The 143,623-nt window shown below is 38.9% G+C and overlaps 1 protein-coding gene and 1 long non-coding RNA gene across 13 annotated transcripts; one reads left to right on the top strand and one right to left on the bottom strand.

The window, feature by feature from the left end:
* Positions 1-43,321: 43,321 nt before the first annotated feature.
* LOC118168610 lies at positions 43,322-57,385 on the bottom strand. Of its 3 annotated transcripts, none has more exons than XR_004751682.1 (4): positions 57,329-57,385; positions 49,813-49,893; positions 47,665-47,828; positions 43,322-45,935 (listed from the first exon to the last, which is right to left on the bottom strand). It is a non-coding gene; the product is annotated as an uncharacterized LOC118168610 (long non-coding RNA). The 3 variants fall into 3 exon arrangements; XR_004751678.1 differs by lacking the exon at positions 57,329-57,385 and adding an exon at positions 50,798-51,119; XR_004751677.1 differs by lacking the exon at positions 57,329-57,385 and adding an exon at positions 50,346-50,409.
* Positions 57,386-68,003: 10,618 nt separating this feature from the next.
* FOLH1B (folate hydrolase 1B) lies at positions 68,004-134,332 on the top strand. Of its 10 annotated transcripts, none has more exons than XM_035329052.1 (20): positions 68,004-68,193; positions 69,120-69,228; positions 71,947-72,133; positions 72,923-73,024; positions 76,016-76,141; positions 77,466-77,487; positions 108,264-108,377; positions 110,425-110,518; positions 110,788-110,886; positions 112,973-113,058; positions 114,592-114,711; positions 115,141-115,223; positions 117,779-117,842; positions 120,479-120,546; positions 124,862-124,953; positions 126,301-126,391; positions 127,047-127,311; positions 130,607-130,688; positions 131,875-131,967; positions 133,314-134,332. In XM_035329052.1, the coding sequence occupies exons 1-20, from the start codon at positions 68,076-68,078 to the stop codon at positions 133,501-133,503; spliced, it is 2,205 nt and encodes a 734-aa protein (XP_035184943.1). In that variant the 5' UTR covers positions 68,004-68,075; the 3' UTR covers positions 133,504-134,332. The 10 variants fall into 10 exon arrangements, 8 of the variants coding, with proteins under 8 accessions (XP_035184943.1, XP_035184925.1, XP_035184975.1 ...); XM_035329043.1 differs by lacking the exons at positions 68,004-68,193; positions 69,120-69,228; positions 71,947-72,133; ... (1 more) ...; positions 76,016-76,141; positions 77,466-77,487 and adding exons at positions 98,431-100,267; positions 100,754-101,089; positions 102,591-102,702; ... (1 more) ...; positions 106,472-106,573; positions 107,406-107,531 and having other exon boundaries at positions 108,191-108,377; XM_035329034.1 differs by lacking the exons at positions 77,466-77,487; positions 108,264-108,377; positions 110,425-110,518; ... (10 more) ...; positions 131,875-131,967; positions 133,314-134,332 and adding exons at positions 77,488-77,674; positions 78,536-78,629; positions 79,907-80,005; ... (9 more) ...; positions 91,776-91,868; positions 92,869-98,326 and having other exon boundaries at positions 68,015-68,193.
* Positions 134,333-143,623: the final 9,291 nt, after the last annotated feature.

The following is a 143,623-nucleotide window of genomic DNA, read 5'->3' as shown; positions in this document are numbered from 1 at the left end:
AAAAAAAAAAAAAAAAAAAAAAAAAAAAAAAAAAAACATAAACAATGTTTGGGATGTGCCAAGCCAGAACAGATTTAAAGCAGGTTGCCACACTTACATCTGCATTTGCCGAGGAGTTGAGTAATGCAAACATGGTGAAAGGGTAAGATCTGTTTAGCCTGGAGAAAAAAGGTGGTATGGGATTCAGCCAGGCGAAGCAGCAGTGCATTGCTACAGCTGGCAGTGAAAGAGTAAACACTAATGAGGGAAAGCACTCTACCACTCTTTAAATAAAGGGAAATACCAATACATGAGTAAATATTTATCCCCTGATGATTAAATTTAGCCTGGAAACCAAAAGAGGTGCAGCTAAGTGCTGGAACAGATTTCCAACAAGAGTAGAGGGGGAAAAAGAACTTGTTAAATATTAGCGTTCTTTTGTTTTATGAAAAGGACTGAATAATGTCTTCCAGAATAAGTGGAAGGTTGTTAAATGATCCACTTTCAGAAAATACCTTCCAGTCCAAACACAGAAATTTCACAGTCATGACAGCAGCCAGGGACCTGCCACCCAGCACTCAAAGTGTCAGATATTGTCCCACTTGACCACTTGTTCCATTTTCAGTTATCAGTTCCCTGGGTCAGAACTGCTGTTGCTTTATTTTCAGTAAAATATCTTCAGTTTTATTTTCAATGTAATGTTGAACACAACATTTCTCTCTCTTAATTAAAATCCTTTTGAACTTTCTTGAGAATAATCCTATTACTATCACAGTTTTGGAACCATATTCCAGAATTCAACTATTTTTGCAAAAGTACTTAATATTCTTACTTGCCAATTAACAGCACTGTAAATTAAACGTTGGTTCACAAAAGAGAGTAACTCATGCCCTGCTTCATACAACATAAAGAGCCAGTCTCACCAAGTTAGAGCATCTCCAGGCTCTGTTCAGTTTGATGAAGCCCAACACCACTTAGAGCCTTCTGCGGATCACGCTGCATTTAGTGCTAAGACAAGATAAACAGCATCAGGCCGCATAGTTTAGAGAAAAAAGACTCCGAATGAGATTATAAGGGATAGAACAGAATCCCATCTTTTATTAAATTAGGCTCTCATTCAGTAAAGATTTTAAATGCACATTTAACTAAAAAAAAAAAAAAAAAAAAAAAAAAAGCAGATCCACTGAGGTCCAGTGTAACTTTGCTTACAGTAAGTAAAGGGATTTTGTTGCTCAGTGAGGGCTTTCAGCACATATGTAAGTGCTTTGTTGAATCAAAGTCTTGCACGGGAGTAAATGAGAAGCAACATTACTGAAGTTCATGGAATTCTGCCAGTTTAAGTGGAAACAAAACATGGCCAGCATTTCTCCTTGTTCTCCCCTCTGTACTCTGAACAGGCAGAGCCAAATTTCTGAGAGATGGTCAATACATGACAGACCCTAACACAAAATGCTGCTGGCTTGGGAGTTTTCATTTTTAAAGTGTTTAAATATTAATAAGACATTTAAGTGTTATTGAAAAGCTAGAGGTTTATGACTTACATATATAAACATGAATGTAACTGATGCTATAACTTTTTTTTTTTTTTTTTTTTTTCAGACTATTTCATTATTTTGCAATGTATCTAGATCAAAAGTTAGGACAAGTCTTTGTTATTTTAAACTATTTTGGGCTTTCCTACTAGGCCCTCCTCTGGGAGAAGATGAAGGTCTCATTGTATAATAAGGACTTACATTGCAGTTAATTCCTCTTAAGCCACAAGTATTATACAAACCCTTGCAAATTAATGAAATACTGCTTCTGCTGAGGGTACTTATACCAAATAACTCAGCAGCTTCATGAAAGGTGGGGGCTGATTTTATGAGACCAATTCCATAGCTGAGAAATGCTTCTGCATGGCAGTCACACCTACTCAGAATGTGAACTATTTCCACAACCGTTTAGTACTGCCCAACCTTGTTTTATGGCTGCAGTGTTCTCATTTTCCTTATTTACATGCTGCCTCTGAAAAACTTGCTGCAGTCACCTTTCTGTATTATAAATCCAAAATATGTTTGCCAAAGGCTTCCCTCTGAGAACAGTGCCACTCTGGATTATGTTAAGCCTCACTGAATCTAGGGACTGCAACTGAACTCACTTCCCTCATTTTCTTCACTTATGAGAAGCATAAGAAGCCACCAAAGTCCATCAAAAAAGGTTGTAGAAGAGAAATCCCCAGCAAAGGGGCACATAAATGTGCCAAAAATCAAGTGAGCCAAAGCTGAATTTATTATAGGGCAGATTTTGCTAGATACTGATTTAACAGAATTGCTGAATGGTTGAGGTGGGAAGAGACCTCTCCATCTCATCCAATCCCTGCTCAAGCAGGGACACCCAGAGCAGGCTGCCCAGCACCAGGAGGCTTTTGGAGATCTCCAAGGAGGAGACTACACAGCCTCTCTGGGCAGCCTATGCCTGTGCTCTGTCACCTGCACAGCACAGAAGTAATGCCTGATATCCAGACAGAACCTCCTGTGTGCCAGTTTGTGCCCATTGCCTCTTGTCCTGGCAGTGGGCACAGAGCCTGGCTCCGTCCTCTTTGCACCCTCCCTTTAAGTTGTTTATAGACATGGATGAGACCCCTTTGAGACTCCTCCAGGATGAACAGCCCCAGCTCTCTCAGCCTCTCCTCACAGGAGAGGTGCTCCAGTCCCTTCATCATCTTGATGGCCCTCTGTTGGGCTCTCTGCAGACCGGATGTCTGTTGTACCAGGTAGCCCAGCACTGGACCCAACACTCCAGGTGCAGCCTCACCAGTGCTGAGTAGAATGGCAGGATCACCTCTCTTGACCTGCTAGTGATAAAGATGAGCTAAGCTTACGTTTGCATGTAAGAGTATTGCAAGCTGAAAACAAAAGAAGCTTCATGAACAAACAGTTTTTACAATGATTTTTTTTATCAGTAAGTGCTTGGTTTCTTCATGTATATTTTCTTTAAACATATTTTTCTTTCTGCAAATCTAGCTCCGGTGATTAAAAAAATTAAGGAATAGTGTGGATAATAATGTCATTGTTTCCTCAGTCATGTACATTGAAAATTCTTCAGTAATTCAAATTTTTATCTCAGGGAAAATATATAAAATATAACTAGCTTGAAAAAAAAATGCTTTTGTTCCCCCAAGTAAGAATTCTTCTATCATTATTCATCCTTTTATTTTGTGTGTGTGTGTGTAAAGTATTATGAACACTTTATAAACTGGAATAGATGAATAACATCTATTTTCAATTATACCAGGATTTTGGACTTAGAGTCACAGTTCCTCCTTGCACAGTAATTCATTGCCTAAAAGCAGTTTCACTCTATAACTGTTATTAAAAAACAAAAGGTTTTCTCTCACATACACAATTTGAAGCACATCAAATCATTTAAATGATGAATGATAGGCTGAGTATTCTTGAGCATATTTTGGATGGTCTTTTTATTGCCTTGTACCCTCAGTTATCATCCACTTTTGAAGCCAAAAATGTGAACTGCGGTATCAAGTAAATAGTTAATATTAATTAATTGTCAAGAATTTGGAATGGAAAAAAATATAAAGATGTTTAAAATACAAAGGTCAGTAAACAGAAACATTTTTCAAAAATTTAATAGAAAGCAAAGTTTGCTGTTGATTAAGAGAGACTAGGGGAAGGTGAAATATGTTTGCCAGGAATGAAACGCATTCACATTTTCCTGCCAGTTAAAGGTAACTGACTGACATCAGAGGCAAAAGGAAATAAACAAACAAGACAGAGTCAATCCCTTGTGGAAACAAAACAAAACAAAGCAAAGCAAAACATTTTTTCTCTAATTAAATTGCTCCCCAAAGGAAATACATTCTTCAGTGCAGTGCCAGAGTTTTTCATCTGATAACATTATCCATTGCGTACAAGAGTGCAGGAACACTACAGTAAGGGCATGTTTAAATATGTAAATTTATAAGATGTTATTTGACCAGAATTGATACTTAGAATAGGAAAGAGCTTGTTCAGCAGAAAATTATTTGTATTAGCTGGTTGGTGCTGACTTTAATTTTCTACCCAATGTTTCTCTCCTTTCCTTGCTTACTACACATTGGTAAAGGACCTCACAGACATGGTCTCTTAAGTTCTTCTGCAAGTAAATCTACCTGTCATCCAGACTGTCCTGGATGCATCTTCTGTGAAGACACAGTGTTCAAGGGAACCTGGGGACTTTAGCTACTCACCTAAAACTTTCAGAGACAGAGCAACTGGACCTATTGATAGCAGTTGATTTCTGCAAAGAGTTCAGCTCTTTGTTGGAAGCAGGTCTTTCATGAGGAACTTTTTGCAAGCATGATCAATTTACTCCACGAAAATAAAATGTGGTGGCAGGAGCTTCTGGGAGCGATTAGGAGAACAAATAAATGTATGCAAGATGACTGAGGGTCTGTTGCTTATCCTGGGTGGCATATGATGTTGGACCTAGATACTTTGTCCTCAGTCCAAGGAGATTTGAAGCTGTATTTCCCTACCACCAGGTTTTGTAGTTGGCTGGAGTGAGGATATGCCATTGAATCTCTCATCCAATGCAATAAATGGTTCAAAACTCAGGCCGTGAGAAGGAAGAAGAGCACAAGTCATATCTTGACTCTGCCACAAGTGGAAGAGCATAAATATAAATTTCCAGTTGCAGTCCCATCTCCTTGCACTGCTGCTGAGTCGCACGTTAACAAGTTAACACAACTTGTTGAAAACAGCTGCTCCTTAAATTAGTTCACCATGTGCTTACCTTCTTCTTTTGTGTGATATGTCACACTACTACAACAGAAGCAGATGGACCCATAAAATAAGATATTTTTATTACTATTCAGTGACTATTCAGTGATGTGATTTTTTTGGACTTCAGCAAGGCTTTTGACACGGTCTCCCATAGGATCCTACTGGACAAAATGTCCACCATACAGCTAAATAAAAACATCATACAATGGGTGAGCAATTGGCTAACGGGCAGGGCCCAAAGGGTTATGGTAAATGGGGCTGCGTCAGGCTGGCGGGCGGTCACTAGTGGGGTCCCTCAAGGCTCCATTTTAGGGCCGGTACTTTTCAATATTTTTATAAACGATCTGGATGTAGGAATAGAAGGTATTTTGAGCAAGTTTGCTGATGACACCAAACTTGGAGGAGTCGTGGACTCGAATGAGGGTGGAAAGGCCTTGCAGAGGGATCTGGATAGGTTGGAGAGCTGGGCGATCACCAACCGCATGAAGTTCAATAAGAGCAAGTGCCGGGTCCTGCACCTGGGACGGGGAAACCCTGGCTGCACGTACAGACTGGGCGATGAGACGCTGGAGAGCAGCCTAGAAGAGAGGGATCTGGGGGTCGTGGTAGACAGCAAGTTGAATATGAGCCAGCAGTGTGCCCTGGCAGCCAGGAGGGCCAACCGTGTCCTGGGGTGCATCAAGCACGTCATCGCTAGTAGGTCAAGGGAGGTGAATGTCCCGCTCTACTCTGCGCTGGTGCGGCCTCACCTCGAGTACTGTGTGCAGTTCTGGGCACCACAGTATAAAAAGGACATGAAACTGTTGGAGAGTGTCCAGAGGAGGGCTACGAAGATGGTGATAGGCCTGGAGGGGAAGACGTACGAAGAACGGCTGAGGTCACTGGGCCTGTTCAGCCTGGAGAAGAGGAGGCTGAGAGGAGACGTCATCACAGTCTACAACTTCCTCGTAAGGGGGTGTCGAGAGACAGGAGACCTTTTCTCCATTAACACCAGTGACAGGACCCGCGGGACTGGGGTTAAGCTGAGGCAGGGGAAATTTAGGCTTGACATCAGGAGGGGGTTCTTCACAGAGAGGGTGGTTGCACACTGGAACAGGCTCCCCAGGGAAGTTGTCATTGCACCGAGCCTGTCTGAATTTAAGAAGAGATTGGACTGTGCACTTAGTCACATGGTCTGAACTTTTGGGTAGACCTGTGCGGTGTCAAGAGTTGGACTTGATGATCCTTAAGGGTCCCTTCCAACTCAGGATATTCTATGATTCTATGATTCTATGACTATTGTAATGTGAAATAGAGAATTTCACACTGTTTCTTCTGACAGGCTGTGATATGTTTCAAGAAGATGTGGTAAATTTTAACAAGACATTACAAAATATAACAATTAAAAACAACTTTATCTTTTTCCAAAACAAGATTTTTGTAATTTCAACTTTGGAGCAAATTTGGAAGGCAGTTTTCATTCTGATTCAAAATGGGGTCAGAATAGCAATAGCGTCTGTCAAATAGATACCTTTTTAAATAAATAAATAAATAAATAAAGCCTGAAAGAAGCCAGTGATGGGCAATAAACTAATGCTCTAGATATGATCTAAGTCTACTGCAGAATCCATGACTTCCAGCCTTGGTTCTACGTCATCCCTTGATAGATCTCTCTTCTCCCACTCCTCTCTGGTATCTGCATAGGCTTCCTTCTGCTGCAGCTGGAAGGAGACAGCTAGAAGCAAAGCACACATCTACTCCCCCTTCCCAGTGGCTCATTCTCTTCCTTGAGCAGTGCCTCTGAGCATTTGAGATTAGCAGTCTCGGGAATTGAGGAAGGTAGGGGCTTGCAGAGCATGGACAGTCCTGCACATCAGGCTGGATGGGGCTTTGAGCAACCTGGTCTGGTGGAAGGTGTCCCTGCCCATGGCAGGAGGGGTGGGATTAGATAATCTTTAAGGTGGCTTCCAATCCAAACCATTCCATGATTCTATGATTCTGTGATTCTAACATTCTATGATTTTATGATTCTATGATTTAGAAAGTGGATGAGAAACAGGGAGACCCCAGCAACCCTCTGCAGCCCTTGCCATGAGATGAAGTTCCCTAGGGAAGCCTTAGTGTCTCAGAAAGTTTGGGCAGAGAAGGAAGAATGGAAGGAGAAGGCAATCTGTGGTCACAGACAGAGGCACCTAAAACCCTATTCAACTCCTTCTAAGAGGGTTAGTATGATTAGTAAATACGTAAATATATGTATATCTCAGAGGAGTTTGAACAGTATCGCCTGCTGCACTGATGGAAATATTCACCTCTAACTGAAAGCAGCCATCCATTAGCATGCAGCAATCATCTGCTATGCACTGGTCAGCTAGGTGTTCCTCAGGATATACTGTAAGGCAGCAGCCATGCCTGGGTGGGCATGCTGAGCACCTGTGTGGTCACCATATCCTTCGGGACACAAAAATAGGCATCATTCACTGAGCAGTGCTAATACAGGAGTGCTACAAGGGTTCAGCCCATCTTCCAGGCAAATCTACATATCAGATGAGAACTGTTTGTATAGCCACAGTCCTAGACCTATAGTCCTGTTTCACAGAAATTCACAGTACATGTATTTATGCATGTATAAATATATATGCATTTACTGAAAGTAACATCTCATTGTTATAGCCACAGTGAACCAAACCATTGTGATAAGTTGGAAGACAGCTACCTTAAAATGTATCTTAAAAATCCTGATTGCATTTTATATTTTTATCCATTTATTTTATGTCCCACAGTATTTGTAAGCACCATTATTTTCAATTTTAAGTACCTAATAGGAACACTTTTTACATCCATTTCCTTTCTTTATGATTGTCGTAACTATAAAAATATATGCAATTTATCTTCTTAAATAAAGGACTCCCAGTGCTGGGAAATAAAATTGTTCTCATCAAACAAAAAAATCTGCACCTACCACAGAGAAACACTCATTCTTTCTGGGGAGTGTTTTGATAGTTTACCTGTTGTTCCATATAACTTCTAAGTGATAGAATTCACAATTGTCTATTGAATGCCAAGACAACATTTGACTTTAGGTTTCCCATTGAGCTTTATTCTTTGTCTTTCCTTCAGAAATGAAAAACTGGTATTTAGAAGCCTTATTGTTCACAGAAAGTAAATAGCCACGTATCCTGAGGAACAGCACCTGCTCATGCACCCTCCCTTCTGCAGGAACAATGACAGCACAAATGACTTGCATGTGCAGAGTTACTGAAATTTAAAAAAAAAAAAAAATAAATAGTAATAATAATATAAAAGCAGTTGGAGATTTGCAACCGTGCTCTGCATTAATTTACACAACTCATACAGCATATCCACTTTCTAAAAGCATGAATAATTGACAAAGTACTGGTGTTATATTAACATTTATAAGCACAGTCGTTGTTGCCCTTTCGTTACTTGGATTACTTCAAGCTAGCTGAGACAATGATATTTCAGGTCTGTCAGACGTGCATTGAAGTGTGATCAATATCATTCTAATTTAGCTGGATATTTCTCTTGCTTTGATTATCAAACAATATAAATGAAAGAAACTATAAGGGAGCCATAAACTTATGTATAGTAAGTTTACCACACCATATAAAAAGAAAGGAAACCACTACAATATAACTTTCAGAAGGTATTTGTTATTTAACGTTTGTTACATTAAAATTTGTCTTTCTGTTATTTCAATGAACTAGAATGAAGTAACCCTGAACACTACAAGAAACTTCCCAGAAATGTTAATTCCTCGGGGTAACCTAGCCTAGGGACTGGAAAGTTTACTTTCGCATTGGTTTTGTTCCAGAGATAACAAAGCTCACATAATTTGGAAAAGGTCTAGCAATATTATATCTAAATAGGCATCACTGGTTTACACTGAGATTCATATGTTTATGTTTTAAAAACACACTCACAAGAAACATTATCAATGAGTGAATGCACCAGGAGAATGACAGAAGTGTGTTATGCATCTAGGAAAGCACTCCTGTTCAGAACATAACCCAGCTAGCATAACCCTGTGACTTTCCGTCTTCTCCAAAGACAGGAAAGAAACCCCAAAAAAAGGACTGAAATGCAGGAAGCAAATATTAAGGGTATTAAGTGCACTAGGTGGTACAAGCCCACCAGCACTGCTTTGGGGAGCTTTGCAGCAAGCTCCTTTTAGCAAGAAAGGCAAAATGTGAAGATGCCCAGTTGCTGCGTTCTGATGAATCTGCACATGGACTGAGAAGGCTGGCGATTCACATTGTGATTGAAAATGAGAGGTAATAACCACCAAGGTAATTCACAGCCTGAGTATTTTATGTTTGATGTGTCAGTGAAAAGGAGCAATTGACCCCAGTGATTTATAAAGAGGAATTTTCTATTTGAAGAAGGACACTTCATAAATCAGTGTCAAAACCCTACTGGTGCCAGGGACAAGTCTCAATATCTTCCCATCCAGTCAGGGAAAGTAGATCAGTGATATATCCCTAATCTTTCAACCTTCATGTAATGCAGGGAAATATTATTGCTTTTCCTAATCCTAAGGTAGTCAGAGTCATAGAAACCTAGATAAGCAGGCAAAAGACAGCTGTGGGGTTTATTTTTTTATTTTTTATTTTTTTCATTTTGTTTCCCTGTGGGACCAATGCCCATGGCTCTTTATGTCAGCAATTTAGCAGACAAAGACAGTTTAAAAATAAAATAGAAAAACCTAACTTGACTATGAGACAATTGAAAAACAACAACAAACCACAAACACCTCTATATCTGTTTTTAGAGTGAGATGTCTTAGACATCAAAGACTTTGGAACAGAGACTGGAAAACTTACTGTTGGGTTTGTCCCCCTTGGCTTGGAGATTTGTCTCATACTCTTCAGTATCCTAAAATGAATATATATGTACATAACTGCATGGGATGAAAGGCACTGCCCCCTGCACAGATTGCCCGACAGCCTGATGGCCAGCATACCCTCCTGCATAGTACATGTGAGAGCTTAATTCCCTGAGGCTGAGGGGTACCTCCATCGATAACCCCCCACATCTTGCCTGTGTGCTCTTATGATCAAGATACTGAATGAGAACAGATATCATTCTGCATTTGAAAGCACAAATATCCCATAGCATTTAACAAAGTTCACAGTTTGATAAGAGTTCTGAGAAGACTGACCAGGTGTAGCCCAACTGCAGTTAAAATTTTCAGATAATGGGACATGGGTGAGAACTTGTAATGAGCAGCTTGATACCTGCTGGAAACAAAGGCCTGAGTAAGCACATAACTTTTAAGACACTTGAGAATTGCCAGTGTTAAAATTATGCATCTAAAAGAGCCTGGATTAGTGAGTAAGCATGGGGAAAATGGAGATACCATCTTACTGTTCAGGGAAGAAGAGTCAGGAACTGTGGTAATTAGGGCCACCTAAATGCCATAAAATGTTGAAAACCATAATCATGAAAATGGAGCAGCAACAAAGTGAGCAGTTTGGGTACAGCTACAGGGAACAGACATTTGTGTAACAAGGCCCAGAAACATTTCAGAAACCTCACAAGGTTGTAAAGACCAGAGGACAGATACTCAGAAGAAAAAAAAAGAAAAAGAAAAAGAAAAAGAAAAAGAAAAAGAAAAATAAAAAGAAAAAGAAAAAGAAAAAGAAAAAGAAAAGGTAGAAGGCCAGCTAGTTAAGAAAGGGAAAAAAAATAATTCCTCATCTCTCAGAAAAAAAAAAAAAAATAGTAAAAAAAAGTAAATATGTATGTGTATATATATATATATGCCATTATGCCATCTCTTTCACATTAACCCAGACCCACTATAGGAAAAGTGTTAATCAGGATTTCTTTTGTATTTAAAAGAGTGTATCTCTACTCTTAATATTTTTTTTTTAATAGCTCCTTTGACGGAGAATGCTCTGCAACGCTCAGCAAATGAAGCATCTTGCTGTTCAGAATTTTCATACTTCATTCAGTATGTGGCCTCATATTTCTCTGTACTGCATTGCATACAGAATATTGCATTTCCTAAGGAGCTTTTTTATCGTACACATTACTGCAGATAATAAGCAACTTTAACTTTCACAAATTTGTATTCAGCCTTTGCAAGATGTCCTCATTATATGCATGAGAAACTAAAGCAGATATTTGTCCCTAAAATGCTTTCTGATGCAGAGTGGGCAAAGTTCTTCAGTTCCTCCATCCTTCATTTTTTTTTTTCCTTTTCTGATCTCCATTTATGTTGGCTTTTCACTTGTTATATTTCAAGCTTTGCAAAGACCAGTGGTCCTCCTCATTTTTGTGCCTTGTCAGTGCTAGATAAACAAAGAAAGATGATAGAAGAGAATATTTTCTCCCACACAGATTGAGAAGGAATTTGCGGTTCCAGCCATCTTGCCAGGCACATGTCAAGTATTAGCTAGGTAAACAATAGTTTGTGGAAGAGTGAAAGCTTGGACTCTCACTACCCTTTCCTTCTTCCTCTTTTTCAAAATAGCTCTGTAATCCAGGCTATGCAACACACAGGGAATGGGCTAGATTCAGTCCACAAGGCAATTCATTAAGGACTATGTGCTCTCCAGCCCACAAGTACATATGCTTCAGTAGACTAAACAGACTAGATATGTCTCCCAAACACTGCAAACAAAGACAGTCAAGTTTTTAGAGTTGACTGTCCCGGAGGCTCCAGTTTCTGTGCAAAGTTAAGTGACCTGAAATGCAGAAAGGAAAAATACAATTTGTATTATTATTTATTGTATTCCAAACATCCAAGTTATTCAGGATTGCAAAAGCCTGAAAAAATGCTTTAACATGCAATATCCATGTGAGGTCAGGCAAATGTCCTCATACACTGCCTTGTCTCTGAGGGCAGCTGCAGTCAGACGCCTAAGGAAAAACACTGAACACAGTGAGAGTCTTATGGATACCTCTGCAGAACAATTTTCTAGCTTCTCGCTATCAGTGGTCCAGGGAGTTGGTAGAGTCATAGAATCATAGTATTACAGAATTATAGAATAATAGTTCCTGAGAGACAGTCTTTTATTTAATCTTTGAGGTGTTTTTCCTAAATTTGATTGTCCATTACTGTGAAAACCATGTAGATTTTCAGCATCCACTGCCTCCATTAGTAAGAAATTCTACATCTGAACTATGGACAAAGAAATATTTTCTATGCCTTCTTCAGACCACTCACCTACCAGTTTCATCTGCTATCACCTGTTTATTGTTTTAGAAGTACAGTTATTATGTACCAACTTTTAACAAGCACTCAAGATTGTGAAGACCTATATATCATCTTCTGCCCAAAGGTGTATTTTTTGTTGTTTTGCTTTGTTTTTTTTTTTTTTTTTTTTTTTTTTTTTTTTTTTTTCATGGACAACCTCCCCAGGTCGTGTTATTAGTAATTTCTCAAAGCTGAATCACATTGCTTACTTTCTCTTTTGCTCTCACAGCTGTACTATGACCTATTGGAAAGGTATGGACACAATTTGTGTAGCACTTGGTTTGATGGAGCTCCAACATTGTTTCTGGACTCTGTAATTCAAACATGTTTAATGAGCAAAGATTTATATAGAACAAACTGATAATTTTAGAAATAAGTGCAACAAATTAGCACAACCTAAGAGAATTGCCTTGTTTGGTCAGAATAGACATGTTCATTAGCATGCTCATGGATGAGCAGAAGAAAACAGAATAAAGAAGAAACAACAAAAAATATAGAAGTGTGTAAATTTTGTACTGAATATGCAGAGAAAAAAAATACTGCAAAATGTGGAAGAATACTGTCACAAGCTCAATTTATGAAATGTTAAAATGAGCAATTGGAAGTAAAAAAGAAAGGTTTTGTATTTATTTATTTTTAATGCCAAATAAACTAGAAAAGACGTGCACCAACATTTTGGTAGCATCAAGGAGCTGAAGGAGATTTAATGAGCTGATTTGGCATCACTAAAAGTTGCAGTGACCTAAATTACAAATATTTTGGATGCTTTTGAGTCATTTCGCTAACTACTAGATCCAATGACAAGTCCTACTTTACTAAGGGATGGTACAGTCTGGCTTCGCAGGAGGAGAAACTAAAAAAAGATAAAGAAAATGAAGCCTCAGAAATAATGAGCAGTGTCAAAAAGTATCTGAAAATAGAAACAAACTCTGAAAACATTATCGAGAAGGATGGTACATTGGAGATCTGAAAGAGGCTGAAGAAATACTTTGTGAGAAGATAGTGGGGAGAGATGTGTTACTGCCAGTTTGGAAGAAGCTAAATTATGAGAGCTTCCAGTCACGTACTTGCACAGAAGATAGCTAAATGCAAACTAGGAAAGGAAAATGAATATATGATTTAATTGTCTCAACAGATCTGGTTTTAGCCACTTCTGAAGACAAAAGAAGAAAGGTCATATGAAAGAATGTGAAGCTGCTAAGAAAGAAAGGGAAATGGTAAACAACGTTAAAAAAAATGAGAAATAGAAATAAGAAGAGGAAGAACTCCCAGTCGTCTCCTTATTAAAAGTGAATTTGTTGAGTTTAATTCTGTAAAACGTTCAAAAATAACAAACAATCCACAGAAAGCTAAAAACAAAGACAAGACTGCTGCTGCAGTTCGTAGAGTGAGTCATTAGGTCTGGCCCCTCAAATTGACCAAAAGTTGCATTCAGGAGGAGAAAACTTTAAAAGTTTCAGCCAGGCTACACTAAATACTGACTTGGACTTCTGTATCAGTAAAATCAAATCAGGGTTTGTCTTGCAAAGCCAAAGACAATGTCAAGCATTGTAAGACTGACAAAGTCTATAGAGATAAAAATTTATATGACTAGTTGTTTTGAAGCCATACAAACTTTCACAGGGCACATCACAATGCCATAGGAAAAAAATCAGGTCAGAGTGTAATGTGATTTGCTTCATAACAGGAAGGTCATCCTTAGGCAGAAAGCAGCACAACCAAACCTCATTGTATTTTAAAATGCAGCTCAGATTCAGGTAAAAACTTGGAGTGTCCTCACCAACTAGCCTCAAAAAAAAAAAAAAAAAAAGTTTATAAAAGTCATAGTTTGATAAATCTCCATTAGTATGGAGGAAGAACTGAGAGTTCCTAGGAACTTATCTAAATTATCATTTGCATTCAATGCCATCTTATAACCCTCATGTGCAGGTGCAGAAGAAGTGAGAGCAGCTTCCAAAGGCTCCTGTAAATCTGCAAATCTGAGTCTGCACCTCAGAGAAGATTAAAAAGTGCCCCAAGTGCCAGCTAGGACAAAACATCAGCAATATGTGTTTCTGCAACTAATGCTGTCTTATATCAGGATTTCTTTTCTAATGTGTTTCTAATTTTGCAGCCAAGAACTGAATCTCTTGCTCTGCTACAAATCGAACTCACTGTTTGCATTTTGAGCTTCATTTAAATGAATTCAGACGAATTTGACCAGTAAAGAGCTTCTTCTTTCTTGTGGAACAATCAATTACAATAAAATAATGCTATAAATGTGTTCCCCTTCTGCTTCATACAATCCTCGCTGTTCTTCTACTGCAGTGACAGCAAGTGGTCACTGCACAGGTGACAGGAACAGAGCCAGGATATGGCAGAAAGCAAATGGCAACGTTAAAACAAAACCAAACAAAACAAGCAAAAAAAAAAATGCAGGAAGGAAGACACAGCAGCAAGAGGAAAGCAAGTGGTCCTCTTCTTCATGACTTCATAAAAGAGTCATAATTTGCAGTGTCCATAATGCTCTCCTTAAGACATTCTAGATCATTTTACTCTCAAACTAACTTGATGGACAATGATACTGGACAATGTCAGGACCTTCAACATCAACAAAGATTCCTAGAAATTGTTAAGCATTTTTTCCGCACTCTATTACTACATCTAGCTCCATTCTTTCCATTCTTTCAGGACATGTTGTGAAGTACTTGGAATTATTCCCTATTGATTGGGTCACAGTCTCAGAAGAAAGATGACATTGGTCAGCCAATCTTGATTTCGAGAGATCCAAATGAGAAATTATGTCAAACTTGATATATGATAGACTGGGGGTTTCAAAAGCACCTACTTCACCAAAACGGTCAGTATTTTAAAGGTTATATACTATTAAGGTCATCCTGTTCATTTTCTTAGTATGGCAGTATTAGGGACTTTACTGGGCAATTCTTACATTGAACATATAGAAGAAACATTTCATGCCAAAGCCATTTTTGGTAAAGCTATCCACTCTTATTTAAACATTCAAGTCTTCTATGGCCACTGGTAATAGTTCTTCGCAGTTTACTAACATCCCTGTTCAAATGTTTTGCTCTTCTCTTAATTAGAATTCATCTCAGGCGTACCTTGCTCTCCTAAATCAAAGAGCATGTATTGTCAGATTTCTTCTTTTCTGTTGGTATATCTAAAAGATACCTTCACTATTTTTGTAGTATTTTGTATCCCAGTTCCTACCTCAGAATCACTTTTTTCCAGGAGACAGTTCCTCACCATGTATGTTCCCCATTTTCCTTGGCATTCCACATGGTTTTATTAAACAGCAAATCATTCATAGGTACACACCTTATCAAGCTATAGAAACCTATTTGTATGACTGACCTGTCCTCCAACTTGCATTTACTTGAAAACTGTACATGTGTTCATTTCAAGTTTTCTCTTTAACCATTAATAGCAAGTTCAGAAGCACTAGGACAAGACCATTAAAAGGAAGAATTAGATTTTTGATACTACTTTTTTTTTTTTTTTCAAAAATAACAGTAATATTTTTATCACTTAATATCTGCTATGCTTAGGCATATATGAGCTTAGTTTCTTAATTAGTCCTCAAGCAATGAAAATTTATCAATACATGGTACATAATTGCTATCATTGCTTTCCTGGAGACAGTCCTGGCAGAAGTAAGTAAACTGCACACTGAGCAGTTTTGAAGACTAAGCTAAGTATCTTAAGTATCCACACTTCGAGATTTAGGATGTTTAGATAATACTAGTACTTGAAGTTTAAATATTGTTACCAAGTTTTTAAACTCAAGTTGAAGAAGAGGAAACAGCCAAAGAGTAGAAGAAAAACAGCCATCAGTCATTCCAGCTGAGATAAACAGAGGCTGAATAACTAAGTCTTAATATCTTTTTTCCTGGCAAGATTCTCTGTTTTGAATTTGCTAGGCCAACTTGTTGATTTAAAAGAATAAAATAAAACTATTTGCCTGTCTGGGGAGAGATGCACATAAGCCTCAGGGAAAAGAAGATGTGCTCAGAACAGTAGCACGGCATAAAATGTTCAGACGCTGGAAAGAGATGACTTCATCCTACTTCTGCCTGAGTTGGCTGGTTGTAAGAAGTGAGCCAGCCATGCATCTGCTCTAGTAATTCGTTGGAGAACTCAAGTTTGCCACTAACAGGGGCAGTGCTGGTCAACAGCTGGCTGAATGTGAGCCAGCAGTGTGTCCAGGTGGCCAAGAAGTTCAATGTCAATCTGGCCTGCATCAGAAATAGCATGGCCAGCAGGACAAAGGAGGTAATTCTACTCCTGTTCTCAGCACTGGTGAGACTGCACCTAGAGTCCTGTGTTCGGCTTTGGGCCTCTCACCACAAGAAGGTTGGTGAGTATAGTCAAAAAGTGGACAAGGAAGAGCAGCAAAGCTGGTGAAGGGAATGGAAAACAAGAGTTATGCGGAGTGGCTGAGGGAACTGGAACTGTTTAGTCTGGAGAAGAGGAGGCTCAGGGGAGACCTTATTGCTCTCTACACCTACCTGAAAGGAGGCTGCAGAGAGGAGGGTGTCGGTCTCTTTCCACAGGTGACAAGGACAGAAGGAGACAGCCTCAAGTTACACCAAGAGAGGTATAGATTGGATATCAGGAGGAATTTCTTCACAGAGAGGGTGGTCAAGCATTGGGCTGCCCAGGGAAGTGGTGGGGTCTCCACCCCTGGAGAAACGTGTGGACATGATGCTCAGGGACGTGGTTTAGTGATGGGACTTGGTAGGTCAGCATTCAACTTTACCAATTATGTCTCTTTACAGTCAACCTTGTTACCTTTGTCCGAGTGATAACTTATATCTCAGTCTGTTTTCCCTATAGGTTTTTCCTTCAGTTTCAGTAACCAAGCTGTATCCCTCTCCTGCTTCCTAATAAAAACCTCAGACTAACCATGACTGCCTTCTTAAGAAACTGGGAGATGGCCATTCAGTAGGTGAGTTAAATCATCCTTCTTGTTGCCATTATGCATGCCCAAATTTCTACTTCATCTGCCCACATGCACTGATTCCAGCACAAAGCTTCCCTCACCTAATCTGGGACATGGATTTCTCCTTTTTTGAAGGCAATGAGAGGAGCACAGGTTGCAGACTGTAAGGGAGTTGCACATCTTTCTCCTTATTACAGTGAGGCGTAAGTACACATACACACATTGATAACCTCTCTCCAATGTTTTGACAGAAAATACTACCAAAACATATTTCCCCCAAATATACCAGATTTGCAATTCATATTTTCTATCAAATTATCAAAATAAAAGCTAGTACTATTCCAGGTGGATTTTATTTGGGGTTTGGGGGTTGTGTTTTTGTGTTTGTTTTTGGTGGGTTTTGGTGGGGTTTTTGTTTTTCTTTTTGAATCATGACTATAGGCCACCATCATGTGGCCTATAAATGTTATCTTCTTGGCAGCTCTTTACAAGTGAAAAACGTGTTAAAATTTTAGGGGAAATATTTGTAAGCCTGGAGCTAAATTCTGCTGCTATTTCTTCAAGCCTTATCCAAAACAATTTCAGTAAACTCGGTCATGTTTCTCTAGATCACCCAGTGCAAATGAAATTCAGTTTGACTCCAAAACTGTAAGTTGTGTTTGCAGTGTACACTGACATTTGTGCAACCAAATATTTCTTTCGTCTTGCCTAAAGGGTTTCTGCTGAAGTGAAGGTAAAAGAGCTGATCCAAAAGAGCTGATCCTGATCCAAATTTTGTGTGAAAAATTCTTGGTGTGTATGCATAACCAGATGACAGATTTTGTGGGGATTTTAAGGACTTCCTTCAGCACATCCTCATTTTTGATAGTAAAAACTGGTTTCCAACCAATGAGCTGCTGCATGTAATGGAAGAGGTTTACATTACACATAAGGTTTCTAGGTTACATGAGCTCTGTAATGACAGTGAATCACCTTCTAGACCATAAAGCTGAAAGCATGATGGTTTCTTCCAGGGAAAACAGAACATTTTATGCATAATGTGCAGCCCTGTTAAAATGTTTTTTTCCCAGTGGGGCAATAAAGTAGTTCTGCACAGTCATAGAAGACAGGAAAATGTGTTTCCTTTTTGCCTTTGCTTCAGAAATAGCAGCTGTGCCGAGGACACAAAGGGATGAGAAGTGGAAAAATGAGCAGATTTCGGCTGCTATAATTCAAACTGTAATAGAGAAAGATCATAGCCACCGTATAGAGACACAAGGTTTATGAATATGAATGAGTGAATTTTATATGTAATTAATTCTACTGAGATGCATAATTAGTTAATGGTATAATGGTCGGGAGATTGTTGCCTCCTGTACACTCCTGAGCAGCAGGGTGCCAGGCTCCCTGATACACCCCAGGAATTTCTGTATTATAGGACACTCAGTTGCTTCACAGAGGTGGTACCCCTTCAGACTAATGTTGCAAAGGTGTAAGGAGAATGGGCACGGCATCATTCTGTTCAGACCTGGCAGAGCCATATTGAGGCATTTCAGGGCTTGGGGCAGGGTACTAACTTGCCTTCATCTCCCTGCTCCAGCTCCAACCCCACTGTTCTCTTTCTAAGCCAGGAAGATCACATAGTCATTAATGCTCTTGTTCTGCATAGCCTGTGCTGTCCCACACATACCAAAGGACGCTCTTACACTTATTTGGATATAACTCTTCTCCCTGTAAGATATCATTAACTCCAGTTCTATCTGGGAGGTCAAGCTACATTTTCTCAGCTGTGGGAAGCAAAAAAAAAAATAGTTATAGAATCATAGAAGAGTTTGAGTTGGAAGGAACCTTAAAGACCACCTAATTCTAACCCCCTACCATGGGCAGGGACACCTTCCACCCGACCAGGTTGCCCAAAAGCCCCATCCAAAAAAAGCCCCGTCCAGCCTGGCCTTGAACACCTCCAGGGATGGGGCATCCACAGCTTCTCTGGGCAGCCTGTGCCAGGGCCTGACCACCCTCTGAGTAAAGAATTTCTTCTTTATATCTATTCTAAACCTCCCATCTTTTAGTTTAAAGCCATTAGTCCTCGTCCTATCACTGCACTCCCTGACAAGGAGTCCCTCTCCAATCCGTCTCCTTGGCATTTACAAGAAATATTGCCTTGGACCTACAATATACATTTTCTTGGAAATTGATATGGTACTTCACCATGTTTCAACTATCTTTTAGTACATTTTCATGCTTAAGAGACTATGAACAAGGTACAACTTTCCCTTCATCAAAATAAAACTCATTTCATTAATACTGGACATTCAGTAAGTCCTTTCTTGGCAACTCTCTGGGTTCTCATATTTATTTTGAAGTGCTTATCAACAAAAAGGTAAACCTATGAGCAGCAATGTTTCTGTGGCATCCCCTCCATCACTGACTTATTGGTTGACTTCAAGGATAGACAAAATAATGTGAGCAGAGAGATCTCAAACATCTTTTTAAAATTTATTTCCTTACAGTAGTTCAAAAGCAGAAAGTTCTGTTAATAAGGCTTCCTCAAGCATGGGACTTAACAGTCAAACCGCTGCACATCACTGACTTTGGTTTTTGGCGTGACTGTGGAACAAATTATTTCAGATTTGTGGGCCTTAATTGGTTCATTCCATGCAAATAAAAACAAAAATATTTTTTTAGTTGCTTTTAGAGAAATGTCAGGTCCTTGAACTTAAAAAACTACAACTACTTAGAAGATCATTCATGGTTTAAAATTTTTAACTGCCCCATCGTGTTTTGTTTACGATACACTTCTTCATCATCCTAACTTGTTAGTAGTTGAAGAGATGCTGTTCTCATTAGCAGAAAATTATCTTTTTTTTTTTTTTTTTTTTTTTTTTTTTTCCTATGTATTAAATGGAGACTTTGGGGAAAGCTTTCCTTTTGCTCTTAGTAAATCTTTGTCTTAATTGTACTTTGCAGCTCTAATTCTTCAAATGCTGCAAGAAGGCACCAGAAGTTGTGATGTTCCAAACAGTTGGCAGACAGGAAATAATTTTTAAATAAATATCTGTGAAAATAGGCATAAGCATCCATTTGCAGCAAAGAGCCTCATTCTGCTTTGTGTGGACTTTCTATAAATCACAGGGGACATGGTCATGCCATCACTCAATAATGGAGAAGATCTCTCCATAAGTCATCCAGTGACCAACAATAAATATAGAACTAGCTAATTTGGCATAACTTAGGTATTTCTCATTATTTAGGGGAGGCTGAAATGTTCTGCAAGAAGCTGAAGGGCAGAATAGTAAATAAGAGACCAAATCCAAATATAAAGTGTAAATGGCACTTGTCAAAGCTGATGAATAGTATTGCTCTCTGTCAAAACCAATCCATTCTTAGCCCATGGAAAAAGAATCATAACATGATTCGAAGGAACTTTTTCAGTCAGTGAACTCAGACCTTCGAGGAACCACTCACTGAGATTTTTTTTTTTTTAATAAATTGGTTAAGCTTTGTCTTAAAATTTATTCTCATTTCAGTGCAGCTCCTCCTGTTGAACAATCATCGCACAGCTCCATTGTTCATATAGCTAGCTACTTTCTTCTGTTATCCAGCTTAAGTGGATCTGTATTCTCTGAAATCCACATGGAACTTGTTCCATTCAATACTTCCCAGTTGCTACTTCCCAACACACTTACAGGTAGCCAAGACCTGTCCAAATTAGCTCTGCTTCACTAAGCAAAACATGGGACAGTGATATTCTCCTGGGTAATCTGAAATCTTGCATCCCAGAAGTGTACCAGGATTGTGTTATGACTCCTTGCTGGGAAAAGACTGCAATCACACACAGGTTTCCAGAGCCGTGGTCAATGGCATTAATAATTCCTTAGCTCCAGTGGAAATGTTTTGTACAATATATCATAGCATTGTGTCTGTTATTTTAAAATTCTTTACTGAGGCCCAGATAAGGGAAATTTATTGCATTTCTTTTATTTGGATTAAAAAATCGTAAATCTTATCAAAAAAAAAATGTTTAAGTTACTGAATAATGTTTTTTCTTGGAAAACCCATCTTGCATTTTCTCCATTTTCCATACACCATCCCACTGGTAAAAGATTTTCTTCAAATTACATTGAACAATTTTTCATATAACCAAGGTCAGTCAAACACATTCAAATTCTGTTTTATCCTTTCTGGAAGTTGCATATAATCTCTCCCTCATGTCTCCTCTTTTTCTCGCTGCATTTGTCAATAATCCTCATTAATACACTCATGTTTCATGCACTCAGACTATCAGAACTCTGAAATGAAATGCATTTCATTCTCCCCATACTCTCTCTTTCTCATAGATGCTAAGCATCTTGAGATTAGCTTCTACTTCAGTTGTGGCAATTCTCATTTCTATTACCAATTTAATCAAGACATTGATTGAATGGCATTTGAGTTCTGTCTGTTTGTAATATATAACCTAAGTTCTTACTTGGAATTTCTGAAAAAAAAAAAAAAAAATGTTTCATTCGTCAGGGAGCAGCAAGAGGAGGGCTGCTGCATAGGGAGAGGATGAGCTGGGAGCTGCAGGTAGATGCAACACAGACATAGTGTGAGTTCCCCATATGTCAGCAGAGCAGGGTGCTGCTAACAGGATCCATCAGCAGCCAGAGATAAAGTGAAGTGATGAAGCCAGTCAAGCAGGTATCTAAGAGGTTTAAAGCAGCAAGAGAGAGGCTGGATTTATAGACAAGTCTGAAAGATAGGTTCAAAATTCAGGAAATATGCTGAGATAGCATATAGAAACATAGAAACGTAGAATGGTTTGGGTTGGAAGGGACTTTAAAGCCCACCCAGCTCCAACCCCCTGCCATGGGCAGGGACACCTCCCACCAGACCAGGTTGCCCAAAGTCCCATCCGGCCTGGCCTTGAACACCTCCAGGGATGGGGCATCCACAGCTTCTCTAGGCAACCTGTGCCAGGGCCTTACCATCCTCTGAGAAAATAATTTCTTCTTATATCTAATCTAAATCTCCCCTCTTTTAGTTTAAAACCATTACCCCTTGTCCTATCACTACATACCCTTATAAAAAGGGGTTTTTGTCAACAGGTTCTCACCAAAGGATTTATAAGGTGAAAACACCGTGATAATGTTTTCCAGTTTGTTGGTAAGAAGCATAAGATAGACAGACACTTACCGATAGGGGATACATATTGGGGTTTTGAAGGTCTCTAGGTTTTAAAGGTGGATGACCATGGCCTGAGCAAGCAGGTAGATGTCCTACCCTAAGCAGAGGAACACCGATGGCAACTGTTTGGTGTGTGTTTGGCAGAGAGGGGTCATAGGAGGGGGAAGCAAATGAAGTTTTGTCAGATAACTGCCTCTCCAAAGACCCTTTTTTTCCTTGATGGCTTATACTGTATCACTGACATTTTCCAAGGAAAGGTTGGATCTAGTGCTAAGGGACATAGTTTAGCGTGTGACATCGGTGGTAGTGGCATGATTGGAACAGATGATCTTGAAGGTCTTTTCCAACCTTAATGATTCTAAGATTCTATGATTTTCTGATTGGTACTTCCAAATCTCTGTATGCCTTTTCCTCTGTTTCTAAATTCCTCTTTCCCATTTTCTGTTGACTGCTCTAGTACAAGCCTTTGACAGGTGTTACTATAACTTTCATCACTGGAATATTTTACATGAGGAAGTTTCAAATCTGGTGACATGAATTTAAAGCATGACTGCAATTACAGTGCTTAACAATTAAGGCAAGGTTGATGAGGGAGCAGTTTTATCTTAGCTTGTGGTATACACAAGATCTACAATTTGTAGCTGGCTACAGCTCCTGTCAATAGAAAGCAGACGGGAATGTCACAATATTTTCACAGTGAGAGTCCTAAAACACACCACGACTAATAGAATAAAATAAAACTAAAAACAAACAAACAAACAAAGAAAAAACTAATGATATACAGATTGCTATTTCCCCAGCTGTTTGACACAGCTTTAATTAAATATATTCACAGTTCATTAACTGCAGATTGGAGGGAGTACTGGGACCAAAAGGTCACTAGTAAAAGACCAAAGTCACATTAAAAAAAAAAAAAAGAAAAAAAAAAAAATAAAAGAGCACTTTCTTGGATAGTGCCTGGGAAAAAAAGACAATTTCTCAATTACCTCTGCAAGGGTACTCCCCATTTCTGATATTCAAAGTATAAAATAACAAAAATAATAAATAAATAAACACCACCAGCAGCACCCAAGGATGCCAAATTTCTGATTAAGGAGGCTTCAGCTGCAGGGTAAAAAAGGTTCCCAAGACAGCCTGGCACTGTGCTGAAACATCACCTATCTCCCTCTTCATTTAGCTTCCTCTCGAGACTTTCCAAGCCCAGTAGCATTTCCTCCAGAAGAATTTTTCATATGCCAGGGAATTACTTCCAAAGGGAAGGAGCCTTCATTAGGGACCAAAAAGGGCATCTGGTTCAAATCAAGTCCTGGATCAGAGAGCGGGAATACTTTGCCTTTACTGATACTAGATTTCTGCAGTTTCCAGGGAACAGAACAAGGCACAGAATGCCAATTCAATTAAGCAACACTATTGTTTCCTCTGATACCAGCAGGGAAGTTAGCTGCTGCAAGGCAGAGACTCCTGGGAGCCACTAGTTCCTTGCTATGTGACCTTGGGCAAGAATCCTCATATTCTCATACCTCAGTTATCTGGCAAGAGCCCTGAAGTCTTAATTAACATTGGAGAAACACGAAGATGATTGTAGGAAAAGTGCAGTTTTGTCATTATTACTTTCACATTCGGGCTACCTGTACACAGCTCGATCACCTTCCAAAATTATTTTGGCTTTAAGGAACATCCAGGGTCTGTTTGAACTGGCTAAATCATAAGAGTTCTGCTCCAGCTAATCTAGTCTCATCTAAGGGACTGCTGTCTCTGAAAGGGGCAGCCCTGACATCCATCTTCCCTGTGCTCAAGTGTTTCCTTGGGCTCATGTTCTTCTGACTTCTCCACAAGCTGGTAGTGCTCAGTAAATCTGGGGAAAAAAAAAAAAAAATCCTTCTGCATTAAATTAATAATTTTATTGGAGTTAGAAAGCAGACTCAGATCAGACAAGCTCTGGACACAGCACACAGGGAAGAGCAGGAGCATATTTCCAGGGAAGTGGGGTGGGGTGGGACAGGGAACAGCCACTTCAGTCTGTTGTCAGCCTTACTCGTGAAACCTCCCCTCTGTCCAAGCAGACTTCCTCATAAAGGATTCTGTTTTCAGAAAAGGAGCACAGGGACATTAAAGTATCCATTTTCCAGGAACCTTCAGAAATTATGACAAAATCAGAAATTCAAGACTAGTTTTAAAAGCAACCCCAAGTACGCCTGCTTGGCACCCGTTGGCTCTGGAATCCCTTTCTCATCCTTTCCTTTGCTTACTTCTTTCACAGCATTTTCCAGAGAGACAGGGAGCTGAAAGGTGAGACTGGAGGAGCTGCATAGCAAAGTATAAGACTAACTTTGAAGTCTAATAAATATTTAGACCATTTGTTCATGATCATAGTACAGGATCAAGAGAGTTTGGGCATTAATCTCCCATTTTTCCTATACTGAACCATCCTTTTCCAAAAAAGGGGAGAAGGAAAAGAGAAGAGAAAAATTGTCAGTTCACTACAAAAATAAATTTTCTTTCATCTCATGATTGTTAAGCTTTCCTTTGGCCTAGTGGAAAGAGGAGAACAGGCTTTCAAGATTTGGAATTTGTCTATTTAGTTAAAGTTATTTCACTAAAATCTATATGTTGTTTATTAACAAAGTAACCTAGTAGAAGGGAATAGAAGAAAAAATTGTTATATTTTTAAAGTGAAAATTTCCCAGCAAAGGAGAATAAACCTCTACCTTATCCTAGCCTCTTCTGATCTTTCTTGTTCCTTGACATCCAAAATATCTCCAACAACTACTGATGAATTAGATTAATAATTCTGCTGTGCACAGGCATACTAACATGTGAATTTCTTTCTTTGATTCTTGCTTAAGAGTGGTTGTTTGGTGGTATCTAAAAATTAGAAATTGTTCTTTCTCATTATGTCCCTTGCTTTTAGAAGGAATCCGGTCAGAACCAAACTAGATTTCCTTGAAATTCTTTATTTTTTTCTCATTGTTCCCACCCTTTTTTGGAATCCTCTGAAGTTGGAACTTCTCATATTTGTTATATAATAATTGAGTAATCTCCTATTTTTTCCACCCTTGATTCTTATTTTCAAAGTTCAGTCACTAAGTGCTGTAAAGGAAAAAAACAAAGCTTTCACTGCAGAGGAAACACATTGAGTTGACATGTTGAAAACTCCTGACTGATAACTCTGCAAAGACAATTCTATGCTTCACCTTAAAATAGCAAATCCAGGAGGTTTTACCAAAATGCCAATTAACATGAATTCACACTAATTGAGAGAACATAAAGCGTGTGTCCTTCAGAGATCTAGTCTCTCATCTTCAAGCCTGTGTTTGAAATTAAGTCTAATTAACTCCAGGGGATAAATCAAGACATTTAGCATCCCACTACATCCATCATGAACGCCTTGGAAGGGAGGAGCTAATAAACATGCTGCCAAATTAAGTACTTTTCTCTTTTAGCAAGGAGAGAGAGACCAGACATTTCCTGTCTGATATTAATAGCACCGTAAGGTCAGTTCCCCAAACAAATACAGCATTCTGCCCAGTCCTGCCTGCGGTGGCTCAGGTTGCCAGCTCCGCTGGAAGCTGACCAGTTGCCCTCCAGTAAAAGGAAGGACGTATCTGCTTTGTTTCTGCTGCAGCAGAGCCATTTTTGTCCCATACTGTGCATCCACTCCAACCCAGATGGTGCTCCACCACTTGTTGGCTGATATGAAGTCCTAGCTCTGAAGTGGGCAAAACCAGATGTGGAGCTGATTAGTGCAGCCCTCACACAGGAGAAGCACCACAAAAGACTGCTGCTCGCACAGTGATTAGATGAGCACTTTCTCCTGGAAATAGGGTAGGCTATTGATCTGTTTCTGAGGGCAGTTCTCAGCAGGGCTATCTCAGCTAGTCAACTGGTGATCTGTTCCCATGCCTTTTCCTACTGTTGTCAGGCTCTTTCCTAAGTGCTATTTGCATCTTTCTGGAATCTGAGAATTCTGAAGCAGAATTCATCCAGACAGAAGGAAAAGGGGTCTGTTGCAATTACTGAATAAACCAAGCAGCCATGATGACTGGAACCTTGAACTTCAGCTCATTTTTGTGTAAACGATAAAATGTTGTAGGCATAAATATATTTTTAGTCCTTTTTTATTATTATTATTTTTTTTTTTTTAACTTGCAATCTTTAAAATCCCATTGGTAAATCAAAGTCAAAAATCCCTGCGATATGGGTGGTCATTTTGTAATACAGGATGTATACAAGTTTAAAAGATATGGGATGTTTCTACATTTCAATCACAGAGCCAGACTCACTAGGTTACAATGGCCATGGGATCAGCACAGTTACAATCTCAGCCATGAAACAGGACTGTCTGGAGTCTGTTTGCTTATATAGTGATGAGCTCCATGCTATTCTGGTAAATTATTCCTTGTACTCCAACTGATTACACAAAAGCAAGAACAGCACTGAAGATGGCTGACCAAGTCAGTCTTCCCAGCTTCATTGCCTCTTCCAGCAGCAAGGTGGCCCCATGGCTCATTAACCCCATGCATTAAGAGGCCAGCTTGTTTTTAATGTGCTGAGACTGACAGAGATCATCCATCGTGCTCCATCCATCGTGCATCATGGACAGAAAAACAACAGGGGGCAGAAACTTAATTGGCCACCTTAGGCTTTACCACACTCACTCACTTTGGGATCTGTGTGATTTTCGGTAGGCCTATGGGCATCCGAGGAAAACTGCCCCAGAAATGTCTAAGACACTTGAATTACTTTAACATGATTGCTGTGGATAAAACAGTTCATGGGGTTGCACATTTAAAGGGAGCTAGCTAACTCCTGGCTTTATATAAAACATGGGAAGAATTACAGCTTTGTAATCCAATTTGAGATTTATTTATTTATTTATTTATTTATTAAGGTAACTGGAATGCTGTGACTGCCATCATAAGAGTTTCTTCCTTTTCAAAGGCACATTTGGGGAACAAGTGCTTAACGTTTGTTTATTCGTAGTCTCAGTTACTATCACCCAGGACGACTCATGTTTACAGGATCTGTTTGATTCTCCAGGCCACCACATAGCTATTGTACAACTTTTGAAAGGTGCCACAACTTGTACATTTTACATCGACAAAAAATAAGTAACCAAATGACCCCACACTACAGACCCTAACGCTTTAAATGGAAGCAGTGCCATTGACATTACAATAATGCTGACTTGGATTCAAATATAATGAAGCACAGGTCAGAACTTTACAGCCTCTGCTCACCCAGGGTGGGTCAAAACTTCCTTTTTATGAAAAAAATAAATAAAAAATTGTGTTAATGATTCATTTTAATGCACTGAGCATTCTTTTGTTGTATCAAATTTCAGAATTAGGGAATCTTAGTCAAATTTAACAGATGCTCAGATAAACATCTGTAACTCTTGTTAAAATAATAAAAACAAAATTTGTTTTCTTGGAAGGTCAGCCTAAATGTCATCTTCTGTCTGCCTGATTCTCAAAGATGGGATTTCTTTAGAGAAACAATTTGTGTGAAACAGTTCAATGCCATAAATTCCCAGTCCCAAAGCTACCAAAAGTGTCTCCTGACTGAATACCATACCTGGCTCTAGTACAGATTTTCTGATTTGTCTAATGCTTTAGAAAGAGCTCTGTCATTGTTACCTTTAATATCGAGAAAATATATCAATACTTATAAAAGTGAGAGCTGGTGCTACTTTGAAAGCAAGCACTTAGATTGTATTCTGCTTAAGCATACTGCACATATTGAAAAAAGCAATATACAAAAGGAACAGCTTGGGTAAGGCTGTGCATACATAAGCAATTTTATTCCTGCAGCATAGCAGTTTACTGCTTGTTAGTCATAAAACTGAGGCAATTTACTTCCCAGTTGCAGACATCTAACAGTGGTTATCAAGTCCATCACCACCCTTGAGCAGGCAGGTAGCAACCACAACAGAACTAATCATTTTTAATTGTACAGCCAGACTTAGAAGAATCTTGGCACAAACGCTGAGGCAAGAATTCCTGTGGTTTCAGCATCTTATCTACACTGCGCTCCACCATGGACTGGACTGAAAATAAGTTATCTTGGCTGCAAGAAGCAGTCTGGTCATGTAATGTCAGAGCTTGACATGGGCTAATTTCTCCAGCTGAGAATCTGAATACAACCTTAGAAACAGGACAGGCTGCTTGATCAGATCTCTGTCCGAATTACACTGGATGTTTTGAGGATCCAAACACCCAGAGTAGGTCTAGACGAGTGAATCTTTTTACAGAATAGTCACAACCCCATGGATGCCAGGGAGTCTTTTTGACTTTCATTCTTTATTTTGACTGTTTTAATTTTCCCAGCTAGACTATAATATTAACGCTTGTTTAATTTACAGATTTTAAAAAGGTTTTTGTATATAAAATATTATAAAATATTTCATATTATTACAACATTGTATGAGAAGACAATCTTTTTCAATTTTCATTTTTAATTTAGATTATCAGCTTATCGGGGAAGATGGAAGTACAGTACCAAGTCCATGGGGATCCTGATCTAATCAGAGATTTGTAATAATTATTTCTGTGCAAATACTAAGGTAGAGTCTGGATCCCTCTGAAGTTTTGGAACTGCTGATTATTACATATTTTGGCTAATTACTAAAAGTCTTAGAAGACCAAAGTGATCAGACCCAGTTATTTTAGAATCATAAATAGATGGAAGAAACCATCCATTCATCCATTACCAATCATGGGGTTGTTCAGTGCTGCAGCATTCCCATTGCAGTTACCTGCTTGCCTTCAAATACCCCAAATGTAAATCTGTCATTGTGTATGCATCGAAATATTTTGAGCAGTTTGTCATGTCCTTTTGAAGATAGCTTACCTAAAACTAATGCAGTTTTAAAGCCATCTTTTATCCTAAGTACAGAGCACATGTTTGTGGGACACCCAAGTACAGAGCACATGCTTGTGGAACACCTTCAGATTTCATTTTCAGCAGCCTTTTTAAATACATACTTTCAGACAACACCACAATGATAGCAAAAATGTCATTGCAAAGTATTCCAGGATGATGACTTATCTACGTACTTCAGCTTCAACACAGAAAAAGACGTTAATAACTATTCATATTAAATAGTGATGCATAAATGAGTGCATTTAGTGCAAAAGCCTTATAAGCATGAGAAATATATATAACAAAAAATAACATCTTTCTGATCTGTTTGTCAGTTGGAATAACACTTCATGAAATAAGGAGAGAAAGCAGAAATAAAGATATTTACTAATAAAATGTAAGTGAGCTAAAGAGAAGATCTTTAGTGACTTCGTTACTCAACTCATTGCAACCTACTAATCACCCTCTCAAACACTACATATTAGGAACACGGATTAAAGTCAGGAACTGGAGTAAGCATTGGAGCTGGATCTGAGTTCACGGTGATGTGGCAAACTTACCGTGTGCCCTTCACTTTTCACTTTAAGGAAGAGAGTCAAAACAAAGCATTCTCAGTGTGTATTTCAGCAGTGGCTTTTATACAGCTGCCCACTTCTGGCATGGTAGGTTCAACTAGTATATCCAGTTAGCTCAGTTCTCAGGGCTCTAGGTGATAAATTATTGTCCATTGGTATTATTCCAACTCAACAGAAACAGCTTTGGCCAGAGCTTTTGGTCCCCTCTGCCCACAAATGCATCCTAAATCATTATCAGATTATCTATCCTTAATGGGCAATCTGTTGACCTGAGGAGGCAGCATGTAATTTGTCTGCATAATATTCTGAGCCCATCTGTGGGACTGATAACATGAGCTCTTCAGATTTTGCCAGTCTTTTCCTGATCTGTTCCATGAAAAAGATATAATGATCATAGAGGGGTAGAATTTAGGACAAACAGAATATCTTCCTTCCCTGGAGAAACTCAGATAATTCAGATAAACTAAAGTTTAGAAGGTTGATTTGTCAAGAAAATCTCTCTCTCTCTCTTTTTTTTTTTTTATATTTTTTTTTTATTTTTTATTTTTTATTTTATTTTTTATTTACCTGGGATGTTAAATTTAATTAAAGTTTGTAAACGGGGTAAAAATATTTATAATTATATTATCAGGGAGTAGAGATGCCTGACTGCCAGGCTGTCAGTTGTCTGTTTCAAGTTCTTATCCTGATAGCATCTTTTAATGGATATCTTCCTAAGTGTATTAGAAAGAGTAAATATAAAAATATAACACAGAAGCATATGTGTGACTTGTGCCTCTTTGGAGGCATGGGATTGAACCCGCCACCCCCGACAACCCCCCCCCCCGGGCGGCCCCCCCCCAAAAAAAAGACTATATAAAACATTGTGATCAATGGTCTATTTGTCATTTTCTCTTCTTGCATTGATCAAAGTTAGTCCCTGTTCCAACCTGCAACACCACAGATTTTGACAAATAGACGAAAGAATATTTGATCTGTTAGGTTTTCATAAAGTTTGCTGGGGAAAAAGTTCTTTTCATAAAGTTCTGGAGAAACAATGTTTTTTAACTGTGGTACCACTGATCAAACATGGAATTAAAAGGAAAGTAGTTCATACTGTTCCAGGTTAAATAAGCTGGATCTAAACCAAATATTTGAGAACTAGGATAGAATAGGAACCAAATAGTACAGCTGAATCCATGAAAGTACTTAGCCCACTAAGAATCATGCTCTGTCCCCCAAATCTTTGTAAAATTTCACATCTTGTTCATACTGCACATCACTCTCTGTGGGGCCAGAATGACCAAAGACAAAGATTTGTTCTAGCACCAATGAGGTGCTAGCACCAACTGATTCTTTAATTCTAGATGTAATTATTTTATTTAATGGTCTTGCTTATGATATTCTTGGTTCACTCTCTAGGATATCAGTGGGCATCACAGCAGTCACACATTCAGTGTCACCAGAAATAAAATTTAGGCCAAAAAGGACAGGTCTTTAAGGAGAAAAGTTTAGAAAGGGCTCCAGTGTTCAACAGCTCATCTCCAAAAGCATTGCTGAAGGACTCTTTTTCAGGGAGTGCACTGATACGACAAGGAGTTATGGTTTTAAACTATAAGAGGGTAGGTTTAGATTAGATATAAGGAATAAATTCTTTCTTCAGAGGATGGTGAGGCCCTGGCACAGGCTGCCCAGAGAAGCTGTGGATGCCCCATCCCTGGAGGTGTTCAAGGCCAGGCTGGATGGGGCTTTGAGCAACCTACTCTGGTGGGAGGTGTCCCTGCCCATGGCAGGGGGCTGGAAATGGGTGGGCTTTAAGGTCCCTTCCAACCCAAACCATTCTGTGATTCTATAATTCTATGATTTTTTTTTTCAAAAGTTCTACTTTTTTTTTTCTTTATTATTTATGTTAAATAGATACAGATTAAATTTGCTAGCATGTGAGATGTGCAGTGTACATCCCTTTTCAAGACATAGAGGTACTGATTCCACACAAACACATTTCAAGATTATTCATGCAAAATTCATTTGACTGTTCTTAGTATGGGACACCAAGCCTTTGCCCAGCAAAAAGCCCAAAAGTTCCAGTCTGCAGGCACAAGTGATACTGGAAATATCCAAAGTCATAACATTTGTGAACTGACATTTATGTCTCATGCATCTCTGCTGTGGATGAGCTTGGAATTTCCTTTATTATCAGCTTTCTCAGTCAGTAAAACTGTGAAGAAAATGCAGTAACATCAAAGTCCTTCATCACCTTGTTAAAATATGACTTATAGGCTGAGGAAAGAGACCAGACCATTCAGCAGACCAACAGCAACAGAGAGCACGTTCCTATTTAAATGGATTTCTGTTATATCATCCAAGTTTTCCTGGTAGCCTTATTCTGTTCTCCCTATGTACAAATACATTTATAGAGATGGATCATTTCTACAGAAATTCTCGTCCATACACAGGTAGGGCAGAAATCACTAGAATTACTGCAAGACTTGCTTGCTTGCTTGTCTATATGGTACAAAAATGATAAACAACATGGGGTGGATCAGGCATCCACAGAGGACTCCGTAACCATTTAAACCAGGAACCATTAAAATCAAGGCTAAAACTGATAAAACTGACAAAATATTCACTGTGTGGATCAAGAACTTACCCAATGACATTAGACAGGGTATCCTGAGTAGGTACCATCAGTGGGTAATATTTGTACTGAATGCATAAAAACCTGTATATTATCCATTGATATTATTTGGTCCCAATTTCACTTGAAAAATTCACCAGTTAAGGTATATAACAATGACTGGACTATTTACACTTCTCTGTCCTTCACAGAAGTATCACTGGGTTGCACTGCTATAAATCAAGGGCACTGCTGAAGTGGTAAGTGGGAGGAAAAAGCAGCAGGTGCAGCAGAGAGCAGAGCATGAGGTCTAGCAGTACAGAAATCTGTCCTTGTCCAGAGAAAGGAGGCAATTACCTTCAGCACTCCGCGGACAGACAGAGCACTGTTACTCTGGCTTTGTCAGCGTTGGCAATGCTTGTTTCACATTCTCTAGGGATCAGGAGTCATTGCTCAGTAGAGACATGCTTATTGAAAATATTTTGTTCGTGAAAGTAACACTTTTACCACAGCAAACAGTAGGAAGAGCTAGGTGGCTAAAATACACTCAATATAATGGAAAACAGATGTTGTATGAAGTGGATGTTTTACAAGACTCAGATGTAAGATCAAGGGACATCACCTACATTAAAAACATTGCCTAGTTTGTTTAATTTCATCTGTTATCTTTAACTTGAGTAGTCATCCAGTCATCCCTATTGTGCTTAGCTTTCTAAAAATTATAATTTTGTAGATAATATCAATTATGACAATAATGATTCCTTTGGAACCATCTGTATGTCCATAACACGGGGATAACAACAAAGGGAAATACCGAATGACACCATTTAGTGTTTGTAGTCTCACTCCTGAACACCCTTGCTGCACAAGAGAGAAGTCAGGGGATGCATTCCAGGTGTCCAAGTGCCACTATCTCAGCCACTTTCAGTGCACAGTTGTTAATTTGTTCTTCCTCTAGTCCACTGCCCTAAAACATGAGTATGCACTAAAGAGATGTTCCCTTTTTCTTAGGTAAATGGCCAAATTCTGTCCTCAGTTACCATAGCATAAATCAATCAAGTACCTGTAGACTGACAGAGCATAAATGAAGAGTGTTGTACCTGTTTGGTGCCACTGGGTTTAATCAGGCTTTAGGCAGCACATACACTTCATTATTGCTTTCACCTTAGAAATGAATTTCCTAACATATCAGTAGAAACCATGATTCATATGAATTCTTTCATTGCATTATTCTAAACAATAACAGTGTAGGAAAGATGTTTATGTCCTTCTGAAATGTTTATAAAAATTATTTAATGTATAGACTAGTCTAATACTTTTAATGTTCAGACAGCAGCTGAACTTTATATAATAGAGCCATAAGCCATTTTGTTCTGATGCATCATCAACTTTGCAGTACATGCATGCATCACCTTTGCACTTCAGTTTCAGAGAGCTAAGAGTGATGCAGGTTTGTATCAGTTCGGGTAAAAACTTCCTTCTCTCAGACTGAGGAAACAGCCAAAGTACTGCCTTCTAGGGAAGAGAGTTTCAGCTTTGGAAAGCAAGAACAACACACAGATGGACATAGGCTCAGGTTTCATTTGTAGAATATGAAAAAACAGACAATTCCCAGGCAGCCTTTTTCCAATAAAGCAAATAAGCTCTGGAAAGTGGGTGATGCTTCTGGTACCGAGCACTTTCATTTCATCTCACCATTCTGAACAACAATCTCACTCACTGTTCTGGGGCTGGGAGGTATCCTTTGGAGTGATGCTATGCATAGCCCAAGGTTTTGTCTTGTTTTTCCCAAGCCCGTGATCCAAGTGGTGAGTTGTATTTTAACAGGTTCCAGTCCTTCAACATTTCATTCAAAGATACATGGAAGTTAAGAATGCAGACCCAATTCTTCTTAGTTGCTCTGGATTACAACAACACCGAGGAGCTGCAACTTGCAATCTTACTCTGTTCATTACACAAACCCTATGTACAAAAGGTATCATACTCATAACTGCAGTATTTTAGAGAGTGTATAATCCATAGGTGTTTTCATGAACCAGAAAGCTGGAGGAAAACCACAGACTCAATTTCTTTCAAAATGTGGCTGCTAGAGGAGGAAATTGGAAACTCTGTCATGCCTGTACTTTGTCATACCCAGATACTGTCTTGGATCATCTCTTGAAGAACATTCTTCCACCAAGAAGAATAAGTGTTTTCATATCCCAAAATGGTAAAATAAGCCCCCAGAAGAGGAACTGACTTTCAGGGAAGCATGTTTTAACCTGAGCTTCAGAGTTCAAGCTATCATTCAGTTTGCTGTGTCCAGAAATTCAATAGCTACTCAGTTTTTCTTGTTAATTCAAACGTTAATAAGTATTTAGATCAAAGAGCCATCTTCAGGATGATTTTCGGACTGAGAAACTGCTGAGATACATAAGGTAAAGAAAATGAATTCTCTCTCTTTCTACTGCATATTGAAATAGTCCAGCCTTGTACCAGGTACTAAATCCATAGTAAACTTATGACCACATCAAAAAGTCTTTTAAAACTCTGAAAAGACATCTGGGAAATGAGAGACATCTAACGTTCTTTCTATCCCATGCAGAAAGAGCTTAGTTTTCATCTTGTTTTGCTGTATAATTTTTTTTTTCTCAGCTTAAGAGTTATGATGGTCTTTTGATTTTACCTTTGGATGACAATTCAGTTAATGCAAGACTGCCAAACCCAAGCATTAAAAATACATCTATGAGTCAGCTCCCAAAGAATGCAACTGGCAAAAAGTAATTAAAAGAGGCAGATAGATTCTCACATTTAAATATCTAAACTACTTTGAACATGTTTTGGAGATTTAATCTATAAACATGAGATACAGCCTCTTTTTTTTTTTTTTTTTTTTTTTTCTTTTTAAGGGAAAAATACATTAAAATTGGGACTTTTATTCTGAGCAAAATGGTATCTGTTTAATCAAATTCAAGAGCTGACAAAAGGTTAGTAGCAAATTCCATGTGGACTTTCCTTGGCCAACATCTTCTACCATCACAGATCATTTAAGTCTTAATATACTTATCCTCACATAGTTATCCCTTTGAGGCAGGGTAGTAATTACATCTGAGTTTCCCAGCGTCTCACAACAAGACTAGGAACAGAACTCTGGCATTGTTTGCTCTGCGACAGTAATTTCTTCATGAGAACACTTTTTCACATTATACAATTATTTTGTTTTCAGCCCCACAACGCTGATTAAGCCAGACCTTGTTTACAGTTTATCCATCAGAACTGCTGAAACCAAGGAACAGAAATAATTGTTCAGACAAAACTGAAGAAAAGCATCAGCCAGAACTAGATCCCAGGGACCTTGCCTTCCATAAATACATTTTATTCTCAAATCAAAGAACCTGCTTGCCATGAGAAGTAATAGATACCATTCAAAGGAAGATAAGCCCTAATAAGATGCCTGTTCATGAATAATATTATGGAATAAAAGAGATGATTTCCATCTGAAGAGCCTGTTATTATTACTGTGTATAGAAATAACTATGAGAAACAAAGGATATATGAGGAGACAAGTGGATCTCTAAGAGACATTGGTTCTAGTTCTATGTCCTCAATGAGCTTAGCAAGGCTTGCTGTCTGCTTGATACTTCCATTTTCTCCCCCAAAACAACTGGAATGATGAAACTTTTCTGGTATTGAGCAGTTCTTTGGAACCTGAGACTAAAATGTACCATAAAAAGAAGACCAATGTTTTCAATTATTAAGCTTTTTGTTTGGTTAGTTGGTTGGTTGTTTCTTTGTTTGTTTGTTTTTGTTTTTAAATGAATATACTCATCTGGGAGATGGGAAATGCATACTCTAAATTAGAGTGCACTTGCTTGGATTTGGATTTCCCCACATCTCAGACAACTGGCTGAATCTCCAGATTAACAGCTTTATCTGTAGCATTATTATTTCAATTGATTTCTGGAAGTGAGAAAAGAAAGCTTTACTGAAACTAATATTTCAGGCAAGACACTGATTTCAAACAATAAATGTTTCTGCCTCCCTGCCTTCCACTTCAGTAACTCACATACACAAAGAGTACAAAGTAGAGATAGCCCCACACTGCTGCCCAGATTTTGAAGCACACACACTTAAAGAACAGATGTGCAGGGAATGTGCACACACTGTCTGTGCGCTCTCATCCCAGTCACATATCTAGGCATCATGATTTTGGCTGGGATAGAGCTGATTTTTCCTGTAGAGGCTTGTATAATGCCATGTTTTGGATTTTTGATTAAAGCAGTGGTGATGCTTCTGTTGCTGCAGAGCAGTGCTCACACAGAGCTGTCCATTGATGTTAAACCACAAGTTCAGCTCCCGGTGCTGCTCTGCCAGCGAGGTACCTGGGGGTGCACAAGGAGCTGGGAGGGCGCACAGCCAGGAGCTGACCCAGACTGGCCAAAGGGATGTTCCACACCGTTGTGGTGTCATGCTCAGCAATAACAGCAGGGGTAAAGAAGGAGGAAGGGGGGACATTGGTGGTGATGGCATTTATCTTCCCAAGGAACCATTACATGTGACGAGCCCTGCTTCCCTGGCTGAACACCTGCCTGCTGATGGGAAGACGTGAATGAATTCCTTGGTTAGCTGTGCTTGCACACACAGCTTTTTCTTTACCTGGTAAGCCATTTTTGTCTCAGCCCATGAGTTCTTGCAGTTTTACCTTTCCAGTTCTCTCGCCCATCCCTCCTGGGGAGAGTGAACAAGCAGCTGTGTGGTGCTGTGCCTGCCAGGGTTAAACCACAACACTAGGCAAAGTGGAAAAGCAGGGAGCTATTGATTCACATCACATCAGCCCCTGTTGATACAAGATCTAGCATGGATCTGCACTCTAATATATGTTTTCTCCCACTCAGAGAGAGTGTAGCATCACAAACTGGCTGTTAGCCCCTTGAAGAACAGAGTTAAGGCTGAAGCAGCATGCATTAAGCATTAAGAATTTCTGACTTATCTGAGGCTTGCTTCAAACCTCGGTATCCATCCTCTTATACCAAGCATACCTTCAAGTCAAGAAGAAAAGAAAAGCAATAAAGTAAATTCATGACTGTAACAATATTTTATGTACAGGAAATCCAAATATCAGCAGAAAATCAGGGACTTGTTCAGGAAACAGGGAGTTTTGGAGAACCCTAAAATATTCTTTTATGATTTGCAGCCTTCCATATCACTACAATAACAAACACAGAAATAAGTGTTTCAGGACAACAGAGAAGGCATTTTGAATGCAGAAAAGAAATACAAAGAAATGATGAATGATGAATGATGAATACTTAATACATAGGAACAAGGAGTAACTAAAAATGAATCCCTTTCTTTACAAGACAGATAGCCCAGTTATCAGACAAAAAGTCTGAATTATTCTTGATCGATGATCCAATACAGAAAATAAAGGAAGAATGAAACCACACTGAGATTTTAAAGAGAATGGGATGTAACTTAGCCAGAAAATCTAGTGAAAAATCATGAATTCCTAGAATCATTAAATCTTCTGGAAAACCAGGAAGAAAAAGTCAATAATAACAACACAATCTAATGACCCATGAAATCTAATATTAGAAAAAGTAGGACAGTGCTGTAAGGAAAACTCAAAATCTCAGGAAAATACTATCTAAAAGAAATCTAGCTAAAATCATTAGCTGCTTCTATTGGAAAGAAATTTTATTGTGCACTGATATTTTCCAAATCACAGATTGCATCAGGTTTATGTGAGAAGGTTTTGGTAGCAGTGGGACTGCAGGGGTGGCCTCTGTAAAGAAGAATCCAGAAGCTGCCCCATGGCAGATAGAATTGCTATTGAGCAGTTCCAGACAACTTTAAAAGGGACCTGCTGCTGGCCAGAGTTGAGGCAATAAGGAACGCTGGTTGTGCCTCTGGGAGAGCAGATTGAAGGAAGGGAAAATCTGCTGTGCTACAGCAGCTGGGAGAGAGGGGTGAAAAATGAGATAGAAGCAGCCCTGCAGCCCCCAGGGTGAGTGCATCAGGAGGGTAAGAGGTGCTCCAGGCATGCAACACAAGTTCCACATGGAGCAGATCTCCATGCTGCAGCCCGTGGAGGAGCCCCTGGTGGAGCAGGTGGATGTGGCCTGGAGGAGGCTGTGGCCCATGGAGAGCCCCCGCAGGAGCAGGCCCCGGGCCGGAGCTGCAGCCCGTGGAGAGGAGCCCACGCAGGAGCAGGGGACCTGGGGGGAGCTGCTGCCCGTGGGGGACCCGTGCTGGAGCAGTTTGCTCCTGGGGGATGGACCCAGTGGTATGGACCCATAGGGGGGCAGCTCTTTCCCCATTCCCCTGTGCTTCTCAGGGGGTGGAGGTAGAAGAGGGTGGACGAGGAGAAGGTGTTTGTAGTTTCCTTTTAGTTCTCACTGCTCGAGTCTGGTAGCAAATGGGCAACAGATTAATCTTCTGTAAGCTGAGTTTGTTTTGCCTGTGACAATAATTGGTGAGTGAACTCCCTGTCCTTATCTGAACCCAAGAACTTTTATATTGCATTTTTTCCCCGTCCTTTTGAGGAGGAGGAGTGAGAGTGAGGGTGTGTGCTTAGCTGTCCATTGGTGTTAAACCACAACATGGATGAGTGGCTTACACTTAGGAAAGAAAAACTGCCAAGATCAAGAAGAAAAGGTAAAAGAGAAATGCAATGCAAATTGAACAAACATGCTCTTAGGAGAGAACTAAGAACATAGAAATGAATCCAGAAGAAAGAGATCAAAATCTCATAGGGAATGCCTTTATACATGCACATGCACTGCTCTCAGCAAAATTCACAAGATAACTTTCCTGTAAGTATTCTGTTATGATGGGTGAAAATGCAATGTTCAGTCAGTTATCTCAGTTTAGACAGAAAACTCAATAGATCAGCTTTCTTCAAGCCAATTCAAGTACACAAGAGCTAGTACTAAAAACAACTACAAAACAAAGGATCCACAGTTGATATCACCCTAGACAGAAAAAAAGCTACCGCTAGTAGCTGAATATCCTCAAAAGTACAATTCAACTGCTCCAGATCAGTATCACTCATATTCATCTTCTCACATTTAACCTACACAGCCCTCTTTGCTACTCGATGAGGTGCATGAGGTGGAATGCAGCAAAAATAAAAATGCTACCAAATGTAACCAAAGCTGCATCTCTGAAAGAAGATTTAGTATTGAACAATACTAACACATCTCCAGGCCTCTGATGCACTACTGGTCTTGATTGAGTGACATGCCTGGTGCTGTCATCCTGACAGACCGCTTCCCTGCAGAATATGAAACTCAGCCTCGAAACAGAATACAGGACTCAGTGATACTATCACTAGCAAAGGAAATCCCATTTGTGAACTAACCACAACAAAAAAATGGGGCTAGTAGACAAATGTGCCCAAATGGGCACATGCATTATATACAATGGAGAAAAATTCTAATGAGAGCTCTTGACACCAACCAAGTCCTTTGTCTGAAAACCACCAAGCAACAGCTCAGGGATTTTTCTGTCAGATCATTTCAGTGTGGCTTTGATCTATTATTTCTAAGAATTAAACCCTGTCCTTTCCTCTAGGTCAATACTGGCAAATAAGATATGTATCTCGAAACCTCAGCTCTGTCAAAAATTGTTAACAGCAGCCATTCAGCACTGTAAACACCCAAGTTCCTCTCTCTCTTATCTCTTAAAAAGAGCTTGTGATCTAATTGAGACAAATTCTAGGAAGTGGAGGAAAAAAACCCTTCTGTTTTCATTGAAGCATTTGTGAATTCATTTACAGTAAGTGCATTGTGCTACCATGAAGATATCAGTAAGGGCTTCAAAAGCAAGAGAGAGCAGTGCATTTTAAATTGATTGTTTGGGCAAAATATCTTTAACACTGCCCTGAGAATAAATAAATAAAAACAAACAAATAAACAAAACAAAACAAAACAACAACAAAACAAACAACAACAAAAAAAATAAAAATAAAATAAAATAAAATAAAAACAAAACAAAAACAAACAAAAAAAGAACTGGACCTCATGTATGTTTCTGTAGAGGAACCATAAATGTCAAGTACTGTTCTACAGTCTTGATATTCACTGCAGAGCTAAAAGACTTAATTGCATAGAAGCGTCTTATATTTGGTGTTTGAACTGAAGAACAACTATCAGTCAGAGCTCTAACCACACCATACCACAATAGACTGTACTAATTGCATCAACAAAAAGTCTTTAGACACATAATGAGGAACAGCGGCAGGCAGAGAATTTCTTCTGTGGTTACCAAATGATCAAGGAGATGTCTGGGTCAAAAGTGACCAGCATGCTGACCAAGTGCCACTCATATTTACACCAGATTTATGCCAGGCAAAGAGGACATTATGGCTCATATTTCCAAGCAGTATTCACAGCTCCCAAAATGGAACTGGTTCAGATCCACTCTCATATATGCAGCTCCCATTGCAGCTGTGTCCTGTGCTTTACCTGTGTAATTTCATCTATGTAACCAATTATAAAATTAGACTTCCAACCCAATATTTAATTTGGATTATTGTGGCAGTGCTTAGCTGATAAACTGTGATACCCTTAATAGTTCTACATATTTGAATAAATGCTTTGAAAGAAACAAAAATAGTATCACAATAAGCCCCCAAATACCAGAAAACTGAAATTCTACTTCAGCAGCAAGAATAAATATGTCCCTTCATACAGGTACCCTGTGTTCTACTAATTGGGAAGATTCACTTACAAATCAAATTAAAGCAGAGTGAGTCCTCAGATGAGCAAGAATTGAATTTCACTGTGTTCCCATCAAATCTCTGGATCTGTATCTCTGTAACTCTGGAAAAAGTAGTCTAAATCGTGATAAATATGAAAATGTATAAAAGAGGAAAAAAATGACTCTGGATGAGACACATATGTTTGATTAAATATTTAACTTGGTCTCTTGTATGCAGAAGTAGAATTCAGTTTAGATTTTTTTTAATCTCTCAAAGAAAAGAAAGCTTAAGGTCATAAAGCTTTTGTAGATTTTCTGCAACAGGGTTGCTTTATTTGTGTCCGTTCTCAACAGAAACTGCTGATTGATGAGGCTATAATGTCTTCTATCAGACCTCCCAGCAGTCTTTCCTTCCACACAGGTAAGAATGCACATCCCATTAAATCCAGAGAGCTCCACAGCTACTGTTCCAGAGTCCTGCAGCTCCCTTTGCTTTCCCCGCTAATTTGGAGGGCCAAGAAGACATCGCACTGCCTAGGTCTAAGTAGCCCCATTCTTCAAAGATGCAAGAGAGAGACCATCAGCCGTAGGAACCTATGGAGCTAAGAAAAAATGTACTGGTTAACAGTATTGAAGTTCGAGAAGACACCGTGTTAACAACATGGCTGACCCAGGAATCTTCAGTCAGTTCTCCACTCCTCATCATGAAATTTGGAATACAAATTGACTCAGGTTATCAGCAATGGGAATAACCTGTACACATCCCAGTCAAGCATGAATTTAACAGCAATGCTGAGTTTTCCCATTTGTAATACTGTACAGGACAAAGCACCATCAATTAACCCTACAAACTACTACACTGCAGATAAATTTTGTCCCAGCTTGACATTCTACTAATTATTTAATCTTCCAAAAATATAACTTTGTGAATCCCTGAACTATGAGACTTCACAATCAGGAGGAGATTAATAACATGTGACTGTATTTCCAGAAGTAATAATATTATCAAAAGTAAGAACATACGAATAATTTAAAAAAATGTGTAGGAAAAACTTCAGTTAGACAGAAAACAGCCACTTAACTTTCTGGCTCACCTGGAAGTTGGGAATCTAAACAACAGCTTATAAACTCATATATTTCCAGTCATTTTATTTCAACACTTAGCAGTAGACTCATTTACTGACAAAAGCAGCTATTTTTCCCCACAAAAATCATCAGTTACCTCTAAAATATAAAGCATGGAGTTTAATATAATGCTACTGAAGCAGAGGGCACCTGCAAATGAACCAGATGTTGTTAGAACATGATGATGACTGAGCAGTATACTTTTGCATGGTTCTCATTTAACTGTTAGCAGTTGGACAGAACATCTGGTGCTGGGAATTCATCAGCCATTCCTCATCAACACACTTTCTAACAAACTGGTCTAGGGGTGACTGTGAATGCTGATCGGTTTTCCGTAGATTCCAGGGAAATCACAACAGGTACATGGGCTAGAAAGGAGGAAGAGATTCAGGGCTGTGAACAAAAAACAAAAACAAAAAACAAACAAAAAACAAACAAACAAACAAACAAAAAAGTATTGGAGGCAGGAAAGACACATGTAAAAACATAAACCAACTTAATATATTTCAGTGTCAGAAACTCTAAACTGATATGAGAATATGCAAACTCATTATATTATCTCTCCTTTTAGCACATTAGATCTCCACAAGCAGCAGCATAGAAGCATCTACATTATAGCAGACTTGGGATATTAATTTGTTTCTACCTCTGCAAAACTTCTGTTACTGCAGTCTGTGCTGGCATGGCAGCCTCATAATTACTGTGTTAGCTTATAGGCCAGCACCACTTGCACCTCTGCAAAATACGGAAAACAAGGAAGAGACAATCCTCCTGCTGAGTATGGTTATGTCCTTGAGCAACAAATGCCTTTATTTTCTACTTCAGCATTTAAAGAAGACATCAGGATTACCACACTTGTGTCTACACCCACGTTTGACTGGAAGAGCAGCATTCTAAGCAGTTTCAAGGATATGCTACAGGGACTCCAGTCACAAAACCCTCCCCACATGACTGATGACTGAAGAGTTCATTTCCAATCATTAATCATCTCTAGGAATTCATCAGTCTGGTTCAATGCTCCCTCTCAGGGGAATTTAGACTTTCAATGTTGCAAGTAATTTCTTTGTTTAATAATTTATATTCTTGCATCAATACCTCCCCCCAAATTAATAGCAATTGCACTGCTTAGCATAAAAAGGTTTTTAAACCACAGCTAGCCCAAAACAGGAAGATTGAGCAGAGACCTCAAACCTGAAAATGCATCAAGTCAGTTCCAGCAGTGATTTGTTCAGCCCATGCAGCAGCATAGGAAGAACAACAAAACTGCTAAAATGAAAAAATGCCTTAAAAAATCCAAACTTTCTTTAATTGGAAACATGTAATTCTGATAGTGTAAGTTTATGGAGGGCTGCACTCCATGAAACCTTAAATTTCTTTGTTAGTAAAAGTATCTTCCCTTCTCCTTCTGATTCAGAATCCAAATATCCAAATACATTTTTATTTTTTTTGTATTCCAGTTCAAGCTGTCAGCTTTCAGCTCCATGCACTGCCAATCTACAAGTACACCAGTTTATTTTGTTCATAAATGTTATCCACACCACATGGATAACATGCCCTTCCACTTTTTGCAGTAAAGTACTGCCTTTAGTGTTCTGTGCTGAGTCAATGGGCATCCTACTGATTTCCAAAGGGCTTGCAATAAAATTATGCAGGCAGTAGGTGAATATGTCAAACCTGCCCCTTTCTGATGTATCAATATTAACAGACCTCGAGACCTAGAAGAAGCCAGCAACCCACCACAGAGTACTGCTACAAAGCCTCAGATCAGACAGGCATACAGCCCCAAATTCACCTCTAAATTATCTGCTATGAAAACTACGATCCTCCACCATCTTTGAAGCTTTCTTATACTTCCTTATGCTCAATTTGAACATTGTGTGCCAGAGGTCACAATGAGCTGCAAAATCCCCCTGGGTATCGCCTATTTTACCATCCATAAGTGTTCAGAAATATTCCACCTTATTCTGTGTAGAGTCTGGTGTCTTTCTTCTCATCAGAACTATGCACTAAAGCCTCACAGAAATCATCATGGGGATGAGCCAAGGGGAAGGATCTCTTCCATCAACTGCTGGCTATGCTTTACCCAGGATGCCATTAGCCTTCTTTGAGGCAAGGGCAAATTGTTGGCTCACATCCTTAGTGTTTAGGATTTTGTAATTTAAGTTCAAGTCCAGTTAAACACTCATAAATTGCTTTTCCAGTTTATCTTTACAGCCCTTGGTATGGCTGTAGACCTCCACAGGACGTCCACCAGCTCAGAGACAGCTGATTATTTTCCTCAGTATTTAGCTTTTGGCATCACACTTTGGCTAGTTGAATTTCCACTGCATGTCCAGGACTTGCATCATTTCTAGGGCAATCTGTTTTCTGAGAGTACAATTCTTCAGTTTTATTAGACTTGGTTTCTTAGCTTTGCTGTTAAGATACGCTTTAACACCTAACCATTTATTTGTGCTACAATGCACAATGTAAGACACTAAGCTATCAATGTAAGACACTAAGCTATCCTCATAGCTGTTCATGTAAGCGGGGACATCCTGATCTCTGGCCAAATGGCCCTCTGTTTAAACTTTATTATTATTACAGAGTAGAATTTTGTAACTGTGCTTTTCAGCTTGCTTAGATATTTTGCAGTCATTGTTCAAACAAAAGTGTTCAATGGGATATCATATTTTTTTCTTCTCTCTATAGTAACAAAGATATAATGATCTTTGTATTGTCTGACCGCATGTCCACTATTTGTTCCAGATTACAACATGTGAGTCCTAACTCATAACATATCTTTGTGGCAATACACCTTGTTTCTAGCACCGGGGTTATCTTCCTGACCAGAAAGAGAAGATAAATTGAAGATAAATATGGCAGAATAAGAAATTGTGAAAAAGCTAGGTGACAGTATGCATTTGATACTGTTCCTGTTTTATAAGCATCTGAACCCTCTTGAACACAAGAGGGATGAAAACAAATGAAGGGAGTTTCCTTGTTTACAGCAAGCACTTTTCCAGCAATCTTCTAACCCATTCTTCACGCTTCTAAATCTGGATTGATTCTTTCTTCCAAGTTTGTTCCTTTCTCAACCTCAGTTTATATCACCTACTGCAAATACCCTTCAAAAGGTTTTTCTAACTACTGAATGTCATTACATCTTCTTCTGTTTTGGGTGAAATATGTGCTTAACTGTCTTTTATAGCTATTTTACATGAAAGGCAATGATTTAGTAAAGTCTGCCTTAGCCTTTGAATCTTATGTACTTAATTGTTTACAGAGTAAAAGAGTAAAGACTCATGTAGAAAAGTTAATAAATGCAGTTCTACATCCGCATTGTCAAATAAACACTGTTTTTTTTTGATTTATAAGTATTTCGTAAGCACAATATCATATTAAAAAATATATTTTCTTTTGCAAACTTACAAGCAAATGCCAGCTGTTTCTAAGTAGCATCAGAGAAAGCTTTAACTTCCCAGCAAAATCCTACACTGTTGAGCTCCGTATAGGTGTTTTATTTCATCCAAAAAAACAAATGCAATTTAAGGGAACCAATGATAAAATTGGTGTATTACCAATCAAATAGGATATCTGTCTGTTAGAATAGCTACCTCAGTCAACCATACTCAAGCACAATGATCCAACTGATTGATGCTAACAGCTTGTTCAAAATAAAATGACAGCTAATTCATACTTCAGTTAATGTCTGCTAAAGCACAGAAGTCTCAGCTTCAGAAGGGTGTGGTGCAGAAGAACCCAACTCCAGATATACTGAATTCATAATGTAATGGATACATCATCTGGGAGTGACTGACAACCTTATCTGGGGTGTCAGATTTTGATGAAGTTCAACGACAGTCAGTTTGACTGATTAAGCACAGCTTCACCTCTGCCTGCACTTCAGTTTTCCATAGGCATAAGTCTAGAAGCATTCCATTCTGTCAAACTAAAGACTATAGTCTACCAGCTGTATCTCTTCCAGGATACCTCTTTACATTTCTGGTATGTAAAGTCTCTTAATTTTCCACATGGCAATCCAGAAAGGATGTGTATCAACTGGAAAGTTCAGGGAACAGGCCTAGAAAAAAGACAATCAACATTTACTGGAAGAAAGTAGAAAAAAAAAAAAAAAAAAAGGAACTATTAACTATTTTCATTAGAGAGAAAAGATTAGAGCATATTCACTTTTTCACTTTTTAGTATATTGACGTATACTGGCTTTTCAAATATGTAAGAGGTAGCAAGAGAAAGATAATCTCCATGCATACTGTGAATAAAACCAGTATTAGTGTGTTAAAATTGCAGCAATTGAGATTTCATTCTGCATCACAAATTAAAAGCTTTCTATCAATACAGACAATAAAACACAGTTGCCAATCAAAGTTGGTGGAACCTCCATCATAGAAGATTTCTTATAATCTTATAAGAAATCTTTATAATCTTTATAATCTTTATAAGAAATACTTATAAATCAAAAAAAAACCTTGGATCTTTTAGAAAAGAAATCCACTTCAGCTATACCTATATTCTTTCCTTATGTGCTTCTTTCCAACCCTATTTTTTATGATCAAGTCTGCCCTTTCAGTTGGGTTCAGAGCCCTCTCTACTTCAGAAGGCACTTAAACATGCCTGACTTCTGATGTACTTCCAACTAACACTTTCAGGAAATATAAAAATGTTTCAGGTGAAGATTCATTGTTTGATGTTTAAGTCATAGATTTTTCTATGGCTCTGCAATGCAATTGCAGCATCTCCAATATATTCCATTTTTCTTCTCTTTAGAGATCTCCATTGATTGAGTAAAAAAAAACATGGCTATGGAGTCCCAGCTAATGATTCTCTTTTGCTACACAGATACCAAATCTAGGAAGGGTTCTGTGATAATTGGATTTTGCAGTCAGGCCATGGGATTTTGATTATGCCCATGTTAATTCTCTAGCTTGCAATATTTTTTTTATTATTATTTTATTTTATTTTATTTTTGCTGCACAAGATCCAGATATATGTCTACTGAAATTCTTATGAGGAAGAATGCTATTAGAAAATTAAATAATTGTTTATGTGCTTTTCTGATATCAAAATTCTAAGCTGCCAAGATCCATCTGAATGAGTTCTGGGAAAACAGTAAGGCTGCAATAATATTATATTTTTTTGGTTCACTTGGTGACTTATTTCATTAACATAGCAATTTGATCTAGACCCTTAAATGATGACTGTAAAGTACAATCAGCCACTAGCTCCATCAATGTATGTCAAACTGCATTTTTGCTAATGGACAGAAGAATGCTGTATTATGAAAGAAAAAGTATTCTGCAGTGCCTTACACAGCTTATTCCAATGTTTCAGTCCTCCTACAATTAAAAAGTTGTCCTAATACTCATCCTGTCTCTTTGCCACTGGAAGATACTTGCAGTTCTCTGCACCTCATTGTATCCTGGAGGTAGAGGGGAAGATTACCTACTTAAATACTATTTTTTCCAGAATCTGAGGCCACTGAAAATCTAAGATGCTTAGATCTGAAGTCATTGAAGATCTAAGGAAAAGAGCATTAGTATATATGTATTTTTAGATGAAATCACAAACTTAGAACAAATGCTTGAGCATCCTAAATAACAAACACAAGCAGATACCCACCTAAAAGTACAGAAAGTGAAATGCAAGCCTGTTAAGATTTATTGTAGATTCTGCTTCTACTAAATGCACCAGTTAGTCAAGGATTGATTTTCCAGGGCAAGCAGCTCTACGGGGGATGTTTCCTGAATGATCAATATGTTACTGCTTATTCAGTAAGTGATGATGAAGCTTACCTGCCTGACAGAGCGTTATCGGCCTAACTGGAAACACGGCTTCCCTGTTCTCTCTGATATGGAGAAGGGCCATGAGCAGCGGACAGATGTGACAGAAATGCAATGCCACAGTGGCATTGCCGTTATCACATTATCCATAGTTGCTGAATCATTCATGTATGTCACTGGCACAAGTGACTGCAAAAAAAAATGCTTCAGTTTAACCTATATGCTCTTTTCTAGTACCACACTTCTTCCATTTTCCTGGCACATTTTCCTGACTTTTAGCGTGGTATTTATCAAGCACAATAGAAAGATAGAGCCCATATCCCTACCTAGTCATTCTCTCTACACTCTGTTCCCAAAAGCTGCATAGATTTATGTCATCTGCCCTTAAAAGCCTTCAGAAATGATATTATGTCCTTTCTGTGAATAGTCTGTTCCTGTTCTTCACTCATGAGCTCAATAATTAGACTGCCTAAGAGCAGCAATACCAGGTCAGCTCAAGGGTCCTCATAGTCCAGGATTTTATCTCCAACAGCTACAAACAAAAGAGTGGAATAAAAGGACAAACAAACCATAGTAATTCTTTGAACAATGTTCACTGGTTGTCATGAATTCTAGCTTAGGAAGTCATTGAGGCAGTGTTGCTCAATGTTCTTCCTAATAAACAACCTAAAATTCACCTGCAAAGGGTAGATTCTATGCAGAATAAGGAAAGTCTATACTGAGGAATTATACAGCCTCAGAGTAAATTCAAGATTCAGTCTTGCAATGTAAATTACAGTGAATATAGCTGAAATTCTTCAAGGGTATTCAACTAAGTCTCAGATTTCATCTCCCACTTCACCTCTCCCCACCACTATCACTTTCTCCCATGGCTCTTGATAGACTTCAGTATGCTCTGAATTGGGCTCAGGAAAATATTCAAGTCCCATATTTAAGAAATTTGGCTGCCTAGAGTAAACCAACAGTAAATTAAAAATCTTTACAATAGGGGATTTACTTCCCTTTTCCACTTGAAATGTTTCTATTCTTCTCTTTCATTTCCTAAAATGTAATTTAAAAGTAGTTTGTTTCAGGAATACTTTCACTTTCAGGTGGGCAAAAAGGAATGTGTAAAAAAAAATCTGGAAAATTATGATTTCAACAAAGAAAGTTTTGCAACAATTGTAATTTTTTTCCTAATCTTTAGGAGTAAAAACATCTAGCCCCCACCCCTCCACTCCCCCTCCCCCTTCAGGCATTTTCCTTTTCTTGTCCAGCTTTTTCTCATACATTGCTTTCTGCTTCAAAATATATGGAAAGGAAAAAAGCCAACAGTATTTGTTATATGTAAGATGATAAGCATTGTTAATCAAAGAAATATATCCTAATAAAACAGGTGTTAAAGGAATGAAAAATCAGGTTACATTTACTAGAAATATTGCTTGTGTGCCTTTTAAAAATCATTATTTAATTAACTTCAATCTAACATCCTAATTTTTAAGGATGCACCTCATCAGACTCGTGATTTGCTTCTTTATTTTGATTTGTCTGATTAATTTCTGCCTCTTATAAAGATTAACCACTTTAGATGGCTATATTCTGCAGCAAACAAGAAGATAGGCATATCTCATAGGTTGGATGACACAGCAGTTCAATACTTTCTCTAACTTCAGGATAAAGGTTTGTTTATGCTAAGAATAACTCTTAGATTTTGGAGTTTCACTACAATATATTCTGAAAATGTTAAAATGGTGTCACATGGTTTTATTTGTTAGTGAGTGAATAGATAGCCAAAACAATTGAGTAAAGTAACATGGAATGCCATCTATTTAGCACAACAGGCCTATTGTTACATTGGCATATTACGTTGACGTGAAAAATGTTAAATGCAATGGAAACAATATAGATATTTATTCATTTTCAAATGTAGACTTCTGAGATCTGCATGAGGACCTTTGAGCAGTGGCATAACCAAGATAGGCAACTGCTTAAATTGCTGATTCACAAAGGCTGCCAAAACACAAATTAAAACCAAAATCAAGCAAACAAACATAACCCTGATTTCTCCACTTTGCAAAATACACAAGTGAATGAAATACCAGCCCAAATTTCAGAATGCTCTGGGCTGAGAGCTGGTATTCAAGCCAAGTTATGAGGTAGTTTCAGAAAAGTTGTTTTAACCTTCTTTGTATGTTCTCTCTTTCTTCCTCTCCCAGCATGGCTCCCCTTGGGTGGCTGCAGCTCATTAACTGGGATTTTAGGCTTTGAGTGAAAAAAAGAGAAAAGTGGAATAAATAAGGAAATTTTAGTTTTGTTGATTATGAAAGTCCTGGTGAATATTTGAGAACAGAATACTGGTAGGTAACCTAAACCCCTAAGACCCCTTTGTTTAGATGCCGGTATGTAGCTCTGAACAACCAACTTACAAAGTTTCTATCTCTCTTGCATTAATCAAAACAGCAGAAAACTAGTAGGTGATTTTTTCACATTGAATACAAAAGAGTAGGACATACAAACGATATGCAGATATCATCATATGTCATACTGTTTCTAAAAAATAAACTGAAATTGTGAAAAGACCTTTGAATTACACAGGAACCTATGCACAATTAAAAACCTGAAAGTCTCCACTCCCTATCTGTAAAGGGTAAGTGCATAAATGGTATGTTTAACTAGAGCTATATAGAGCAGCTTTGAAATACGAACCTGCTTACCTTTCCTGTCCTGGAATACCCAAGGTCTTCATTAGCTGTAAGGTGGTGTGTCCAGGGGAAAAAAAAATAAAATAAAAAAATTCTGGGGGGGCTCCAGAGCGGAAGGGCAAATGCCTTTGCAAAGCTTCAGTAATGCTATTTGATTAGAGGGAGGTTTCTTCGGAGGAAGCTATTAATTACAGGAATTTTATAATGTTGTTCTAAGATACAGGAGTAAAGCAGTTGCATTTCAGTGAGCATTAGCAGAAATTACTTCTGGCTGCTTTTAAAGAGGTGCAAAGGGGTTAACTGTCTTTCTGCAAAGATCCATAATGATATGATGACTGTTCTGAAGAACAGATAAGGAAACAGAGGCATGCACAGTTTATGGAAGTGCTGTCAGCAAACCAGACAAGCACTGCAAGTTGTCCATGCACAAGGTGTCTAAAATCCTGTAAAGTGACCATACAAACCTTAGGGGAGGAAAAGAAAGCCTGATGGTAGCTGCTTGCTCATTTCATGGATACACTGAAGGAAGAATTGGGATCCTCTTCCAAAGAAAGCTTCCGAGATCCCAAAAGATTTCTAACCGACTCTTAAGATCTATGTAAACAGAAAAAACAAATACTCAAGGCATTTTTACAGGCTTGTCAGTTTGCAGCAGATACGTGGCACTGGGATGACTAAGTGAGGGCTCCTGAGCTCCAGTGGTTATTGAGCTCTTTCAGTTAGCCTGCATGCTTTGGGGTAGAAGATTGACAGTGCTGTTTTCAGTCATGGATCATGTCAGTCCCTGACCCCTCATGTGAAAGGAGCTCTGCACAAAATAGCCCTTACTAGCTGTGCAAGACCTACTGAGCACACAGAGAGTAGCTGCACAGTGAATATGCAGCAAGTCTGGTGACTTCCTGTGCATGCAAGATTGATGCTGCAGTCTCCAGCAGCCCTGCAAGCTTCACCAACAGCGCTGGCTGCAGCACCACTTTGTTGTTGCAGAGATTCACCCACAGATGTACTAAGGATGTGATGACCATTCCTTTTGCCACAATGAGAGGAAAAAAGAGTAACGTCAATAATGAATTAGGCTTCCAAAAATCAATCAATCAAACAAACAACAACAACAACAACAACAAAAAAACAGGACAGCATCCTTGGCATTCCGGTAGCAGAAGGCGCACACAGCATGCCAAATATCAATAGTCAGGTCAAATAAGCATCTCTTTCTTGGGTTTAGCTAAGTTCATCATCAGTCCTGCTCCCCATACTTCTGTGAGCACACCACTTTCATACTATTTCTACCCTCTCTGTCTGACAACATCAGTCAAACATGCAGTGGAAACCCTTCTCACTTTGAAGTCTTTCCCTTACACCCTTTTTAAACTGAACAAGAGATAGCCAGGCCTTAGGATGCCTGCTTCAAATTATCCAGTTTATACTAAACGAAGTGGCAGTAAAGTTCTGGACATGCCCTTCAGCAACAGACATTGCTGCGGAAAGGACTGTGCCAGGTTCAAACTATGAGTGAAAAGAGACATCAGATATTCGATCTCTCATGAACAAAATTATATTCTATTGTCTGCTGCCAAGTCCACGTGTGTATCTGAAAACTAGAGATGCAGGAGGACAAACCGTGGCACTTCATTAAGGCCACAGAAATGTAAAATTCAGAATTCTCTGTAAAAAAGCCAAGCATCTGTTACCATGGTGGGCTTAAGAAATTTATAAATAAAAAATAAGACATTGAATAATGAATAAGACTGCCTTGAATAAGACTACATTGAGTAAGACTACTGAGGGAAAAATGTTACAGAATGAAGATGCTTCCTGAAATGGCCTAAGACTCAGTGACTCAACCCTTAATTTCTATTTAATTCTTGCAGAAATCGTGTTGAATGGTGAAGTACTTAAAAAGGCATGAAAAGTCCATTGTTTACTGTAGTTCCCAAGGCATAAAAATAAAAATAGCAGAGGAAAGCAGAAATACAGAAAGCAGGTAACTCCAGAGTTTGGCACCAGGGAAGCTGATTGATATTTTTCCACTCTATTTTGTCAGAAAAAAAGGCACTTTGCTGTCCCCAAACTCTTATCAGCCAGTGCACCCCACCTTCCAGAGATGAAAAACACTAAAACCCAAACTCAGTCCGCTGCGAACATTTTCTCTGCTCTTGCTACCCTTTCTGAAGAGAGGGAAGCACATCTTTGCAAAGTTCACAAAGGACTGAGAGCACTCCTGCTAGTCAGTTCTGATGGCTCTTGTAACAACCAGTATAAGTGTCGTGCAAGAAAGGGATATTTGCAGCATGATAGACTGTAACTGAAAATCTTTTTGAGGTTGACCTGGCTTTCAGTTAGTGACAGCTTTAATCGTAATGGAGACTTGGTGACAAAATCCTCAAACTCAAACTACTCGTAAGACATACACATTAATCCTGGAGAGCAAAGGTGGTTAGTCCTGCTTTTAAAAAAGCTATCAAATCTGATCCTACTCTTATCTAAGATAAACCATCCGAGGCAACCTTAATTATGGGAGGGACAACCCCATTCAGACTACGCTCTACAAGAAAACTTGAAAATCTCCTAATGTAGTGTTGTAATCCCAAAAAAAAAAAAAAAAAAAAAATTCTTAGTTTGTCAAGAGCTAACTGACTTCACTCCAAGTATGCAATTGTACATTTGAAGCGGTAGTGCTCTTACAGATGAATTGCTCATTTGTTTCTTACTAGTTTCACTTCTTGGCTCTTATCCCAACACAGAGCTGCAATTCTCAGGCTCCAAACACTGCACAGGGAAGTTTCATTGTAAATGAAACAAATTATTTCACCATTATTATTTAAAAACAACTCAAGAAAATGAATGCGTGTGATATATAAATTTAAAGCTGAATCTATACTGTAGCATCAGACCACACTATCATAAGACTTCTTCATATAGTCTGCAGGCTTTGGCAGCTATCCTAAAATAAGTTTCAAACAAAGAGGTGTAGCTTTACTTTCATTACAGTTAGTTTTGTCAATGACTTTAATAAAGCAGAACTAAGTCTGTAAATGTTATTCAAACAGGACACGAGAAGCGTCTGACCATTCAACTGACTCATCTCCTATAGATGGCACCTGATCTAGAAGCAAAACATCATCTGTCTGTTGTTCACTGTTCACTGTTATTCACTGTTACTTGAAATTGCAATTCAATGGCTTCTTATCTGAATACCATTGTTCTGGAAGTCATCATGAAAAGTACTCTGAAAGTGTGGCATCAGAATACATGGTCAATGGTCAACAGAAATTCACTATGGAAGATGTACCAAGCAGCAAATTTGAGATTATCAATTGGTTTATTTTGGTTTATTACTATATATATATATATATATTGGTTTATTATTATATTGGTTTATCAATGGTTTATCAATTCATATTTAACTATTAAATGTAAAGGACCAGACAAGGATGAAGGCACAAAATAAATAAATAAATAAGGCAGGTTTTATTGCAGCAATGCTACAATAATACTAACATTACTACCAGAAATGACCAAGGCAGTGTGAGAAGAAAGAGAACACTCAGGAATATCAAAAGGTCAGGTGGATAAGGTATGCAACTGCAAATTCCTGCAAGGAGAGAAAATAGGGAGCCTCACACACATCAGGCTTTAGTCATATTTTTAACTAAAAGGAGGTCAGACACTATAGGAACAAGGATAGTGAATGAATATAAACAGAATTTTTGTTTGACTTTTGTTTTCCTGGAAAAAAAAAATCATTTAAAAAAATAATAAAGATGTTCAAAGCTCTTTAAAACATCTAGGCCACAGATTTTAGCCATGAAGGGATCAAGTCCTCGCCCTCCTGATATAAAGTTCTCTAAAAGTAACTTCTACATGGAGTCACTGGAAAGCAATTGCCTCAACCTAAGTTGACCTCAAACAGAACAGGATCTCATTTATAAAACAGTCTGATCTGGGGGAGCTAGGTTATCTGAGTGAGGCAGTGGTGTAGGCGGGGTAGTGTAGGCTGTGTAACAGAAGAAAATTATGCTATGTCACTGCACAGTGGACAATATTCTGGTTTGGGATGTCTCCACCTTCTGCTCATTTCTCATCTTTCATGTACTGAGGAATCCATGGCTCACACAGCCCTACAGTGTGTTAGAAAGCCACCACACGCATTAATCAGAGAACAAATCTAAGCAACAATACAACGCTCCTTGACCTGACTGCAGCACTCATCTCTAACCCCAGCACCATTCACATCCCCTGCCCATGGGCCTGGAACACCACAAGGATTTCTTTATGGCAACACAGACACAAGACCCTGCAGTCCTTTAAGAAAAGCACTCTCTAAATTATTTTGGGGTGAAATTCAAGGCAGCAAATCTGATTAGCCAACCTCTTGCTGGTTTAGGCTGCTCAACAGACCCTTTCAGCTATGCCCATATCATTTTCTGCCCCCTCCCTTGGTTGCAATGAATAATTATGTTATTCAATAAGAACTTCATAGGTACAATTGCTATGCTATCGCTATCATTGCAGAAGCAGTCTTTATTTTCTAGCTTGATAACATTCTTCTTTTGCTGTGCTGTCCTGTATAAATAGTTGTAAGTGTATGAATTAAGTGAGAAAAAAAATAAATCTGTTTCACTATAACAATTTTCATTTGAGGACTGGTTTTATACATTTATGTGAATGAAATTGAAAATTGAATAAAATTGAGTGTGTTTTATTCTATAGAAGAATGAATACCCAAAATCACACAGGGGAACATTTTCTAGTTCACATAGAAAGTTGGAGCCAGACAGGATCTCCAGATACAAAACATTCACACAACTGATTTGCCAAAAGTGGATGAACAACAGCAACAAAAAGATGAGGTATTTTGCTTCCCCTCCAATTGAATACTGGTAATAACTAGCCATTTATGAAAGCCTTAGCACAGGTTTCTGTGGCAGTTGTTCGATAACATTCTCTACAGACACTCATCCCAGTGTGGCATATGAGAGGCAGCAATAAGATGTAAGAGCACACACACTGTAAAGGATACAGCTGATAGGGACGTAAAGGCAGAGACGTTTTCATGTGATCCCTGCAGTAGCACCAACATTGCTCACTGGAATATAAACAGATATCTTCTGTAATAATAATAAAAGTTCAAGATGTTTCTATTCTAAAAAAAAACAAATATGCAAGATGGAATTTCCTCATGTATAACATCTGGTAAAAATAAGTGCTGAGCTCTTCTGTTGCCATGCAGCGCTGAGCACATCAAAAAGGTCCAAGGGTACAGTCCTTACACAACCATATCCTGAGGCACTAAGATCAAGACCTGAAATGGGCCAGGACCAACGGTCAAACCGAGCTTCACAAACATTTCTTCTGGTAAAAGCCCTGGCTGTCTAGGCACCACAGCATCAGCCTTACTAACGGCTCCATTCCCGAAATGATGAAGTACCCCAACAGCCCAGGGAAGCAGCAGATAACGAAGTTTGCTAGAGTGCTTCATCTAACAGAAAAAGATCTCTCCCAGCCCCAGTCAAAGCACTTAGCACCCTGAAGGATATTTCATAATATAAGCCTTGCATAGACAGCACCATTGCAAATGCACTTTTTTAAGAATAACTGGTGTTGCAGCAAAGAGGACTCTAACAAGTAATTTACAGTTCTTGCAGTGCTCTATAGCCTGTGTCCCTCTTAAGTAATAGCAATATAACATGTTCAGTCTTTCCCATGTATCTGTCTACAGAAAGTGAAGAAGTCTATCATACAGCAGCTAGTAGAGGTCTATAAATTACCCAATATACATTCTAGGAAGTCTGGTTTTAACACTGCTACGGTGCAATGCTAACTTGAATAAAAACATTTTTTTATTATTATTATGAATCATGATGCTGCACAGCAGCAACGGCCAGTTTTATAATCTCAGCTGTCTGAAATTCCTTTTAGCTGTTGTTTTTATAGGCAGTAGGAACTGACAAGAGCTCTCACAGCAATTAACATTAGCTTAGATATTCAAGACCAAACACTTCCAGATGGGAAACACAGCAGCTTTGGGTACCCATGCTGGACTCAAAACATCCTGCAGGTACAGGGATGCAGCATCTTTCGCCAGAGCACGGGACTGGCAGTTAATATTCAAAGCATAAGCTCTAATAGTCGTGTTCACTCAAATTACCTAAACCAAAGGCAAATTATGACCTTGCCTTAGGATGTGAGTAATATTCTGTTTTGCTAAGACAAAAATAAAAATAGTATTGTTGGGATTTTCTTGCAGCAGAGAATGAACTCCTGAAATCCTTCCCAGTCTCCACATGTGAAATAAAGTAGGTCAGGAAGCAGTCAATGGTAAAGCCTTTCAGAAAAGCTACCAGCGAATGAAATATGTGGGAAGGAAACAAGTGGGCCTGTGATTTCTCATCCATGCAGCGTACCAAATGTGTGGGCTGCTGGTTAAGGTAGAACTGAGACAAGCTCAGTTCTTCGGAACCAACTTCACAGCCACATCCCTTTGGAAGAACAGTCCCCCAGATCAAAGCCTAGGGTAAGAAAACCAAAATAGCTGCTTGCAGATCCAAGACTGTACCCTGCTTCAGCCTCTTGCACTCTCTTTAAGTCAGTGTGTAAGAGAAAGGGTGCAAGTATGAGAGACTCATGCAAGTGGCTTTCACTTTGTGCTCCCTCCTTGCATGATACATCAAGCTACATCACCACAGCTTCCTTTTTGCTAACTAAGATGCTGGATGCTACCGGCTGACTTGAACTGCAACCCACCACCTTTCTGCACCTTTCCATCAACAGAGCAAGTGAAGAGCCTGTGGTGCTGCACTTCAGCTACAGGCTTACAGTCCAACAAGATTCTGCTAAGGAGCACACTGTCCTTCTACGAGGTCCAGTGATCCCAGTGCTCTAATGTAATTTTCCATTTAAGCCGGTGTGACTTGATTTCCATCAGCCCACAGAAACCTCGTTGGCACTAGACCCCACTAAGCCAGGAGCTTTCTGAGAGTGATCAGACTGACCTGTAGGGAAATAGTTCTGCAACAAGGAGGAAACCTTCCCTTTGCTCCTCCACATCATATGGTGACTGAAGAAAAGAAAAAGATGGCACTTAGCTTCTCACTTGCTCAGCCCACACATGTGCAGGATTCCCCAGTCACTACCTAAATCTCAAATCTTGCAAAAAAAAAGTTTCAATTGTTTTTTTCCATTAAAAAACAACAACAACAACAACAACAACAACAACAAAAACACTCACTGTACCCTGCACAATTCTACCTTTCAAGCCAGTTTGGGGGAAGCTCTAGCATCCTTTCTTGTCATCCACTCCCCCATGCAAGTTTTTCTTTTGTATTTAAATTTCCTTTGAAGGCTTTTTTTTTTTTTTAAAAAAAAAAAAGGTGTTTAAAGAAACATATAAAAACCTACAGTTCTTTTAGTTCAACACTCTCAAAGTGGACCAAAATTCAGTTAGATTTAGAAAGCTGCCCCTCTTTGCATGTAGGAATTCCAGAGAAACTCCACTAACACAAAGAGATTTCCTCTGGAAATAAACAAATGTTATTTAGTCACTAGGACTCCTTTTGTTTCGTGTATGTCTCTGCTATGTATAGCCCCTCCCAGGCTGCCTACTCAAATTATCTGTTGGAGCAGCAAGGGTATTAAAATGTTGTCTTTCTGTATGTTCCCCAAATCCTGCCAGCTGAGAAAAACCCACAGCAGCCAGGCAAAACAAAAGCTAAATGCAAAGAACACATCTGACAGCTCACAGGGAATCTCAGCTTCATGTGCTGCTATTCTTGGGTGCTCCTTAGACAATAATTCCCAAATTAAGTAGCCACCAGTGTTAAAACCAGCTCTAAGAGTTCAGAAAAACAATAGGCTTCAGTGATGTTCTTTGTTCAGTGAATGCCATAGCACTATTAGTGCCTGAATGAAGAATGAATGGCATTGAAAGAGAAGACTCTCTGACACTGAATGCATGAGATTTAATGTTTCGGTGTAGTTGGTCACACCAGATGCTGTAACTTATGAGAAGAACACAACTACAGCCTCTATGAACAAATACTCTTCTGGATTTAAATGCATTATGTAGGCACATCTTTGCCCACATCCAGCTTCAGCAGGCCTGATTCCTCACGTTCCCAAGTTGTAAATGCTGTAGCTGGACTGATATAAAGCAAGTATCAGTGTAAAGCAGAACCAAACCTACAATGTTCATTTTACAGATGTATTTCTTTTTGCTTGCTTTGAAAGCAAAGCAGTCCTGTCAGGCTACGGTCTCAGGTCACAGAAGTTAAATAAACAGGTGAACAGGTTCAGATCCGTGGACAGTCTGTCGTCGCCATCTGGTGGCTCAGCATGAAAAGTACAGGAAAATAAGGAAATAGCATCTCTTGATCCCATCTTTCTTACCAGCGTTTTTCAAAATTGCATTGTCACTATTTTTTCTTCCATCGTGGTTAGGAACATGAATAAGCTATTACAAGACTCACTACTTACACATGCAACTTCTCAGGAAGGCAATGATTCTCTTTTACCTTTGGCTTCCATGGATCTCACCCTCATTTTCCCTCATGTAGCTTCTTCCCTGCAGACCAGCTCTAAAAAGACTTAAAAGTAGTTGCACGCAGACAAACAAGACTCTTACATGGTCCCCAGCATCCACTAGGACACCAGCATACAAACATTGCCACCCCCACATCCCTGTACCACCACACTGCCATAGCCCATAGAGGCTTTGTAACAATCAATGGTGGTCATTGACCGTGAGGTTCATGACGATAGCATTTAGGTGGCCAAGAGCATCAGAAGGACTGATGACCTGGACATTGCGAGGAAGGCTGGTGGCCAAGGTGTGATGCTAGCCAGGATGCAATCCCATACAATTTTCTGTAGGAGGGTTTGCTCACTTTCATTTTCCCTTCAAAAACCCTGCAAAATAAGGCTGTTACATCTGTATTTTCAAAACACCAACAAAAATTTCCATTCATTCTCCCCAGCCTCCCCATTTCTAAGCTGTCTTTTCATATAACTTTGGCTTGTTCCAGCAGAAGAACAAGTTGCTATTGGCAACCTTTCTTTTTATAACCCCCTGTGCAGCACAGTCTGAGGGAGTCACCCTGTGGGTTCAGAACAGAGAACACAATTTCTCCAAGGACTAAATGAAATGCAATAGTAAGTCAGGCCATCTTTATTTAAGCTCTTCAGGTGAGGAAAGAATGATTATACCTTCTGGTAAAATGCTAAGGTATAAACCCTGTAATCCAGTATGTGTTTTCCAGGGATGGATACAGTGCCGTATTTCACAGGCACCCCTGTGTAGGTAAAGCACCAGTCCCATCAATGTGCCCTGGTGGCCAAGAAGGCCAATGGGATCCTGGTGTGCATTAAAAGGAGCGTGGCCAGCAGGTCAAGGGAGGTGATCCTCCCCCTTTAGTCTGCCCTGGTCAGACCTCACTTGGGGTACTGTGTCCAGTTCTGGGCTCCCTGGTACAAAAAAGAGAGGGATCTCCTGGAAAGAGTCCAGCGGAGGGAAACAAAGATAATATGGGGCCTGGAGACTCTTCCCTATGAGGAAAGGCTGAGAGACCTGAGTCTGTTCAACCCAGAGAAAAGAAGACTGAGAGGGGATCTTATCAATGTTTATAAATACCTGAATTGTGGGAGACAGAGGGATTTTGGCCAACCTCTTTTCAGTGGTTTGTGGGGACAGAACAACCAACATGCGAAAGAACTTATCCACGGTGAGGGTGACAGAGCACTGTAACAGGTTGCCCAGGGAGGTTGTGGAGTTTCCTTCTCTGGAGATATTCAAGGCCTGTCTGGACGCCTACCTAGGCAACCTGCTATAGGAAACCTGCTTTGGCAAGCGGGCTGGACCCAATGATCTCTTGAGGTCTCCCCAACCAACCCCTACAGTTCTGTGATTCTGTGATTCTGTGATCTGAGGCTGCAGATGCTCATATAACCCAAACTAGTAACATAGTATATGAAATATCAGATACCTTTTACAGAAAACTAATGTAATCGTATTCAGCTGATCACATTTGCAGGTTTGGATACAGAATGCAGCCAAATTTAGGACCTCCTTCTTAGCATCCAAGAAAGACCCCGTAGGTTTTCATCAATGGGTTTGTTTTAGTAGTCTTTCAGTAACAAAAACTGAAGTCTACATCAGTTTAAATATCAAGTTGCTTAAAGGAAAGAACCCAAGTTAAATGGCATTACACTAAAAGCTTTCACAGAGCTAAATGCTGTGTCACCAGTAGGATCCACAGAACACATTCAACTGATCTGCCCACACCTATCGCTGTGCATCCTTGCACTTCATCCTTCCACAGAGGTTCAGGGAGCATTCTTGGTTTGCACTTCGTGCATAGTGAGATCCTTTCTGAGGATAACAATATTCAGCAAAGGAAATAAACTGAGACATGACTGGGACCTGCCTTTTCACGCCCACCATTCACATGCAAAGACAAAATAACAGTAGACATGGCAGGTGTCCTCAGAGCCACCAATTTCATTGACCTCATATTTGATGGCTGAAAGGCAGATGGTGATTTTAACTGAACCACAGCAGTGCCAGACCCTCATTCAGTCAATTTAAATTAGTGCTTGTTTCAAGCTCCGCTCGAGACATGCATTCTCAGCACAAAAAGATTCAGCAGAAGACGGCCTTCCTTTCACTGAGGGGTAGGCCAGCTAACGTGACTGAATTCTTGATTTTTTTTTTCATCAGACAATATCAAAATCACTGATTGAACACACAGAAACAGATGTTAGCACTTCCTTTTCACATAGAGTCTCTGAGAACCAATGACTTCTATTTAGAGGTCAGGGCAGGAGAAAACATTTTTCCCCTTACACTGCAGGACTTTCACAAGAGTTTTTTTAAAGAGTTGTTTATTTCTTGTGTTGCCTTTCTTCATCTTCTGTCTTTAATCTGAACTCTGGCCTTCCCTCCTATTTTTTCTACAGCTGTATATCTTTTTATTGCCCTCTCAATTGCTTTTTTTATCGGGACGTTGAGTGTAGTTCAATTTGTCCTTCGCATAGTGATCACAGAACGTCCAGGAGTCTGGTTTGCTTGTGTATCATTCCCATTTCACACCAGCAAAGTTTCTTTTTGAAGTGACCGGAGAATAAGACTGTTGAGATTCAGGCCTATGCTACCAATTTGTATGCAGCACTGAACATCAGTGAAGTATTTAGATGTCTGTTTGGAGGAGAAGCTTATTTGAGCCACTTGGATATTTTTCAAAGAAAGACATCACTTGAAATATGTAGAGAAAGGGAAGAAAACAAACAAACAAACAAACAAAACTCCCTACTTTTTGCTGACAGCAGAAATCATGATCGTGGAAGTGGAACTTTCCCTGATAGCATTTTTTTCTGCATGCACACAATGTACAGCTACCTCCATCAAAACAACTTGTTTTTGCAGTACCAGCACTTGCAAAGACCAAGAAGTAGCTAGATCATCATCTGAAAGTCAAGTGTAGACTTAAGGAATACTACAGGCTTCGGGTTCAGGGCAGTTACTGTAGTCTTGTGGTAAGGATATAGGGCTGGGAAACCAGAGACCTTCCTGTCTACTACAGCGACCTCAGACAAGTCAGAAAAGTGCTGTACGTCAAATCCAGTGAGAGCCAAAAGAAGCACCCTGCTTCAAACTACCCAGGAGAAATGGTGCTATCTGCAGCCAAGTAATCTATATTTTTTTTTTTTTTCTGAACAATGAGGTCCTAAAAGGAAACAAAACAAGGTAATATCTCCAATCACAGAATAATCCTGAATAGGACAAAAATTGAAACAGACATTGCAAACTTGTGGAGCAAATATTATGTCTAACCACAAAAGATACCACTGGGAATTATTAGCCTCTTATTTCTGAGATGAAATTCAGAACAGGAAACTATTAAAAAAATAAGCTTCATACTTTGCATTACGATGTAATCACACAACAAACAAAAATGTCCATAACAGGGGTGCCTATTTTTAACTTGTTTTTAAAATTTAAAGCCACTGTGTCTTGTTCATCAACAGAATTGAAATGGTTCCCTGCCTCTGACTACATACACCAAATCTCTTCCAGCTGCAACAGAGGATCAGAAAGAATAAACAGCTAGGAACAGACAAAACTGCCAAAGCACATATAACAGTGATAATCACAGCAACGTGACTATTTGTAAAATTCAAAGAATACATGTTGGGTAGCTATGACTCACCATCAGTAGAGAGGGCTATTTAAAAGGCAGTACAATTCAAGTCTGTGTAGGTAAGCACATTAAAATAAATAAATAAATCTTTACCTTCACTCCTGTAGCATGCAAAAACTAGAATACCAACAGCCTTTGGAGCACTCCTGTGCAGCTATGAGGAAAGCTCATCCTGAAGTACCTGTAAGATAACTAAGTTGCAGTTTATTGATTTCTCAGTCCAGAAGGGCACATATTTTGTATCAGCTATGCTCTAGAACCAGAGGATTTCCATGTGTACATCATTAGTCCTCCTCCATTCTCCCTGTTTTCCACATCAGCATCCCATTCTGTGCCAGTGAGGTTGGAAGAACCACCTGAAGAACCTGTGCTTGCTGCACATGAAAGATCAATGTCCTGGGAAGACAAAAAGCTGAAAATATCCACAGAAGAAACTGCTTCTCTGTAAGAACTCATTATCAATCTATAGCAAGATTCAAGGCACTTCAACCATGGTGAGTGAATTCTGCATTAATTACAAGCCGTTTATGTTATCATGGTGACATCAACACAGGCACGTTTGAGCTGATTTAACATCTTGCTGCCACAAAAGAGGCATATACCCCCCACATCAACTTGCGCCAGGGCTGCAGTTTGTCAAGCACCTCATAAACCAATCCAGTGGCATATCGAGGGAGGGGATTGTCCCCCTCTGCTCTGCTCATCAGACCCCACCTGGAGCCCTGCGTTCAGCTCTGGGGCCCCCAGAACAAGAAGGACATGGACACATGAGAACAAGTCCAGAGGAGGGCCACAAGGATGATCAGAGAGCTGGAGCACATCTCCTGTGAAGACAGGCTGAGGGAGATGGGGTTATTCAGCCTGGAGAAGGCCCCAGGGAGATCTTACAGCAGCCTGCCAGTGCCTAGATGGGGCTACAGGAAAGCTGGGGAGGGACTCTTTGTCATGGCTGCAGTGACAGGACAAGGGGTAATGGCTTTAAACTAAAAGAGTGGAGAGTTAGGTTAGATATTTGGAGGAAACTCTTTACTCAGAGGGTGGTGAGGCCCTGGCACAGGTTTTCCAGAGAAGCTGTGTATGCCCTATCCCTGGAGGTGCTCAAGGCCAGGCTGGATGGGGCTTTGGGTAACCTGGTCTGGTGGGAGGTGTCCCTGCCCATGGCAGGGGGCTGGAACTGGGTTGGCTTCTAAGCTCCCTTCCAACCTTAGCCATTCTGTGATTATAATGCAGCAGCAAACTGAATACTGATGAAACCTAATGAAATATGCAGCCCATTGAGCACCACAACTAGGAGAGAAGTGACCTGTGAAGCCAAGAGCAGAAGTAAGCAGCAAAAGCTCCTTTGTTTGGTATGGCAAGCTATTAAATACGTGCAGCATCTTTCATAACTTTATCCTTCTGCACCTTGCAACACTGCGGCTGGGATAAACTGTTACCGTATTAAGAAAGCTCAAGTTTTGTCTCTAATACATAGGCATATGTGGCACCTTGCAGAACGGGACATTTCAGAAGCCTTGTAATGAAAATCAAAAGCAGCATTGTTTCTAGGCACCTGCAAAAGTTTTCATCCATTCAAATTCAAAAACCAGAAAAGTATAAAGAAGAGGGAAAGAAAACACAAGCTTTAAATCTAGTTATTATTTCTGTGCCCTATATCAGTAAAAAGTAAGAAGCTGGTATTTTGAATAGTTTGAAAATATGAAACTAGAATAAATTGTAAGAAAAGTTTTCTAGGTGAAAAAAATCTAGGTTTCATTTTCTTCTGTTCTATTGACACTTTACAACAATACACCTCATTTAGTTCACTCATGAAACATTTAATAATAAGTTCCATCAGAAACACTTCAGATTTAATTAGTGAGTGGTTCTATAGCATAATAGAGACTTGGAACTCATGAATTTCTTCACTTTTTCAAAATAAATTAAACCTATGGAGCCCTTGGGAGCTAGGCAAATCTTTTAATTTCACTGTCTGTGTGGCAAATACATAACAGTGAAACACAGATATTTAATATTTACAAAGCAGACAGTATATTAATCCACAACTCTCCCTTAAAATGTTAAAAAGAAACCCATGAGGTCAATTTAGCCCAACGCCTGCTGAAAGCTGGGCTAACTTCAAGGTTATATCAGGTCACAAAGGGTTTTGTGCAGGTGTTTTGAAAAGTTCCAAGAAATTTTGTGTTCCATCTTTTGGTAGCCTGTTCCTGTGTTTATGCACTCCAAGATTGAAGGGGCTGCAACTATGAGACTTCTTCCAGTTGTTTTAAAAAAGGCTTCCTTCTTTTTTCTCGTCTTGAGAGAGCAGTCAGTTGCAGACAGACAGCGTGATGTCCCCCTTGCTGGCCTCCCTTCTAATCCTGACACATAAACCTGTCATCAGGTCCACAGCAGACCTCTGTGTATTTGAGCATCTGCTTTAAATCCTCTCTCTCACAGCCAAAACTGTAACAGAGACTAGCAACCATTATCTCTAGATAGCCCACCTTTATTTGATAAGCTACAAAAGTTGTCCTCAGACACTAGAGTAACTTGTACCTCCACTCAGAACAGACTGTTCCTCCAGTGGGTTGTAAGGGGAGTAACTGGTGTCTCCTTCTTAGCCTTATGATATAAGTAAAACAGCTCAGAAGTTCCTGCCTTAATCACCCATCAGAGTAGTTTTGTGACTCAGAGGAATGAAAGGCTACTGCAAAAACTGCCACTGAGAGGCTTTCTTCCCATCCAACCCCAAATCAAAAACCTGAGTCAATTCCCAGCATGCTCACTCTATTTAGTAGGGACATTGAGGGCCCTGCCCACAAGTATGCAAAAGCTTTATTTGTTGTAAATTAATGTGCCTACATTTTCACATGCTGAAGGTCTAACAGAGAATAAGCTAGTAATCCTGCAGGTATATCAAACGATAGTGCAGAAGTTGATCGTACTCTATCTGTATTTGAACAGCACCTTAACATACAACCAGGTTTCTCATCACCCAGCAAGTACAGTTCCTACATAAAATAGTCACGCAAAACTCATTTCAGTTGGACCTAAGCAAAGCTGTGTCATGTTAAATGGTATATAGAAGGACAGTCCTACCCAAAACACCATCTGACACGCACTTCAAAAAACAGTGTTTGTTTACTCAGATGGATGAATAATTAAAAATAAATAAATAAATTAATTAATAAATCCATAGATTCCTCACAGTTCAGAGAGAAAAAAAAGAAAAAAAAAAAAAAAAACACGAAACAACAACAACAACAACAACAAAACTTGTAGTATATTTAGTAAAATATTTTTCCATTAAAACATAGAGAAAGTAGAGGGGTTAACTTTTCCTCCTTTTGGGTTTATTTAATAGTTTTTAGTGAAATATTTTGCCTGCAAAGTGACCTATACAATTCTGTATAGGAGCAAGCATAACATCATAACATTTTATGAATTTATCACAGCTGTAATTTGTTCTCAAGTAAAGCTCTTCCACTGCTCATTGGCTGCTGCTGTTGTGTATTCAAGAGTCTTGAATGCCTTGTCCAAGCTGAGACACATTGCAGGCTATATGTAAAATGGCTGAAAGCAGTAATGCAGAGTTTCTAAGTGGGGTGAACTCAATTAGCTGAAGAATGCTGAACAGCACCAAACCTTTCACAAAATCTCAGTTTCCTCGGTGTTACTTTTTGCTTGAATAAATGCAGACAAAACCCACTGGGGTTAAATCCCTCTGGAATATCAATCTAAAGATAAAACATGTTTTTGCTCAGTACCTAGTCCCACGGTGCTTCATTAACTCCATTTCCAAGTGCTTCAACCAGAAATTAGCTGATCAAGGATTCTAAGTTCCTAGGCCAAAAGGTGCCCTGACCACATTAGCCTTTTCAGGAACACCAGAAAATGTGTCCGTTCTTTAGCCCACTTCAATTAAACAGAGCATTGATTTCAGCTTACATTAACGAGTAGAGGCAGAATAGTGAACATGGGCACATTATGCTGCTTCAGGTACAGAACGGTGAGCTATGCTGCTGCACGGGGGTACAAACTTCCACTGTGGTCTTTTCCAATCTCACATTCCCTATAAGTTGCAGGGGAGAGCTACGGCATTGTAGACTGCTTTCTGTAACAGCCTGCATGCTGAGGGTAACTTGGCAGGTACCTGGGTTTGACATGACAGTGTGGCAGAGCACTCTGTTCAAACTATTAGCTGTATCATTAAAAGCAGGGATATCACACAATAGGGCCAGACTTTGTAAGATGGTATACAGCAGAAGACATGTCTAATATCAAAAATACTGTTTTTCTTGTTGTTGTTGTTGTTTTGATATCTGTCCTTTGGTCAGATATTTTGAGGTTCTTCTTCTTTTTTTTTTTTTTTTTTTTTTTTTGTATCTTAGAAAATTTCAAATCATTCTACTACTATACTACTATGTCACTAGTGTATTGCACTTTGCTAATAAGGAGGCACCAACACTTCTGCAGGGCTCATCTAGTGGTCTTGTACTAAGTTTTTCTAGTGTAATGAGCTCTGCAGGTGAGGTCAGTCAAAGTCCAATGTCTGGAATTCATCCTACAATTCTTGTCTACATCAGCAAGACGTGGTACAATAGCAGACTTGTCAATTAACTAGGTGTTGAAAACAGGCTGACCATACTACATATAGACTTGGACTTAACTGTTGAGTTTTACAGTTGGAAATGTGTCTTAAGCATGCATTGCTTCCTCAGCTGGCAGTGGAGCAAGGGTTTTGCGCGTGAAAATCTGTAAAGAGCTGGGGAGGTCATCCCTACATGACAAATTCGTCTCTGTTCATGGACATAAAGGTATGGCTTCCTCTCAAACACGATGACCAAACTAAATGGAGAGATTTTTCCAAAAGCATGCAGTTGAGATTTTAAAAGGTGGAAGAAGACTCCAGCAAAGGTAAGCATGTAGGAAGCCTGAGGCCAGTCCCCAAGCCAGGACCTAGCAGTCCCCAGGTTACACACACTCTCTTAGGGGTTGAACCTCAGTAAAATGTAAATACAGAGAACTGAGGCATCCAGTAGTCAGTCCTCCTGGTAAATGAATTCACAGGTGCATCTGTGTTTCTGAATAGAGCATTTCAGAGTCTTGGGAAGTGGGGTGCACTCCTTGAGAAAATAAATATGTTAAAAGTAATGGTTTTTACTTTCCCCCCCTTGTTTGGCCTCCATTCTGCCACATATCCTGTAGGGGATAGCACAGCCCGTGTGAAACAGCCACAGTGAACCAGGTGTGGAAATCATTGCTTCACCCCTTGATGGCATTTGAAATGTGGGGTGCCAGGATATCTAGGATATCGGATGGAGGGGGAAAGCAGGGGAGAACTGGCCACGTCCAGACGGACAGCGAGACCTCGGGAAAGGCTCTGGTGAGGCTGAGGTCCCGATCCAAGGGTAAAAGCCCTTCACGGGTGGCACCGGGCTGCGTGCGAGGCCAAGGCTGCTACCGCGGGGCCGCCCACCCCAAGGCGCCGCGGGGCGGGCCAGCGGCGGGACTTCGGCCGGCGGGGCGGGCGCTGCGGGGCGAGGCGGGGAGCGGCTCCGGAGCGATGTGGACGGCCCTCGGCACCCTGTCGGAGCCCCCCGGGCCCAGGGCAGCCAGCGGCCGCTTCTGGTCTGCCACCCTGGGAGCAGCAGTGGGGCTCTTCCTCCTCGGGTTCCTCATCGGTACAGTGCGGACTCACCCGCCGCGGGTCGGGAGGCTCTCCCGGCCGCCCCCGGAGCTTCCAGCCGGGGGAGGCGTCTCGGTGCCGGGCTGAGGAGCGGCTGGGTGGGGGGCAAGGTTTGGGAGGGCTTCCAGAGCCCGGGGGCTCCGTGCCCGAGTTGAATCCGTGACCGGCTGAGTCGCCATCTGCACAGCAGGAGTGGCTGTCTTCCGTCCAGAGTGCCTTTTTGGCTAGTTATTTTATAAGTTCCTATAAAATAAGGTAGTTAGGCAAGAGAAATGGCTTTTGTAAGGTTCTTGGGGTTGGTGAAAAGGCCCTGATTGAGTGGTGCCAGCCTGTTGCCCGCTCTGCTCCCCAGCCGTGTCCCCGATGTGTCACTTGTGTAATGGCTGCTGTGTTTGCACTGAACACGTTCAGTCCCCAGCTTAAAAACAGATGTCAAAAACTCTTCCTAGACAGGTGTTTCTCTCATCACTTACTCTGATAAAGCTGCTACAGTGAGGGACTGATTCCAGAAAAAGAGCCAGAGAGTGAAAAAATAGTTACAGGACATCTGTTCCTCACAAAGGGTCTCTGTTTCTGTGCGTTTTTGTAAAGCTGCAGCCTTTCTGAGGTGACTGACAGCGTGATGTTCTGGTGCTCAGGGAAGATAGATAGGACTCCTCAGCATCTACAGCAAAATGACTGTGATGAATAGATATAATACAGTATTTTATTCCCCTCAATATGTGCCTAGGTAATAAGTTGTCTTGCTGTGGTGTGAGACTGCCACTGACATTACCAGGTTGTGGCTGTTTGACTGTGCTATGAAAAAAAAAAAAGCTGTAAAATATGCAGCGAAATACTTGTGATACTGAAAAAAAATTATGTGTGTCGTGGGGATATTGTTCTGGTGTTTTTACTGTTGTATTTTGTTGTGTTGTGTAGGCTGGTTTGCAAAACCTGTAGAAGAGAAGACATCTTCGAGTCCTCATGGGGAGGTGAAGGCGGCATTTATGGCTGAAATGAAGGCTGAAAACATCAAGCAGTTTCTTTTGTAAGCAGTGTGTAGGCTTATCAGTAAAAAGAAAAAAACAAGCAGGAACCAGCTAACAGATATCACCAGGCAGAGCATGGTGTACAGGTTTTTGGACATAGATTTTATCATGTTTTCCAGTGAGATGAGTGCAGTCCATCTCAGCTCCTTCCAGTCTTATTTGTGTTGTGAACACCTGAGTTGTTGTCAGTAATCTCAGTGCTTAAAGTAATTAAAATTGGCCAAGTTATTGCTCAGCCTTTGGTGAATGCTTGTACAGTGATGTAGAGAATTGTCCCCTTCTCTTATGTGTGGCCTATTTCAGCCTACAGTAATGTTTATCTTACATTGTTTTTTATGGAAAAAATGTTTATTTCAAATTAGGCTGTATGACTAAACTTATGTTGGGAGAGATTCAATGGAAAATAGTGAGCCACATCAACAAACAAGAAAATCATACTAGTATTTGAGCTTACAGTTCTTCCTACAGATTAGAACTTCAATACCTTATTGGTATTCTCCCGTCTGACTTTCTGACCAAATTTATTTGTTAATCTAATTATCAGTCATCATTCTGACCATGTATTCATTTTCATTAAGCAAGATAGGTTTCCAAGCTTTCACCCTCTACACGGTGAATAGCTAGAACAGTCATAGTAGATACAGGTTAGTCATCTAAGTACATTAAGCTGTTGATAATAAAACAAACACTTAATAAGCTGTAAGGTCTTTTTAAGACCATGTTTTTCCCCAATAATTTATTAATCTCATCTATCTTCTAGTAATTAAATTAGGTGATTTTAACACTACTCTGTTTCTTTTATTACATCTTAAAAGCAAAGCTGTTCATTTCTTCCTGAAAATTCAAATAATGAAAGATGGCAATACAGATCTTTTAAAAATATGCTGTAGTTTAATTACTGTTATTAATTTCTAAATTTATGTAGTTAGGAAGCTTTACAAGGAAGTTTGTGCACTATTATTCATTTATTGAAGGGATCTTGTAAACAGATTGTCTATTAGGAGACTGCAGTATTTGTTAAAATGAATGGTTTTAGGTGTAGACAATAGAACAGGGTGTGCTGTTTATTCCCAGTCTGATTAAATAGCAGGAAGTTATTTCTTGCTGCAAAACCAAATTACTAGAAAAAAAAAAAAAAAAAAAAAAAAAAAAAAAAAAAAAATTTTCAGTTTATAGATTGTGGCAATCCCACACATTTCATTTTAAGTGCACTTACCACAAACTTTTGCAAATAAGTTAGCTGGAAAGTACATTCTCTTTACTACATAATAGCCACGTACTGGAGTATATAAACATTGAAAACCAGATACTTAAGATTTTTTTTTTCTGTTGTCAACCTGTGTTTTGGCTCCTACAAGGTCAACCGTTGCTAAATAACTCTGTAAAAGGAACTTTCTGCCCTCAAAGCTCCCTGTCTCTATGCTAACAGTAAACATTGTACTGCATTGGCTGACATGCAGCCAGTTCTGTGGTGAAATACAGCAGATCCTTTGTCACTACTCAGAACTACCCATGCAGGCAGTCAACAGCTTAGAACAGGAAATGAAGAAAAACACATTATTCAGTTAAATGGGAATATAATACAAGAGAATGTTATTGCATAACTCAAATTGTAAGAAAAACCTGAGACTTAAATATTCTAAATCTTAAAGAAAACAGCCATTGGCTCTTTAAACATAACCATGTTGTTGGTTCAGTATGTTCTTGAGAAAATGGTGCCTTCACTGTACCAAGGACTTCTCTAGTATAGTGTTGATACAAGCTGTTGACATTATCAGAGGAACATGGCAGCATTTGGTGCAAAAAGCAGAAGTGTATAGTTCTTTTGAAGTAAGTGCTTTGTGTTCTGGTTTTAGTAATGCTCACTGGGACTCAAGAAGCAGAATTTTTCCCAACCTTATACCTCTTTCTTATCCAAGAACCTGTTTCCTTCATTAACACCAGTTGGTGTGACATGTGCTTCTGTGGCATGTTGGTGGCATGATCATATGACAGGATGAGGACATGAAGACAAACCTCATGCAGCTGGGAGGTTCTTCAGTTCACCACTGGGCCTGCTCAGTGGTCTGAGCAAATTTTCTTTTTTCATGCACCGGGTTGCTCACCACTCATGGTATCTTTCACTGTTACTGAGTCTGGATGTCTCTGAAGTCACAAGGTGCTGAGTTTTTCTGTTCCTAGTTTGTAAACCACTGTGAACTTTTATTTGCCAACAAGACATTCTCAGAGTGAGCTTTTAGATAAATCAGTATTTATGCCAAAATTAATTAAAATAGTGGGACCCAAGGAGAATATCTAGCTAATTAAATGCAGGGATCAGAGTAATTATGCACATTTCTAAATTGAATACCTGGAGGTAATTATACTTGATTCTTTTATCGCTTCACAAGGAAGGTCAGTCTCCTTATCCTCAGAAGTGTTTGGCCCAGGGTTGCCCAGAAGACAAGAAATAAACCAAGGACAAGACCCCACAGCTGATGTCATTATGCCATTCTTGCTAAGCCACACTGCTAGCAAGATGTAAACACCTGTGACAAACTGAAACCCTTTGCTTCAAGTTATGTGTAAGATAAACAAATATATAAATTCAGAAGAGTGTGGGTCTTAATTTAGTTTCGGTATGGCCTTATCTGGGGGTTTCTTTCCAGCTAGGCTAAGAAGGGTTTTGATTATGAGCTGCAGTGCCTGATCCCGACCAATTGCTTCTTCTTCTCTAGCAATTTTACACAGCTTCCTCACCTCGCAGGGACAAAGGAGAATCTGCATCTGGCACAGCAAGTCCAAGCTGAGTGGAAGGCGTTTGGTTTGGATTCTGTTCAGTTGGTTCATTACGATGTCTTGCTCTCTTACCCTGATGAAACTAAGCCCAACTACATCTCAATAATTGATGAGTATGGAAATGAGGTACAGAAAACATCTGTTTTTGCAACTAGAGAAAAAACACCTTCATATACTTGGGAAGACGGAGGGAAAGCCATCCTCTGCTCTGTTCATGGTGTTGTACTTGATACAAAACTCATGGAAATCAGTGGTTACTGTTTATTTTTTTCCCTAAATTTGTATCTTCATTTCTTCAGCTGTATGCTAAGAATACTAATAATTATCCTACTTCATGCAGCATACTGACGTCTATGGAGGAAAGGAGAATTATTTATTAGAATTACTTTATGCAATTCAATTGTTTTAAAATTGTTCTTTTATTAAGAAAGAGGAAATCGACCATGGTCAGCATCATTATTTGTATTGATTCATTATATAGTATTGATGATTGTGCTAAATTCAATTTCTTGAAGATTATATAGTTTATGCCTTGAGACTGACAGAACTAAAATCAGTCCATTACAGAGCAGCTCTAGTGTTCATAGAAGCTCCGGGGATCAGCAGAATGCAAGCATTTTTTTATTGTTATGATCTAACCTTCTGTTACGTGCTATATTGAGACCACTGTAGAGTAACCTGTGTTCATTTAAATAAGATTATCTGCAAAGAGTGGAGATGGGATTTGTGAGACCACATGTTGAACCTACATATGGAAAGTGATGCCCAGTGCTTTTTAAAGTTTTGGTCACACCTCATTTTTAGTTATAAAACTAGAGTTCTTTAAACTGTAAATGACTGTGAAATGTGCCTATGTAGACAGCACTTCTTTTTCATGCTGACTGTTTTACATTTTTGTTTCTTCTTTCCCAACAGATTTTCAACACATCATTATCAGAGCCTCCTCCTCCAGGGTATGAGGCTGTTAGAGATGTGGTGCCACCCTACAGTGCATTTTCAGCCCAAGGAATGCCTGAGGTAAAATAAAATAGTAAAAGAAACAGAGATAACAGAAATAGGAAATGGAAATAGACAACGATGGGATACTGTAACATAGTGTAGCGTAGCATTGAATGGAGTAGAGTAATGTGAAATTCCTGGATCTTAGGCTTTATTTGTTCAGAACCTGACATATCATAATTGGGAAAGATGAGCTAGCTCTGTTGTATGATCTTTTTTTCTCTAGTTGGAGTTAAAATTGGACTGTTCTGCCTTGTCCTGAAAAATGTGGAAAGAAATATTTGAAGTTGTCAGCCGCTTTAAGCTTTTCCTGATTATTCTGTGAATACACAGCATTCTTTTCAATTTTGGTGAACAAATAGGACTCATATTTACGTAGCCAAGTGAAAAAACTGATTTTCAAAATTCTGCTTTCCAAAGGCTCACACACAGGTATAACTGTGCAAGTTTACGGCTTGAAAATGCCCTTTGCTAGCACTTCTAGCTGGTGGAAATAGGTGTTACTGTGATCTGAGCTTAACAGTAATCCTTTCTATCTTGTACAGATGGTACCAGCTGACGAGCTTTCTTTTATATAGCTGGCCTGTGTAACAGGATTTTTCTATTCTATGAACATTAGTGGATTCAATTAGTAATTTATAAGAACAGAAATTTTTTGTTTGCGGTATCTTTACTGCCTATACACAGGATAATGTAGGTTGGCAGGGCCCTCTGGAGATCATCTGGTCCAAGCTCTGCTATAAAGTTGGATGTGACTTTGAAACTTGATAACAAAGCCTTTAGTCATCGTACAGCCCAGTATTAAATTCTTATACTTTCTGAAGTTTGTTAATAAGCTGTGCAAGTCCAGAAGACAAAAGATAGCCTTTAATCATTTGCCTCAGATACTCGAAGCTGGAGAACCAGACAGATAGCCTCTCCCTTAGGATATGGGAGCTTTGAGCATTTCAAGAATTGCTGCGGGAATTTTGGAATGTAGTGTAAGGTAAAATTCATGGATTCTGACTTTGTATCTTAACATAATATCCCCCCAAAAAGATAGAATAACTTCACTGCTTTATTTGATTTCTTGAGAGCTATGGTAATTGATTTGATACGAGAAATCATAAAAACAAGTTAAAAAAGCTGCAGCTTCCTTCTCTGGAAAATGATTTTATTTTAATTAAATGTGAGATTACTGTTTCTGAAAGAAACAATACCTAAAAGACAGATTATCTTTTCAAAATGCATTGCTTATGTTTCCCTTAACGTGTAATACTTTGACAAAAGCTCCAGGTACCTAGCTAGTGCAGTTAGCAACAATGGTTTTTAGTGAGCACTTGTCTGCATCTATACTGCAAATAGCATAGGAGGGAGCGTGTACATAGCTCAGCAGTGGGAATGCTCCATGGGTTTTGGGCTCTTCAGAGTTTTCCCAGATCTGTTTCTGTACTTTATGTCAAAAGCCGTTCTATTAAACAGATCTAAGCTGTGGAGAGAGAGCTTTGGAACTTGCCAAGTGCATTCATCAGTCTTAGGCTTTCTTTGTGCTCACACATTTTGCAAACAATTCCTGCATAAAGGTTCAAATTCAATGAAGGGAGAAGGCTGTACAGTACCTGCATGCCAGGGTAACTGCAGTCTTACAAGTAGGACACCTTCCTGGAAAGTGGGAGAAATGGATCAAAGTTCTTTGCACTGAGAGAGACCAGGAGCTCAGCTCTCGTGTTTTCTGAGTGAGTGCTCTAATCAGGGAGTTGTGGAAATACCATTGGATACCATTACAGTTTCCTGCAGTTGCTCTTTAAAAATAAGTGGTAGTGACTGTGTTTTGAAGGTTAAATACTGCCACAGTAGGATAGTAGCTACTTGCCAGTTAGAGTGAGACCCTGCAGAGATGTAGAAATAGCTGCTACTCATTTCTGGTTCTCAGTAAACGGTAGACGGAATATATCCTGGTCTCAAATACAAATTGTCATAATGCATTTTTGTTCTGTGTGGTATATTTCAATTAGATCCCAATAAACAGTCAGAGGAAAAAAAAGTTAAGCTTTGAGCAGAAGTTTCTTTTAATAGATTTTTCTTTAGCAAAAAACATACAAAGCGGTGAAGTCATAAACAGCAGTATTAGTTTCTGTTCCTTCCTTCCTTTTTAAGTGACTGCAAAAGTACCCCCATCTAGGTAATGATGGTTACAGATATGATGTATGCTTGAGACCTCTAACTAAGCTGAAAGACACCAGACAAGGCATTTTATGAGTCCACACTACATACTCATAGCTTGTATTTTGTAATATTTTTTGAGGGGAGGCTCTACAAACATGGGGATTTTATCACATTACTAGGAAATTAAATTGTTGCCGTGCTCCGTTGAGACATTGATACCATTGGTGTAGTTCTTAGTCCTTTTAATGAAAGTTAAAGATGAAGAATTTTCAGAAATGTTAAATGAATTTCATTAAGGATGCCTGATCTACTGTGTAATGTATCAAGGAACGACAGAATCTCCAGATAAGTACCTTTGAATGTAGTTTCAGCAATTGACAGAGATTAAACAATACAGTTGAAGTTCCAGGTGATTGACAATTAAAATAAATATGATACACATAAATAAAATATTTGTGACTGTGTTTCAAACATGTTATACAATAGTTGTGTATAGGTGTGTGATTCTAGTGCATAGGATGCAATTACTATTTACTGTGATATCTAGATCCAAAATACCTCTGTCTGTCCAAGACTGTTTACAGCTTAAACAGACTATGAAGAGAAGTAAGGGCCATACTCTGAGCATTTACTCTCCGTTTCTGATTCAGAAGTCACATCTTACATTCTCCATAGAGGCTGAGGTCACGCGGCTTTTGATGTTGTGAGTCTATCAGGAGTCACCTAATCGTCTTAGGATCAAAGAAGAATTCATACAAGAGCCTGTCCTGGAGCCCATTGTTTCCAGTTTATTCTCTTCCTAGATCACACCTTCATTATATTTTCATTGACATTCTTGTTTCAAATTCTGCCTCTTTCTGTCAGGGTGAGTTAGTCTATGTGAATTATGGCCGCACAGAGGACTTCTTTAAGCTAGAACGTGAAATGGGAATTAACTGTACAGGAAAGATTGTTATTGCCAGATATGGGAAGATCTTCAGAGGAAATAAGGTAATGACTTGATTTAAGAATGTTACTTGTGCTGTCCTTTGGTTGATTTCAAGAGACTGAAACTCTTTACTAAGGTCTTCTGGAGCTTGTAGTGCAACTGAGTTTTTCATAGAGGTGCATTCAAAGTTGATTCTTTATTAGGAAATGCAAAATACTTATTTGATGTGTATATAATACATCTAAAGGATAAATGTAATTAAGTTGGAAAATATTTTAGTATTTATCTGCATATTATATTTTTTTTCCAAAATCTAACTAATAAGCCTGGGTTATACACTCTGTGAACTAAACTGTTCTTTCCTCTTGGTTCAGATATACTTCAAGATATCTGTGTTGTGATTGTTGATAATGGTTTCTATTATCACTAGATATGGTTTCTATATTCACTAGACAGAGACATATCTGCATGAAGGTTATTTTAAATTCTGTATTTATTAATTATATGTCCCTATCACGTAAACATTTTTAAATGACAGTTTTCTGCAGATTTCCATGGCCTGACAGGAAAGGACATAACCATGTGCATACTTCAGGTGCACACTCAAGTTATTTCCTCAGTAGAGTTGTAAAGGGACAGTCTATTGTAAGCATATTTGGCTCTTGTATGAAAATTAATTTGACCATAACTTGAACAGGGCTATATTTTGAATTTCTTGATTACTTCAGAGTGTCAAACACAGAATTTCTTCATTGGAATGCTAAATCTTAATGAACACTCTTAACTGATCTTCTGCAAGCTTTAAGTGGATAACTCACTGCTTTATATATATTTCATTTTCACCAGTGAAAAGTAACATTTGCCTCTTATTCTGGATCAGGTAATGGTTTCTCTAAATTTTTAAAGATTACCATTCTTAAAGATACTATCTGAGTGGAAGAGACTAAAGAAGGTATTGTTGTGTATGAATCATTTATTAAAATGAAATACAAACACATCAGAGTTACTAGTATCTAGAGGGAGGGGCAGTTGTCCTTTGGTTTGGAAGTGAAATGCCCTCACTGACACGAAATAGATGATACCTCAGTTCTTAAGTTAGCATTTCTAAGCTTTTCATGTGACTTGTACTGCAGAATTAGGTAGCCTGTATAAAATGTGGAGAGCTGTACTGTCATTTTTGAGTTCCTAATGGTGTGCAAATCTCCTACCAACTTGTGGAACCTGGTATCTATATATGTATTTTCAGGAAATTTTATGAAATGAGACAATTATGGGACCTTTACTTAGCCCAAGCTATGTAAAACGACTTGAGCTCTAATCACTGTAATTTTTAATACTTTCTTTTGCCCCTTGAACATTTGTGTCAAACTGTAAAGGTCTGGATAGGAACCAGAGATGTGCTTTGCAGGTGAGGAATGCTGAATTGGCAGGTGCCAAGGGAGTTATTCTGTACTCAGACCCTGCTGACTACTGTGCCCCAGGAGTAGATCCCTATCCAAACGGCTGGAACCTTCCAGGCGGCGGAGCTCAGCGTGGAAATGTGTTAAACCTGAATGGTGCAGGGGATCCTCTGACACCAGGCTATCCTGCAAAAGGTGAGATACCTGTACCCTGGACCATCAAGTACTTTCTAAGCTGCTGCTGGAAATTACTGTGGCACTAGAAATTCATCTATTTTCTTTACGGTTGCAAAGAAAAAAGCTAGAGTTTGTGATCTTACAGATGAATCCCTGTCTGCCCCCTCAATAAGGGTTCCTGTGAATGCTGTAGGAAACAGGGAGGGAAGTGCAGTGCTGTTGGGAGTATGAGGGAACTCCATTCTTTTCCATACCTGTTGAAGAAATGGCTTCTAAATGTCAATAGTTGTACACATTGTGAAAGTTAATATGCTGGTTTGTAGAAAAAAAAACAAAACACCATTTGTATTTTAGCTGTGTCCAAACAAAACCTAGACCTCATTTTGTTCACAAAATTCAGCAAAACAGAATACTAGTAGCCTAGTATATAAGGACTAGTAGCCTAAGTATAAAAAATTATATCTACATCTCTCCGGCAAATGCTTTAGTTCTCAGCTCAGTGTTCCAAGCATCAGGAAATGGGGTCCCTTTTTTTTTCCTGTAGTTTCTCTCTGGCTTTTTCTGAAGTTACTTCAATGGAGAGAGAAACTATGAAAAACCATTTCAGTGAGAAAAAAAAAAATACGTTAAGAAATAATATAAAAATTTCCAGGCAGTTCTGAATGCATGAATGTAAATGCTGTGGGAGATTTTTTTTTTTATTGTGTCTCTGAAAATGTGTTGATGAAGCATAAAGAAGGAAGTCACTGAGGAAATGTCAGCCCAGCTTCTAGCAGATTGAAATGATTATCCACGAGTCTTATGTTAAGACTGTGCTGTAAATTGTATAGACTCCTTCTGGAAGTTATAAACATGGAAATACCTGTCTTCTGCTTTCAGAATACACCTACCGATTAGACAAAGCCAGTGGTGTAGGTCTCCCAAAAATTCCAGTTCATCCTATTGGCTATCATGATGCTGAGTCATTACTGCGGTAAGTATCTGGGAGACATGAGGAATTTTAAACAGTCTGTTTAGTGAAAGTGTTAAGAGTATTTGAAAAGAAAGGGAAAAGGCTTTTTGACTTTGCTTCTTTTGTAGTTGAAATAGTGTATTTGTACTTAGGTTCTGTGTAGGAAGTGGACATTCTGTTACCTATTACTGTGTATCAGATACATGCAAAGGGATTTAGAAAGGGTCCTTTGTAACACATCAGCTATGAACTGCAGTTATAACCATTAGCAATCAAGTATACTGAAGTTATAATACGGCTCTCAGTTTGAGTAAAGGCAAGGATTTGTGGAGTTGCCGTGGTACCTGCCTTGTGAAAAAGACCAAAAATAAAATCATTCATTTGTCCAGGTAAATTTTTACCATGCATCTTTGATGGGACATTATCTGCACTCTGTTAGTTCTGTGAAGCTTTCTTTAATCTTTTGTATTTTGTTGCATAAATATGAAATGATGCTAGCAAACTAATATAATGATACTGGAAAAAAAATGGAGTGTCACAGGGGATTTAGCAGAGATACCTTTCACTAATTTGTATACTAAGTATGTTTGTTTGTATACTAAGTATGCAAGTGACGTGAAGGCAGTCTCCCAACTTTCCAGAGGATGGTATTAAAATTCATAATTATCTTAACGAAACAAATAAATTGAAAAAAACAAGATGCAGTTGAGTTAGCAGGTGCAGCATTGTCCTTGTATATTCACCTCGGAACAAGAAAAATGACTTGAACTCATTATATTTCTTCAATTTTAGACATCTAAAAATCACATCAACTCTGTCTATGCTAGCATACTAAAAACTGTCCAGAGGCAGGCACTGAAAGACAACTGCCTGTCCTGTTAAACTGTTAGAATGGCCCAAATAACTCACTCCTGAATAAACTGTTAAGGCAGTTCAAGACAATAGAAAAAAATAGGCCATTTTCAAGAGGCAGTTTGCTTGCAAAACCCTTGCAAGCAGAGACTGTTTTCCAGGATAGCTGTAGATCATTCCAAGCTGACTTCAGTGTGCAGAATTCCTCTATGTTAATTTACTGCTATTAATGTAGCTAAAAATACAGATTAATCCCTGTGAAAGCTTATAGTACAAAATGTTTAAGACAGTGACCCATCATTGTGGTCTACATTTGTATGGGACTTAACAAAATTAACAAAATGTGATTCCTGGTTCCTCATTTGTCTTTGGTGTTCTTGTAAGATGACTATAACTAATAATGGTAAAACATCGTTTGTTTGTTTGTTTGTTTTTTACCGTAATAGTAATATGGGAGGATCTGCACCACCACATAGTAGCTGGAAAGGAAATTTGAATGTCTCTTACAACGTTGGTCCTGGTTTCACATCAAATTATTCTACAAGGTCAGTTTTGTTTCATAAGGAACTTGTTTGGGATCAGAGAAATACAGGCAGAGCAATAGAATTTGATGAAAAGTAGAATAGTTGCCATTATTTGCATCATTCCTTTGATTCTGACCATTTTCTAGGATGAAGTGCTCTCAGTGCAGAGCTGCACTAGATTTACATTTAGATGGGTGGATATGACTGAATTGCTTTAGTTTCAAACTAATCTTGAACCAGGTTCACTTGAAAAACATCTAGCTTTTCAAACAAACTAATTAAGATGGTTAATTTTTAGAGAACTGATTAAATTCATTTGGGTCCAGCTTTTGATTTTACCTATTGCTTTATGTAAAACAATATCAACTAAATGTTAAGTTTTCCAGAAAGAAATGCTTTAAGTGCAATGTCATTTTTATTTCCTCAGATGTGTATTTTAACTGATTTAGTAATTACAGTTTAGGATTAAGTCCAGGTATTTCACTATTGGCTGCACTGTTTTGTTGACTTAAATATGAAACATTTGACAGTTTTATCTGTCTTAGTCAAACCATGTGAAAAATTCTTCCTGAAAAACAATAAAATTAAAAATGGCAACTCTTGAGGATGAGTTGTTTCACCTCCAACTGTGTTGTGGATAAAGTCTCTGTCACAGCTCAGTCTGTCTGATTTTTGTGGTATCTGAGGTGGCACATCAGTATGATCACATCGACTGTGTTGGAGTTGGTTTTGATTTATAGCAACCTCTAGATTCAATTCAACTATTTACCTTGTTAATATTAGATGGTTTTCATTTTTCTTTCATTGTATCAAATTTAAGAACTAGGTCCTAGCCAAAAAAAAAAAAAGAAAAGAAAAGAAAAAAAAGAATTTGGACCTCTTGAAATCATTATCCGTATAAATCCTACTGACATCACACATTACAAGAGCCAAATGCTGTTTGTTCTCAATAGCACAAGTATAAATCTGGAAGAAAAAATTACACTGAAATATTTTCAAATTTACTTTGGCTTAACAATGGGTAAATTTAGCCGAAATCCTTTCATTACACTTTATATTTTACAATTTTTAAAGGTGTTGATGTTTTAATATCTAATCTGATGTAGATTCTCTTTGGATTTTCTTCCCAATAAACTAGAAAGGTGAAAATGCACATTCATAGCAACGACAAAGTAACGAGGATTTACAATGTGATTGGTACCATCAGAGGCACAGTGGAACCAGGTAAAATCATTTGTCTTCAGTGTAATGTGAGTGTGCAATGACTTCTACACACACTTCAGAGTTAGGGGAAATGAGGAAGATAATTTTCTCTGAAATATTGGACTGTGTGATCCTTTGTGTTGAAGTATTTACTGCAGCAGATTTCGTATGTCTCAGAGTATGTCAGCACTTTCACTATACATGCTGATTTTTCAAGGGGGAGTCATACCCTAGACAGAAATACTTTGCTTCAGGCAGATTTTGCAACTGAAAGAATACTCATAAGTGGATATTTTTCCCTACTAATGGAGGAACAGTATTATCAATCATAAGAGTTCAATACCAAATGGAAATGGGGTATAATAGTACAAGTCCTGAAGGATTTTGCATTCCATCTGAACACATCATTTCCAACACTATTAATTTATTGCCTGTCTTACAGTCTCCTGTAGCCAGTGTGATCTTTACACTATAAAAAAAAAAAAAACAGATATATAGACATCCCTAGAATGATAACAGCATTTCATCTGTAACTGCAGCACTTCTCTGTTGCCTGAAACAAAACTGTTAACAGCATTGTAGTATCACGGAGATCTAGTGTGACTTGGATCATATTAATCATGTTTCCATCATGACTGTAGGCATTTCTTTTTATGATTGATAATATATATACCCATTGAAATACACTCTTTAATGTTGTGAGTTGTCATGCTGTACAAAAAATAATTAGTTGGTCAACTTCACCATGAAACACAGCATTGTAAAATGTGAAAAAATGTTTCTGTCTTCAGAGGAAAGCCACAGTATTTCTAATAGTAGAAATAGCATTGTGGAATTTAGGAGATTTTATGTATATGGGATTGAATTACTGTGCTTGACAAGTTTTTTAACACTTGCTGAAAATGCAGAAAAATGTCTTTGGAGATTTAAAATGTCTTTTGCCTTTCCATTAAGTGTATGATAAACTAGTAAGCTTTGTTACCTGACGCTTACACATTTACACGGAAAACTAAAAATTACTTCCAACTAACAACACTATGGGAAAAAAAAATCTAAGTAAACTTCCCTATTTCTCTAGACAGATATGTTATTCTGGGAGGCCACCGCGACTCGTGGGTGTTTGGTGGTATTGATCCTCAGAGTGGAGCAGCTGTGGTACATGAGATTGTGAGGAGCTTTGGAAAACTGAAACAGGAAGGTAATTGTAATGAACAACTAAAGCACACTAAAACCACTGCTGTCAACAGTGCCCATTGATATGGCTGGGATTGAAGCATGTGCTTAAAAGTAAATGTGTGTATCTCTGATCTGTCAGATAAGCATACTACTCTGCAGCTGTTAGCTGGTTCTGGTTACAACTCATCAGTATTTCTGAATTATTTCTACTCAAGAGAAAATATATCTGAAAGAAAAAAAAAAACACAAAGTAGAAGATGTGAGGATAAAATAAATGAGACAGTCAGATACAAATGATTGCTGTGTATTTGATGCTGATCATACCAGATGTTTCAGTGGTCCTGCAAAACTGATACCATGGTGGTCTTATCAACAACACTTCAGCAGGGTAACACTGGGAATCTTCTCATTGCTTGACTCTAGTTTGGAGGAAGACTCAAGAATGAGTATAGTCTGTGCAATGCAAAGAATGAGCTGTGCGAGCATAATATAGTAGGTAACGGTTAAAAATACCTCGTGCCTAGTTACATTACAATAGGAAAAAAATGTCAACTGTTCCAAATTTCTGCTGTTGTCAGAACAAATGCTGTTACCCTCCCTGACATCCCATAGAAATAACCTTTGACATAACTCAGATACTGTGCTATAGGAGCTTTCTTTGCCTACCCACTGCACTTAAAACCTATTAGCATTCAGTTTTCTTCCCATTCCATCAAAGTTACTGTATATCAGGGGAATCAAGGGAAACTCTCCTTAAAATGCAAGTTGAAAATAAATTAAACAACAAAAAAGTTAAAAAAAAAAAAAAGTTTAAAGGGAGCAAAGATTGAAAGGTTCCAGTATCCCCAAACTTTGGGCAGAGACACAGAGGCAAGGCAATAGAGCCTGTGCCATTTGGCCTGGGTTTAAATGCAGAACTTCAAGAGAAAGATCTTTGCTTTGAAGGTTACAATGAATTCTGTAGGTATTGAAATCTGTAATTTGGGAAACAGATCAAAGAAATTCAGTAATAGATACAAAAATTTGCCAAACACACTTTTCTGACAAAGTAGACATAATTTTAAAATGTGCACTAAGTTGAAGTTAGCAAAAAGAAAAGCTTTCTTTCAAGCATTTATGCACATACACGTTCTTTTTTTCTTGCTCAAAGTTAAAGTTTAGAAATTTTTGTTGAGAGAAAACCAAGCATACATTTTTATCATCATATTGAATAAATAGATTGCTAAAAAAATAGCAAGGCATTATTAGATTAGTAAGGAGGTTTTTAAAGTTCCTTAAACACACCTCGTTTTCTACGAATCAGGATAAGAGATGACACACACACACACCCCAAGTGACACAAGCTGTCTTTAACACACTTTTCCTGGTCTTTCACTGTAGGATGGAGGCCAAGGAGAACAGTGATATTTGCAAGCTGGGATGCAGAGGAATTTGGCTTGTTAGGATCGACAGAATGGGCTGAGGTAAACTGACAGTGTTAAAAGAGAAATTTTCACAGTGGCAGATCTTTGAGAAATCTGTGCCATAAAGCAGCACTCCCTCTTTCCCTTGCTCTCTCTCTTTGTTGCACTTAGGAACTACCAAGGTTCATCACAGTAGGTTATACGATGTGTTTCCCAGAAACAGCTGTTAGTTTGGGGGTGGGAAAATCGTTCTGGGAGAAAAAGTTCATCAACATTTTCTTTCTCTTTTCCTACTCATAGGAAAATGCCAAACTATTGCAAGCACGAGGAGTAGCTTATATCAATGCAGATTCCTCGATTGAAGGTATATTGTTTTGATTTGCGTTTTGTAGTAGTGGTGGTATATACAAGTGAGCAGGAGACAGTTTAACTTGGATATCTGTGAAAGCTCCAACATGATAATGTTGTTGCCTTAGTCCAGGAGCAGATATGGAAATAAACTGTCCCAGAATCATAAAGTATCCTTCAGGTATTCCTGTTGCATCAGGGAAGAAGTGCTTTACAGCAGCTGAACTATTTAGGAAATCATGGGGAGGGACAAGTGTTGTGCCTCTGTCGGCAGTTTTATAGCAATTCTTGAGCCTGCATCTGCTCTCATAATGTATGTAATCAACACAGGGACATAGGAGAAGTTCTGAGAGTTGCTTCAAAAGGTGGGCTGTAATTCATACTAAATACAAATATATCACAGGAGAAGAACCCTTATGCAGAGAGTCAGCTTGTTCCCTGTAGCATGTGTAACTTTCTAGTCCCTTTCTTATTAACAAATAATGACACAAAGCTTCAGCTGAGTTGAACTTGCTTCTTCATACAAATATTTTTTCCTATTTTTCAGGAAACTACACACTAAGAGTGGATTGCACGCCACTGATGTACAGACTAGTGTACAGTGTGACCAAAGAGGTAATATTGCTTGAAATTTTTAGCCAGAATGTTCAGTACTCACTCACTTGTTGGGACTCTGTGCATAAAATATGGTGTTAGCTGTTCGTTGCTTTCTTTTCTAACTGCAATCACCCTCTTTAAGTCAACAGCTTTTTTTTTTTTTTTTTTTTTTTTTTCCCAGGACTGGCAAAGGGATTTCAAATGTATACCTTTAAATTATTGCCTATTCATGATTTTTTCTCTCTTCCTGTGAAAGTTCTCCTTCTGAGAACAGTCTAATAAAGAAATTCCATGAGCCAGAGAGCAAGGACAAGCACGGATACGGCTGCCCAGTCCAACAGCTTAGGTGCCCGTGGTAGTGGAGGAGTCTGTCTGTCTCCCTTTAGACAGGGGAAGACATTAGGGTTGCTAAGGTGTTGTTTTTAACATGATGTGACAGGTTGGGTCAATGTGCTTATCTTCCATGGATCCTCATTAGCGCTGCCCATGATGCTCTCACACATATTTAAGTGGCACATAAAATTAAAAGGTAGGGATCTTTCTTGGGAAATCTGCATCTTAGATGTAAGATGTTCCTTTCTTTGAGAGTGGGTCTTAGAGGCTGATACTAAGGGCTTTTTATTTGTTTCTTTTCTGTTCATCTGCATCAAAGCATGAACATTTATTTCATCTTCTGTGTGTTTTATATATATACATGTAATATACATTTAACTGGTATATGTATTCTATGAATTTACTGTATCTGTCTTCATCTGCTATGTCTGCTTCACCCATCTTTTGTTTCCAAGGTCAATAGTTTGTTATCTCTTGGGAGCTGACATCAGTCTGCAATAAAAGTAAGGGAAGGGTAGTAACTCAGTATAATAATTTTCTGGCAATTGCAAGACAACAAATAAAATTTAACTCTGTTAAAATTAGATGCCCATTTACAGATATTTCAGTCTGGAACTGCAGAAGAGCTGATCACCTGCAGTTCCCATGGTAACTTGTGCTAAATGCGGGTGTTCAGAACTGTCAGAAAATCAGGTCATTAGAGCCTCAGTTTGGACACCAAGGGCTATCATTAAAATGTTGACCTAAATACCAGTAAACATGGTTGCATAACCTTCCCAGAGCTGGGAAACGGCAACAAAGGCTGACGAATGCGTGTTACTACACTTGCTTGGTAGCTGATGTTTGAAGGGAATGCTAATCAGGAAGGAGGTCCTGTGTAACCCCCATCCAAAATGAATCTGTAGCAAAAAGCATTAACACTGTTCCGTAAAACAATCAGCTCTATGACCAGAGAGCCAAACACTTTATTTTGACTGTTATTTTTGAGAAATTTTTAGAAACATAAAAAAAAATAAATATAGATATTAATAATCTTAATAAAGACAATAAAACCTTAACTGCCAATCAATAAAAAAGATAAAATAAATACACTGTTTATTTTGCTCAATAATCTGTGAAGTACTCTGAAAATAGCAATAGGAATGATCTTGATAATTATGATGACTTGTATACCTCTGTAGCACCTATGATGATAGAAGCACCTACTACTGTACACTTTGTCCTTCTAAGGTCACTACTGCATCCATGGAAGTCATTTTTGTGAACTAAAACAAGGATGAAGCAATTTTGAGTTAATTCAAGACAAAACTGTTTGAATTTTCCTGCCAAACTGAAACAGGAAGATTTTTTAATGATTTTTGTGTTGAATATGTAGATTATATGACTGAAAATCTCATAAAGAAACACCAGAATGTAAATATTGATTTGAAATGTTTTGCTTTCCTTCTGTTTTCTTCCATCTAAAAACTTTCCTATTTTTATCAAATAAAATACTCCTTTGAAAAAATATTATGCATTTAAAAGTTTAAAGTGGAAATGCAGAAAGGCTCAGGGACTTAAGACTGCTATTTATTCATTTCCCTAGGCCATAGCCAAGTGATGGCAGGTTGTAGTTTTGTGGATTGGTAAGATTTAAAATTGTAACCTTTGTTTTTTATAATACATATTTTCTAGATACCAAGTCCTGATGAGGGGTTTGAAGGAAAATCTCTCTATGAGAGCTGGTATAAAAAAAATCCATCAAGAGAATATAAAGAGGTTCCCAGGTCAGTGACAAAAGAAAATTAAAACTTTGCTAGAACTTATTGTAACTAGTAGAGTGCGGGTTTTAAAAACTGAGCACTTGAAAGGAAGTGTGTGATTTTCAGCTTGTATAGATATCAGTTTTGTTGATTGCAACTGATTAACAGTGCTGTACAACATTTTTGTGAACTTGCTGTTGTAGCATGAACAAGGTTATTTGTGTATGAAAAGTAAAATGTTGTTTTAGTTTATAGAGATTTAGACAAATAAGGGTGGTGTGCACAAGCCAGTGGCAGAAGTACAAGATGGTAACACAGACGTACCCTTGCACTTGTTTCCTGTCTCCTGGAAGGCCTCTGAGTTTGGGTGGCTGGGGAACATACCAGGCAGGTTCTTAAAACACTCTCCTTTAAAATTAACAGGGTTCCTTTACTGGATCTCATACATGGGATTGTGCTTGTACTGTTCTATTTTCTCTGAGCTTAGAGCCTGGGATAGTAGAAGTTTAACAGGAGGAGTTCATTGGGTCTTTCTCCTCAATGATTAAAGACAGTGAATTAATTCCTCCCCTTGACTGTTTGATTTTTCTCCAGTGACTCTGCCCCTCTGAGAATTCCAGTTGTTGGTAGGAGGTACATGCAATGCAGGAGTCCAGGCAATTCATAGTGTATTAAGCGTGCTAGGGAAAGACTGTGTAGTGACTGTAACTGGAGAATAAATAGGTATCACGGTACTTGGAAACAAACTAAAAATTATATTTTGGGTATTGACACTCAAGGCATTTTCCTCTTTCTTGTTAAAAGAATAAATAAATTGGGTTCTGGCAATGACTTTGAAGTCTTTTTTCAACGTCTTGGCATCGCTTCAGGCAGAGCACGTTACAGTAAAAATTGGGTAAGTCTGTGTCTTTGTAATTACATCTCCCATGTAACTGCCTGAATACTATCAACTGTGTAATTGAGCCATTCAGACTGTCAGCTTTTTGGAGTCAGCTTAGTGTGTCAGAGTGTTCATTAGTGTGTTCATTACTAGAACTCTGTGCTACTGCAACACAAATATTTAATAAATAGGAATGGTCAGCTTGGTGTCAATCAGACAAGAAAAGGAGACCTTTGTTCAGAGTAACTGGATTTGTTCAAAATTATGTATGGCTGATGAAGGCATGTGTGGCTTCCGATGACTTTGAATGAATTGGGATGGCTTACAAAGCTTTAAATTTAAAAATGGTTCATGTTTTATGAAGAGTATAAGTTTGACTCTGAGTGTCTCCGTGTGACAATTTCATCATCGATTGATGTCTAGGAGAGCCACCACTAAACAGTTCTTATTTGATTGTATGTAGTGGCTACAGAGGATTCGTGTGACCTGAACATTTAACTTTACAGTGCCTTGAATCCCACAGCAAAGGTTTTCAAGCATACCTGCAGTATCCACCACTGACAGGAATTAATGGTTTTGTTTGGTTTTGTTTGTTTCAGAATGTAGAAAAGTATAGCAGCTATCCAGTTTACCACAGTGTCTATGAGACCTATGAAATTGTGGAGAGGTTTTATGATCCCACTTTCAAGAATCATCTGACAGTAGCTCAGGTACGGGGAGGGCTGGTGTTTGAGTTGGCCAACTCCGTTGTGCTTCCTTTTGACTGCAGAGATTATGCATCAGCTGTGAGCAACTATGCTCATATCATCTATAATATGTCACAAAATCATGAAGAGCAACTGGCAGCATACAACGTTTCCTTTGGTACGTACAGTCATTATCACATTCCTCTGTTAGTGCCTTATTTTAATGTATAAGTCTTGTTCAGGCCTTGGTATTTGCTTTGTGCTGTACAAACAAATAATACAAGAGTCACGCCTTAAAATAATTTGAAATGTGACTTTTTTTTTTTTTTTTTTACTAGTGTGCCATTGCAGAAGCTATGCCAATGCCATGTAGAGCTAACAGTTCTCATCATGTGTTCTTTCGCTTGTGTGTGGTTCACCAGTGTTGCTGGCAAGATACTTTTGTCTTGGTCCCTACAAATACCTTGCTGCTTTGTGGTTTATGGTGCTGGACAATTCTATGTTCAACGCTGATCATAGGATACTTGTGATTAGAAGGGGTCTCAGGAAGTCTCTAGGTCAACCTGCCCAAGGCAGGGTCAACTCTGAGATCAGACTAGGTTGCTCAGGGCTTTGTCTTGTCTTGTTGTGAAGACCTCCAAGGACAGAGACTGCCCAACCTCCCTGGACAACAGTGCCTGACTGTGCATAGGGTGAAAAAGTTTCTCCTTATATCCAGTCAGAACCTCTGTTACATGAGTTTATGGGCACATGATAGCAATTTTAAGCATCATGAGTAGTTTGAGGGTTTGTTCAGGCAGGCGTGATTCATCCCCTTGTTATGGTAGGGATCTTAGAATTTGGTTTCAGGGAAGAGATTCACAATGCATCTGCTGCTGGCTGAGATTTTATGGGCAACATTATACACTATTCTGTTTAGGACTGGGCTGCTAATGACACATAGTAGCGATGCATGCTCACTTTCTCTCTCCGTCCTTCCCTCAATCTCACTCTAAACTTTTGTGTGGTAGGACATAACGGTAATGCACAGGTTGTCAGGCTCTATAAAACTGTGCACCTACCTGAACAGTCTGGTTCTGGCAATCCATGCTCTTCACATTCTTCAAGTATCAAATAATAATGTTCACAAAAATACCAATTTCTATTGTCTCCAAGGCAAGTTTTCACACAGAATTATGTAGTTTTTAATGCAGAAATACAGGATTACCTGATTTTCATTCAGTGAGAATGATCAGATCATTATCACAGTGAAAGATAAGCAGTTTTAATTTGAAGAATTTGATTTGTTAAATGGTTCTTTCAGAATTTGAAGTTAAACGCTTCTTTTCTGCTCCCTCCAGATGCTCTCTTTTCAGCTGTGAAGAATTTTACAGAAGTGGCTGCTAACTTCCATGACAGACTGCAGCACATAGATATCAATAAGTAAGTTTTTTCTTCCAGCCAAATCTATGTAGTCCTCTGGGCTCAGAGGGCATTGTCTTCACTTGCATTTAGTACCCTGAATAACCTTGAAGTCCTTATGAATTCTTGGATCTCTTTACTCAAGAAAACAAACTATAGAACTGTTGAACTAGCGAACATCAGAGATGCTGCAGAGCCTGGGAATCTAGCCATTTAGCTTAGAAAACTGTCCAAGATAATGAATGTCAATTCAGCTTAGGAGCAGCACCAGGGTGACACATGGATGTGACAAGACTGTTGGTTAGCACGAGCAGAGCCAGCTCAGGTGTGTCACTTCCTCCAAGTACAGACACATCCTCGGATTGCATCACTGAATTATCATTAAAGAATTAATGATGACTCGTAGTCTTCATTTGCCACTCTAGTTTTCAAGTTACTGATACTACTTAATGAAAAAAAAAATCAACACATCTGTACCATGCTTGTAGTCGTAGCAAGCTTTTTGACAGGCTTTCCAAAAATTCTGTATAGCACCTATGCCATAATTTGCACTTGAATTGATTCGTTCTTTGTAGGCCATGCCCAGAATTAGAAACTATACTTCCTTTTATATATACATATGTGTATGTTGCATTTATTGGGAAGAATCTAATTTAGCTATATGCTTGCCCATATGGAAGACTAAGTGAGAATAAAAGCCATCCTTTTAATGGCAGCAACTTTCAAGATAAATTAGTAATTATCTCATATGCAAAATATTACATTTATGGCATATGATAAATATGATATTTATATGAACTTTATATTTCTAGAGCATTTACGCTGCATCATGTTACTAGAAAAACACTAATTTGGATGAGCAGAAAAATTGTCTTTTAAGTCACAACACAATTAGTTTTCTATGTGCCATTTACAAATCATAACTTCTGTCCCCACCATGTTACATCTGTTCTGTTTTATTGTGATTTTGTAACTTCTGTCAGTTACCATAGCTTACATACTTCATTTACCATGTAAATTTCAGTTTGTTTTTCTGAATCACAGAAGTGTATCAATAAGCATAGTAGAAGTTTCAAAATATGTATAAGAAAACACTTTACTGTTTACCTTTGTGATCCAGTGTGGAAAATAACATGTCCTGCAGAATTCTACAGCACCCTAGCAGTTGATAAAGTTCAGTTCAAAATAATTTCATTGATGGAGGGCCTAAAACTCAGCATTAATTCAGCCAACATGATTCAGTTTCCATTGACACCCATGTAAACTTGAAACAATTTCATTGACAGTAGTAGTTACTCCAGACTTACAGTGATATACATTTTACTGCTTTTTCTTGGTGAGTGCTTTTGACGTTCTACAGTAAGTTACTTTAGATGTAAACTGCCAAACCCACATACAGTCAGTATATTCTTCTTCACAGTTCTTGTATTTGTTAAGCATCAGTAGTATGCCCAAAGCTATTCAAAGCACACAGAAACAGATGGTCTCTGCTGAAGGGAATTTACAATCTGCTATCAGACAAACACAGTTCTTGGATGACTCAAAAGATGATTCTAACATCACAAGTTTCCTGTTTCTCAGATGTTGTAGTTTTACATATAGAAATAAATGTGATTTAACTGAAGTAATTTACTGCTCGCCGGCTTTGTAGAAAATGGGGTTTTGTACAAAAGAAGAGAATGGTTTGTCCAAGCATCCTAATGAAAAGGAGGTACAGGAATAAAATGCAGAATGAGAGAAAATACCTGAAAGGCTTTTCTTTTACAGTATTTCTTGGCCTTTAAGAAAAGCTTTAAGGTTTATAACTTTCAGGTTATAAGCCAGGCTGTCTCACAGTATAGAGCAGCATAATTCTCTTGTTCAGGTTAGCTGCCATGCTCTGTCTTCTGTCTTCTACACTTGAAATTCAGCACTGTGGATGTACTGTCCTTCATAAATGCACAGCTGTATCCATTATGGCACTGAAGGAGGGTGGGCCAAACACTCTGTTGCTGATGTGTTCTTCTCTTGTTTTGCTTTTAGCCTACTTGCTGTCAGATCATTAAATGATCAGCTCATGTTTCTAGAAAGGGCTTTCATTGATCCACTTGGATTACCTGGAAGGCCATTTTATAGGTAAGAAAGGCTTTTTTTTACATTCTGACCAGAGTACTGTATGAGAATTCCTTTATGATTTATAGGTCTCTAGATGGAATTGTAATGGTTTTATTCAACGTAGTAAAATTAGATTAAATAAGACAAATAAGATTGAAAAGCAAAAACAACATTAGGGAAAACTTCAGTGAGATACTCTGTACAGAGCAGGAGTCCCATTTTAAGCCTTTTCAGATCAGTAAACCCATTTCCGTTGATTTCAGTGGGCTTCTAAACAGATCAAAAAGTTCATCTGTTGTCTCAGTTCAAGTCATTTCCCTGGTAAAGGAAGTTGGGATTCAAAGTGAAATAGGGTACACTTGAAACATCTAAAATTTGACCTGCTGTAGCAGAACAGCCATGCTAGAAAATACACTGTAGAGGGCAGTACTCCAACAGCAGTGAAGTAAATTCACTAGTTCTCTCTTCCAGTTCAAGAAATAAAACTTGTTTGAGAGGCAGAATAGTTGAGTCAAGCCTAGTTTTTTGGTCATTCCTACCACTCTGCATTCAGATCAGTTATCTTTCCATTAAAAAGTTCCACTAAAAATTAAGTGTAGAAAGAGAATGTAAGATCTACAGTTCTTATATCTCTCATGACTTCTGGTTAAAAATCTATTGAGAACATTCAAAAGCCTTAAAGCATGCCTGTATCTGTCAGACTGTGTACATCTGTGACAAAAGGTGCTGGCTTGCTTTTTTTTAAAAAAAAAAATATTTCCCTTTCATCTAAAAAAAAGGAAAGAAGAATGCTTTAGTCAACTCTATCTCAAGTCTTAGCTACCAAGTTCTTGTATTCACATGGAATAATGTTGCTCATTTTATTTTCTTGCTTAACAGGATATAGGCACTGTTGCTGCAATGATACTATTTATTTACCCCTTCAGTGTCAAAAATACTAGATTTGTATAGAAAATAATATTTTATTTTCCTAATGCACTATATTATTGTTTGTTTGTTTTTTCCCTCAACTTCCCTACAGACATGTTATCTTCGCTCCAAGCAGCCATAACAAGTATGCAGGAGAATCATTCCCAGGGATCTATGATGCCATGTTTGACATTAAAAACAAACCTGATCAACATAAAGCCTGGGAAGAAGTTAAGAGGCAAATTTCCATTGCTGCCTTCACTGTACAGGCAGCAGCAGGAACACTGAAGGAAGTAGCTTAAATATCAACAACATAATCATCAGCGAAGACTACAGATAACAGCTTGCAGAAGCCTCGAAACAAGAACTTCTAAAATGCTAAGAGGATTATTAGAAAGAACACACAACCCAGACAGTCTTATTCTTTGCAAATAATATAACCAAGTGCAATGCATTTAGCAGTGTTAAGGTAAAGTAATCCATTCGGAGAGCTCAGGCTTTAGATAACTTCTGAAGTGAGAGTCTACATTTAAAAAAATCAAGATTTTTCTCTGTTTCATATTTCAAAAATTGCTAACCACTGGATTTATTTTCAGAGCTGTGCATTTTGCTTGCTTTATTAATTTCTATACTAATCCTCATAGTGCATTAGGAAAACAGAAGACATTTAATGTTTTTATCAGTTTCTATCTTTGTTGTCAACTTTAATTTCTTACCTTGGAATTGCATAATATATATAAGATAACCTTTTCAGCTCTCCTTTTACATGAAGATTCACATATGAAGATGGGAAAACTGTCACACACTGCTTGAGGAATGTATCATGATCTTAACAAGTTATGGGCTGCCAGCCCAAAATACTCAACCATGATGTTCTTCTCTTTACATGCATAGTCTTTCAGCTGTTTGCAAATAGAGTTGAGCAAGAAGTCTTCTAGTCACCAGCGTAGAAACAAGGCAAAGCATCTTGTCAGACTATTATGATCTCACAAAACATGTCTTTCAAGACGAAGAGCTATTTTTATTCTCTTATCCCAAATGTACTTGTGCTAATTCTTGGCCATTACAAGAGATTTTTAATATGAAAACAATTAGCAAGGAAAATTCATCATGCCCTTAGTTTGAAATGATACTAAAGTATTAACATCTCCATGGAATCTGTATTTCTGACTTTGGCATGCAGCTTAGAACAAACTGCTCAAAAGAGTACAATGGGACAATGGAGATCAGACAGAAGACTCAGAAAATCAGGTCAATTCTTCTGACAGTCTGCCACTGGAGGATTTAATAAACTCTTGCATGGCAAATATTTTTGTGTAATTTGATTTGCTATTTCAGCTCAGACTTCCACCATTTCTTAGAAGATTGAGCCATGATCTGGTGGATTTCAGTCTTGTGATCGATTTGGGATTTTCCATAAAATCCTAATTGTTCATAAATATTTCGGACCTAACCACAGCATGGTTTCATTAAGTTTAATTAGGAGCTTTTTTGGCAATAGCTGGCACGTTATATACAATGGCAGAGTCTAGGACCTCACAAAATATTAAGCTACATATATATGTATGAAAATATATATGGTTCCCTAAGCACTAGAGGTAATAGGATATAGGGACAGAAGCTCTCTCCTCTCGACTCCTTGACTCTGTGCCTCAGAACAGAGCAAAGGTACAGGCTGGCTGTTGCAGAGTGTCATGGATAAGATTTAAACTGTCTAAAGAATCACCACTAAAGTTAGTAGCAAAAATGGTTTATTGAAATAAAATACTGTAAAAATTAGACTTAACGAAGTCCAATGGCCAGGTTCAACTTACTACTTACTGCACAGAGGATAATAATAAAGATTCAAATTTACCAATACAAGAACTTAATGCCCTGTGATGTAAGTTTTACACAGTATTGGTCACTTACCAAAGATCTGCAGCTGCTAAGGTGTTTCTCAACCTTGAGAAGTAAGCATCCTTGAGAGGCAAACCAAATTGAGGGGAGATCACTGCCACGCATCCAGCTGCTTAGCAGGGAGAGCTCAAAGCAGCTCCCTCAGACTGTCGTGTTATGGAATAATGTTGTTGGTTTGTACTCAGATTGTGGAAGATGGTAATGGTAAGCATAAAACTCCTTGTACCCACAACTTCTTTTGTTCCATGATAGTTAGTCTTGGAAGAACCTCCTGCTATTCATGTGTTAATGGCATGATTGATATCCTGGTTTCCAAGTTCATCATAGCGTGCTCATCAAAGCACTCTATGTCACGTCTTCCGTGTGGGTTTTGAAAGAATAGGGTGGAGTTAGAGAAGTTTATGGCCCAGCCAGGGTCCAGGCCTTTACTTCTTTAGAGCCTAAACCAAACTACCACTAGTTTGGTCAACAAGTTGAGGACATCATTGACACAGAGAGGGGAGGTACCAAGAAGGGTGGTTGTAATGCAGCAATTTGCATGATGTTTTGGAAGGATGGGGTTCAAACTGTCCAGTACCTTCTCCCAGATTTTGGTCCACTTTGTGACCTGCATTTGTTCAGTGCAAACCACAATCTATAGCAATTGAATTTTGAAAGCAAATAGGCCTTTGCTTAACTTCTTGAGGGAAGAAATCATCAGTTGCACTCAGTCCAGATCTTTCCTTAAGCCCTCATGCAGTCACTTAAATAAATCTGAGGTCAAAGCCCAGTGCTCCATGCTGCCTGTGGGTGTGTTGCCCCACTCCTTTGTCAGCATGAAAATTTTCTGATCTTCAACATGATAAGTCTGACTAATACTTGGGGCTGACTTCTCTTGAAACAGCCACTGTTACTCTCAGCCTTAGCTTATCCAGCACCATGTTGGGTGATCCTGACCCACAGGAAACCACAGCAAATTGCAGAATTGTGAAAAACCAGCACTCTTTTTTTTTTTTTTTTTTTTTTTTTCTAGATATACTAGGCTGCAACTTGTGGCTGTTTAGTGGCTCCTCATGAGAGCTGCTACAACATTTTCACATCTTTATCCGTGACTTGCTGAGAGAGGGGAAGGCAGACAGCAGGTGATAAACATGATAAGTGTTCCTTGGTAACCCTTCTGAACTTGTAAATGTCAGCGCCTCGGGATCCTTCCTTTCTGTAAGGAAGGAAGCTCAGGCGTCTGGTTCTGCAAGCTATAAATTGCAGCATTTGGCTCATCCTGAAGTTCTTGATCTGTTTTTAAAATTAAAAATATAAAGCCAGGTGCTCTTTAGTCTTGGAAGATTTAAATTGAAATTCTGAAAGGATCATTCTTCTCCCTGGATCATTTCTAATTGTCAGTCTTCCATGGAGTTTAGGTAAAGACACTGCAGTCTTCAGTTTCTCAGACTATCCCAAGCAGAAGTGTGCAGGTTGTTCATGTAACTACAGATGTTTTCATCTAGAGGTGGTCAATAGGGGGATTGTCTACTGTAATCAGCTTTCAAATCTTTTGTTTTTAAAATATGCTGTAATTAGTACTTGGAAAAACTAACATCCTCCTTCCAGGCAGCTCCTTGCTAACACGCATTTGGCCTTCACAGTCACTGCAGACAAACCCAATACATCATTGCTTTATATACAGCAGCAGATGACTTAATTGCAAGACAAGAGCTTTAAAAATGTTTAGTAAGCAGGAGGAGGAACCTATCTGCATTGTTAAATAAAAAAATATACTATTTTTTTAAAGGAAGTACTTCTTATCATCAAGCTGAATGCTGCCAAAATTTTCCAAAGAACTCCATACAATAACCATTCTGTGCACTGTGTACGTCAAATGAAATGAAGGCGTGCATACCCGTGTGTTGGAAAAGTTGAACCTATACTTGTATTAAAACATATCCTCGCTGTCATGAAACAAGCAGTGTTAATGCTGTTTTGGCTGGTAAGTCTGTTGACCTGGCAGCATCATTTCTGAATTAGGATGCTGTCACCACAGATCTTTCTTCAAGTGGTAGCTCAGCTAAGACAGAGCCGTCACTGGTAGTCAAGATCTTTGAGATGGGTGCTTGTCTTAACACATGTAAGCTGTTTGAAGTTTGCTACTGGACCACAGACAACAGTGCGGTGGAGCAGAATAGCCAGCACTTAGCAGCTGGAGTCAAAGTGTGCATAAATCGTATTCTTTCACCTGACTGACAGCAGCTCCTGAGGGCAGGGGATTGCAATGAATAGTAGAATGTCATTCAGTCATAGAATCATGGGGTAATTCAGGCTGGAAGAGAAATTAGGAGGTCTCTAGCTCAAACTCCTGTTCAAAGCAGGGTAAGCTCTGGAAACAGACGCTGTTGCACAGGGCTTTATTTAGCTGGTCTGGTCTTGAAGAACTCCAGGGGTGGAAGCTGCATAACCTGTCTGTGCAACATGCACCAGTGCTTCACTGCCCTCGTGATGGAAAAGCTCTTCCTTAAATCCAGACAGATCTTGTTTCAGTTCATGCCTGCTGGAAGATATCCTTTGGTTTATGCTCAATGTGCAAACTCTCTCTGCCTCATTGGGTACATTCCTCTTGTAGAAGAAAGGGTCAAAGTTTGCAAGCAGAACTTAGCTGCCAGCAAAGTAAAGTTTATTTTAGCTGGAATCTGATAAGGGGCTTCTGAAGTTCAGGACAGCAGAGACTCCCACTCAAGGCATCAGACTCCACTGCCCTTTTAATCTGGGAGTCAGATAGACTGCAGAAGCCACGAGAGACTTCTGGGGAGACTGTGAAACTGGCAGAGCCAGAAGGGAACTGCTGATATGAAATTGCAGTTGAGCATTCCCCTATTGCCTTTCTGCCTGCCCCGTTGTACCTCTGCCTTCCCCACAAAGCAGGGCCCTTTGATCTTTCAAGCCACAAGTTCAACCTTTATTCAAACAACAGGTCAAGCAGCTGCAGATAACAGGTCAAAGCTGCTTTGGGTCCCAGTTGCCAAGCAGCTACAACTGCCCACAATTTACAAGCTGTGGCATTTGTTCTGTGTATTATGTATTCTTATATACTGTGATGGTTTTCTAGTTGGCTGCATAGCATTGTTATGCATTCAATACACAAACGTGCTGATTTTGAATTTGGTATGCATATCCTTGCTATTTTTGGAGCTTTGCTAGTTTACCAAAGGGTTTTGTTTGTTTTGGTTTTGTTTTCTGTTGTTGTTTTTAACTGACAGCATACATACCTATCCACAAGTTCTGCCCAGCTTCAGATGAACCCTACTTGCATTTTCACTCTCAGCACAAGTCATTCTCACCATTCCCGAGCTCAATACAAAGTCCATACAGTAACCGAGAGCTTTCTTGCTAGTTGTAGAAGTGCTAGTAGCTTGAAGAAGTCCTGTGTGTTCAGGAGTTTGTCTCTGCTTTGGGTCTTTTTGGTAGTTAGGCTGCCTGGCCTGAGAAAAGGGATCTATTTTCCTAGTAATCTTTTCATTACTTCACATGCATAAAATTTATGACTACCTAGAATCAATTGTATCTCCCATCAGCCCCAAGTTTGAACTTCAATTAACCTTAGGCGAAAGTTACTGTTATCTTACTATATAGTTACAACTATTATCAGATAAGCACTCACAGCAGTATCTCACACTGATAATACCTTAATTCTAGCAGGAAAAGCCCCACATAAAAGAATAAGATAGTTGATGGAAGCTTGATTTGGTCAGGAAGTCACTCAGAGACTCCTGGGATACTGATCATTTTTGTAGCTCTGAGCTCACGCCTTGGCTGCTGAGATGCTCGGTAGCAGCGAGATGTGCTTTGGTTTGGAGCAGCTTCTTCCACCTCCTCACAGATGTGCTTTTCCATTCTAGGCACGCTGTACCTCAGCTTTCACTGTACCACAGCTTTCAATGTCAGGCTCATTTTTTCCTGGCTGCAGTTAATCTGAGGAGCTTCAGCATATGTAAGACATGGCACTACGACTTTGGCTTTGTGGTTTTGTAATGTGTGTTGTGGGTTTCTCGGGGCATGCCTCAGGAAGCAGTGAACATGCCGGATAGGTGCTGCATTCGTTATGCTGCATGTTTTAGGACTGATAGGACCAGCAAAGGGGAGAAAGTGAGAGAGGCAAAGAAACAGAAAATGAGGGGGATAAGAAATGAGTGGATAAGAAATGAGCAGCAAAAAATGCTAAAGAGAACCCCCTCTTCCAGCTTAGGCACCGAAGAAAATCAAAGTGGGTATAGGAGGGGGTAGCTTTATCCTCTCTCCATACTTAGTTCTAGCTGCTGTCTCTGCACACTCTTCAAGAACAGTCTAGGTTGCTGCACCCTGTTCCCCCTTCCAAGACAAGCCAGCAGCAGCTATAAACTCTGTTATCAGGCCAAGACTTCTGTTTCTCCTGGATGAGTGAGATTTATTTGGCTTTTATATGTGTTTTGTTGTTGTTGTTGTTTTTGTTGTTTGTTGTTTTTTTCTCATCTTCCCAATAAGTGCATAGATGAGATAGTTTAGGTATGCTCTTGCAATCTATCTGCAAACAATTTCAAAAAAATGTATGTAAAATAGATATGATCCAGGTGAGGCAACAAAATATCTTGTGTAGCACCACCACTCCTTACACTGGCCTCCACAGCATACCAAGCTAATTTGAGGCATAGATTTATTCTTGCATTTAAAAGGAACATAAGATATTCCATTGGTGGCCAATCCGTGGAGTGTAAGAATATGCCACAACTAACAAGTAATAGTATTAGGGCTCTATCTTAAGTGGTAGAAGCCACTTGGTTGCTGCAGTGTTAAACATGAGATGCCTGGTTCAACTTCAGTATTGCTGATGCCATTATCACTTTAAAAAGATGTAGGCGTAGAAATAAATACACTTCATACTGCCTCAGTGTTGCTATTCTTACCCTCTTCCCCCACTGATGTTATCATCATGTGAGGTCTAATTTAGGCATTAATCTCCAAAAGCCCTTGTCACTTTACTGTCTATTATGTGCCAGTCCTACACCTGTGGTGCTATATAAATGCTAATAATACATCAATATGCTCATTCTTTATAATTTCTGTAGGTGGAATCCCATCTGGTTTGTACGTGTCAAGTGAGATGTTGGTGTGAAAAGGCCTTGCTGTTCAGAATTTGTGATGGTTTTTGAGCAGTTGGGAAATGACAGAAAAAAAGAAAAAAGACCACAAAACTAGATGTGCTTATCATTTGAACCAAGATATTCCAGCCGTATTCTTAAGGCTGGGGCTTTGGCTGGAGCAGAATACCCAAGTGGTATAATTCTTCTCTAATCTCTGGCCTTCCTGAAAAGTCCTAGTGAAGTGATAGGGACATTAAGTGGTCTTTCCAGCTGGTTCTGAATATTTTCATCTCAACATAGTCTGTCTGAGAAAATTTGTATAGTTGGAGCACTGACGTTTCTTTCACAGGATCTGCCTCCTCTGGACTCTCAGGAGTAAGTGGTGAGGCTCTGGGCTCCCAAAAAAAGCTTTCCTGCCTTCATCCCCATCACAAGTCCCACATGGGCAGCTCCTCATTTCAGAAAGAGCAGTCTTGGCTTCAGTGATGTGCCGGAACCCACCAGCAGGGAGAGATGTGCTGGGCCATGGTGAGTTTGTACAAACCATCTTGTCTTTTCCTTGGGCTGAGGTTGTGTCCTTTGCCATGAAATACTGATGGATTTGGTGGAATTAGACTGGCAAAACTAGGTCTGAAGAACCCTGTAATCCAAAATAAATAAATATAACCCAGAAAAGATAGGAAATTATTTTTCAACCTTTCTGAGCTGAAAACCGGATGACGTCTGGAAGTGTCCCTATTGGCTAATCTAAATTGTATTCTGAGCTGCTCTAAGTATTTGTCACTTGCCAAGGATTAACGCAACCACAGATTACCCGGGGGAACAATTCAGTGCTTCCTCAGTAAAGACAAAAATTTTCCCTTTCCTCCATTTCGTCTCTTGGCCACTTCCATTCATTGTGATTAAGCTTAAAACAGGAACCTTCAAAGGCAGAAAGTCTTGGTAATTAGAAATGAGTAGAAATTAGTAGTGAAGCATTGTGTGCAGCACAGGCTAGCTGTTTCTTTGTTACAGAGATACACAGGCTGTCTTGTGGGGGGAGACTAAACCAGAAGTGTTGCATTGCACTCCGAAAATCACATCCTCATCCCAAGCTTAGGACTGGTTAGGCGTGGGCCAGAGCCAGAGCCAAGAATCACAGGAGCAAGGGGCAGCCCTGGGGCTGAGGGCGGGAGGAGGAGGAGGAGGAGGAAGAGGAGGAGGAGGAAGGCAGCTGCTTGCCTGCCCTCTTTGCTGCCTGCAGATCTGCCTGCCACTGTGGTGCCCATATGGCCAGGAGCTGGGCCACCGTCCGCATGTGGCTGGGCTGCCCCGGGCTGCTGGGCTGCTTCTTGCTGGGCTTTCTCATGGGTGAGTACGGAGCCCCCAGGGCTCAGCCCGCAGCCTTTGCCCGCTACGGATACTTATACGTGACCCGCGTTGAGATTAATTCCCTGTCAGGGAGCTTTTACTTTCTTTTAGTGACCTTACAGAACACTTGCATCACTGTTTTTCTGAGAGGTTGTTCTCTCTAGCATTTGGGGGATTCAGAGGAATACAGCAGTCGCATGCTTCAGCAGATGAGCCCCAGTGATCTGACAGCTTCCCATAACAGGCAGTCAGACGTTCAAAGAGAAGAGGTTAATGGAAGAGTTTGAGACTTTCGTGACCCCAAAACCTTAATGTTTGTTTTGTTTTGTTTTGTTTTGTTTTTGTTTGTTTTGTTTGTTTGTTTGTTTGTTTTCCATTTTTCTTTCCCGATTTTTACAGAAGGTCCATGTAAATGCTCCTATTCAGTCACTATCTTAGAATTTAAGGACGGAATGCAGACGAGGAGTTTTGACTGACAGCCAAGAGTGGAGTTGCTGAATTTTCCATCATGTACAATGCACTTCACCAGAACATCAGATTCTTCTCTGCAGTCACTTGCAGCATTTTATTCTAAACCTGAAATTGCATGTCTGTGTCTGCCCTTTTTAATCTTGTGCTGCAGCACTCACTTAAGGCGAAAGCATGAAAGAAAAATCCACGAGGGCTACAAAATACACAAAGCATTAATTTTATTCAGGAGAACCCCGAGCTGCAAATTTCTGTTGATTGTGCTATGCTTATACATTTCACTATCATCTTTTGGCTATGCTCCAAAACAGGCAACTGGGCAAGATGGACCTTTGCTCTGATCCAGTATCAGTGTTCAGAGGGCTGCTACAATTGCATTTAAGTCTAACAAGTTATATATATATTGTGCACGGGGCAGTACATACACTTTGCTTTATGGTGACAATTTTTCCTGTAATAGTAAATGATTTCTTCAAATTCATACATTTGTTATCATCTCTCCTTTCAGATTTATGGCAACTGAAAAATCTTCAACTGTTTAAAACTAACCAGGGTCCCTCTTAATGTTATTCATTTAACTTTTAAACAGACCAACCTCACTCTTCCCATATTTTGCAATTACTGTCATGCTGACAGGGTGACTTTTGAATCTTAGGCCTTAAGTTGGAATATAATATTAATTATAAATTAATTAAAGAAAATTAATTATGGGTATCCGAAGTTTAATTCTCGCACTGCAAACAGATAGTTCACATTTTACACTAAAGTTTAAAATTAATGAGACACAAATCTTTATGTATAACAGAAATTTAGGGTGTGCTCTTTTAATAAGGCCACGTTATTCTACTTCATTCAACTACATATATTTTAGTTTTCTATTTCATTTCTGTGTTTGAGTGAGCAGCCACTGACAGAGGGTGCTCTAAGCCCTGTTGGTTTTTATTAGGCTGTTCAGTATTTAAGTTGCACATTGTCTCAAATATGGGAGGACTGGGGTTCTTGCTAAGTGGGAAGTTTTCCAAATGTATTTCAGGATGGTTTACAAAACCAAACGAAACCCCCCCCAGCACTTCAGACATCTATGAAAATGTGAGACAGAAACTTGTGGATGAAATGAAAGCTGAAAACATCAAGCAATTCCTTCGGTAAGCCCCACACATCTTGGTTCCTGAATAATTTTATCAGTCACAAAAGCCAGAAAGTGATAAAATGTGCTCCAAAAACAGCCTCTAAAAGTAGAGCTGTTAAGGCGCTTTGGAAATGTTTGGTTTGTACAGGCTGTCTGGGGATAGGGGAAAGGTGAGATTCATATCCCCACTTTTTCTTTTCCCCCCATTTTTGAAGCTGCCTTTTTAGCATGGTTGTACTTACCTCAAGTTGCATTGCTGCTAGTACTTATCATACCTTTTCCTTATGAAGCTATCCCATAGTTGTGATTTTAAGTAATATGACTGTTTTTTTCCTTGTGAGTCTCAGAAGCTCTAGCATTAGAAAAGAACTTTGCTTTAGTCTCAGATGATGTTACTGTATTTGGGAAAATCTGATTGCTATTAATTACATTTAATTAATAATCTGCATGGTGTCTCCTCAAACATTGTCTGAGCATCTAATAGCCTAATTAGTCTAAGTAGAAAATGAGTATATTCAAAATATTACAAAGTTTGCATGGCACTCCATTGCATCTATAGTTGCAACTGATAATGTCTTTAGCATGGCAAGATTGGATAATGTGCTGTTGATTGGGTGCTTGAAACCCCATTATATCCTCTTGTCTTTCTCAGAAGGTAAAGGTCCCTGTCTCAAACACACTGTGTTAATATTTGGTAAAGTCTTGCATGTGGCAATGGTTATTAAATATCCTTTTTTGCATTGTACTGAAGCCATGCAGTTCTTTCAAAACATCTAAAATGCTGAAGATACAGAAATACCCTCTTGTTTTTCTCCATATTTCACTGGAAATGAAAAAAATAATCACTCCTGCATATTTATTTCTTCTACAAAGGATCAAATATATTCACCAAAAAAGTTAACAAATATAACCTCTGGTTAGTGACATGTTGGTATTCAGAATGCAAGTCTGCGACTGCATCATAAACATTAAGGTTTATTGACAAATTTGATTTCTGTACGTTTATTCTAAAACTAAAAGGCTTAATTTCCAACATCAGTTAGCTTAAGTCTGTAGGCCTTATCTTACTTCCTTATCTTGCTTTGTATTTGTTGCTCTCAGTAGATTGGTGGGTTTCTGAAGATGATGTTTGAGAGTCCAGGCAACACAGATTGATGTTGAAGTTATGTTGAAGTTTCTTGGCCATAGGATGTTAATAGTATCTGGTTTGTCTGCTCGTCTTCATGGTGGGCCAAATGCTTCATAGTGGTTTGTTGTTGTTGTTTTTTAATTCAAATAAAAAGCAGGAACTGCAGAAAAAAATATATATTTGGCAAAGGTTGCTTCTCTGTTTCCAGAAACATGAAGCATTTATTTTCTGTTTATGTATGTGATCTGCCTGACCAGTGTGCCTGCGCTCAGTGAGGAAATGACTGGTTATATGGATGAGTGGAGATGTTAGAGTGGGCATAACATCCTTGACTTTATCAAGGCTTTGGGCATCATCTCCTGCAGCATTCTAATTTGGAAGCTAGGGAGGAGCATACTGAAAAGCTGTTGGATGGGTTGAAAATTGTCTGAGCTGACAGTTTCAAGTGGTACTAATCAATGGTATTTGGTACTATTTATTAACGGCAACTGATTAGCCATTAACAAGTGGCCTGTTGGGAATCCAAAGGTGGTGCTTAGTACTCCACTGGCTGATCTGCATTCAGCATAAGTCATTTGTTCAGTGGACTAAACAAATTGTAGACAAGATTTTGTAGACAGGTAGTCCAGAAAGGCTGGATATTGTTTCTGACTATTTATCACCACTGTGTTTTGCATTTGATCTGGATGTAAATGTTGTTAAGAAGACTTTTGTTAAGAAGACTTCTGATTAAAAAAAAAAAAAAAAAAAAAAGAACAAATATGTTCAGATAACTTGACATAATTATTTTCAAGTTAAACTTATTAGTACATGTTATGCCAACAATGTACTTGGAGAGGTCCTTTCTGGATATGTAGCCTTCCTACTGCTTGCATATTGTTCTTATTCTTTGGCTGAATGTTTTTGATGCTGATTTTCATTGCTAGTGTGTAGATGTGGCTATTTCTGTTATTAAAAGAGAAAAGCTGAGCGAACTTATCTTAAGGCCTCAGGAAAGATCCTCTGTTCTGACTACATTTTGTGCTCATCCTGATACAGACTCTGATAAATAATCATAGTATATAACCTTCACTTCAACCATAAGAACTACTTTTTGTGCTTATGGTTTGAAGTTGAGCTTTAGACACACTGATCCGAGCTGGTTGTTGTGTTCCTCTGCACTTACTGCTTACTAGTGACTTTCTGTTTTGTTCTAGCTCCTTTACCAAATTGCCTCACCTCGCAGGAACTGAACAGAATCTTCTTCTTGCCAAACAAATCCAAGGCCAGTGGAAGGAATTTGGATTGGATTCAGCAGAACTTGTTCATTATGATGTGCTTCTTTCATACCCAAATGAAACACAGCCAAACTACATCTCAGTAATTGATGATCAAGGCAATGAGGTGAGTTTTTAATGATTAAACTATGTTTATGTAAGATTTCTTTAAAGAAACAGCGTCTTCCACTGTCTTCCCACCCCTTCATCCCAGCATTAAACTTTATGATGTGATAAAAATACCAGTGGAAAGGGAACTCAAATTTAGAAGTGGTTTTCCAGACTGCAGCACAGAAGAGCCAAGTGGCTGAAATCTCAGTCCCTCATACAGCAGAGGGAGGATGTGTGAAGAAGCAGGGACTTGACACCTGTAGGCCATAATGTGTAATCATGTCCACAGTGGTGCAGATTAAGAATATGTCTAGACCAATATCCTTTTTCCATAAACAACTCCAAGTGGATGCTCAGGGAAGTTTAGGAACAAAGAACAATGTCTGATGTGTGTAATTCTTCCAGTGTCTGGGTGTTTTCAACTCAGATGTCCACTGGATGTGATTCAACTAGTATCTTTTAAGAAACCTCATTAGACCTCTTTTCCAAGTATTTAACCAGTTAGTAGCTGCATTATCTCTCTCTTCCAAGTACCTATCTAATGTCTGCTTGAAAATCTGTACATTTTTTATTTCCAGAATGTGCTGAGGTAAGGAATGCCACACAGGTGCTGCCCGTAGCCACCTTCTCCATTTTGTAGATCCAGGGGAAAAAAGAAGTAGAAGTACAATCTGCCGAGGAGCCTAAGTGAAGAGGGGAGCTGGAACTGTTAGGGAAGTATCACAGCACATAGGAAGGGGTGAGGAGCCCTGGTAGGAACTGAGGAATATGTGCTCAGGCAAGGTATGGAGAAATTATTTCAGAAACTTCCTAACACAGTTTCTGAACTAAAATCTTACAAGGTGACAAAGAGTAGACGTAAACCTTGAGACAACATGAGTATTACAGCTAGTCAGTGATGAAGGGCTGCACATTTAAGTGGAGCGTAACTACCAAAGGGGTAAAGGCATGAGTAATAATACAGGTGGGAGTAATCATAAAAAAAAAATATGCCTGTGATGACATGGACAAAATATGTGTCTTTTTATTGCCACCACCTCTTGGTAATTTTCAGCTACTTCTTTGCTTAGGTTCAGTCAGTGACTGATGAGCATCTTCTGACAAGTATGCACAGCTGCATTCTGTTATAAGAAATCAGCTAGGTATCCTTATGCATGCTAGTTAGCATTCTATTTTTCACTGACAGTCTATGGAAACAAGTATATCATTTGCAATAACCCAACTTATTGTACAAACTTGTGCCTGGAGGTACAGTAATTGACCAATTGACTTTTGTTATTTATTTATAGATTTTCAATACATCATCATTTGAACCACCTCCTCAGGGATATGAAAATGTTACTGATATACTGCCACCGTATAATGCTTTTTCACCACAAGGAATGCCAGAGGTAAGAAAAAAAGAAAAAAATAATAAAAAAAATATTATTAGCTGAATCCATATTTTGTTAAGCACTTGATGGAATAGATTTCTCCCACTTCTCAAAATATTTCATGTAAAAGTTTTAATTAATCATTGTTATAAGTGAAGGAAAGCATAGCTAGGCCACATGTCGTGGGAAGGTTAGAGTTCTTTTTAAAAAAAAGGTTTCTCAAAGTGCTGGAAATCTGAATTGCAAAACAAATGAAAAGGTTTTAACTTTAGGGAAATGTTTCATGCATCTCAAATTACTCCATGTTACTCATGGAGTCACATGGAAAGGATTTTCATAAGTCTAAAATGGAAATAGCAATAGCAAAATCAGTTTGGAAGACATTTTGGAGTAAGCACATATCTTCAAAGGCTACGAAAGTCCCTCACTTAGTCTGATAATTCATCATGAAGGGATCAGTCAGAGACAATATTGCATTATATATATATATGAATAAAATTATATAACGGCGAGTGTTTGTATATCCAGGGAGTAGGACTATATTTTCATGTCCACAGAAATTTGTCAGTTTAGCAAAGGAAGTTGTTGTTATAGCTTTAAATCTCAGCTTATAGGGCTGCTCTTATGCGCTAGATAACATAGAAAGGCTAGCAGTTTGAGCCAAGGTTTCCTATATAATACTATGGAAATCTTTTGTTATTGTTATTTTGTTATTATTTTTAGGAGTACTGGAACTTATTTGTAGAAATGCAAAATATATCATACATGGTGAATAAAACTGCATATTTTGGAAAAGAGGTATTTTGTTGAATGACCAGTTGTCATCAAACCAATTTTCTATTCTATGCAGTCAGATCTGGTATATGTCAATTATGGCCGCACTGAAGATTTTTTTAAGCTGGAGCGTGAAATGGGAATTAACTGTACAGGAAAGATCGTCATTGCCAGATATGGGAAGATCTTCAGAGGAAACAAAGTAAGGGTTGTATTAATTTTTTCCTCTATGGGTCATTCTTTCTGATGCTGATCACAGCAGACCCAATGGGAGTTAATGAGGGCTGTAAGTTGGAACATACGAGCAGAAGGAAGCCTGCAATGTATCCAGCATGACTACCTTGTAAGAATAATTTTCAAAACAATAAAACCAGATAAATGTATTAATCTCCTGACACTGACATTTTAGGCAGTTCTTGCAAGAGGAACAAAGTTTGCTGAACTCTAGTTTCTAGAGCCGAGGTTTTTACTACTTTCCATCCACAAAGCTGCAGAATTTTGAAGAAGCATTCAAGAAGGAATCTGATGCACAGACATATTCATGAACATTGAACTATTCATTTGGCTTTAGACATCAACTCCAACAAAACTGGTGATCATGGGAAAATGAGGATAATGGCTGGTTCTTGTGCCTCAGTGTTAGGCCTTGTGCTTTATCTCAGAGCCTTGAGCTATGACTAAAGTTGTGACACAAATAATGAATGTATCATGCTTTGCTGTGCTTTGTTCTTCTGCTTAGTCTGTGATCATTTTCATTCTTCCATGTATACAGCTTCTAAAACTATGTCCCCGTGGAAGTAAAATGCAACATCTGGAGTTATTATTGCATTAAAAAAATGTTAAAGGCAAATAATTTTACAGGTTAAAAATGCCATGTTAGCAGGAGCCCAAGGGATCATACTTTATTCAGACCCTGCTGACTACTGTGCCCCAGGGGTAGATCCCTATCCAGATGGCTGGAACCTTCCAGGTGGAGGAGCCCAGCGTGGGAATGTGTTAAACCTGAATGGAGCTGGGGACCCTCTGACACCAGGCTATCCTGCAAAAGGTGAGATATCTGTACCCGGGGCCATCAAGTAGTTCCTAAACTGGTGCTGGAAGTTATTGTGTATTTTTGATACAGATGCAAAGAGAAAAGCTACTTAAAATGACTTTTAGCAGTTGTTCATTTTCCTATTGCAGCTTGGGTTCTATCTGTATGTTCTTCAAAGAGGTTGTATTTGAGCTAGGCAGGGAAAGTAAGTTTTTAGGAAAATCTTTTTGTAAAATCTCAGGTTTATAGCTCTCAGACAAACAGGACGTGTATAGGGTTGCAGACTGCAAAGCAGTAGATAATGGCTGAGAATTTATAGCTTTTTTAAAATCTCTGTTTCTTAGGAGGACCAGTTTAAACTAGATTATAGTCTGTCATCAAAGAGGAGTAACAGGATTGCTTGGAGGTATGTTTCCTTACTGATCCTAAATTCCAAGTAGAAAAACAGTTTAAGATTCTCTGTACAGGGAGTAAAATTTCTGTAATAAAAATAAGAGAAGCCTGGAGTCTTTCGAAATTTGGCACCATATGCATGACTTGTCCTTGTAGGTATCCTGAACTAAACAGTTCTGTCTGTGAATGGGATGGGAATGCAGGGGTGGTTCTATAAATCTTGCTGGCTTGTGTGACCACTACTGGAGGCATAAGAAATCACTATACAGAAAAAACAAACAAACAAACAAAACAAAACAAAAACCAAACCAAACCAAACCAAACCAAACCAAAACAAAAAGAAACAGGATGTCTGCAATATAGGTAAATCATAGGGTAACAGAATGGTTTGGAAGGGACCTTGAAGATCATCCAGTTCAAACCCCCCTGCCATGAGCATGGACACCTCCCACCAGACCAGGTTGGCAGGGTGCTGTAAGGTGCTCCAGGCCTCTGATCATCCTTGTGGCCCTCCTCTGGACCTGCTCCAACAGGTCCATATCCTTCTTGTGCAGGGGTCCCCACAGCTGAACACAGGGCTCCAGGTGGGGTCTCACAAGAACAGAGCAGAGCAGAGGTGGACAATCCACTCCCTCACCCTGCTGGCCACACTGCTTTTAATGCAGCCCAGGACACGGTTGGCTTTCTGGGCTGCAAGCACACATTGACAGCTCTTGTCGAGCTTCTCATCCACCAATACCCCCAGGTCCTTCTCCTCAGGGGTGCTCACAATCCCTTCTGTGCCCAGCCTGTATTTGGGCATGGGAGTGCCCTGAGACACGTGCTGGGCCTTGCAGTTGGCTTTGCTGAACTCCATGAGGTTTGCACAGGCCCACCTCTCAGGCCTGTCCAGGTCCCTCTGGATAGCATCCCTTCCCTTCAGTGTGTCAACTGTGCCACACAGCTTGGTGTCATCAGCAAACTTGCTGAGGGTGCACTCCATTTCACTGCCCATGTCACTGACAAAGATGTTATATACTGCCAGTCCTAATACTGACCCCTGAGGAACACCACTCATTACTTGCACATGGAGCTGTTGACTGCAGCTCTTTGAGTGCAACCATCCAGCCATTTCCTTAACTACCGAGTGGTCCATCCAGTAAATGCACGTCTTTCCAATTTATAGACAAGGATTTCATGGGGGACAGTGTCAAATGCTTTACACAAGTCTCAATAGATTTTGTCAGTTGCTCTTTCCCTATCCACCAATGCTGTAACCCCATTGTGGAAGGCCACCAGATTTGTCAGGCATGATCTTCCCTTTGTCAAGCCATGTTGGCTGTCGCCAGTCACCTCCTTTTTTCCGTGTGCTTTAGCATAGTTTCCATGAGGATCTGCTCTATGATCTTGCCAAGCATAGAGGTGAGACTGACTGGTCTGTAGTTCACTGGGTCTTCTTTTTTTCCCTTTTAAAAAATGGGGGGTCATGTTTCCCCTCTTCCAGTCAGTGGGAACTTCATCAGACTGCTACGACTTCTCAGATATGATGGACAGTGGCTTAGCAACTACATCTGCCAGTTCCCTCAGGACACGTGGATGTATCTCCTCGGGCCCCATGGATTTGTGCATTTATCTTTGATAGAAGCTGATAAGAATACTATAAACTTGACATTTTGTTCTGGTTTCTCAGAGTACACTTTCCGATATAAGCTTAATGAAGGTGTAGGGATTCCAAAGATCCCAGTTCATCCCATTGGATATCATGATGCAGAAGTGTTACTACGGTGAGTATACATCAATTCCCTTAATCTCTTCAGTATTTAGTATTTGCAAATGTGCAATTAACATTTTTATACTAACTGTATTGTTACTTGTATTTATTGTTCTTTTGCAGTAGTGTGTACTTCAGAAAATATGGAAAATTCAAAACAATCTGTTGCTGGCATGATGTTTTTAAGAATTTTGTAAACCTACCATGGTTTAGGTGCAGTTCAGGGAGTTTCTGTTTTCAGCCCACTAGTCAAGTATGTTTGTCTTGTCTTTCACTTAACAGTGCAATGGGAGGACCTGCAGCTCCAGACAGCAGCTGGAAGGGAAGTCTCAATGTGTCTTATAACGTAGGGCCAGGATTTGCAGACAGCTCTTCAACAAGGTCTGTTTTAACACTCACCTATTTATAAAATATTGAAAAAAATGTCAGCAAGACAGACTGTGAAACAATACATCTAGAAATATTATTATAGAATCGTAGAATAGTTTGGGTTGGAAGGGACATTAATGTTCATCTAGTTCCAACTCCCATGCCATGGAAAAATCAACTTCCTTTTTGGTGAGCACCACCCAATGATAACTATTAGAATTTGAAAATAAATGGTCAAAGCTATAGTTATGGATAGACAGGTGGGTGGACAGGTGCAGAGGGTACACATCCAGCCCATCTATCTATAATTTTCTGTTTCCTGTTTCTGATGACCAAGGGGAAAATAGGACAGCCAATACGTAGAGGTCCAACAGGGAAGCGCTACCAATTCAGTAGTTCTCTCCTAGATTTTTCCCTTGTCCACTGGAAGCCTCACAGTAATTCTTTGAACTTAAAGCTGTGAAATATGGAAAAGATATGGGAGTCCATCAGCTGTTTCCCAAAGCAGGTAGGCCCCCTGGTTGAAAGCCTTTAACAATTACAAGACACAACAGCACAAAACACATATATCTTACTAACTTGTTTGGGAGAAACTGGACTTTGACCACTTGGAATAGGAATAGTATCTATGCTCTATCTTTTTTCACCTCTAATGGAGAAAGAAAACTGATAAGGTGTTCAGCACTAAGAGATGCTCTCAGGCAGTCTGAGCCATGTACCAATTGTAGTTGGCTGGCAAGGATTTGACTGGCTGTCAGGGGCTGTGACAGCATTCCTTGTGGTTTATAACTGATAACCTATGATAGATAAAGATCAAGATCACTTTCCTATAGGAATACATCCCATAGTTTCAGTTTGCACAAAATTTTATTTCACAAGGACTGGTGGATAACAATGAGCAAATGGTGTGTAAAAATTATGCATCATTATCACTGCTCCACCTCCTGCAGAACAAAGGAGTGTCTTAATATATGATTTTGAAAAGACTTAATTAATCGTTACTTTTTTCTTCTGTGTTTTAACACCAGCTTAAAATGAATAAAGTAGCAAAAAAAAAGAAGGCGTATTTGACATAATTAAGGTGCTGTTTTGAATGTCTTCAAGAGCAGTAAAACCCAACAGTGAGAAAAGAAACAATATGATTCATCAACAAAACATATACATGGGACATATTTTTGAAAAGCACTTTTAACATCTTCATACTTGATAGAGACACAGTTTTTATAAATAAAGGCTAATCCTGCATATACTTCTCTGTCAGAATAACTCTATATCAAAATGAGCCTTTTAAGTCTAGGTAGACAGTCACTTGCACATGAAAAGTGTGCAAGTATATACATGCTCAAGGCACTGGTGTCAATTATTTTCTGGGCAACAATCCAGTAGCTGTCCTGAAGTAGATTTTGATTTTGACAGCTATGCAGATTTGCTGCTGAAAAGATAGCTTCAGATGTGAAGCAGTTGGAGTTCTGCCAGACCCAGAATAAGCATTGTTTGATTCTTTGTTTTTAATACAGGTTAAGAGAAGCTGAATACAGCATTATTTTTAGCTCTTCCAGTACCTGAATTTCCGTCCTTTTTATAACATTTCATGAGACCTTTTTTGTTTGTTTGTTTGACAAATCCTGATCACTTTGATCTGCTGTCCTAAACAGCAATTTCAATTTATTTGTGCATAACTATTTATAGTGACTCTCTCCCCAGCTTCTATACCAATTCATATAACTGTGCTACAAAATCATGGTGTAATCTTTATAAAAATATTTATTTTTGCAGTTATCAATTTGGTCAAAATGTAAAAAACATTTTTAGTTACTGCATATGCTTTTCAGTTGACCAGTTGACTCCCATAAATAACAATTCAATAAATTCTGTAAATGTTTGAAACTTTGGAGGTTAGCCTGCTTAATAGTGTTTTTTTAAAGTCACTTTCTATCAACAGCTTAACATAAAATAAAAAATAGGACACTGATATGACATGACAGATATGCTGAACACACAAAGCAAAACAGAAGCACAAACTTTCTGGCTTACAAGCTGTAACTTTTTATTGTCTTCTCAGTCAGAGATGGTTACTCCACACTGTTTTTCATTTCAGAAAAGTCAGAATGCATGTTCATACAGACAGTAAAATAACACGAATTTACAATGTCATTGGTGTCCTCAGAGGAGCAGTGGAACCAGGTGAGCACCAAGTGCTTGAGAATTTTAATTCCTTCTTTATTTTGTGCTTGGTGAATTGTTCTCATGTTGCAAGAAACAAAATTTTAAAGGTATACAGATGATATTGGAATCTGAGAAAACCTTAATAGCTTGTCCTGTCCCTCCCATCAGTCAGTTTTTCACGAGCATTCCCAAGAATATACTTCAATACGAATGCTAGAATGATAGGTGTCAAAGAATATTTTATAATGCTTCATTTTACCATAGGATTACAGCATTCATGCGTTTTGTCTTAGAAATCTTAACACAATGTGAAGTACAGAAAAGTAATGATGATTTGAAACCTTGACATCGTATTGTTAGTACTGCATAGCAGGACATATACGTGAAATAATTTTAAGTGGAAAAATTTATATATAATATGTCTTGTCTTCATATATATCCTTCAATAGACTAAGGGAATGACTGAAGATTACCTTAAAAATAGATTTCTAATGCTGATATTAAAATTAATTTGTTTGACCCAAGTAGGGATGCAATTATAGACTTAGGGAATTGATTGGAGGTTGAAAGGGACTTTGAAGATTATCAAGTTCCAGCCCCCTGCCATGGGCAGGGACACCTCCCACCAGATCAGGTTGCTCAAAGCCCCATCCAGCCTGGCCTTGAGCACTTCCACAGATGGGATATCCACAACTTCTCTGGGCAACCTGTGCTAGTGCCTCACCACCCTCCAAGTGAAGAATTTATTCCAAATATCTAATCTAATCCTACTCTCTTTTAATTTAAACCCATTACCCCTTGTCTTATCAGTGCACTCCCTGACAAAGAATCCCTCACTAGCCCCCTTTAGGCACTGGCAGGCCGCTGTAAGGTCTCTCTGGAGCCTTCTCTTCTCCAGGCTGAGCAACCCCAACGCCCTCAGCCTGTCTTCGCAGGAGAGGTGCTCCAGCCCTCTGATCATCCTTGTGGCCCTCCTCTGGACCTGCTCCAACAGGTCCATATCCTTCTTGTGCAGGGGTCCCCACAGCTGAACACAGGGCTCCAGGTGGGGTCTCACAAGAACAGAGCAGAGCAGAGGTGGACAATCCCCTCCTTCTCCCTGCTGGCCACACTGCTTTTAATGCAGCCCAGGACACGGTTGGCTTCCTGGGCTGCAAGCACACATTGACAGCTCTTGTCGAGCTTCTCATCCACCAATACCCCCAGGTCCTTCTCCTCAGGGGTGCTCACAATCCCTTCTGTGCCCAGCCTGTATTTGGGCTTGGGATTGCTCTGGCCCAGGTACAAGACCTTGCACTTGGCTTTGCTGAACTCCATGAGGTTTGCACAGGCCCACCTCTCAGGCCTGTCCAGGTCCCTCTGGATGGCATCCCCTCCCTCCAGTATGTCGACCACACCACACAGCTTGGTGTCATCAGCAAACTTGCTGAGGATGTGATTGAACCCTCAGCTTGTGTCACTGACAAAAATGGTAAATAATACCAGCAGAATCAATGGAAATACAGATAATCTAAATGTATTTTTAAGTAATTATTGTGTGTTTGTTTCCAGATAGGTATATTATTTTTGGAGGTCATAGAGACTCCTGGGTGTTTGGTGGTATTGATCCAACTACAGGCGCAGCTGTTCTTCAAGAGGTTGTTCGGAGTTTTGGTAAAATGAAGATGGGAGGTACCTTACTTATTACAGTCTTAAAGTGACAGATATTGAAAACTAACAATGAGAGACTATGCTGAATGTTCCCAGAAGCAGTTGTGTTGATTTAATTTTTTACCTCTACAGAAAGTTGTAGTTCTCATTATGAAACATGCATATTCATGAAGAAATGCACGTGCATCATTGCATCTTAGTTGGCTGAATTTATTCCCTCATGTCTCTCATCAGTAGGAGAGTAACCTTTTAGTTGTATAGAATGAAAATTTTGCATTAGGAAAAAATGCCTCTATAGTAATATGTTCCTCTAAGAGTTTATAGAGGATTCTTTTTTCTACTGCTATCAATTAAGTGCTAATTTTTAAAAGTGATTCAATTAACTGTGTTGGTCTTTTACTAGACTTTCTAACTTGAGCTGAATTTTCAAGTTTAACTGTGTGATTGCAGGTTGGAGACCCAAACGAACTATTATTTTTGCTAGCTGGGATGCAGAAGAATTTGGACTGTTGGGTTCCACAGAATGGGCTGAGGTAAGTATAGTGTGAAGAAAGCATAACTTGGAAGTGTGTAGCAGGAAGGTGCAGAGCAAAGTGGTGTCTATCACTAGACTGCAATCAGTAACTTCAAATAAAAATTGGATCACAACAGATTCCTCATCAGGTGCTGCAAGGCCCTCATATATTTATGCAAATTACCTATCTAAATTCTCAGAGAAACACAGTTCTGAGCTACATCAATTTATTGGTACTGAATGGTTTAACATTTTTTTGTTGTTAGAATTTTATTTACAAGGCGTTATTTAGAAAACTCAGAGTTTTAAAAATCAGTACAAGAAAATATTTTAATTTTAATTATTTTAATTTTAATTATTTTAATTTATTGGCATGTATTTCAGTAAACTACAAAATTACATATAAACTACAAAATGACACAATGGAGGAGAAAACCAGAAATGTACTCCCATTACCAAAGGGATTCCATCATTCTTCTGTTAACAAAGCTGTGATTTCTCTTCCCTTGGATTTGCAGTCCCACGAACCATTTAGATTCCTGGTGCAATAGACTTTCTGCATCTTATTCTCAGTTTTTGGGACATTAGATGAGGAAAGCATAATTTAAAATATATTTAGAATAATTTACTGCGGGATTTTAAAGAATTTTCTTTAAAACTTAATGTCATCTGAGCTCCACTGGTGACAAAATTATACTGTACATTACTCTTTTATTTGTGATTCTATTCTCTATCTAACTGTTCATTTTTAGATACTGTCAAGAAAAAAAAAGAACTATTGTTTTAACTATGAAGAATATGAAAGCATGATACTTAAAAGATCTGTTTCTCTTGAGCAAGTCATGAATAAATTAATTATTTTATACTTGTTCTCATATTGCTACTGCTGTTCTGTAGTGTTTCTTGTTTAATAATTTAATAGCTGGTAATCTATCATCTATTGCATTTCATGAAATGGCAGCTGTACTAGATTAGAAAGCCATAAACACCACTCATATCTGAACCTCAATGTTTTTATATTGTTTTCTTCCTTTATCTTGGTGGTGTGCATTCCTCCTCTTTGACACCAAAATTAGATCTTAGTTTCTCTAGAGATTTTCCTCACAGCTTACATTTGTGTTTTCTGTAGCTGCCAAATCTGTCATCTACTAAATCTTGAGGAAAATTAACCCACTATGTTTACTGTTTTCTGTGATGGTAAAGTAACAAAAAGACTCTGCAACTGTGGCAACATCCTTTCGTTACATAAACAATCTTCATTGCTCATAAATGAAATAATTTTGTTACGTTGCAAATAAGCTTTTGCACATATATAAAGCCATGTGTATGCATATCCAAGCTTGCTTCCTCAATTTCCTTTGTTGTTGTTGTTGTTGTTTTTGTTTCCATAATCTTCTTTACTTTTTGTTTAAAGATACCAATTGCATTTTGGAGTTATCACTTACCAATCCAATTTTCAGTTCACATGGCTTACAAATGATGAGTTGTGTTATAAATTGAATGAATCAAATATCAGTTACTAACCTAATTAGAATATCTATTACAAAGCCAAGATTTAGTAAAATACCACTTAGTGATTAGAATATCAATTTCAAACATAATTGCCAGTTTGCAAAAAATTAAGCCTGTGTGTGTATATATTTAGCATGAAAGCAATGCTTGGTTGACTCAAAACAGTCAAATTCAGTGCTTTGATTCATCCTTTTTTGAAATGGAAGAGTGTAGAAATGACAGCAATACCCAGTTTATCTGTGTTAAAAATGAGTTCAGTACTGGGATCTGACATGAATAACTGGGAATTAAAGGCATTGAGGAGTTCTAGATCAGCTCATAATCATATTTTGCACATTCAAAAAGCGGTTGATCTTGGACTCTCTCCAGTATGCGCAGGTCTCTTTTGTACCAGGGGACCCAGAACTGGACCCAACACTCCAGGTGCGGCCCCACCAGTGCTGAGCAGAGGGGAAGGATAACCTCCCTCAGCCTGCTGGTGATATTTTGCTTCATGCACCCCATTATACCATCGGCCTTCTTGGCAGCAAGGGCCCATTGCTGGCTCACATTCAGCCCAGTGCCCACCAGGACCCCCAGGCTCTTTCCTGGGAGCTGCTGCCGAGCCGGGTGGCCCTCAGCATGTCCTGGTGCCCAGCGCTGTTCCTCCCCAGGGGCAGGACCCTGCACGTCTCCTTGATGAACTCCATGAGGTTCTTGCCAGCCCACCTCCCCAGCCTTCTGAGGTCCCTCTGGATGGCAACATGGCCCTCTGGTGGGTCACCCCTCCCTAGTTTCATGTCATCTGCATTAATTTTCCTGTCCCGTCTTGCTCCTGTATGATGCAGCAGACACCTACATTTTGTGAGTAGTTCCCAGAACAAATTGAGTCCCAGATGCAAGAGTGAATTTTGTATGCCCGGATCATTGACCCATCCCCATGTACTACTATAAATAGTAAGGTACATTGTGCTACTTCTCCTGACATTATTCTTAAATGTAAGGTGGTAAAAAACAAAGTACTTAATATCTCGACTAAATGTCACTAAATGAAAAGTAATAATTTCACTTTTACAACCCTAGGAAAATGCCAGAGTCCTCCAGGAACGGGCAGTTGCTTACATCAACACAGATTCTTCTATAGAAGGTGTGTCCTATTTTTAAACTCACTGTACTTTACAGATGTCAACTTTAATAGTTATTGTGTGTTATTTATTGTGTCCAGAGCTAGCAAATGCAAAATAGATAATGTGACATTCAGCGTAACTGTACCAAATGCAGAATTAAGTGGAGAGAACTATTTACATTTTTATGTTGCTTTCTTCTTGCAAATAGTTCCAACCATGAGCTGCAGTTGGCTGCCAGAATGCCTCCTTTAGAATTTAGTGTTCTTTGCTAATGAATAGTCTGAATTGTAAAACTGCTTAAGCGCTTAACTGCTTTAGCTTTGATATACAATTACAGATTTGATATATAACAGACTGTTCCTTGTTCTGTTTGCAGCTCCAGCTCAATTTACTGTGGAACTACAGTATCTTGAGACACTATAATTTATTGCAGTCTCAAGACAATTAGTGTCAAGACCTTGGGCTTACATTTTGTGGGGGTGGGAAAACATTTTGTTGCTTTGGGACAGTGCAGTCACCTTTGTTCATTGCTATGCGCACGAAGGCTCTGCAAGAAGTTACATATTGTGGCAACACTGTCCTAGAAAAATGAGCTCTCAAGAGTGGTTCAAAAGAAAGTGATTCCCCATTACTGAATTTACTATGCCCTTCAGATTCTGAGAGGAATCTGGCATGCAGGAATGATGCTTATAAACCGGACTTTGGAAACTGAAGGCAGCACAGTGACCTAAATCAGAATAAAGAGGACAATTTCCTTCTTAAATGATTCTGAGCTTTATTACAGAAGGGCTTCATTTGCTATTGTCTATGCTGAAATAATAGTCAGTAGAGTCCTGTGAAGCTGTTCTGAACCATATCCTCCGTTATCTAGGGCATTGCTCTTCCCATGTTAAACCCAACTTATTTGGGCTTACTCTGTGTGAATAAAATGGGTATCAATAGGCACATTTAAAAATTTGTTTTATTCCTGTCATCTGAAAATTCTATCTGTCACAAAAGGATTGGGGGGAAAGAAAAGCCAAACCCAGTTTCTAAATGCTCAGTTGGAGTTTGGGTATAAGGAGAATAGAGCTGTTCCTTCAATTATGTAGCCTACATGCTGTGTAAAAAGTGGAGCAGAATTTCATGCCTAGATCTCACGGATGAAATAATAGCTTTACAACTACTTCATATTCTCAGCATGGATCGTAACACTTTTTTTTTTTTTTTTTTTTTTTTAGTTGATTTGCAGCCAACATGCTGCTGCATTAACAATTTCTTCCAAATCTTAATTATTCAGACTTGTCTCTTGTTTTATGCATTAAAGAAAATGTAAAAGTAAAATCACTGGAAAAGAAATACATAAGGAAAAAGAACACCATTTTCAGTTGACTGTTTTAAGTGTCTTGGACATCTTTCACTTCACTCTGAGCATCCCCTATAGAGCCATAACATCCATATACTCTGGAATTACTTTGTTTATCATCATGCTTTCTCTACAGTGTTTCTGGTGCCATGTTTTGAACAGCAAATTATTTCTATTCACTGTCCTTTAGCACCCATGACAGGAATAGTGGGTCATCCTTTTAGGCATTTATGTAATTCTAATTTCCAGATCTCAATTACAGGCTCTCTTTGGAAACATCATTACTGTTACTTGGTAATTTTTCCATCACCATGGGGTTTTCTGAAATTGTCCGTCAAGTCCTCTTGTGAGTGCACACCATGCAAGGAATGACCAAAAGGTCTAAAGCAGTGTCAAAACCCAGCAGCAGTGTTATCTGACAGCTTGTCTTCCATTACATCAAAGCCTTCTCACCCCCCCTTTGCTATTGTCCATCCCAGCTGCTGTTGGGTGGCTGTAGCCTACAGAGAAGGTTGCTTTACAGCCTAACTACCTCAGTAGTGGCACTAGTTTCTTTCCAATGGGGCTCTTGCTGCTGTGACTGACAGCTTTGGGAGGAGATACCTAGCTCAATATAGCCCTAGGCAATGTTGAAACTTCATGGGTGTAAACTGAAGAAGCTACAACATGGTGGTAGAAGGGGATGTTTAGAAGAGAGTAGAAAACACTACTCTGTAGCTTTGTTGCCTTCTGTTTGGGTGAGGTTTAATACTAAAATAAAAAATGCCAAAAGTCTTGCAAGTCTCTTACTCAGATGACCTGTTTTTTTTTTTTTTTTTCAGATAAAATCTGAAAAAAAAAATATTGCAAATGTCCTCTTCATAGTAAGAGAAGAAACAGCTGCATTGAGAAGCTTCTTAAAAACTCTTGCAAGGGAAATGTCAGTTCCTGAATGCACTGACTTATATTTTACTTCTTTTTCTAGGATGTTACCACTGCTTCTGTTTAATACAAGCTTTGGGGAGCATGTGAGTGACAAGGATTTGTAGGAGATGAGGGAGAGTTGGGCATATTCCAGAACTATGGGAAGGCTTCATTACATTACTGTGTATGTACCATAACCAATGCATCGCTGTTGTGTAGGAGCAGTAGCTTTTACAAGGTGACCAAATAAATAGTCTGTTTCTGTATATATTCTGAGGCAAGATCTAAATTCTTTGCCTTAGAGTCAAGGAGAAATTTGTCTAAGAAGGGACTGCAGGACTAATCCATTAGGAAGACGATGCTGATGGTATGTGGGGGAAGATTTCCATGTCTGTGTTTCATTTTCAGGCAACTACACATTAAGAGTTGACTGCACCCCTCTTCTCTACAGACTGGTGTATAATCTAACAAAAGAGGTACTGAATCAGAGTGTTTATTATTTATGACTTTCTGAGAATGTAAAACTGCAAGTTTATTGGATAAAATTGGATTATTGAATAATATTCTTTTTACCTATTACTTTTCACATTGGCAAGCTACCATTTTTTCTTGGTTCTACCTGAATCTCCTCCATTTCTCACTGAGCCCCTGAATGTGTGGATTTGCTTGACTACAAGTGGCCTTGTAGTGGCCTTTTAGTACACACCTTGTAGTATCCTTTGCTTTCACCTGTCAGCATGAGTTATCATAAGTCTGAAGGATTGTGATCCACTAAGGCATGAAATTTCATTGGCTGTATAAGTTGTTAACCAGCAGAGGCACCTAGCATGAACCATTGCTACTATCCTCACCTGAATTAAATGAAGACATTTCTGCCTGACATAAGGAAAATAGGCTCCCTTTAAAGGCAATGGGTAGAAATGGGATGAGATTCATCTGACCAAATGTGGTTGTCTACTCTTGTACATACAGAACCCTCTAAGAATCTTTTTTCCCCTGTTATTAAAAGAATGTAGGTGACTTGGTCTATTCTAGAAACCTGCACTGAAACTTCACTTGGTAGGATGGCTCCAGCTGTGAGTATCCCTTCCCATAAGATGCATTCATTGTGAGTTATTTTCAGATGTGGTACATTTTCTTTTGACACTGGAAATGCCATCATGTGAATCTGAGGTGGTTTATCTATTCTGCTCCCTTGTTTTTCTTCCACTTTCTACATTTTATTTTTTTACCAACTCTTTTTATTGTACTCTTTCTTCCTTACAGGGGAGGAAGCTGTGCTTGTTCAGTCATCAGCTGTCACACTTGGCACACTGAAGGGCAGTCTGTTTCACCTATACAAATTCTTATGTCCCTAGTGCTGCAGGGTCCTGGTTAGAATAATTTTCTTTCTGTGTGCAGCAACCCGTTTACCCAGGGATCTATTTTTTTTTCTTTTTCTGCAAAAGATACAAAAATTCAAATATACTCTGGGCTAAAAATAGCATCTCATTCTTTGATCTAAAGTCACCTATTCAACTATTGCTGGCTTTGGGTAGGAAACTTCCTTTAAGGTACCATAAGAAGTACTTGCAACTGGCTTTTTTGAAAATTTTCCTATTCAGTGTTATTTAAGATTTAACAGTAGAAGCGTAATATAAACAACAGAAAACCTGACAACTACTCCATAATTCCACGCTGTTTCCTTGCTAAAAAGCTCCTAGAAGTACATTTAATTTATTCATTTTCTTCATAGCTTCATTTGTTAAGGGGATGAGTTTAAGGCAGAGAGCTGTCAGTGAGAAGTCTGACTATTGCTTGAGTTCCTTAAAGCTACTGCTGGAACATCTTAGACCTTTTTTCTTATTAGTTTCTCATAGACAAAAAAAAATAAAAATAAAAAAATAAAATTTCTGTTTCTTTCACAGAGCAGAATTCTGCAACAGCATTCTAATTCGCCGCTGTCCTCTGCTTTCTGTACACTTTCAAAGAACAGTTTTTGCAGTTTCCTTCTATCATATTGTCTCTGTCCAAAGAATCTCATTTATAATCTTTTTTTTTTCTTTAGGCTTTTTTTAAAATTGTTTTGGCAAATAAATTTAATATACTCCTTGGCACATCTTTTTTTTTTTTTTTTTTTCCTGGAGGAAAATTTTAAATTTAATTTTAAATTTCCAAACCATCTTTAATTTACCAATGTTGATGTGTTACAGTGGCCTCCAGTGAACCATAACTCACAGGCTGTAAAACCTTTCTCTCACACCCTTTTGACCTTTCCTGTAAGATCATTAATAGAGGTTGTGGATCTTTTCCCAAGGAAAAAGATATTTTGATGGACTCTGTGATGGAAGTAAGGGATACCAAGGGGCATTTGTTGAAAGACCACTTCTACCTCGGCCATCATTTCTGGTGACCTAAAAACATATATAATTGTATACATATGACTGAGAGACACTGTACAAATATGTCATATCTTTTCCTGGGTTAACTGATTCTGGCATCACAGAGTAAAATTAATTTAAAGGTTCAAACATCTTTATTCTATGGAACTTTAAAAATTCCAGTGAATTGAATTAGCAAAAGAGGGAGAGAAACTAAAGTAACAAGTAGAACATGGAAGCTTTATTTTGTAGAAGGATCTGTTTGTATGTAGGTAGCTTGTTATAAAGATAAGTAAGATCTGTACCTCTGCTAAGCTGTGTCTTTTCCAATAATCTTAAACCAACAACAAGAACAAAAAAAAAAACAAAAAAAAAAAAACAACCAACAAATATTCTGTAATGGCTAGAAAGATTCAGGCAAAATTATTATTTTCTTAGCTTTGATATTCCAACTGCAATGCTGTTTTTGGAAGAGACTGGGAAGCTAGATGGACACATCAGAGCCTCAACCCATAAAGTCTTTGCATATGCTGGTGGCTAGTTTCTTAACTAGAGATAGTCAGAAGTCCTGTGTACCTTAGGAGTCCTAGTTAATTCTTGGAAACGGAACTGAAATGTTCCCTATGCTTTGCTTCAGACTTTTGCATGGGATTGGATTTCATTCAGAAAGCCCAGTAAGTGAAAGAACATTAGTGCCGATGTGGGTGATTATGCATGTCTGAAAGAAAGTTATTGCTGTTCACATGGAAGAGTCCAACATCTAAACTTGGGATATGTGTTCTTAGAGCAAAATCTTTGACATACACCCCAAGAGCTCTTTGTTCATCCAGTTCTTTTTTTTTTTGTTTTGTTTTGTTTTGTTTTGTTTTTGTTTTTGTTTTTGTTTTGTTTTTGTGTTTTGTTTTTTGGGAACCACTTCTTACCAAAAAATGTAGTGTACAGATGAAGTGTCATCTTTCAAGGAGTTCTGCATTTAAGTGCAGTCCTTAGCATACAGATGGGATGTTTAGCAGTTGGCAATCTCTTTTGGCCCAGCAGTACTGCTAGATTTATCAAAATTTTTTCTTACCAGCCAACATCTGCAATAGTCCAACTCCAATTCCCCTGTTATCATCACTTTTCACTTTGCATTTATATTTAAAGAAGTCTGTGTCTTCCTTGAGATAGCAGTGAGCTTGTGCTGACTCTAGATTTGGATCTAAGTCGGGATGAATGGTTTTGACATGACCAGAGCTGTCAGAATAACATCTCCGCCAGAGCATGGAGTATTGTTAGTCACATATGTCAGAGTTCAGCTTGCTCTTATTAATATGCCATTTTCAATTTAAGCCCTAGAACTTGACCAAAGTGCCCTGAAAATGACAGCAGTCAAATGGTTGCTTCACAAAGTTTTTTTTTTTTTTTTTTTTTTTTTTTTTTTTTTTTTTAAGGAGGTCAGAATTCCTAGGATTTTCAATTTGGAGTCTGTATATTTTTCAGTGCAGAATTTAAGACTCAGCAATACTGTGGAACTGTGTATATAGCCATGCACATTTATGCTTTGTATTTTGAAAAAAAATAAATCCCAATCCTCTGCACATGATAGCCAATCTTATATTTAAAGGACCATGCTGGCTTTAGCCATAACTAACAAAGATTGGTAAGTGTATCTGGAGACTAGGGCCAGAGTTTTTATTTATGTGTAACTCTGCCACAGATTTTCTAACAGCTTTGGTCAATTAATTTCCTACTGCTTCATAGTTTTCCCAGCTGTATTATGGCTGTACTAGTATTTACCTTTCTCTTCATGATTACATAGCTTTCCATTTTTTTAAGGCAGGAGTGGGACCTTCATTTGTACACACGATGTCTTGCACAACAGGGCTTCAGTCTTGGTTCAGTTCCCCTGACACTGCTGTAATATAGTTAATGACTGGTTATGACCCTTCCTTCTAGCATAATTCCTATAACAAAGAGCAGGCAAATTTCAGGCTTAACCTGTTGAGAGAATATTGTTGCCATGTGAAGCAAACTTGTGATGGCTTAGGGCTCTCTTCTCCCCTTGCCTGCTGAAAGAATTGTTGCTGGAGCAGCTCCATAGTGCTGTTACATGCACTTGTGCATGTGCATACACAAGGCTATAATAAAGTGGTAAGAAATCCTAGAAATTCCAAGTATTCTTCCAGTTTCTTCCAAAAACTGATGGGTTCAAGCTAGTATTCTTCAGCTTTTAGTTTGCTCTACTATCTGTGATTGGGTCCAAGTGCCTGTCAGATGCTCCTTACAGTTGGGATCCATAACTGTATAGAAGAAATGTAAATAAATGATGTGTGCTTCATTGCATACAGCAAAGCTATTGATTAAAAACAATGCAGATAGCTGTAAATGTCTCCTTTGATACTGCTTTCAGTTAGAGATACTTCCAGTGAGATTATAATCTTTTTGTCCCCAGATTTCAAGCCCTGATGAGGGTTATGAAAAGAAGTCTCTCTATGAGAGTTGGCTTGAGAAAGACCCTGCACCTGAAAATAATAGTTATCCCAGGTAAGGTGTTAATCTGTTTTTATTTTCCCAATATTTTAATCATATCATAGCATGGTTCCTCTGCAGAATTCTTCAATATGTGCTATTGATGACAGCAATACAAAAACTTTTTAGTACATGATGTCTCCACCAATATATTTTAAAATCAGATAAAATTGTATGACCTTTTCTTGTAAATTATGATCTATACCCACTGCAAGATGAAACCTCACACTCTTTAAAGGCTTCTTATGAATGGAAGATCAATCATGGAAGTGCAGGGCAGGGAAAGAATTCAAAGTATAGTTTAGTCACCCTACTAGATGAGATAATATAATGTTGTTAGGCTAAGCAAATGCTTTGTTGTAAGAAACTGCCTAGAGCAGTAATTAAATAGCTCTTATGATAATTATTTTTCATTTATATAATGGAGGTACATTAAAAATCTGTATTTGAAGGTATTAAAACTTCAAAACATTATTTAAGCCTGTGACTGGTAGGGGTAAACCTTACACTCCCATAAGGTGACTTGAACTGCCCCCTTGTGTGATTTGACCCAAATGTTCTGCATGTATGACCCTATCATCTTGTGAGCCTTGGCAATATAATCTTCTAGATTCATTAGACTCAGATTTCTTCCTTTTCAAAAAGCTACTAAATCGAATCCTCAGCTGAAACAAATAGTTTCTTGCAGAAATGTATACCAATGGAAAAGCTTTAGCTGGGTTATTTATTTATTTAATCTGAGAAATGCCAATTATTCTTCTGGCTAGATATTTAACCCTAAAACTTAATATAAAACTCAAATAAATATTTGAAAATACTGAGAATATTTCAGGTTTTTATTTTTCTTTTCCTCTGTCTTGCCACACCTACCCAGCAGATGGCAATATTTACTTGTAAGTAATAAATACTAATCTGCTGTGGAAATTATTTACCAGTCTTTGTGCTGTGGAATATGCTAAGTATATAAACACGTCTGTCTTTACATAGATTGCCTCCCAATTCTTATTAGTTTGGAAATAGATGTTTAATATTTTAAGATTGCAGAGGCTTATCTGATGCAAATCTACAGCTCTTGTGTATACTATGTACATTTTTTTCCTAATGTGGCCAGTGTCATAATCAGGGTTGCTACCTTTAAATGACTCTCCTAGTAATATTGGATACCGGATTAGTGTGTTAGAATAAAACCAGTTACAGTAATTAAGCTTGCTGCTCGTCTACTCTCTGATCTTACTGGTGTCCCTGGTGTGCCCTTCAGAAGCCTTGACCTCAATTTCTTTGAAAATCTACATTTTGCATAAATTACCATCATATTATAAAATAAGTACTCCCTCTATGACATGTTGTCTTTTCTACATGTAGAATAAACAAACTGGGATCAGGCAGTGATTTTGAGGCTTACTTCCAGAGACTGGGAATTGCATCGGGCAGAGTCCGTTACACCAAGAACAGGGTAAGACATACAGATTGCTTGAAGGAGTTTGATAGGGCTGACCAGTCATCTTTTAAAAGCATTTATTCATAATCACTAAAAAATATTCAACAGTTTTTTGTCTCATTTGTACATCAGTGCCATTTTTAATTAAATAAGAAACCTACTATCTTGGAGAATAAAACATTAAAGTGAAATGTTTATTTTATAGACTTTCAAGTACTCAAAAGGATATTTATAAAATCTGTTTGGGGGTGTGTATTTCATTCCATCATATTATTAGTAGTCCCCTTAATATACATATCCTCCTTGAAATTGTTTGGAAAACTGTGCAACATAAAAAGGATCCGTGACTGAGGATTTCTGCAGGCTGATTTCACTTTCTGTGGAAGCACTCTTTGTACAAGGGAACTGAAGTCAGGTCTGTATAGATGGAGAGAAGGAAGTCTGCTCACTTAATCGTGTGTGACAGTCCATGGATTCAGGTTGTTTCATTTTCCTAAGATGAACACACAAAAATGGGAAGGATAGCAAATTGTGTTTTGAAGGAAATAGCTTTTTTTTTTTTTTTTTTTTTTTTTTGATTTGGATGCTGTGCGAAATATCATACCATCAATAAAACCCTTAACTGCAGTTAGAATACATGGCACTGACAAATTTGCTTGCTCTTTTTCAGAAAGCAGACAAATTCAGCAATTATCCTGTTTATCACACTGTGTATGAGACCTTTGAGTTAGTGGAAAAATTTTATGACCCCACCTTCAAGAAACAGCTAGCAATTGCCAAGTTACGAGGCAAACTGGTTTATGAACTTGCAGATTCCCAGATCATTCCATTCAACTGTAGAGATTATGGAGAAGCCTTAAAAGGATATAGCAATAGAATTTATAAGCTGGCCAAGAAACATGAAGAACAGCTGAAAACTTACAAAGTGTCATTTGGTGAGTAATAACCAAAGCAGAATTTATTGAGTGCATTAATTAGAATTAGGCAGAGACATGATATATCTGTTCTCTCTCTGAAACTGAATTCCTTTTCTGTTTCATTTCTGCCATCATAATAAAGAAAGCTCCTCTAAAAAAATCTTTCTAAACCTAACACAGTATTACCACGTTATTGGTTAGATCAGAGAGTTAAAATAATTTTCATGCATGTTATTAATTATGTTCATTATTACACTGCTCACGAGCAGTCATGAACCACAATCAAATGCAGAACAGAGAAGTAGTATTGACCTGCTTCTCACCCAGGACTAGATTATTTTCTCTTGCTTAAAAAAAGAAGACAGGTTAAATGTTTGGGGCAACTGTCTGAAACCTGGGAGATGCAGGTGTTCTCTTCTCCTCAGCCAGAGGCTTTAATCTGTCTGACCCTGGGAAACCTGCTTACCATCTGTGTCAGTGCCTAGGTACCACATTTAGGCAACAGAAGCCCTCTCCGACTTCTGCATAAATACATTTACTGAGCACTTGAAAACATTGTGATGAGGGATATAAAATGGAATGGAAGAGACAGAGTACTCTGGATCACAAACTAGGACAGTTTCCACAATCTTATTTATTATTATTATTATTATTATTTTCCTCTGTGTCTCTTTCTTCTTTCTCCTTGCCTTGTTCACCCCTAGTGTTTCTGTACCACGGAGGATTTTCAGTCAGTCCTAATCCATGTGCTATCTGTTGGACCCATGGGCTAGAGACATAAACTGGCTTTTCAAAGATGCAGTACTTGTTTGGGTTGTCAGAAACATGTGAAATAATTCAGATCAAATCCTGACTTGGGGAAAACTAAAATTACATTTAAATCTTGTATTGGTTTAGGTAAAAAGTTCTTGAGTATTTTGAAAAGACGTCCTTATTTTTGTAAAAAGGCTTCTGGGAACAGAGGAAGACCTCTGTGATGGATTATCTGGTCTGAGATACTGTATAAGAGATTTATTTTAATACATTCTTGTGTTAACTGTAGCATATCATCTGGGGAAACATCAAGATTGGACTTTCTTTTCGGACTATTTGAGCAGCTACCAAATTTTGTTAAATAATTTATTTTCATTGTTTGTGTTTCCTTCTCATTTCAAATTAGAACTTGCCCAAATTAATTTCCAACTGATGTATATAATTTTGTTCTTAATGTCAATTCGATTTTAGAAGCAATCTTTTTTCTTTCTTCTTTTCTTTTTTTTTTTTTTTTGGCTTTTTTTTCCCTAACTATCACTTAACTCTCTCCTTAGTAACTTTATAGATGTGGCACTTTGGCCATTTTTTACACGGTTTATTTTCCAGTCTTTTCATTATTTTCATGTCTTTTCTCTGAAGCCTGATTAATTTTTATTTCTTCAAAAAGAAACTATGATTTTTATTTTTTGTATAATCTATTGCACCAGAGTGCATTACAATAAATAGATAGCTTTAATGTTACTTTGCAAATTGAAATTCATTTCACTCAGCATTTTCATAGAATTGCCTATTGACAGAACTGAATGTCAGAAAGCTGATAATTAAGCCTGAATAAATCACGTAGTTGTCCTTCACAACAATTGATGAAGTTTTTTTATTTTCCTTTGTATTCACATTTCAGCTGCTCCTCTGCAACAATGAGCACTGGAAACCTTTGTTTTCATGAAATAGTATTTGTAATAATAGGCTATCAGGAGCTAAGGTCTGCAGGGGAAAAAAATAAATAAAATTGATAATATTTTTTAAAATAACCAAAAGTGGCAGCACTGAATAGCTCATGAACATGAGCACAAATTGTCTTATATATTTTCAGATGACCTTTCTTTTTGCTCTTAAATCCCCTCCTACTGCTTCTGAAATATAATCTGTTGCCTCGATACAGCCATGATGTCAGTCCTGTCCTCTGCCAAACTGATAACTATTGCCCTGGGCAAATGCAGTTGCGGACAAGCACAGTCCATAAACAGGTTGCAGGGGCAAAATCTGTGCCTCTGATTATGTAAACTAAAGAAAAATATTAATGCAAGAACAGGCAAGTGTGGGCTGATGGTGAATAAATAAGTTTGCTGGAAATAGAAAGCAGATGAGACTGCAGAGCAGCTTTCAACAGGAGTCGTGGGAACAGAAAGCTTATGTGATTTCTAAAATAGTGTGATGAGTTTACCAGCATAGCAGGGCCTTGTTCCCCACTGGGGACAGGGTTCAGGAGATGACCTAATCCATTTTCCTGTGCAAAGAGATGATACTCTGCTTTATCTAAAGTTTCCTGAAACTTTTGGGCAAAATGTGGAAGTTGTGAAACTGTGTAATGAGTTGTGGGAAGGCCAGAAGTTCTCCTCCTCAAACCATCCACCTTCCTTTTGTTCCACGAAAATTAGCTGCAGAAATCGATACTTCTTCCCAGGTCTGTATCAAATTGACCTTTCCACAGGGAAATCATTGCAGCTGATATCGTTAGCAGGAGAAGGTATCTGCAGCTGCTTCTGAGGCCAAGCTATCTCACGTGGCTTGAACATGCTGCCAAGTGGCAGAGCAGGAGAAAGCAATGGGACTTACAGCCCGGAGGGAGGTGTAACAGGCAAAATCCTGGGGGCCAAGCAGCAGCACGGGGGATGGCAAAGGGTCATGGCAGAGACACCTCGTGGGCTGTACCTCAGCAAGCATGGGACTTGGTTACTTTATCCTACCTGTCTGGGGCTGTGCACCACCATGACTGCTACTTTTCTTTTTCTTTTTTTTTTTTTTTTTTTAATGTCTTCCTCAATACTGTTCAATAACACACTTCTGTTATGATACGAATAGGAAATTATCTTCCAAGAGCAAAATCCAGCTGCCTCAGCACAGCCAGCCGGAAGAGCTGGTATTTTGATCCATGTCAGGCTTTTTTTTTTTTTTTTTTTTTTTTTTAACCTAAACTCCGCAGTACATCCCAGTGTTAAAAGGGAAACAGCAGAGCAGATTTTTCCATTTACAATGCCAATGCCTTCTCCTTGGCAGGCAGAGGCAAGATGTGGGCTTGGGAAGGCCGTATCCAGCACTCTGCTCTGTTGTTGGCGTAGTTCCACACTGTCCTTGTCTGTTACTGCTGGGAGTGCAGCTCTTAAAGTCTGCACTGCGGAAACTAATGGAGACTATAAAACTGAACTTCTAGGAGAGACAAGAAAACTAATGCAGGTGTAACAGCAAAACAAATGTAGTTTTGCTCCCCATGGGCAACTGAAAGGTCTGTTGGGCTCTGTGGATCCTCTGAAGGTGTTCAAAAAAGTCTTTCCTTCTCTAGATCCTCTTTTTTCTGCTGTGGTGAACTTCTCAGAGGCTGCTGCTGAATTTCACAGGAGACTTGAAAAAGTTGACAAGAAGAAGTAAGTCTGGAAAAATCTATCTCCATCTTAGTAAAATCTCACCCGTAGCCTTTCCTTTCTTTGTCTGGGGGTGTTCCTGAAGCCCTCCGTCAGCCTTTGGTTGGAGAAAGTTAAAAATAAAAACCGTCTGAAGCCTGTGTCAGTTTGGGGTTTGCTCCTAGTGCAGTCTGTGTGTCTGGTCACTCCTTGGGGTGACATTCGTCTTGCTCAGTTTTTAGCTACCTTGAAGATATAATTACTTGTGCTGATTCCCTTTATGGAGTGAAATTTGTATTTTGAAGGGGCAATTAATCACATCTGCCTCAGGTACCCAGGGCAGCTCTTTCTTTGCAGTGACTACATAAGGAGCCTGTCTGATTAGCATGGACCAGAGCCCTTGAACTCTGAGACACGCAGTATCTGCCAAGATTAATTCCGATTTCTGTGATGAATAGTATCAGCTGTAGAGCTTATAAATATCAACTAGTCATTACAATTATTGTAATAAATGGGAAAGCAGGTAGCAGTGGAAGTTTAAGTCTGATTGAACTCTGTATTTAGACACCTAAGCTTGAGTGCTGTAGGTGACACAAATGTTTGTGCTTTCAGCACATCTCAAGTAGACAGGGCAATGCTCCAGAGTATTTAAGACACCCACATGGTGCTTGTGAACCTGTGGGCCCTATGGGACTCCCATGCCATTTGGGTGCAGTGGTTGGAGGCCAGGTGCTCTTTGGTACCGTGTATGGTACATGGTAGTTGTGTTTAGGCAACTGAATCCCATCCTTACAACATTGTTCTATTTATATATATATGTACGTACATTGTAGAGAGAAGTTTGGACCCTTGATTTAGAGGTGGACAGCAAAATCTAGATATTTTGACCTAAATCTCTACCCTCCTGTCCCTGCTGTTCAGTAGGATCCTCCTAGTGCCACATAATATTAAACAAGTGCCTATTGCTCTTAGAAAGTCTCCCATGCTGTTCTGCACAGTGTGAAGTCCTATAGTTGAGTTGTTTAACACGGAAATCTGAATGCTTTAATAAAACATGTACTGTTTCCATTTGCAAAAGCTCATCGTTTTGCAAAATGTAGACAATCTTTGTCACTTTTTTTTTCTGTCCAAAGAGGAAAAGTGCTTGAATGAAAACGAGCAGTGCTGTTGCCTTATTGTGTGAAATGTCTCTTGTCTACATTTTCTGCAGTTCAGTTGCCGTGCGAATCATGAACGATCAGTTGATGTTTATAGAAAGGGCTTTCATTGATCCTCTTGGCTTACCAGGAAGGAAATTTTACAGGTAAGACAACAAGTTGCTGAACTTGTCTAACCATTTTTAGTGTTTGAAGCACTGTGGTTTTGCAGATGAAGCCCAACCTCACAGGCTGATCAGCTGGACTGCTATATAGGCCCTGTAAAGCCCAACAGGTTCTCTTTCAGTCAGTAGCAGACTTTGTTGATAATCTTCAAGGCAAACTTTTTGCCTGCACTACCCTCACGGTGCCTAATTCATCTTCTTACCTCTGGCACTCTATTTTTTTTTAGCCTTGATAACTCTGTGAACTTCATTTGAGAGTGTTATAGATACTACTTCTGTTACACCTTGCTCTTGTAAATCTGTACCAAGTGATGACTCAATGGAGAAACAAGTGTATGGAAAGAAACGAAAAAAGAGAGTACAGTAAAAGGAAGCAGAGGACAAGGACAAATATGTAGTGAAGATCAGGTGAAGAGAGATTCCAGAAGAGAGGGAGACTGGAAAGAGCGTCCTCTCCCCTCAGGACAAACAGCACAGAGAGCACAGGATAAAGGCCCATGAGCTGTGCTGCAGAGTCCTGTCTGTCCCAGCTTTGGGACATGCTTCGCATGAGCTTAAACCCTTAACTAGCTCTTATTGAAGTTTTCTCTCTACAAGACTCTGGACCTGGAGAAGGACAACGCTTTATGCACCGCCATATCCTTTATAAAAGTGCAGTGCAGTTATTAGGAACACTTGCTGGAAGCCCGCTTTCAGCATCAGGTGTGTGAGTACCTCTCTTTGCTCTCAGCATCCCCCTTTTCCTAATGCCTGGGTGCAGCTGACTCACTGATGGCTTTCACACCATGCCAGAAGCCCCTCAGGCAGGTAGAATTGAGAATCACACTTCCAGCCTCCTAGGATAAACTGTTGTTCACACTTCTGGACGAATGAAGTGGTTGTTTTCTACAGTTCTTCTCGTTGGGTGTTAGGTAACATTTAGTGCTGACTTATATATATATATATATTTTTTGCTTGCATTTATGATTGTAGTTTTAGTGTTTATTTTGAGTTGGGAGGCATCTTTTCCATGCTATAAATGCGTTTTATTACTTCATGTGAACAAAATAAATTTTAAAATAAATCTGCAACTCGTAATTATTAAAACAACAACAACAACAAATTAAGCCATGTTTTTGCCCACTTCAGTTCCAGTACAATCACTAATCACTTCTACTCTGAAGAACCTGTGTTCTTCTCAAGAATTCTCCCATAGTTTTTCCCCCCTCTTTTCACATTCCTTTCCCAGCTCTAACTAACACCATTCAATTGCTCAATCATTTTTTGAGGTTTCTGTTATTATTATTTTTTTTTTACTTAGTATACCTGCATTTTTTCTTTCCCCGCAGACACATCATCTTTGCTCCAAGCAGTCACAACAAGTATGCTGGCGAGTCCTTCCCAGGGATCTATGATGCCATGTTTGATATTGAAAGCAAAGCAGATCAGCAGGAAGCCTGGGAAGAAGTGAAGAGGCAGATTTCCATTGCAGCCTTTACTGTGCAGGCAGCAGCAGGGACACTGAAGGAAGTAGCATAGGACGATGGCTTCGAAAAGCTGAAATAGCAAAGTCTCAATGCCCTGCAGTCAGGCTGCAGCAACCCAGTCTCTGCGAACTCCCTGCTGTACCTGAGCTCCCGTCGCACAGATGCACTGGTAGGGGGAGCAGGAGCTCTGTGCTCCAGAAACTCCACAGCTAGAAATTACTGCTTCTCTGATACTGGCAAAACTGTAACTTTCAGAACAACCCTGGATGGAGGACAATTTGGGGGGCAGGCAGGTGGAGAGAATGAAGATTCAATTCCCAATCAGATTTTTTTTCTGAAAGATCTGCCAATTCTGAGTCTCCATATCTGTTGGATGTACAATCCGGTTATTTGCAAAGCTGTCTGCTGGTCTTGTCCATAGCACTGATCAACAGCACGTATTTAGCAAAAAATGAAGCAGTTCTCAGCACATACATTTCTCTTGCTCTACTAATTGCATTTATCACATAATACACCAAAATCATCTCTATATTTTAGTATCCATTCTGCAGGACTGGTGTGTGCTCATTTTGCAGACTTGCTTTCTTTCCCTGAAAAAAATAAAGTAGTGGCCCTCTGGCTAATTGCCAAAAGGGCTACTAGCCCTTCCAGATAACCACAGAAAACAGCTGCTTTTATGCAGAAATCCAATAACATTAGGGATTTATGCAGAGACCTACGAACAGCGAGTGTCCACCCCTCTGAAAATCACTGCACACCTCCCTCCTTTATTTGCACTTTGGAAAATAACAGAGTGTGGGGGATAACACAGCTGAGCTCCCTGCTGTTGGTGTTTTCACTAGTCTCAGGCCAATGGCAGCTTTTGGTCTTTTTCTCTCTCTCCCTTTTTTTTTTTTTTTTTCTTTTCGTTTTTTTTTCCTTCCCCGGGAGGGCTTTTTCATGCAGAGATGTCTCCTTCCAGTTGAGGGAGATGGATGACATTGTGGTCACTACTGGCACAGGGCTTGAGATTATGAAGTAATTCTGTTTTCTAATAAGACCTGAGACAGCTTTCCATCCGGAGCTGCATATACATTCAAAGAGAAACTGAAATGCATGAGAAAGATAATTGTACAAAACTGTGTAATTTGCAAAAAAAGAAAAAAAATGATTCTTACTTCATTTGCCCTTTAAATGTACTTCTCATCCACTTGCTTTACAACTAATAAAGTTGCTAGAATTTTATTAAATCACATTCCAATTTGTGAGGGAGCTGATAATAACCGGTATTTTCTCTTCTGTAAAATATGCTACAGCTTATATCACAACCATAAATTGCAGCAGGTTGTGGGAATAAAATGCTTTCTGTTTTATGGGGAGTAGAACAGATGGGGTACTAAAAGAGACAGAATTGAGAAACAGGGCAGTGGACATAACATTTACTAGGCTACCAAAAGAGTTGTTCTCATCTCAAATACCTTGAATTCAGACAAAGGAACCAGAAATGCCAGTCCCTAGTCCTTTGGGAAGTTGGCTTGAGGGGAAGATACCACCTAGAACAAGGGCGTACATTGGCATCACTTCCATAAGTATCTCTGAAAGATGATGGACTGTGTACCTATGGATACTGTGCTCATAACATACCGATACTTTGCTTTTCACAGATCAAGCCTTTTGAACCCGAGGAGACCACACTTCCACAGTCCATCCCTTACCTTTTCCACTGAAATATGCAGTCACCTTAGCTCACCTCGTTAGCATGCACATAAGAGAGCATTATAGTAGCACAATGAGCGGTCTGTGCTGAGGACACCATTGGACACCATTAAATTTACTCATCTCCCAGCAGCAAGCTGGGGAGCTGTCACTGGTCACTACTCTAGGCGCTATCAGAGGATAAGGCAAACAAAGAATATCTATAGAAAAAGGCAACACCTGATGTAGCATGCATTCTTCTTAATTTACAAGTATCTCAGTAACAAAATAAACTACCTCTCATTTAAGTGAACAAATACTTCTCCAGTAAACATACACTTGCAGTGCAAGTTTTTGCAGCTCTGTGCCATTACGTTGCTGCTGTGAAGTAGCATGTCATCGCTTGTTGTCTTCACGCGCTGTTTGAAGCAGTATAAGAAAACTAAATCTCACATCAGAGTAAGAGCACAGCTGGAATCTATTGCTTCCTTCCTCTTCTTGACTTTATTGGTAACTATTATGAAGGTATATACATCCTGAAAACTGTATGAAGTAGCTTAAATCTCTTCCTCTCTACTGCATTCTAAAGGTAGATTGATTACCACATCCATATTTAAAAGCAAACCAAACCACGTATAAATAGCTTAGAGTAACTGATTTCCATCTGAAATCTGATTCCATCTGATTTTCCAGCCGAAGTCCCGTACTGCTAGTACTGAAAGGATCAGTTGCTCAGAGCTGAGATTGCCTTCCACGCTTTTTGTCAGTCACATCTCCTTTGCTGCAGATGTGTAGCAAAGCAACTGCTCCTGCAACCAAACCATGTAGCTCCAGCTGCCCGTCATTTCAAAGCCCACGAGGATTTCTCAGACTCTCCTTGAAAACAAGTGGATAGCACTGGGTCACCTGCTCTGTCCTTTACAAACTCTGTTTGCACCATTCATTCACGCACCCTGATGGGCGCAGGCTGTGAACATACAGCTGGAAGAGAAAGATCCTTCAGAGCGTAAATCCGGAACAAAGCTGTAATTATTGTTCAGTGTAGAGATGGTTGGAAGGTGGGGACAACCACGTGCTCCATTCTCCACTGTGAGAAGGGATAATACAAACCAATGATAACATGCATTCCTTTCTACCCAAACTGGCAGTAATTTAATATAGCTTGTTGGCTGTGCTTTCCAATAAAGAAAGAAATAAATAAAAATTGAGCAACCTCAAAATGCCTTGCAGATGTTAAGCTTAATAAAAAACAAAGCTAACTGAACATCTATGAAGTGTTTGGGATTAAGTGAGGCCGATGCTCCTCTCAACACCCTGTAGCAGCGTGTAGTTCAGCAACCCTTCCCACCATCAAGTCGTGTGACTCAATCAGGAGACTGTTTTTGTGAAGCAATGAGATTAAAATTTCTTCTCCCAGTGTCCTGACAACTGAAGTACAAGCACACCATCAATTTGTAATTTCTGGTGTTGGAGGTTGGAGAAATATCATGTCTTCTCAGTAACTACACTCCTCTTCTGTTAGAACAGGGCCTTTGGGCTTGTCCATGGTTTTGATGCAACCAAAGCAATTTGTCAGGCCCAGGCCAAACTTTTAAATTGCTTCAGCTGATCTGAAATTGTGTTCTTTTACTGCCGTGGTAAACTACACTGTATAACTCAGTGTTTCTATCAAGGAAAAGGCATTGCAAGAGAAAGGTCCAAAGCAGCGCCCGGCCCACTGAGCAGATGATCACAATCGGTCCCGGTGCTGTATGCACTGACTTTTGGCACCACCCGTTTGTATCATTCAGCCCTTCCTCTACAGATAACCTCTAAAATCTCTGTGTGTTTACAAATGCCAAGGAAACGTGAGCCCTAGGGACTGCACAGTATTTTGTCACACCAGAAGGGGACCCAAACAGAAGAGGACCCTGCAGCCCCTCCATGAGCTAAACAACTGCCTCTGAGCAGAGGACCTAATGATCATGTCCATGCTTAACCAGGCCTTAAAACAAAGGGTCTAGCCACAAAACCTGTGATTGCACGGTCAAACTCATTGCTATAGGAGCCTGTGAAAGGTGAGAAGTGTTAAAAAGAAGACTCAGACACATGCAAGGAGCGCTCTTAAAAGGACCAGCCTCATGATCCAGATGCAACCTTTGAATCAGATGGCCCTACAGCACTGACCTGGGAATTAAAACATATGCATGCATGGAGGGATTAAACATGCCTGCTTCGTTCCCTTACCTTGCTGTAAACATTTGTGGAGAGATTATTAGGAAGGACAGCACTTCACACTCTCTCAGAGTAGTGCTTTTCTCCAAGTAGGCATCCCCTCCAGGGCTGCTGCTGATCCCCTATTCATGTGCACTTGATTGAAACCAATGAAAATTAATAAATATATCCTTTAAAGTTTTCTTGTTCTCCTCTTTAAGCAAAGATATTGATTAAAAACGTCAGTCATGGGTCTTTTGAAAATAACAAAATTGCTTGAGAGCAGAAATAATTTATCCTGCAGTGATGCCATTCAGGGTTAAGAGCTGCTGTGCAGCATCTGCAGAGAGAAGCTACACAGTGACCCCACATTAATCCTGAGAAGAACAGCAGCGGAATGAGATTCTGGAAGATGCCAACAGGGTCTGAAAGGGTCTGTTGCCATTACACCCTGAGACTTAGAATATCTCCAGTAAAGTAGAAGTGTTTAACCCTGTAATTTAGCTGTGTCTATAGTGTGGTTAGATTTCAGCTCTGAGTAAAGCTCAGCAGGGACATCAGTTACTGCTGTTCAACAGAAGGAACTCAGCCTAAAAAGTTTAGGCACCACCTGTCCCACGGGTTGGTTCTGTTCTTGGGCCAGCTGTAATCCATGAAGTCAAGGCAACTCATGTTAGTGCCAACAGTGTTTTTCCTGATGGATCTGACACCTTTAAATATTTTCTTCCTCATCCAAGAAAACTTACGTTTATTCTCCAAGTCAATGTCAGGCACAGCCATTTTTGCGATGGAAGCCCTTGGGGAGCTTCACAAATGGAGGAGGAGGAGGAGGAAGGGGAGATGGAAGACAAGAAGGATGAGGACTGGCTTACAAAGCACCTCATGTAGGAGGGGCTGGACCTGGTTCAAGTAAATGTGTATTACCATCTTCCATTAAGGGAAAGAACAGGAGCAGCGATAATGGGAAAAGCATTTCACAGGAGGGGATCAGATAAGAATAGACCTGCTATGTTTACATGGCACCTTCCCCAGATGTGCTTTGCTAGCTTGCTTGCTAACAGTGAGCTGCTGATGCATTCCTGAGGCTGCCCTCCACATTATCTCCAAACTTGGCTGTATTTTTAGAAGGAAACTCAAGCCACAGTTGCTGGACAACACAGCAACTGTTGTGGCAACACATCCTTCGGTAACCCATATGCAGTAGGACATCCTTCGGTAACCCATATGCAGTAGGACATCACGCTGGGGAAGCGTGGTCAGCTGCGAGCACTGGGCACTGAAAGACTTAGTTTCGAGATCACTTTTCCCTTCTGATTTTCCTGGAACCAAAACACCTCCCTCCTGAACAAAGCTGCAGTGTTTTGCTTCCTCAGCTCTCTGCTCCTCTCAGACCACGTTTCCATACTCTTTCCATCTGAGCCTGCATGCCCTGGAACCTCATGCCTGTCCTAAAGCTCCATCCTCAGCCCACAGTCCAGAGAGAATTATCTTGGCCCCTGGCCCTGCAGAAGTGCAGGAACTGCACTGGTGTATTGTCAGCCATTGCTGGGGCAGAGGACTAAAACCCCCCCATCCTGCTAGGGGCAGAAAGAAACACTTTACAAGTAAAGCCAAGTTTACTGCTAGTGTAATTAAAATCTTAAGCAACCAAACAATTTTTATCTCAGTCTATTTATTATAGAAAAACTAAAATATAAAAAAATAAGATTACAGGCAAACCTTTCAATATCAAGCCAGTTAAAATAGTTAAACATATACTGCCTCGTATCTACCCCTTCCACCGCCTTGCCGGGTCCTGAGTTCACTGGATTCAGCCTAGGTGGGACAGCTGCAGCCAGGGATCAGCAGTCCCAAGCCCTTCACAAGGAGTGTGGGGTTAATGCTTGCTTTTTCCTCATCCTGGTGTCTGTTTGCGGCTACTACATGTTTCCTGGCACACCTTGCACCCTGTGCCACAGCTGTCACATCCCCTGCTGTATCAGGCTTGTATTCCTCTGCAGTGAAATGCAAGGACCACAAATACGTTGTGCCACGTGGAATAGAAGCCTGTTACTATTACCTATATAAAAATATTTTTATACCATAAACTATAAAAAGAGAATCACAGATAAAACAAATGAGGCAATAGCCTGGTCATGAGAAGATTGTTAAAACATGCAAACGAGCGAACACAGATCTCTAGACAGGCAATGAGCAGTTCAGACAAAGCAAGCGTGGCACGTCCCAAGGCCTTGAAGAGCTGGAAGGAGCTGACGCCTTGCTACCAGCCGTGGCAATGCTGTATTTATTGAGCCGTCAGCAGGGACCTGCACTCAGGGACTACTGGGAGGGAGAGCCCAAATTTTCCAGAGAACAATCAGTAAGGACAGCTACTTACATATAGCCTTACACATACTTTGTATATAGTCTTGGCAAGTCTGAGAAATGGGACGTGAGAAAGCTTTTTCTTTTTTTTTTTTTTTTTTTTTTCACATTTTCTAACCAGCCCAGATCACATAATTCAGCCTGATTGGATTTTGCTTTCGCAAACATCAATCATTTTTAGCCACCTGGAGTCTGACAAATGATTGCCTGACTGAGGGCTATACATTTATACAGGACTCTGAGTGTAACTGCAGAACTCAGGACTTGCTTCTCAGGCAGTATTATACTCACTTTTGTACCAAAAACCTATTACCAGATTATGGAGAAGTTCTGACATATAAGCAAGCTCTCAGTGAGAAAACTTCATCTCTCGTGGCTAGTGCTTGTTCTGCAGACAACAGTGAGTATGTAAAATGCATGGAGGGAAAATGAGGGCATACGGTGGTGCCACAATGCAATACTAACATATTTACATTACATCTGAGCTAGTAACACAATTGTGAAATGGAAAAACTCACGAAAGCAACACGTGCTTCAGCTTAAGAACCATATGCTCAGCGGCGCTGCCACTCAACCACATCCAGGTTTTACACCAGTTTTCACTGGGCAAAGCCAACCACACTGCAGTTTTCAGGCCCTGTGGATCAATATAATGGTGCAATAAATGAAACAGTCTGTGTTTTAAAGTAAAACATTATTGGGGAGAAATAAAAGGAGAAAAGAAGAAATGCTTCAGTGCCACTGTGCTCACAGGAATAAAGTGAACCTTTATGGAAAAAAGGGGGAAATTACAAAGCCCTGTGATTTCAAATATTCAATGTTTTAGATCATTCACAGTTGGAGTTGCTGCTTTGTATTAATCTTCAGTCTTAATGTGTTTTCTACAGTTTATATTGTATCTTTCAAAAAATATCTAAAAACCTAAGACTTAAAAATTATTTCCCATCTACATTTAAATATACTCCATTCATTGCTTCCATTTTATCTTCTTTACAATTGCTAACACATGGCTCTTGGCAAGCATAAGAGCTCCATTTAATTTATAAATTCATTGAAGTAAAAATCTTCTAACAGAGCTGCTGACAGGCTTCTGATTCTCAGAGCTCCAATCAAAGAATAATTCTGAACACTTCTGTTGTAGATTATATTTGTAAGTAAACAATCCAAATACTAACTACTTTCACAAGTGAAGGCAGAACTTCAGAAATTTGCGTTAACGTTCATGTGTACAATATTACTTGATTACAAGGCACTCCTTCAAAAATTTAAAAAGTCCCTCAGGGTCTGGAAGTGCACCGTATCAATTGCATCTAATACACAAGTCTGATTTTCAATGAGGAAGAACAAATTAGGTTAAGCATATTAAGCTAGAAGCACAGTTCAACTCTAAGTACTGAATTCCGTAATACTACTGCAGTATCAATATTTATGCTAAATTTAAAATAAACATTCCAGAGAACAAGGTTCTGGGACTAACCACATTTTATAGATGGCTGTAAGGTACAGCTCTGCCTCCAGCTAGTTTTGAATGACTTTTGGTTGCAACGCAGCTGTTATTAATATTTAACCAGAAACTAGTTTTTCATATAGTTGCTTTTAGTAGGTAACAAAAATTAAATATTCTATTCAAGAGGATGCTCCCTGTCACACAGCAGCACTGGCTGAAAAAAAAATAAAAATAAAAATAAAAAAAAAAAAATTACACTTTCTGGATAGCCACAATCAGTCATCACAGAGCTGATCAATTAATTTGAATAAAAACACATTCATGCATTTCACATACCCACATACCTTCAGATGCCAGGTATCTGTTTCTATATCCCCCTTCCCTTTGAACTCACAAGAGTGATGACAAATGCACACTTGATGGCACTCATGTGCAGCACGTTCCTTCATTCCTGTTCATGCTAACATGAAAATAAAATGTTCAGCAATTCAACAGAAAAATGTTGGTTTTATGAACATGGGTTGAACTTTGTGCCCCTCGGACACAGTTTCCCTCGTATACAGACTGACCTGTGGAAAATGCCTGCATTTTCATAATTGCATTACAAATCCAAAGAGTCCTCTCCCATAACAAAGTAAGTCAAAAAATCCAAGCATAACCAGCATGTAATAAGAATTTTATTGAATAAATTTAGAAAAAAATGGAACATGAAGACATGAGATTATTTTCTGCTTTTAAGTTTTATGAGTGTGCAGAATCAAACAACCATGCAAAAAGACATCTCTCCCCCCCAACCGTAATTCAGCTTTTATTTATAATGGCAAAATTATTAGCGCCTTAAAACAGTGTTCCAGACACGTAACTCATTACTTTAAATAGGATCTCTTTCCTGAATGAAGACAAAAATATAGTAGCAATAGGGAAAGACAATTGATTAACAGGTACAGTATTTAACCAGTAATCATGCCATTTTTAAAGAATGCAAGCAAAAAATGCATCATTACATAGAATAAGTAGATGCTTTTTCAAGGCAAAATTCCTAATAAAACTAGTCCCTAAACTACTGAAATGGTGACTTGATAATGCAAGTGTTCCAGAAGATCATCAGATGGAAGATTTTTTTGTGAATTTACATCAGTGCCATGTAAAATATAACAGAATATTTGAACAGCCCAGTGCTAACAGCATGTGAACATTAAAAATGAACTCCAACTCCTCCAGGAAATGTTGTTTTAGATATACAACAGTAGGAAGGAAAATGGGCTTAAGCATGAGGAAGAACATTAAGATTTCTGTAACAAATTCGTGCACCCACGTAGTTTTTGTCTCATTAAAAATGTATTGTGAAGTTTTACATGCCACTGGGACAGTCATATCTGAGACATATAATAATGTACTGTCTACATGTAATATGCAAACCCATTCTGAAACACAGTATAGCTTTTTAAAGTATTATGAATTATAAAAATATAGCTAGACCACAAGTTAAACAACTTGTTAAATACAGGACAACTCCCAAAACCATGAAGGGCAAACTGAACTGCACATATCCCAGTACATAACCTTTCACACTTCCCCTATTTCATTTCATTATTATTAAATGGGTGACAGCCTATGTGAGCAAGACTGTTTAGCTTAGTTCTCAAAACTTGCTTTTGAAAAGCATTGATCAGTTTCATATACCATAGTTATTATCATCTTTCCCCCCACACACATTTACTAACAAAAGTCAAAGTCAAACCCAATTCTATTGGAAATAAATACCACCAGCCATATCAAGATGTCATTCTGTAGAACCCCAGTGTGCTGAAGACTGTTCTGAGCAACCAGAGTGATCTGCTCAAAGCACTCAAATTCAGCAAGAAATACAGCTTTTGCAGCTTGATGATGGATGCACACAAATAGTTATAAAAAGCTGCTAAGAATGCAGCTAAACAAGACATGACATATGCCATCTGAAAGCTTAACTTTTTGAAAATCATCATAAGCCATGGAGAAGCAGACTGTTATTTGTAAAATCTAAACCTTTTTGCCTGATATAAACTGGGATTTTGTTTGCTCACGTTTTTGAACAGGTGCATTTTAGAAGTGTTTATACTGTCATTGAGGTGGAAAAGTCATTATGCAACTCCTGAGGGATCTGTAGCTCCCTGCTGAGAGTATGAACAACAAGAATAGAAGGAATGAATAATGAATTCCAAAAAAAAAAAAAAAAAAAAGGCAAAACTGAGGACATTGTCTGCAGGAGCCTTCTTTCACTCACTACTACAATGTTGAGCCTGCTTCTAACAGAATCTAGTTTCAAGAAGTATAAAAAACAGTACAGGGTCCCAATGTCTAGAATGTTAAAGCAAAAGTCCATTCATCCAGATTTTGCTCAATTAAGTGCTTAGTATACTGAGAGGTCACAAGAATTGCATAAAAAAAAAAAAAGAAAATTTTGTTTTTGAAGTACTTGCAGTACTTTAAATGTTACATGATGTAAATTTACTGC

This window comes from Oxyura jamaicensis, chromosome 1, assembly GCF_011077185.1.
Source record: "Oxyura jamaicensis isolate SHBP4307 breed ruddy duck chromosome 1, BPBGC_Ojam_1.0, whole genome shotgun sequence".
Classification (NCBI taxonomy): domain Eukaryota; kingdom Metazoa; phylum Chordata; class Aves; order Anseriformes; family Anatidae; genus Oxyura; species Oxyura jamaicensis.
This window is presented reverse-complemented; position numbering and strand designations above follow the sequence as displayed.

What these genes read in the sequence shown, in the direction of transcription:
- FOLH1B (XM_035329034.1), top strand. Translation starts at nt 68,076, where the DNA reads ATGTGGACGGCCCTCGGCACCCTGTCGGAGCCCCCCGGGCCCAGGGCA. An exon ending in AGATCTTCAGAGGAAATAAG is followed by an intron (nt 76,142 to 77,487) that starts GTAATGACTTGA and finishes TGTGCTTTGCAG; the next exon opens with GTGAGGAATGCTGAATTGGC. An exon ending in TGTACAGTGTGACCAAAGAG is followed by an intron (nt 84,730 to 86,718) that starts GTAATATTGCTT and finishes CATATTTTCTAG; the next exon opens with ATACCAAGTCCTGATGAGGG.